At 44.6% G+C, this 138,903-nt stretch overlaps 5 protein-coding genes across 5 annotated transcripts in view; all 5 read left to right on the forward strand.

Moving 5' to 3' along the window:
• The first annotated feature begins 7,614 nt into the window (after positions 1-7,614).
• Positions 7,615-15,706, forward strand: LOC306917717 (uncharacterized protein). The gene is made up of 5 exons (XM_079530619.1): positions 7,615-7,825; positions 9,845-9,989; positions 11,537-11,635; positions 12,271-12,612; positions 14,093-15,706. Exons 2-5 carry the CDS (start codon positions 9,881-9,883, stop codon positions 15,502-15,504), a joined length of 1,962 nt encoding a protein of 653 aa, XP_079386745.1. The 5' UTR covers positions 7,615-7,825; positions 9,845-9,880; the 3' UTR covers positions 15,505-15,706.
• A 45,235-nt stretch (positions 15,707-60,941) lies between these two features.
• LOC306917720 (uncharacterized protein) lies at positions 60,942-79,492 on the forward strand (the record flags this gene model as incomplete). The annotated part of the gene is made up of 7 exons (XM_079530621.1): positions 60,942-61,002; positions 61,902-62,000; positions 62,337-62,459; positions 71,737-72,294; positions 75,666-75,700; positions 76,783-76,923; positions 79,415-79,492. Exons 1-7 carry the CDS (start codon positions 60,999-61,001, stop codon positions 79,490-79,492), a joined length of 1,038 nt encoding a protein of 345 aa, XP_079386747.1. The 5' UTR covers positions 60,942-60,998.
• Positions 79,493-88,675: 9,183 nt separating this feature from the next.
• On the forward strand, positions 88,676-99,257 carry LOC306917721 (uncharacterized protein; the record flags this gene model as incomplete). The annotated part of the gene is made up of 5 exons (XM_079530622.1): positions 88,676-89,035; positions 90,893-90,985; positions 91,413-91,550; positions 95,053-95,621; positions 99,141-99,257. Exons 1-5 carry the CDS (start codon positions 88,741-88,743, stop codon positions 99,255-99,257), a joined length of 1,212 nt encoding a protein of 403 aa, XP_079386748.1. The 5' UTR covers positions 88,676-88,740.
• Positions 99,258-106,085: 6,828 nt separating this feature from the next.
• LOC306917719 (uncharacterized protein) lies at positions 106,086-120,674 on the forward strand. The gene is made up of 5 exons (XM_079530620.1): positions 106,086-106,296; positions 109,218-109,362; positions 116,741-116,839; positions 117,216-117,422; positions 118,887-120,674. The coding sequence occupies exons 2-5, from the start codon at positions 109,254-109,256 to the stop codon at positions 120,548-120,550; spliced, it is 2,079 nt and encodes a 692-aa protein (XP_079386746.1). The 5' UTR covers positions 106,086-106,296; positions 109,218-109,253; the 3' UTR covers positions 120,551-120,674.
• Positions 120,675-137,017: 16,343 nt separating this feature from the next.
• Positions 137,018-138,903, forward strand: part of LOC306917722 (GTPase IMAP family member 8-like) — a gene marked incomplete at both ends in the record, with an annotated part of 31,074 nt that continues 29,188 nt past the window's right edge. The window contains 2 exons of the mRNA XM_079530623.1: positions 137,018-137,048; positions 137,589-138,278. Coding sequence (XP_079386749.1) covers positions 137,018-137,048; positions 137,589-138,278 — 721 coding nt within the window. The remainder of the gene's footprint in view (positions 137,049-137,588; positions 138,279-138,903) is intronic.

Consider the following 138,903-nt stretch of genomic DNA (forward strand, 5'->3'; position numbering starts at 1 on the left):
CCTGCTTGCAGCTGCCCAGCGAGATGGTGATGGGGCTGAGTACCCTTTTCCTCGCGACCCGGTTGGTATAAGTCATCCGTTGTTATGACCGTAGTGACGGTCAGAGTGAGGTCGATATAGATCGTAAGTTATGTCTATAACTATGGATCTATGAGACCGAACGATGACCGTCACTATCTCCTGTCGCTCGGAACGTTCTGAGGCGTTCGAGGCTGGAGGCGGAGCCGGGCATAACTTATACGTGTCACAGTATGTGGCTCTGTGTTACCATACTGTGGCTGTGTGTGGGCGTCGGCTTTCCTCCCAGCTTCCAGCCTTGGCACACCTGTCTGTGGTCACCTCATCGCACTCAATTGACACACCTGCCGGGCAGTGCCGGCCATCAACTCTTCAGCCCTGACAGTATTTAAACCCTGGTCTTCACTCCCCTCATCGCCAGATCATTGTACAACCTTTCATGGTAGTAGCTTGTCTCTAAACTAGTGTTTACGTCCTAGTAGTGAAGTTATAGTTTAGTAGTATTCCAAGTCTTAGTTCGTAGTATTCCTAGTGTTTTGCTCCTGTGTGTTTCCTGCAACTCAAGCTCTTCTCCTCTCCTCCAGAACCCAGCTCTCCTTTTCATCCGCCTGCTTGTTGTCTGCCTGCCGCCTGCCCTGCCTGCTCTTCTTAGCATTCATTTCAGTTTTGTTTTATGCAACCTTCCCATTCACTTATTGTGAATAAATACTTTAACTTGGTTCCTGTGTTTGGCTCTGCTTTTGGGTTCAACTTTCTGCATACCGTGACAATACGGTGAGACCGCCTCCCCGGGTCATGTGGGCATGACATTTTTGATATATTGGTCTCGAGAAGAGGAAGATGAGGACATCATTCGTTGTTCTGACCGTAGTGACGGTCATCGTTCGGTCTCATAGATCCATAGTTATAGACATAACTTACGTTACATCATGTTGTAGTCATTGTTTTATAGTCATCAGGCCGGAACCCTCAATCTGGAACTCCCTTTCCCTCAAACCGGAAGAATAATACCTTCCCAATAAAATTGTCACTCATCACCCGCTCCCGTCCCGGCTACTTGTATCAGAGTATATCTATATTGCAGTATTTATACTTTTACTCATGCGAGTACTTCTTTCCACCACTGCATATTATGGCACCGGGTGCAGAAAATGGACCCAGCGGGTTGCCAATGAAAGGTACAGAGAGAACATGGAATTCTGGAACTGGATTCATTGGAACACATTTTTCTTTTTTTTGTATCCATTTCCTGAGACGTAACCGTTTTGGACATACAAGGTTTCTCCACCCGACAGTGGCACTGGCACTAACCTTTACCCAAGTGCAATGAATTGCTAACGAAATTTGCTGTTGTTCTTTAGAAGTGACTCAAACCATTGTTGCAGTGCAAATACAGTTAAACACAATGTAATCTCTCTCTCTCTCTCTCTCTCTCTCTCTCTCTCTCTCTCTCAGCCCCAGGACTTCAAACATACCCAATCGTTCATGCTGTGAGAAGCAGGTCTTCTGTTAGTTAAGTTTTGCTTTAATGTGCCAACACTGGATTTATTTTTATTCTCCTTCATTTTTCTATTTTTGGACTCAAAAGAAGGAACTTCTTCGCCTCCTCCCCCTCACCCAGTGCAGACACCATATTGTTGTCAATCTAACACCCAAACTTGTTTTGTTTTTTTTAAGGGCCCCTGTAACTCTGAGAGAGTGCATATGGACCTGTAATGGACCCGTAAGGATCCATTTGGTTCCATTTGTACACTCTCAGAGTTACAGACCCGTAAGGGTCCATTTGGTTCCATTTGTACACTCTCAGAGTTACAGACCCGTAAGGGTCCATTTGGTTCCATTTGTACACTCTCAGAGTTACAGACCTGTAATGGTCCATTTGGTTATATTTGTACGCTCTCAGTGTTGCAGACAAGTAAGGATCCATTCGGTTGTATTTGTACACTCTCAGAGTTACAGACCATTTGCAAAGCGCTCAAGGAACCCTGAGGGTCCCCGGTCCCCAACTTTTGAGAAACACTCTAGTGGATGGGTAGCGACAAGGGACAAACAGGTCATCAAGGTTTTAAAAAAGTATACTGTTGCCATTGCAGTGGGCCCATGATGTTTACTACACTTAACATGGCTCAGTGCCTCCCCCTAGTGTTCAAACGATGAAAGTGTGTGTTGTTTTGTGTTCCCCCTCGATGAGCAGATGACTGGATTTGTATTTTATTTATATTTTTTACGGAAGAGTGGGGGCCTGACAAGTATGAGCGCCTCGTCGTTAAATTGCCAATGTTTCCCAAAATATACTAATAATAATTTTGGAAAATGGTCTGAAGTACGTGATTTGAACACATAACAGTACAGCCTTTAAATATCATTGATTGATTGATTGAAGAATTTATTAACAGTTTGCAGAATTACAGTACATTTCAAGCACAAACTCAATACAAAGGCTGTTAACTGTGAGTGGACGACCCAATTAAGCATTACACTTGTTTCCAATAGGGTCCACCATGTTCAAATCATCAAAACATTTAGAGACGTACAAATAGACACTTCTATAGACAGAACAGGAATTCATCATAAATGAATTCCTTAAATGTGCCCAAATTGACTGGTTTAGCTACAGGTTTTGTGTAGAAGTGTAGACACATTAGGCCTTCAAAGTCAAATGTTCAAGCACGTTCAAATCATATATAATTTACAAATTGTCCAAATTCTTAAAAGAATTGCGGGGGGGGGGAATTGCCAATTTCACATTGAGATGCCCACAATGTTTAGGTGCCCACTCGTCTCGCGAAGCCAGACAACTATCCCACAATCTCCGAATACTACATACATAGAGACTAGAGACTATATGATGGAGGCATTTGAAGATCGTGGGAGGCGAGAGTCGCGGCACTACAGTAGGTAGGTCTTCCATGTGTCCCTTTTATTTACTCTCTCTGCAGGCCAAAATTATGAACTACCTACGCGTTCCTTTACCAAAGACTGTCTTTTTATCGAGGAAAATCTCTTTACCTACAGTATTACACACACTATGCGAGACTCGAAGGGAACGCGTTTTTCGCCGTTAACTTAAAAAGCCATAGGGAACAACATCTTAATTACGCAGCCGTTCATTCCCACTTCTGCCAGTCAGTATACACACGTGCCATTTATTTACCTCGTTCTTGTTACGTCCCCGTTTGGTGGAAACCTTGTATACCGTTCAGGAAATTTAAATAAAATAACCTGTGTTGCAATTAGAGATGTCCCTCCTGATCCTGTTTCTTTTTTCTTTTTTTTGCTCCCAATCCGATTCCGAACATTGGATTTTGAGTATCTGCCGATACCGATTTTTTTTCCCGATCCGATATTCATATTTTTATAGAACACTATCCATATCACAACAGTACAACATCTCCATCGTGGAGATTGTCATTTATGGTGAAATTGTCCTCGGTCATACACTTATTAACTTTTGTTGAGCTGCAACTTCAACGCCATGCACTTAAAACCTTCCATACTTGATAAAACAGACCTGTAAAGAGTATATTTGGTATTTCTCTCTACACTAAAACATTATTAGTATTAGGTCAAAACATAGCAGATCTACAACTTCACAACGTGTTGCAATGCAACGCAACGCATTGTGAGCTTGTAGATCTGCTATTTTTTGGCAAATGTTCCTCCCCAGATTAGGGATGCTGGGGGTTCAAGTGGTTACAACAAAAATGGTGTTGTATGCATATTTGTATTATCGCGATAATATAGTTAATCGCAATCATTTTTGCCACAATAATCGTGAAATGTTTCCAAAAAAGGCCTATCTACTAACTTGTAGACCGGCTATTCTTGCGACTTTTGGGTGACACAGTAGCATGAGGAAGAAGGGCATTACTAAAAAACATAAACATTTGAAATACAGAGATACAAGGTTTCTGCCCAACATAAACGATAAGATATCTGACAGTATTTTTAGGGCTGCACAATGTATTGTAAATATGCAGGATTGGATTTTCTGGGTGTTATTTTGCCTGTGCTTTTGATATCCCTACCCTCTGGTCATACTTTTTATTTTATTTATTTTTTAATGTCCAGTTGGAAATGTGTTTTATCCCATGTTTATTTTATTTGAAACATATGAGATCAGCCATCATCACACTGATGAAGGCTGGATAGCCGAAACGTTTGTCCTTAATTGTTCAAATATGGAATAAACTTTTTGAACTGCAGTCTTGGTGTGTGCGACCCACTACCTTTATTTTTATATGTTTTGAATGGGTAGCGCACCTATAGTCAGAGCGCGGTCGTCATATGAAGAGCAGAAGAACAACTTCAAAGTTCCAAAAAAAGCAATGTGAATTTGGCTGGTACCAGTGGTGCCTATGGTAGTCATAGGGGACTAGTGACGCAGGATACCTTGAAGGTCATTGCAACAGGCATCACTGCTTGGTTCAAATCTCGTGCCGGCAAACAGTCAACGCCAGTGTCCTCACACATTCACACACCAATGGTGGCAATTCGGGGTTTGGAGTCTTGCTCAAAGACACTTGGACAATAACTGCAGTGGTCCGTGTCGTCCAGGGCAGGGTGGTTGAAGTCCCTTACATGAGACAGAGTATGGAACTAGGGATGTCCAGATCACCAGATCTTTTCTTTGCTCCCAGTCCGATCATTTGAAAATGACGTGATCGGCGCAATTTCTGATCACGTAATCTGATCAACCCTATATCGAACTCATAACTGCACATGATGTTCACAAACCAGGGCAGGCACCTCGAGCAGAAAACGAACCTCAAAACCATTGTTGAATCTTTGTTATGAAGATTTGTTTCTCAGTCAGTAGGATGTAGATTATTTTGCTTCTGAGAGAGGCTGCCTGATAAGTGTGGTTACTGCAGGATCCATGTTGTATTTCTAATGACCGTGTTAGTTTGATTACTTTTTTTTAATATATTTTTGGAGGGGAAATGAGAAGAACAAGGATCCATAAACAATTAAAAAATAATTATTAAAAATAAATGAAAAAGGTAATCGAAAAAACAGACACCTCACGTATTTGAAGGACAATATCAGTCATTGAAATTTCCCTTAACAAATACATCATATATTTTTGGATTGCTCATTAATTGATCATCCCATTACACGAACACACAATAACAGAATGTTGAATTATATGACTAAGAAATAAAACAGGCACTAGAATTAAAAGGCCACTTCACCCCTGACACCACCTGATCTTATTTGAATGATGTTTAGGACACTAGAAACACTTTTCCTGGGTTCTTTTGTGTGTAATCTCTGTTTTCAGATATCCTGGACAGGAATTCATGTGAAAGTGAAATTCAATCAAGTTTGTACCTTATTAGTGATATTAGTATAATATTTATTTAATTTGTTTCAGCATAGTGGTGGACGCCATCTTTAAATGGTCCATTTTGAACGCGTGAATCTCGTTTGCGTCCAAGGCATGGTAACGCCCCGCCTGCCTCTGATTGGCCTACCGACACTGCCCGTCTTGACCACTGTCCTCCGAGGTGGATATAGCTATTAGGAGTAGGGATTCAGCAGACTAGCTGAAGACAATGTCGCGTACATTTTGAAGGCTTTCATTGACCAACAATAATAATAATAAGGGAAACATGATGAGAAATGACTAATGAGCAAAGTAAAAGAATATGGAAATGTAATTTATAATGAATATTATTATATATGAATATTACAACCCCTATCACACAGGAAAGTGTATTTATGAAACTAATAATACAACAATCAGCTTAAATACCAAAATAGACGTGATAGACATGTATAAATAGGCCAAGCATGTAGGTAGGCACTGACTGTGAATAAGGACAGTTTTTATAAAGTGATGCAAAGTGTCATGAATGGCGGATTCATCTTCAAAGTGCTGTCCCATTTCTTTCACAACAATTTGGAGGCGCCCTTGCAACCTCTCACCCTCAAGCACTTACAGCTGACGTCACTAAAGTCAATGAGGGTTCAGGGCTCAGGGCTTGAGGGAGGCAATTGGGATTGGGCCCTATATACACGCTACCGGCAGTGTTGTGAGGCCCCACAGCTTTCGGACCTGCTACCTGCCTGCTCAGAAGGCTTTAAATACCCCTGTCACTTAATCTCTGCCTCCCTCTAGGGGTTACATAAAGATGGTGCTGGAAGCAGCAAAGATATTTTTGAATGTGGAAGACATAAGTGCTGAAGAACTGGACAACACATTGAGAGAGGGGTGTACCCTGACTCAGCCAAATGCGGCTGAAAAATAGAACCGAACTAGAAAAAGTGCCCTTCTGGGCACAGGTCTCCACCAGGAGGATAGGATTGTGTGTGATGTTTGGCAAAATGTTTAGGAGTAATATAATATATGTTTATTTGTGTGTGTGTGTGTGTGTGTGTGTGTGTGTGTGTGTGTGTGTGTGTGTGTGTGTGTGTGTGTGTGTGTGTGTGCGTGTGTGTGATGCGACTTGGCCTGTTGTAGCGCCACCATGAGGCTGATTTGAAAACTGTCAAGTGGCATTTCTTCCTCAGCCTAGTAGTGGGAATAGGCATGCACAGTTTCACCGCAATCGGACGCTGCGTTGAGGAGTTGTGGCGATTTGTATAAAACGGGTACAAAACAGGCTACTCCTGAAAACTTTAGAAGCCAATCGTAGCCAATCAGGATGGATAATTATGAGAAATCAAACAAATCACATGATCACATGACTATGGAGGGAGAGCATGTGTACCGATTTGCGTGAAATTTGGATAAAATCTGAAGGAGTAATATTAGAAAATGTGTTTTACATATGTCGGCCTCCTGGTGGCGCTATAAAGAGCAGATGTGAAAAATTCCAGGCAAAGGTTTTTCCTTGGCCTCTAGGGAGTGTGCATACATGGTTTTACACAGATCGGTGCAGTTATAGGTAAAACACAAATTGGCCAGTTATAGCGCCACCATGAGGCTGAGTTGAAAATATTCAAGTGGCATTTCTTCCTCGACCTAGTGGAAATGTGCGTGCAAAATTCCACGGAAATCACACCATGTGTTCATGATTTGCAGCATTTTGTTTGAAACGGAGCACTCCTGCGAACTTTGGAAGCCAATCTTAGCCAATCAGGATGGAGTCTGAAAAATCTGAAAGACCCGTTTCGTTGAATGGCTGTAGAGAGACTGTGTACCAATTTGCGTAATGTTTGGACAAAATCTGTAGGTGTACTGTCAAAACATTTGTTTTGCACAAAGCGGCCTCCTGGTGGCGCTATAACAGGCCAATGTGAAAACTTTGGGGCAGAGGTTCAGCTCTGGCTTTCAGGGAGTGTGTGTGCAGAGTATGGCTGCGATCAAGCCAACGGTGCCAGAGATTAGCTGTTCACAGACGGACGGACGGACACACGGACGGACACACGGACGGACGGACGGAGTGCAAAACATACTCTCTCCCCATGCCTTCGGCCTGGTGGAGACAAATATCAGTAAGGGGAAAGTTCGGGTGGGCACTGTAATGATTCACTGAGGATGCCAAAGGAGACATTATATTCCCAACCTGTAGAGAGCAGTAATACCTTTGTAATACGCCTCGCGGCGTCCACACAGCCGGAAATCCAAAAAAAGAAGAAGAAGAACACCGTTACCCACAATGCAGTTGTGAAAACAACATGGCGGTGTGTTGACTGCGCGGTGGCATTTTGATGCACACTTTTACATTTCGGGAAGTGGGGGACCTGCTGTTGACACTTTAACAAACAAAGAAAAGTAAAAACGTGTCGTTTCAAAACAGTGTGGTCGTTAAGCAGCAGGAGGACGTTTGTTAGCAGCTCAACCACTGAAACACAGCAGGTAAACTATTCACGTTGTGCTTCATTCGCTTGTCTTTGTTTGACTTCCTAAGATGGAATATCAATCGTATTTCTCTGCTTGCTTGTAAATGTGATCATAAACAACCAGTAGTTACCCCAGTAAAAACAGGTATTCTTTTCTCCTTTCTCCCCACCGCCCACCCCTTTTTTTCCCTCACTGTATATGTTTCTTTTCCCTTTTTACCTCCTTTATGATGAATTCCTGTTCTGTCCTTTGTCTATATAGAAGTGTCTATTTGTACGTCTCTAAATGTTTTTGATGATTTGAACATGGTGGACCCTATTGGAAACAAGTGTAATGCTTAATTGGGTCGTCCACTCACAGTTAACAGCCTTTGTATTGAGTTTGTGCTTGAAATGTACTGTAAATGATGGATGCTTACTAGATTTAAGGTCACATGGCAACACAGTCTAGTCTAGTTTTCTAGATAAAGGGGGTGGTTCAATTTACCCGCTGGCTGGCGTTACTTAATTATATTATTATATATTGGCGATTATTATTCAGACCTTCAGTTAAATCTCTCTCAAACGCTAGGAGACACAGACTATTTAGGCGAGATGTTGTCATTGTAGTTTTTGTGCACTTTTTACTCTTTGTACACTAGAAAACAGACGTTCAACAGTACATGCGGTGTAATTAGTGCCCTTAAGAGGTAATGTAGTGGCGAAACGGCTGAGCACGCATCAAATTAAATACCTTCACCAGTCACCTTCTCCCACTGAACCCCACCCCCTGGCTCTCCTTGAACACAAAGGCGTTGCATTTGCATGTCTATGGGAGGGTCGCGCCACGTAATGGACATGCCTGTGAATGGCACGTCAACATGGCTTTGCATATTTGCTATAAAGCAACGAGGTTCAAAGTGCAAACAGTGGTGTGCTGTTGATTTTAGACAGCTATCTGGGTCCCTGGGTCTGTCCCTGGCTGGCTGTGTCCGAGCACAAAAATAGCTTTTGGTTGGTTTTCACAACCAAGTGTCACTGTTGCGCAGCCGCACTCCGGTGCGGTATTTCTGAACGCTCCCAACGTTAAACAGAGGCGTGTTTGTCAACCCATATATTTCATGGTGCTACTGTATCGATACAGCAGTCTTTCTAGAGAAAGGCCAAGAAATGGCCAAGACGTTTTGGCCATTATCTCTGGAACGGGAGGTCCAATTTGCTCAGTTTAAAGTGTGTTGGATACGTGACAATCAGGACATTAAGCACATTGGATTGGTGGGCCAGTCAAAATTGCGCCGCGGGCCGGAAGTGGCCCGCGGGCCAGAGTTTGAGTATCACTCGGCTACAGTAAGTTCCTGGGGGTCTGGATGTTCCGGGGACCCCCCAGGGACCCCTTACATGGTAACTGTCATTTCTCGACCGTTTTGGATGCGGGGCGGCTCGCCGGAACCAGGCCGGCACCCTGGCCGCGTTCCTGGGGGCTAGGAACTTCCGGGGACCCCCACACAGAGTTGCACCACTCACTTAACAACGGGTGTGCAGAGTTGCTATGTTTTAACGACATCACGTGCACGCGCAGATGCAGCTTAGAGGCTGATCAATTGGTTATTTTATTTAATGAAACATGTGTACGTATTGAATGAAAAATATGAATTATGAACCTACAGTGACTAGTCCAGTGTGGTGCCGTGACACAAGTCCAGTGGTGCTGCAGAATACTTTAATATTTGGAATGTATCAATGTCACTTCAGTTTAACCACTAAACCCTTTATACTTGGACCACCAAACCTAATATATGGACTCCCAAACCTAAAATAGCCGATCTACAAGCTCACAACACGTCACAACTTGACCCGAGCTTGTAGATTTGCTATTTTTGGTCAATGTTTTCACTTTCGGTCCAGTGGGCACGTTCTTTAAAATATCATATTGTCCCTAAGCAGCCATTTTAATTGAGGCAGAAGCGAGCCTTTAGTTTGCCGAATGAATGTGTGGCCTTATTTATTTACCATTGTCTTGAACTAAAACATTATTTTCTGTTGGTGATTTCCACAGAGCACCACAGGAGGAGATCTCACGCCATCAGGAGAGATGGCCTCCAAAATATATTCAGCACGGTCAGAGGAACAGCGGGAGATGGACCAGCGACATGGACTGTTTGATGCAAAGCTGCAACCCGTAGTAAAGTTGTATAGGATGGGTATGTACCGTTTTATTTACAGCTAGTTAAACATGTGAGCCATGAGCTATTGCACATTTAATCGCTTCCATAGCGACAATCTGCCGAAATCTCTCACGGCCCACGTCTATTTTACATTTGGGTGGCTGCTGCACAAACATTGACTGCCAACAACGGATATTTTTATTTATGCGGAACTGCCAAAGACTGTGCTTTACATTCAATGTTCTTTTCAGTGGTTTACCATAGATGGCGCTCTTCGCCAACGTATCAATGGCTTTAGGTTGCTAAGCGACAGATACAACTGGAAATGCAGCAGCGTAACTAGACATCAGTAGGCCCCCACGCACGCTGGTCAGCACCAGACATAGGGCTGACCTTCGATCACGCTTTTGAAGATCAACGCTTCGAAACAAAAGGCAAGCAGTGACGCACAATGAATTAGGCTTAAAATAAATAAAACAACGATCGGATGTTTATAGGTCAGATCAATTAGCAGAGCGGAGCAGCTTCTCACTGACCAGCTCTTAAAGTTTACTTACTTTAATAATATGACATAGTGTTGGATCTCCATTCTCCAGACAAACAAACCTTGGATTATAATTATTGGATTAGGCCTATAATTCTTCTTTCTTCAAACCAGCACGAGCCACGAGGTAAGAAACGATATAATTATTCACTGTTCGCACAGCACCCAGGCATATTATAGTTAGTTACCGTACTTATATTAGTGCAGAAAAGAGACAATAAATCCCACTTTGGAGAAGATGCCCCCCGAAGGGGTTGTATAGTGGCAGGGAATCGGGGATGGATAGAATCCTCTTCGCTATATAGGTGCCAACTTTGCATAACGTGGCACATTATTTTTCCACCACAGTGGTCGTGGTGGCAATGACTGTAGCTGCAATTGTTGACTTCCTTGTTAATTAACACGTGAGGACGGAGGAGGCTATTCGATTTTTTATTTCAAGATCGACTCCCGTGCGTATCGATCGAATGTTGATTAATCGATTTTTTGGGGTCAGCCCTAACCAGACACCACCCTCCCTTGCGCAGTCTGCGTTTTGGTTTATAAACAGCGGGGCACTGTACAGTAGTTTGGATTTGTGAACAGAGCAGCAGCATCCAGTCTGGACTCGGGAGAGCCCACTGCACACTCGCCACTTCTGACTTCATGTTATTCTCCACCAGAGCTGTTGTAATTGGGAGGCGAGGCACGTGTGTGCCTATGGTGTGTGGCTGTGTGCTAGCAGCAGCCACCATCAGGCTCCGCCAAACGTTGGTCAACTCAACTGTTATTGCATCTCTGTATGTATTTATAATTGTATTTTACCGACAGCACGGTTGGGCGGCCGTGTGTCGCCCCCCTTGCTACTGAGCCCCAACGCAGTTGCTTTGTCTGCGTCACGCTAGTTACGCCCCTGCGGAAATTAACCGGATCAGATTTATAAATATACATTACGTACATCCACAACAAAAATAAATTATGTTATTATTATTAAGCTCAGAGCAGTTTCTGGTTTTAGTTAATCCTAAACTCCTCTGGGATTTCAATGGTTTCTTTCCAGACTCAGAGAAGTCCAGACAGCAGGCTCAGATGAATTCTCCAGACCCAGCCAGACCTGTTTCAGTGAAACAGGAGGAACCTGAAGAGCAGCCAGACCTCAGTAAGTCTCTCTCTTTTCCAGCTTCAAGGTGTTCATTGTCACATAACAACAGCTGTTGCTGCAACCGAAACGGCTTGTAAATCCACCCATCAGTTCAATAGTTAAAGTCCATTGAAAATTGAATGGTGGTCTCGGGTGAAGTGGAACGATACAGGAAGGGGGTGTTCCAATATGAGTGTTCTAGAAATTTCTCTAACATGGGAGTGGATGGCAGGCCAGTTTTATTCTCACTGGAGACCTAGCCTGTGCACCATTTCATTTAGGGTATATGATCCTGTCGGGGGCGGATTATATTGTTACGCCATGTTGTAGTATTCTTTTGTAGTCGACAACGACAACTTCCTTTTCCCTCAAACCGATTTTTTTATTGTTATTCTTCCGGTTTGAGGAAAAAGGAAGTTCCGTTTGATTGTTCCTGACTTTACATGATGTAACAATATCATCCGCTCCCGACCGGATCATACTGATTTTTGAAACGGAGACCAGGCTTTCCTCCGAGGTGGTGGAAAGCCTGGTGAGGCGAGGTTACTGGAGACCTAGTGGAGAATACTAATAACAATAATATTATTATTGTTATTAGTATTCTCCACTAGGTCTCCGGTTATTAAATTCCTTATTCACTTGCTGCATTTCAGACCAGTGTGTGGAGTCCAGACTGCAGGTGAAGATGAACTCTCCAGACTCAGCCACGGACGGTTCTATTAAACAGGAACCTGAAGACGTTTCTATTAAACAGGAACCTGAAGACATTTCTATTAAACAGGAACCTGAAGACATTTCTATTAAACAGGAACCTGAAGACATTTCTATTAAACAGGAACCTGAAGACATTTCTATTAAACAGGAACCTGAAGACATTTCTATTAAACAGGAACCTGAAGACATTTCTATTAAACAGGAACCTGAAGACATTTCTATTAAACAGGAACCTGAAGACATTTCTATTAAACAGGAACCTGAAGACCACCAACACCTCAGTAAGTTTCATGTGCTCTTCCTTTTTCTCCTCCTATTTTCTGTTCTGTCGGGCTGCCACAATGTCTTATTTAAAGTTAAGTTATTTTCACTACAATAACAATGGCAAAACATATCAGGACACTGATAATATGCCAATATGAAAATCCATCATTGGAATATCTCTCAAATTTCATTTAGAAAGATTATTTTCTTATTACCATAAACAAAAGCAACATCATATTTTGCACAAATGCAATGAGAACGTAAACTTGACAATATAAGTTCACCATGTGATTTTCTTTACAGTAAGTAGGTCTCAAACAGATTTTCATGGTGTGTCTCTGTAGAAGACGAGGTGTCTAGAAATGGCTCTGTGAGTCTGAACTGTGTAAGATGACAGATCTCTGACTGGCTTTTAATCAGCTTCTTCATTTGAGGTTTAACCATTTGAACCCTAGTATACCTACAGTATATTGTGGGGGGAACAGTTGCCTGAAATAGTCAATCCACAAGCTCACAACACATTGCAATTAGCTGCAATGTAGGAATTGCTGTTATGTTCTGTCCGTTAATTTGACATGGACATCACAATCACATTGGACGAACCAGATGCATTGCTTAAAGTGTATATTGCACGAGTGCTATTTTTCAGCACTTATCAACAGGAGGCTTTTCTAATTGCACTATAGTCGAAACACAATCAAGTACAAAAAATATAATATATAAATATATACAGTGAGTTGCTGCGTTTAGCTGTAGCCTATAGCAGGCTATATGGTTCAATTTTGTGAATAGTTAATAGTGAATGTACTTCCAACTTCCCTGCGTTGGCTGATCTGAGCACGCAGGAGAGTTTGTAGGGTCCGATAACAAGAACGCAAGAATACAAGAACGCAAGCCCCTAAAAAACATGCTCACCCCGGGTGTAGTAGGCTACTTAAAGGAACGCAATCAGGTGTGAATTAATGAGTCATAATTTGCAAGCAGTGTTTGTGGAAACATCCAAGTCATGCAAGGTAACACGCCTCACAAAACCCCAGCCGCCAGACCACAAACATGTCAATAACACAAAGGCTATACTAGTGCAGCGCCATATCAACATCATTCAAAATGAGGCATTTAAGTGTAAATGACAAATATGCTACAATCGATAATATGGCGTCTCGTTCTTACACCTTTTGTTGCCTTACCTCATCATGACGGTACTGAAGAAGTTCTGACGACAGTGTCACTCTGCCGAAAGATAAAGTCCACAGCGTGTCTCATCACAATGCACTGTGAGCTTGCTTGTAGGTCAGATACTTTCAGCGAGCAACGCTGCCATAAGACAAAATAAGCCTGAAGTGTAAAGCCAAATATATCCTTTGTCATATCACGGGGTCCCACACCGAAAATAGCCACTCTACAAGCTAATCTGGTTGTCCTTCTTTTTGAATATTTTGCTGGGCCTTTGCTCCTAGACCATAAGGGTCATAACACATTGTATTTGTTTTTTTGTAGACTTTCTGCACGTTCCTGTGTGTAAAGAGGAGGTTCCACATGAAGAGGAGAGGAGCTCCTGTCTGGTCCAGGAGGAACCACAAGCTCCAGAGATGAAAGAGGAACAAGAGGACTTACTTCAAAGACCAGAAGAGGCTGGTGGAGCAGTGTTGATATTACTAGCAGTGAAAAGTGCAGAAGATGATGAAAACAGAGAGACAGAGCCTGTAGCCGGCACCTCAACTGTACACATGAAAACACAAGCTGATGTAGAGGACTGTGGAACATCACAATCAACCATTGACAACCAGCTCCTCTCTTCACACTGTTCTGAATGTGACACTGAAGACAGTGATGAGTGGGAGGAGACTAGGGGAGATCACTCGGCTTTAAACACACTGCAATCACAAAACACACAAAATGTGGGAGGACAGCGCAAACTGTCCCAGGACCTGAAATCATCGAAACAAACTGACTCCATGAGGAGTCACACAGGGAAGAAAAGTTTTAATTGTACAGAATGTGGAAAAATGTTTAATCTAAAGTGGACTTTAAAAACACACATGAGGATTCATACAGGCGAAAAGCCATTCTCTTGTACAGTTTGTGGTACAGGCTTTACTCAGGCGGGTAGTCTAAAAAAACACATGAGGATTCATACAGGTGAAAGGCGTGAAAGGCCATTCTCTTGTACAGTATGTGGTAAAGGCTGTGTTGACACACATAATCTAAAAACACACATGAGGATTCATACAGGTGAAAAGCCATTCTCTTGTACAGTATGTGGTAAAGGCTGTGTTAACACAAGTCAGCTAAAAACACACATGATGATTCATACAGGTGAAAAGCCATTCTCTTGTACAGAATGTGGTACAGGCTTTACTCGGGTGGGTCATCTAAAAACACACATGATGACTCATACAGGTGAAAAGCCATTTTCTTGTACAGTATGTGGTAAAGGCTGTGTTGACACAAGTGATCTAAAAATACACATGAGGATTCATACAGGCGAAAGGCCATTCTCTTGTACAGAATGTGGTACATGCTTTACTCAGGCGGGTAATCTAAAAACACACATGATGATTCATACAGGTGAAAAGCCATTCTCTTGTACAGTATGTGGTAAAGGCTGTGTTAACACAAGTCAGCTAAAAACACACATGATGATTCATACAGGTGAAAAGCCATTCTCTTGTACAGAATGTGGTACAGGCTTTACTCGGGTGGGTCATCTAAAAACACACATGATGACTCATACAGGTGAAAAGCCATTTTCTTGTACAGTATGTGGTAAAGGCTGTGTTGACACAAGTGATCTAAAAATACACATGAGGATTCATACAGGCGAAAGGCCATTCTCTTGTACAGAATGTGGTACATGCTTTACTCAGGCGGGTAATCTAAAAACACACATGAAGACTCATACAGGCTAAAAGCCTTTAGTTTAAGACATAATGATCAGTCAGTCTAATCCAGGATGATTTATGCAAAAGCAGAGGAATTACATGTGTATTCTGACAATAACAACATGACAGAATAAAATACCCATTAATAGTTTCTTGTGATGGAGTTTAATTTCTATCTTGTGTATCATGGATGTTATTTTCTATTCAACATGATGGAATTTCATTTTTATTTTATCTTGCATTATTCCCTCCAGCTCATAGGTTACTGGTAGTACAATATGAGCATCAGTGTGTGTCCACATTTGTCAGTATTTAACAAGTCATATGCATTAACATTCATGCAATAATTATGTTCATTGATATGCAGTAAATGATGGTGCAGTAAAGTGCTCACAAGCTGCTGGGTTTGTGTAGATCAGGGGTGTCCGCTACATCTTATAATGTACCTTTGGACCATAACAAAGCCACATATGCATCACAGTAACGATTCTATTTAACTATCATCGTCATTATTTAAAGCTATATTCAGTGATTTGAGGGATTTGGGAAAACCCCTGTCCGCTAGGAGGCGCCTCCTTGAAGTTATTCCTCCATGATACGGGAACGCGCAGAGGTTTTTGTCTACTAGCTACCTATTAGCATCGAACATTCGCCATCTTATTGGCCAAGCCCATTCTGAACGGGAACCCCTTTTGATGTTTTAATAGATCTTTCAATAGATCTGCTATTGAAAAATAGCAGATCTACAAGCTCATAGCGCAGCACCAAGTGCCGCACTACGAGCTTGTAGATCTGCTATTTTCTTTAAATCGTGAAAATGTGTCGCAAATCTTTGAATATATATTCTTTCAGAGTGTTTTTAACTCAAATCTTTGCTTCTGGGAGGTCCCTGGAACAACATATTTTCAGATTGGGGTCTGTGGCCAAATACAGATAATTCCAGGGGACCTTGACATGGAAAGGTTGAGAACCACTGACATAGAAACATGGGTTTTTCAGAAAACTGTTAGAATTCAGAAGTCTTTTTTTTTTTAAATCGTCCTCAGGTCTAAATGGGTTAACGTTGTCGCACTGGTGTGATATGTCCCGTCGCACGTCGGCACGTGGTTGTAGTTGCAAGGCTCAATACTAGCCCCGGATGTGAGAGGACGCTGGCGTCTCGCTTGTTCGCCGCTTCTCCTTCCGAACTATTAGCCTAGTTTATGCTCTTTAGTGACTTTTTGTATAAACTTTAATTCCTGCGCTAGTTTTATTACACCTCAGCTTATTTTGCTACCTGGCTTCTACTGGATCGTCACACAACAGACGTCTTGTTTACTTACCTGGCTCCACTGACTCGGATACCATCGCTCAGCAACAACTGCCACTGTGGCTCCTCTCTCCGGACTCGGACTGTCTTCCAGCGTTCTGATCAGCTGGCGGCTTCAGGGCTAGCTGGCGATCACCTCGGCTGGACAGCGTTCTGGTCAGCGGGCGGCTTCAGGGCTAGCCGGCGACCATCTCGACTGAACAGCGCCTAGTTAGCTGGCGGCTTCAGGGCTAGCCGGCAACTAGCATTAGGTCAGCCACAGCAGTGCACTTCCATCCTTGCACTTCCATCGTGGCAAGTCAGTGGACCTCGTAGAACCCCCGGCTCGTTCTGCCTCTGAGAGGTACCCTTCGGACAGCCTTCCTACTGTCCTGGTACCGCTTGTACTCGTTGGCTGGGACGGCTACCACCATAGCTAGCTCTCTGCTAGCCAGGCTGACTGGCTCTAGTCAGCTCCATAGCAGCTAGCAGCAGCAACAATAATAACAACAACAACTTTTCACTCAGCCGTCACGGGGCTCTCTTGTTCCTCTTCTTCTTCACGATCCACACTGTCATGCTGTGGATCATCGTCTCGTTGTGCCTATCGTTCCATCTTTGGCCAACAAGTGTGCGGCCACTGGCCAACAATCTCAGGCTAACATCCACCATGTCTCTCAAATACACCGCTCAACAACTCCTCAATCTGAACACGCGCACCACCCATCTATCACACATTACAGCAGCTATAAAAAAACACGGACTTTTTCGCCGACCAAAATACATCCATAGAAGCTCCTGTAGAAAGTTTTTGTACTCCTGCACTGATCACTGTATCCCATCACTCTGGTCAAGCAATCGTCCCGCCCCCGGTGACGTCATTCACCACCACAACAACAAACCACACGTGCGCTCTGCCTATCTCCGTCCACTACCCCAAGCCCCCCCACCCATTCAATTCCACCCATCTCTCAAATTTGCTCTGTTCAACACCCGGTCACTCAATAAAAAAGGCTCAATACTAAATGAATTCATAACTGACAATAACATAGATTTCTTCTGTATAACCGTAACCTGGCAAAAACCACTGGAATACACTCAACTCAACATAGCTACACCCTCTGGATACATATACATAGACAAACCACGTGATGGTCGTGCTGGTGGTGGTATTGCCACTATATACCGCCAACACTTAAAACCCACTCCTGTAACCATCACAACCCCCTCCTCATTTGAGCACCAGTCTTTCAAGCTGCCCGGCCCCAAACCCCTGGTTACTGCTGTTATCTACCGCCCCCCCCAAACCCAACACCACATTTCTTTCTGATATTTCTGAATTTCTCACTCAACTTTGTGCCATTTCTCCATCCGTGTTACTTCTGGGTGACTTCAACCTACACGTCGACTCCTCCTCCTGTACAACTGCATCTGAATTCCTGGACATCCTGAACTCCTTCAACATCACGCAGCACGTCGACTTTCCCACCCATAAAAAAGGACACACCCTGGACTTGATCTGCACCACCGGAATCACCATAAGCAACCTCACCAGCTTCAACCTCACAGACACACTCTCAGACCACCTAGCCCTCACGCTAGACATTGACATTCCCACCCCCCTCACCAAGCAGCAGCGGTCCATAACATTTCGGAATATCAAATCAATTCACCCCCCTTCTCTGTCTGCCTTACTGACTGACACCATCTCCGACCACACCCCCACCCCAAACTCCTCCCCCACGGATCTGGTAGACAGATACAACAGTGCACTGTCCTCCTGTCTCAACCAGCTCGCCCCCATAAAAACTAAGTCTGTCTCCTACACCCACTCCGCCCCCTGGTACACCGACCACCTCCGTCAACTCAAAGGCAAGGGCCGGCAACTGGAACGGCTCTCAAAGAAAACCGGTCTCACCATTCACTCTGACATGCACAACCTTCACCAACAGCAATACCAGGATGCTCTCAACAAAGCACGCACCTCCCACTACTCCTCCATCATACAATCCGGCAGCAACAACCCCAAGACACTTTTCTCCACCATAACAAAACTTCTCAAACCCATGGACACCACCACCACCTCATTCACCACCACCAAATGTGAATCATTCCTTTCATTCTTCCAATCCAAAATCGACAATATCCACTCTGAACTCGCCAGTCGCCACCTCCTCTCCCCCCTCCCCCCCTGCCCCCGAACACGCCACCCTTCTACTCTCCAACCATCCACTCACCTCCTTCACAGAAATCACCACATCTGACCTTTCCTCCATAACCTCAGGCATGAAATCCTCCACCAGCATCCTCGACCCTATCCCATCCACCCTAGTTTTAGCCTGCCTCCCATCACTCTCATCAATCATCACCAATATAATAAACTCCTCCCTGTCCACTGGCTCTGTCCCTCCTGCCCTCAAGCTGGCCGCCATCACCCCCATCCTCAAGAAACCAGGTCTTGACCCCAACACCCCCAACAATTACCGGCCCATCTCCAACCTCCCCTTTCTGTCCAAAATACTGGAACGAGCAGTTGCCTCTCAACTCAAATCCCACCTAGACAACAATAACCTCTATGAGACCTTCCAATCTGGCTTCCGTTCACTCCACAGCACCGAAACAGCTCTCCTTAAGGTCACCAATGACATCCTCCGCTCTGCCGACTCTGGTTCCCTCTCCATCCTCATCCTCCTCGACCTCAGTGCTGCCTTCGACACAATCAATCACTCCATCCTCATTTCACGCCTCCACTCCTCCCTTGGTCTATCTGGCACCGCCCTCTCCTGGATGAAATCCTACCTGTCTGACCGTCAGCAATTCATCTCAATCAACAACTGCACCTCCTCCACTGCCCCAGTCATTCACGGTGTCCCCCAAGGTTCTGTGCTTGGCCCCCTGCTCTTCACCATATACATCCTCCCCCTCGGACAGATCCTTCGCCACCACGGCCTTCAATTTCACTGCTATGCTGACGACACACAATTATATCTCTCCACCACAACCATCACCGCAGCCACTCACTCCACCCTAACCACCTGCCTCACAGAAATAAAAACCTGGATGCAACAAAACGTCCTCAAACTCAACTGCAATAAATCAGAAATAATCATCATCGGCCCCGACTCCCTCACCCGCTCCACTCAGGACTTCTCACTTACCATCGACGGCTCCCTTGTCAAACCCTCCCCACGCATCCGCAACTTAGGTGTCATCTTTGACCCAACTCTCTCATTCCTCCCCCACATCAACCACATCACAAAAACCGCCTTCTTTCACCTCAGAAAAATTGCCCGTCTCCGCCCCTCCCTGACACCCTCAGCAGCTGAAACCCTCATCCACGCCTTCATCTCATCCCGACTGGACTACTGCAACAGCATCCTCTACGGAACCACCACAAAAACCCTCAATAAACTCCAATATGTTCAAAACTCAGCCGCCCGCCTACTCACCACCACCCGATCCAGAGACCACATCACACCAGTCCTTCATGATCTCCACTGGCTCCCCGTCAAACAACGCATCGACTTCAAATTACTCCTCACCACCTACAAATCACTGCACAACCTGGCTCCCCCCTACCTCTCCGATCTCCTCAAGCCACACGCCCCATCCCGCTCCCTCAGGTCCAGCGACGCCGGCCTCCTTGAGGTCCCTAAAAGGATCAAACGGAAAACCTGGGGCGACAGGGCCTTCTCTGTGGCCGCCCCTACCCTCTGGAACGCTCTCCCCAAACACATCAGAGATGCCCCCTCACTTCCCACCTTCAAATCTGCACTAAAAACCCACCTGTTCACCATCGCATTTCCAAGCTGATGTGTTTTTAAAACTTGTTATATGCACTGTTTTATTGGTTTTATTCTTTTAATTGTTTTTTCTAATAAAGTTGTCCTTTTCTTGTTCCCCCCCCCCTGGCCCCAACACATGTAAAGCGTCTTTGAGTGTTAAGAAAAGCGCTATATAAATCCAAGATATTATTATTATTATTATTAAGGCGACGCAAGTGATTCAATTCTAAGGCGCTGTATTGGCAGAGAAAAATATTAACATTGCCAAAGCAACTGTCAAATATAATACTATATAATATAATAAAAACAGCTATGTCACATTGGGTCATTATGTATTGCTTATGAGTATAAAGCTTTTAGGAAATAAATATATTTGTATAGTAGCTTTTGGACAAACAGCAATTCTTTCCTCAAAACTATTTAAACAGTAGGCTATACAAAAAAAACGTAAAATTTTAAAATGCGTTTAAAAAGGTAGCAGTTATGCTTCTGTATGTGAAAGGACGCCAAGAAGTAAAGTGCGAACGTGTGCATTGGGAACTCGACCGATCGCGCTGCACACAGATGTAATAAACGAGCTGCGCCACTCATCATTCATCAATTATCCCATTTAATTCAACCCCAACAACAACAACATGCCACCTAAGCATTCGGAGGTCTGGACAGTTGCAAACGAGGATAAATTGGTGTTTCTTTTGCGTCAACACCAATTCCTGTACAACACTTGAGTTGACTTACTGGCAAATAATGTCTATTGTGCTTTGCTTCTGTTGTTGGCTCTCTTTCATTTCTTCTTCCTCGTGGCAGTGTAGCCTGTGGAAGTTGATGGATGGAGATCTCAGGTGCATCTTGATTAGATGTATTGTGCTCACCACCTATAAAAACAAAGCAGCACTGGTATTGGTATACACCAATGCAAATCAACTTCTTTCTAAATGTATCTGCGGAATATACAGTATAGCAACTGCTGATATATTTATATTTATAAGATGAGCCCCACCACCACGCTGTTCTACCAGGAAGTTGTCCAGTGCACAGCATGCAAGCACAATGTTGTCAACGGTTGTTGGATTCTGGAGAGGAAAACACCCCTGCGGTTCGCCATGTGCCCGAAGGCGTTCTCGACAACTGTTCTTGCCCTCGACAACCTGTAGTTGAATCAAAGATGGTTTATGTATGAAGATGGGCCAACTTCATTACAATTTACAATTTAGGCATTTAGCAGACGCTCTTAATCCAGAGCGACTTACATTAGGCAGGAACAAAAGTATGGGAATACATCACATATATAAAATGCATTTATCAAGAAACATGCGTAAGCTAAGAACGAAACTAGAACATATCTATATAATGACACTATACATATTAACTATACATATATACTATACTATGCTATACATATGTAGGCTACTATGATGTGCTATGACTATATACAATGCAATTATTGTGCTGTCTACATGACATGCTATACGTCTGTTTCAAATGCTATCTAAGTCTAAAAAGTGCTATCTAAGGGGGTAGGATAAGTGCTATGGGCCATGATGGAGTCTGAAAAGGTGGGTCTTCAGACTACGGCGGAAGATTGGGAGTGATGCCGCAGTTCTGACTGCAACGGGGAGTGCATTCCACAGTTTTGGGGCCAGAAGGAAGAAGAGTTTGGGACGTGTGGAGCGTTGGCCCGGCGTTTTTAGTGAGGGTACTTCCAGCTTTCCTGCGTTGGCTGATCTGAGTGCGCGGGAGGGTTTGTAGGGTTCAATCATGCTTGCAAGATATGGGGGAGCCATACCTTTGGTTGCTTTGAATGCCAGCATCAGAGTTTTGTATTCTGTGCGGGCAGCGACTGGGAGCCAGTGCAGGGAGCGGAGCAGGGGGGAGACATGTGAGAATTTTGGCTGGTTGAAGACCAGACGAGCTGCGGCATTTTGGATCATTTGGAGAGGCTTAAGTGCACATGCCGGTAGGCCAGTAAGGAGCGAATTACAATAGTCAAGTTTTGACAAGACTGTTGTCTGGATTAGGAGCTGGGCTGATTCCTGGGTGAGGAACGGTCTAATTCGTCGTATGTTATAGAGTGTGAACCTACAGGATCGAGTGACAGCTGTGATGTGAGTTTTAAACGAGAGCTGACTGTCCAGGACAACACCAAGGTTCTTGGCTGTTGGGACAGACGTTACCAGGGCGTTGTCTACGGAAATAGTTAGCTCCCGCATAGGGCAGGACTTAGCTGGGAAGAAGAGAAGCTCAGTCTTGTCTGGGTTCAGCTTGAGGTGGTTGGAGGACATCCACTGTGAGATGTCAGCCAGGCATGCAGTGATGCGCTCTTCCACCTGAGTGGCAGAGGGGGGGAAGGATAGAAACAGTTGTGTGTCATCGGCATAGCAGTGATAGGATATATTGTGAGCCGAGATGATAGTGCCAAGGGATTTGGTGTATAGTGAGAAAAGGAGGGGACCAAGTACAGATCCCTGTGGGACCCCAGTTTGGAGGGTTCGGGGGGATGATAGCAGACCTTTCCAGGAAACCTGGTAGGTCCGGTCGGTGAGATAGGAAGAGAACCACTTTAGTGCTGTCCCGCCGATGCCTAGATCCGCTAGGGTGTCTAGGAGCAGCTGGTGGTTCACTGTGTCAAATGCCGCCGATAGGTCTAGGAGAATCAGGACAGCAGAGTGGGAAGCAGCCTGGGCAGCATGTAGTGCTTCTGTGACTGCCAGCAGGGCAGTCTCTGTGGAGTGTGCCTTCTTGAATCCTGATTGGTTGGGATCCAGCAGGTTGTTCTGTGAGAGATGGAGAGAGAGCTGGTTGGAGACAACACTTTCAATGCTTTTAGACAGAAATGAAAGGAGTGATACCGGTCTGTAGTTCTTGACATCTGAGGGGTCAAGGGTTGGTTTCTTGAGGAGTGGAGTTACTCTGGCTGACTTGAGGGCAGATGGGACGCAGCCTGAGGTTACTGAGGTGTTGATGATGGAGGTGATGAAGGGGAGCAGATCAGGTGCGATGATCTGGAAGATTGGAGACGGGACAGGGTCGAGAGGACAGGTGGTAGGTCTAGTGGATGTCACTAGTTGTAGGACCTCGTCTGGGGAAAGAGGAGAGAAGGAGGACATGCATGGTAAGTTGCGGTTAGTGTTGGTTGAGTCAGATGCCACTTTATGGGGGAGGGGGGGAAAGGAGCTGCTGATATCGTCAACCTTCTTCTCAAAGTAGTTGACAAAAACATCAGCAGTGAGGGATGCAGGTTGAGTGGGGGGAGGGGGCTTAAGGAGGGAGGAGAAAGTGGAGAAGAGTTTCCTTGGGTTAGAAGTACAGGATTGGATTTTGGTGTGGTAGAAAGAGGTTTTAGCAGTGGTTAGTGAGAGGGAGAAGGCAGAGAGGAGTGAGTGAAAGTGGGAGAGGTCATCAGGTAGCTTTGTCTTGTGCCACCTTCTTTCGGCTGCCCTTAGAGGTGTTCGTTCAGATCTGAGAGTTTCAGATAACCAGGGAGCCGGTGGACATGAGCGAGCTGGCCTGGATGAGAGCGGGCAGTGTTGGTCGAATGCAGATGAGATAGAGGAGAGGAAGGATGAGGTTGCAGTGTTAGGTGAGAGAGAGAGGAAGGACTCCAGGGCGGGTAGAGAGGAGATAATAGAGGATGAGAGGGAGGAGGGGTTTAGGGACTTGAGATTGCATCGGGTGGTGATGTTCGGAGGGTTAGTAGGTTTGGGCGGGAGGGTGGAGAGAGAGAGGGAGAAGGTTATGAAGTGGTGGTCAGACCTGATTAAGGGGGTAACAGAGAGTGTAGAGGGAGAGCAGGCTCTGGAGAACACAAGGTCCAAAACATTACCAGCCTTGTGAGTGGGAGGGGAGGGAGATAGGGAGAGGTCAAATGAGGCCAGAAGGGATGTAACGGGAAGATACTTCTCTGCTGTAGGTAGGTTGAAATCACCCAGTAGGATCAGGGGGGTGCCATTCTCCGGAAACGAGGTGATCAGAGCATCTAGTTCTTCCAGGAAGTTCCCAAGGGTTCCTGGGGGGCGAGAGCACAATGAGGGTTAGGGGGACTGGTTGTGATATTGAGATAGCATGAAATTCACATGTGGACAGAGAAAGGTGAGAGAGATTTAAGACACGGAAATTCCATTTGGGGGACATTAGTAGTCCTGTACCACCCCCTGCACCTGTTGGGCGAGGGGTGTGGGTGAACTTGTGAGAAACAGAGAGGGCGGCCGGGGTTGCAGTGTTATCTGGGGTAATCCAGGTTTCAGTCAGAGCAAGGAAATGCAGAGACTTGAGGGAGGCGTGGCCTGAAATGAATTCAGGCATTTTCTTCTTGGTAGCTGCGTGGCAGTTCCAGAGGCCTCCCTCCACCACAATGTGGTGACTGGGTGAACGAGCTGGATAGATGAGATTTGAGGGAGCCACTAGAGGCGAAATGGTACACAAAGCCTACAAATGGTCTCCTAAATATAGTAGGCGTGGTTTGCTTCTCCCCGACCTCCACCCTCCCCCCCTGACAACAACACTGTTTCCACACTCAGTCTAGTAGGTGGCGGTAATGCACCATTTAGGTTTGCCAACCGCCATGAAACCCGATAGAAGAAGAAGACAACAACACTGACAAGTCATTTAACAAAGTACATTGAAAACAACTGACAAGGTGTACTTTTGAAATAGTCGTTTTAGTTTCTCGAAGTCCTCCAACCATATAAATTCATGATTTGGATCTATCTCATTAAAAAGTCTCTCCCTAATAGAGTTGTAGAATGGACAATAAAAAATTCCTTTAGATCACACAGACTACATAATCTATCCTCCTCAACCGTGCCTACATATCTGCCTGTCTCAATATGCAGACCAAGTATGCCAGCTCTAATTTGGGCACATAAGGATCATTTCTAATCGTTTTAAATATGTCCATTCATTTCACATTATAATATTCACATATTATCATCTTAAATATGGGGTCAGAGCCCCCTATGTGTTGTCCGTGAAATTGCAGATGGACAGAGAGAGGCTTCCGGACTCATCTCAAATCTCGCGAGAGTTTGTTGGTGGGATAAAGAAATGTCATTAACAAAGTCGATTTTCTCCTGATTTGTCTCGCTAAAAGAAGCCATTTTACTATGAATATCTTGTAAATATTGTGTGCCTTGTGATGATTTGGTCCAGTATTTAGTTCAGTGACCATGGAGTTAAGGAATGGTTCAGAAGCTGTGTTCACGTTCACTCTCCCATTGGAAATGAATAGACTCCAACATTCTTCCTGTCTCCTAATAATGTTACCGCCCACCTCACGCAGATACAGGAAGTAAAGCAAAGTTGGCCTCTCTTGCTAATTCTCCTCTTGGGTTGAATACACGCTCTGCACATGTAAGACCTCTGTCTGCATAGGGCTTCAGAATGTAGGCTACTCAGTCATTGTGAATGCGCCACTATGGCATATGGAGCCAATTGCTGTGTTCCAGGGAGTTAGGGATTTTACCCATCCTGTTCTCCAGCGACTTCTGTAGCGTACACTCTTCAAAAACTCCACCATCTGAGACTCTGCCATTACATCCCACGTTGACATACAGGAACTTACAATAATGTCAACCAATGCCATTAGGACAATAGAGGATCCATGTTTGTAGTTCCTGTAGATTTGTAGTTCCTGTAGATAGAGAGGTCGTGATCATGAATTTCTGTGGACAATTAATTGTCAAATAATTGCAATTAGCTATTTTATGGTGTTTTCAAAGCATAACATTTTATAATTTAAAAATGTTAGCAGAAAATAATCTACAAGTTCACAACGCATCACAATGTGATGCATTGTGAGCTTGTTTTGCCATTTCTCAACAGATTAAGAAATTCATAGATGAATGGAAACTAATCTGACAAAGAAAAAACAATGCTGATATCTTAATTGCATTAAGGCGATTATGTAGAATTGTAACAGGACTACCTGAATACTGAACCAGAGTTTCGTGGGGGGTAGATAGACATGTTTGCCATCCAATGCGCCGAGGCAGTGGATTTGAGGAAATTCCACTTCTCCTCAAATCCTTTTGCGACCTCGAGCCACTCCTCTGCTGTACTAGGACGCTGAAAAAGAGATGCAATTAAATGAAATGTTATTGAAAATGAAATGTTATTTGCTACAACTGTCTGTTATCATCATTTTTACAGGAGGATGATGATGGCAAGGACCGCGATGATGATGATGCAGAGGGAGAGAGCAACAAAGAGAATGAGGCAGGAGAGAATGTGGCAGCAGAGAATGAGGCAGCAGAGAATGAGGCAGGAGAGAATGAGGCAGCAGAGAATGAGGCAGGAGAGAATGTGGCTGCAGAGAATGAGGCAGCAGAGAATGAGGCAGCAGAGAATGAGGCAGGAGAGAATGAGGCAGGAGAGAATGTGGCAGCAGAGAATGAGGCAGCAGAGAATGAGGCAGGAGAGAATGTGGCAGCAGAGAATGAGGCAGCAGAGAATGAGGCAGGAGAAAACGAGGCAGGAGAGAATGAGGCAGGAGAGAATGTGGCAGCAGAGAATGAGGCAGGAGAGAATGAGGCAGGAGAGAATGTGGCAGCAGATATGGAGGAAGAGGTGGGGCATGCAGGAAGAGGAACTGCAGGAAATACACAGGCACCCCCAAAATAAATAAAATAAACGTGAGAAAGAGACAAACGTCCCCAACTCAACTGGCAACTACCTAAAACAGCGATCCCAACAAACAAAGTCAGATGACATTTCTGCTTTTTGTAAAAACCTGGAGAATAAAATGAGGAGTATACGACTTGAGTTGGAGCATCAACTAGAAGAGGCCTGCTACCAAGCAACATTGAGTGATCGCTCACTGCAGAACCCCAACCCTTCTGGAAACCCCAGTACTTCAGTCCACTATTCCCCCACCACCTCAACCAGCTATGCTCAGCTTTACCCATCAAGTTACCACCCTTACCAATATGGTAATTAGATGTATTGCAAATCCTTTCTTGTGCATTTACTTTATATAATATTTAGTTTTTAATTATTTTTGAGGGGCGCTAGTCCCTCCTATATACAGGTTTAATGTTTGTCTTTAGTTCAATGTTTGTTTAATAAACGCCATTGACAATGAAGGGAAAACTTTACATCACCATTACATCACCTAATCATGAGTTAGACTTTAATATATTAGTGCCCCTCACTTCACACGGGTGTGATTTTTTTATTTCTAGTTCCATAGATTGCACAATTAATTGGCATATATTTAGTCAATTGTGATTTATTCACAGAATTGTTAATTTGTATTCTACCTTCTATTGCTATGTATTCATTATTCTAAATAAAGTAAATTTGAGGCACTTTGGCCAGCTATGAAGTTTTCTTTGTTTACACAGAGTTGCCAGTCATGAAATTCCTGGAAAATATTTTGAAAGTGCTGACATTTTTAGTGAGCTAATATAGGAATAGACTATGTGACAACCAGGAATATTTATATATAATAATTGTTCTATAGACCATTATCTACAATTTAGAAGTGAAAAGTAAACTTTTACATGAATTGTAAATGACAATGTTTCCAGGAGACCCCACGATTATGCAGAATGTCTCATTTCACAAGTTTTGAGAATGTATCAAAGTATTTTTTTTAATAGCAGATCTACAAGCTCACACCGTATCAAACTGCAACACGATGTGAGCTTATTTTATAAGTTGTTGTGTGCGACTTGTTAAAATAGCTAATCTACAAGCTCAAAACGCATCGAACTCTGCCTTGTACAAGTTTTAGATTTTTTTTTTTCATTATTTTTTTTATTTTTCATTGGGAAGATGTATATTGACATTTCCAAAATAGGGATTGATTAATAATCGGTTGATGTGTCAACTTAATGATTAACAATTATTTCTCATAATAATTTAAATGTAATAGTTCAGTGGTTTTCAACCAGTGGTCCGGGGACCACCAGTGGTCCTTGAGGGGGTTCTAGGTGGTCCCCAGCTAAATGATGGAGAGTTTGTAACGGAATGGACCCTTATTAGTTCTTTAACTTTTGAGAGTGTAAGATGAAAGCAATTTGGTTTCGATTTATGCTCTCAAGAGTTTGTTAAACATCTGCATTACTTAATTTACAAGAAAGTCTACATAATTGGAGAATGGAATTGTGGACAAAATCCTATCTAACGATAACAAAATGCATTAGTTTTGGGCCAGCAAATCTAATGTCAAAATGGTAATCTGTGGCTCAAAAGCTGAAAAAATAATGGGCCTTGATATGAAAAAGCTTTGAAAACCACTGTATTAGTTGGATTAACCGTTGCACTCCTAGATGGATGTTCTCTGCCACCCACTCCACCCTCACTACCTGCCTCACAGACATAAAAACCTGGATGCAACAAAACTTCCTAAAACTCAACTGTAGCAAATCTGAAATAATCATCATCGGCCCCCGACTCCCTCACCCGCTCCACCCAGGACTTCTCACTCACCATCGACGGCTCCCTTGTCACTACCTCCATACACATCCGCAACCTATGTGTCATCTTCGACCCTACCCTCTCATTCCTCCCCCACGTAAACCACATCACTAAAACAGCATTCTTTCACCTCAAAAACACCGCTCGTCTCCGCCCCTCCCTGACACCGTCATCTGCCGAAACCCTCATTCACGCCTTCATCTCATCCCGACTGGACTACTGCAACAGCATCATCTATGCAAAAACTCTCAACAAACTACAATACGTCCAAAACTCAGCTGCCCGCCTGCTCACCTCACCTCCACCCGCTCCAGAGACCATATCACTCCAGTCCTCTGTGACCTCCACTGGCTCCCCATCAAACACAGAATTGAATTCAAAGCACTTCTCACCACCTACAAGTCACTGCACAACCTGGCTCCCCCCTACCTCTCCGCCCTCCTCGAGCCACACGCACCATCCCGCTCCCTCAGGTCCAGCGATGCCGGCCTCCTTGTCATCCTCAAGAAGATCAGGCTCAAAACCTGGGGCGACAGGGCCTTCTCTGTGGCCGCCCCTACCCTCTGGAATGCCCTCCCCAAACACATCCGAGATGCCCCCTCACTCCCCACCTTCAAAACCGCACTGAAAACCCACCTGTTCAGAATAGCATTCCCTAGCTAATGTGTTTATAACTTGTTACATGTGCTGTTTTTTATTGGTTTTATTCTTATTTTACTTATTTTTCTAATAAAGTTGTTGTCACTCCCTCTGCTCTTGTCCAAAAACGAGTCAGTTGTTCTGCATACTGGTGGATTTATTGTGAAGCACGTGAAGCACACAAACCAATGTCGAACTGGTAAACAACATAAAAATACACAGACGCTTAGAATAACATCACATAAACATAATACAGCACATAATCATGAATGAAATGAAGAAAGTACAATCCAAATAACATCATTAACATACCTTACTGGCTGCTCTATAAGCATAAGGGAATGAGATAACTGTGCCCTGGCCATGAACACAGCGATGCACAAACTTGGAACTTCTGCAATCTGCATCACGCTGTCAAATGACAGGTGTGCAACCATGTCTACCCGTCTACCTGACACCAGACAGCCATATAAGGGTTCCGCCTTAGCCAAACAAGGCACTTCCGGTCTGACATGCAATGAATAAGACATTATGCAAGCAATAATTAACTTAAATACAAATAAATTTGAATAAGTGCAGCAGTTATACTCCCACCAAATCACATAATTGGGATTTCACAACCTTAATTTCATCACTATATCACCTAGTTCAAAGTCAATATTTCAATTTCCCATATTCATAAATAACCATGACATTACAACAAAGTGAACCTTGCTACATTGGCTTCTTTTAGTCACAACATTTTGACCTCCTTGACCCATAGAGTATATATATAATAGAGACTGAACTGGCGCGAAGCTCCGCCCCCCCAGCTATTCATGTCAGTGGAAGTTGCTCAGTGGCGTTTTGAAGCACCCGGAAGACTGCCGGAAGTCCCTCCTCCGGACCTCAACTTTGAGGTCCGGGGTGACGTGACCCAGACCTTCAACGTTGAATAGCCTCACTGGCCCCTTGCCTTGACCTTGTACCTTTCAATACTGGTGTGACTACTTACTTTCCTAACATACACATTCATGGACACCTTAAGTTGTTTTGGCCTTAATAGACCTTTAAAATTAGTCAGATAACTTTAAACAGTAAGAGTTTAAACGGATTTAAACTTTGACAAGATGATCGTGGCATAATATTTAGTAGATTAGACATCTTCAGTTTAAGTAATTTATACATTTCATGCAAAGACATTTCTACTGAACGGCAGCATTAACTTTGTGGTAAATAACATTCACTGAGCTTGTCACTCTGAATTTGCTTTAATAAATATGGAAGCTGCATCCCTTAAGATTGTTGGTCATCATTCTTAAATGTTCATCTATGCATCAGTGACAGTGCAAAAGCTGTTGGAGGGCCAAATTGACAAAAGGTTCCTACAAAATATAGACCTTGGATCTGCTTCAAGCAGCATAACACTGTTCTTTCAAAAACAGTGTACAATACAACAAACTCTTTTAAACATGTATAAAGACCTTTGACTTGAATGAACAATGACCTTGACAAAACAAAAAGATGAGCAATTACTTTCCAACTTTAGTCAGGTGGTCTGCCACCTTTTCCTCCCACCTTAGCATCTTTTAAAAGCACGCCCTTTTTCCTATACTTCTTGAAATTCATCCTTAGGATCCTTTTTGATGGTTCTCTCTTTCCTCTCCAGTTGTTTACTTTATTTCCTTGATCTTTCATTTTGCCTGAAATACCTGCTGGTTTCTTGGGAATCCTTGTGGCCTTCTTCGGCCCTTTAGCTGCTACTTTGACAGCAGGCTTCTTGGGTACTCTCTTGGCAGCAGGCTTCTTGGCTTTCTTGGCAGCAGGCTTCTTGGCTGCCACCTTCTTGGGCTTCTTAGGCCCCGTTTAGACTGAGACGATCCGCAGTCAAACCACATAACTTTTGTATCGTTTTGCCCTTTCATCTACACACTGCCGACCAAAATGGTGAATGAATCCGTTACTTTTTGAAACCAGGTCCCAGAGTGGATAAATATGAAACCGCAACTTCCGAATCCGCATATTTCCTGCACCGATGACGCAAGAGCCCACACGTGTTCTAAGACGCATGCGCCACCCCCGAACAACAACAACCCCTGCACCGATGACGCAAGAGCCCACACGTGTTATAAGATAATAAGACGCATGCGCCACCCCCGAACAACAACAACAACACTATCAAAGATGGTGGAACCCATCCCCGTTGCGTTTGTTCTGCAAAATATAGTTAGTGCAATAGGGCTTTTGCAGCAAAATGTACAGCTTCTAAACTACCACCGCCAGCAGCAAGTGGAGATGGAGAACAACGTCCACAACATGTTGTTAAATCCACCGCGGAGAAGAACAAGAAGGGAAACCAGGCGAGAGTTTGGGGTGAGACCGGGCAGAACCAGCCAATGGTGGGACAACCTTGTCAACGGGATTGCGGTGGCTCAAGAATGGAATGAGAACTTTCGAATGTCCAGAGCCTCTGTCGTCGCCCTGTCCGAAGAACTCCGGCCATATATAGAAGGGGAAACGACAAGGATGAGGGCACCGATTGATCCTCTTAAAAAAGTGGCTATACTACTGTACTATCTGAGCGATGAGGGAAGGCTACGGAAGACGGCTAACGCTTTCGGCGTGTCGCGATCCTCTGTGTCGGTCATTATAAGGCATGTAAGCAGAGCGATTGCCATCCATCTCGGTCCAAAATATATCAAGCTGCCTTTTACGGAGACCGAGGCAGAACATCTGGTCGAGGGCTTCCATCGTGCTCATGGCATGCCACAGTGTTTTGGGGCAGTGGACGGCACCCACATTGAAATAAAGCAGCCAGTTTCCAACTCGATGGACTTCATCAACAAGAAAGGGAGATTTTCCCTTAATGTACAGGCCACCTGTGATTACAAGTATAGGTTCATCGATGTGGTGATAAAGTGGCCAGGGAGTGTGCATGATGCACGGATCTTTGCTAATTCACAGCTCAATAAGGACTTGAAGACTGTCAAGATCCCTGCTTTGAGAAAACAGCTTTTGGTCGATGAGGATCCTATACCCATCTTCCTTCTTGGTGACCCTGCCTACCCACTGCTGCCTTACCTGATGAAGGAATATTCAAACGGTGGGTCCACACCTCAGGAACAGTACTTTGGGCTATGTTTGTGTAGAGCACGTATGGTCATTGAGTGTTCCTTTGGTCGCCTCAAGGCCAGATTTGCCGCACTTAAAAGGGCCATGGACATAAACATGGATGACCTGCCTTATGTCATTTACACCTGCTTTGTCCTCAACAACTTTTGTGAGGACAGAAAGGAGTCTGTAGATGAGAGCACTGTGTTGGCAACGATGGATGGTGACGTGGCCTCACAGCCTCTCACACAGTGCAATCGCTATGTCACTGACTGCAATGAGGCAGAGGGAAAGAGGGTGAAGAGAGTGCTCACACAGTACCTTGACCCATAAGGACTGCCTGAAAGACAGGCTGATGTTTTTTGTTTTTAAAAAAAAGGGTAATATTGTACAGTGTTTTTGATGTTTTTTTTTCCTTAGCTGTCATGAATGAAGATTAAGCAGGGGGCCCCACTATGTACTGTATAAAATTGTTTATTTGTTTACCTATATTGCTTGCTTGAGTTTGACCAGATGAAGAGCAATGGCTCGAAATGTCGTAAATAAAAATACCCTTTGGAGCATATGATTGTGCAGGTTCCCTTCTCTTTTCCCATGTCACTTTTTGAACCCAGCACCTCCACGAAGTGATTTGTGTATTTTACTATAGTTCCTATATTATACTGACATGGTTCTGACAATGATACTGACATGAAGCTACTGACTGACTGAAATTTGTATTCAGTCAATAGAATGGGTACAGTTCAAATGAAAGGTACAGGTCAATACCAAACTGCTACGAGGATGAAACCAGAAAAAAACTATCACTGTATTAGGACCATCATGTCTTGTTTACACATCTTTTCCATTAATGTTTGAGTAATATTAATGCTCTGAAGTATGGTAAGTACACTGAAGAACACATTAGTGAAGTACACAGACATTTCATAGCCGAACAATAAAGTGTAAACGAGAGTACTTTGCCCTCCATTTATTACAACATTTGGATGTGCTATTGTTTTTTTCTCTCCAATTCCTACTTTTGATGTATATAGGATTATGGGTCTAGTACTCCACTCCACATGCTAATGTCCAACCTCTTTATTTATTCATGTTAAAAGGCTTTGTATTAATTTGGTCTATTTTCCAAGGATTTTTATACAATGTTCCCCCTGAAATACATATGCTAGGCTTCAATTGGTTAATGTAGAAAATTACAGTCCATAGACTATCACACAAATATTTGGTGCCCCCCAGGGGCAAAGTAGACAAGTATGTAGGGATGCACGATTTGGCATTCTTTTTAAACATATCTATCAAGACCGATACTAATAACCAATAAATATTATATATATATATATATATATATATATATATATATATATACACACATACACACACACACACATTAAAAATACATACTAGTAATGACATTACTACTATTAGACATGCTTGTCCCTACAAATTAAGTAGCAAACAACCACACATGCCAGAACTGTATCTGCAGCATATTGCACTTTAATATTTGCTCCAAAATGGACAACAAATCTTTCCCACAAGGAAACAAAAACTTTCATAGCAAAAAATACAGAGGAAATGTGCTTTTTCCTTTGAACAAAATTGTCTGCAACGATTTCCATAGCTTTTTGGTATATAAAATTGTTTAAAAAAAAGTGTGCAAAGATGCAGCATATTTGCTGTCCTTATGACATAATAGTAAACAATAAACATCTTAACAGAACAGGAGAAAAAAAATGTAGCAGCCGAAGTTAAAGCACACTGCTCATGTCCATATGACATATCAAAACATCTGAACAGAATGGGATACAAAATAAAGTAACCTTGACCTCGAACAAGTTAAAGTGAAGCTCAGTGCTCATCATCAAACAGTGCTTGTCTGTATGAAAATGAGGATGTTTGTTGCTGTGAGGTCATTGATGCTGGGTATCGTGCAGAGTGGGGTCCTTCATCAATGAAGGACGGTACAGTGGGGTGTGGGCTTATGGGCATAAATGCTGGTGAGTGCCCCTGGGATGTAGTGGGGTTGTGTGCTTGGGTCCGGACTACTCATGTATGCTGGTGAATGCCCATGGGATGTAGTGGGGTGTGGGCTAGACATGTATACTGGCGAATGCCCATGGGATGTAGTGGGGTGTGGGCTTGGGGCCGGACTACCCATGTATGCTGGTGAATGCCCATGGGATGTAGTGGGGTGTGGGCTTGGGGCCGGACTACCCATGTATGCTGGTGAATGCCCATGGGATGTAGTGGGGTGTGGGCTAGACATGTATACTGGCGAATGCCCATGGGATGTAGTGGGGTGTGGGCTTGGGGCCGGACTACCCATGTATGCTGGTGAATGCCCATGGGATGTAGTGGGGTGTGGGCTAGACATGTATACTGGCGAATGCCCATGGGATGTAGTGGGGTGTGGGCTTGGGGCCGGACTACCCATGTATGCTGGTGAATGCCCATGGGATGTAGTGGGGTGTGGGCTTGGGGCCGGACTACCCATGTATGCTGGTGAATGCCCATGGGATGTAGTGGGGTGTGGGCTTGGGGCCGGACTACCCATGTATGCTGGTGAATGCCCATGGGATGTAGTGGGGTGTGGGCTAGGCATGTACGCTGGTGAATGCCCATGGGATGTAGTGGGGTGTGGGCTAGGCATGTACGCTGGTGAATGCCCATGGGATGTAGTGGGGTGTGGGCTAGGCATGTACGCTGGTGAATGCCCATGGGATGTAGTGGGGTGTGGGCAAGGCATCAGCATTGGTGGGTGCCCCTGGAATTGGCCATATCCACTGCTGCTACTGTGGGTGTGTGCAATGTGAGGTGGAACAAGTATTTGCCTCATCAGGGAAAAGCCATCCTGAATGGCGCTTGTAATGCTGGAAATGTTCATGTTGATCTGCTGCATGTTCTCTGCACTGCGTCGGCCTGATTCTTCCATGAGCTCCAACATCTTCTTTTTAATTTGTATGTCTTCCTGGATGGCCTGATCAGCTGGAAGTTTTTTCTTCAGTCTGTCAGTTTTGTGGTTGGTCAGCCTTGCCTTGAATAAACCAGAGCAAAATCATGTTATTCCAAAAAATCAAAACAAGGTAAGAACAAACAAGGTTGTACATTTTGTACTAAAGCAACACACTACACTCACACTAACATACACAAAGAAGTTAGATCAAAATCTGGTGCTCTTCCAGGACAGAGCAATTGCCAACAACCTTGCAAACTGACAAGTACTATATCATATAAGTGGCCAGTGACTGCAATTAATTCAATACAATAGCTCTGCCATACATTCTACTTTTACAAAGCTTTAATATTTTCGGTTGATATAGTCAGAAAGATGATAATTATACTTTGTTTATTATTGAGGCATTTGAGGGTGTAGTGGATGGTGATGTGTATTGCGGTGCATCATAGTGGTGTCCTGGTGTTCAGTTTTGTCCAACCATGAACAATGAACATACATAGCAAACAAAATGAAATCAGTGGAGGTGCAAATAGTTTAAAAAGTACGGATGGTGCACAAGAAAGAGAAGCGATCCGAGATGGGAACAAAAAAAATCAGTTTACCGGTACACACACAGTATACTGGTCAAAATGTTCCTCTATTTCAAATGACTGTTATTATAACAGTTAAAAGGTCACGGTCACCACATTGTATAGCAAGCATGCTAAGCTTGACATATTGACCTGAAGCAGATCCCTGCGATGGTTTACAGTTGTGGCAGTTGGCTGACTTTCACTGGTGTTGGGCGAATGATCAGAAGGCGGCTCCGGAGTCAGAGATGAATCTGTGGAACTTGATTCCTCCAGGCTACTACCACCATCCTGGCACTGGCTCTCACTAGTCTCCTGGCCCTGGGTCCCACTCGCCAGGCTCGCAGTCTCGATACCGGCGTCGAGGGAACGCGTGGCAGGCGAACCACCCCAGATCTCTGAACACAGCTCAAAATACAAGTACACCACACGTCCTTGGCCACTCTTACGTCCAGTGTCCACCGCCGCCCTGTATTTACTCCGGATGCTTTTTATCTTGGCGATGACCTGGGCTTTTGATACGACGTTAATGTCGTGAGGGAAATCTCTGTCTGTCGGCTGCCTCGGATATTGCGCCACAAATTCATCCATTATATCGCCATATTTGTATTGGCAGGATTCCCAGTCAACATTCTCTGCAAGACGACCAGTCTTGTAGTTAAGGGTGATCCGAAGCAGAAGTTCTGCCTCGTCATCGGTCCACACAAATGTCTCTTTTCCCTTTCTAGTACTGGCTCCTCTGTTCGAATTGTCCACCATTATGGTTTGTTGTCTCCACCAGGCCGAAGGCATGGGGAGAGAGTATGTTTTGCACTCCGTCCGTGTGTCCGTCCTTCCGTCCTTCCGTCCTTCCGTCCGTCTGTGAACAGCTAATCTCCGGCACCGTTAACCTGGTCGATGCCAAACTTTGCACACACACTCCCTGGATGCCAACGATGAACCTCTGCCCCACATTTTTCAGAACGGCCTGTTATAGCGCCACCATGAGGCAGCTTTTCACATTTTTAACCTAAAACTGCACCGATCTGCGTGAAACGTTCCATGCACACTCCCTAGAGGCCAAGGATAAACCTTTGACCTACATTTTCCGCATCTGCCTTTTATAGCGCCACCAGGAGGCCGACTTTTGTAAAACACATTTTTTGATATTACTCCTCCAGATTCTGTCCAAAAATCTCACAAATCGTTACACAGTATCTCTATGGTCATGTGCTCAAGTCGGATCTGTCCGATATTTCATATTCCATCCTAATTGGCTATAATTGGCTTTCACAGTTTGCAAGATTGCCCCGTTTTGAACAAAAGCCTCAAATCATGAACGCAGCATGCAATTTACGTGAAATCTTTCACACATTTTCTTACTAGGCTGAGGAATATATCCCACCCTTTTCACATTGGCCTATTATAGCGCCACCAACAGGTTGATTTTTGCAAAACACATTTTGGGAACAAAATGCCTCAAATCATCCAATTGCCATCAAAGGCGTATGAAGAAATGGCACCCTTTTCACATTGGCCTATTATAGCGCCACCAGGAGGCCACAACCTGACCTGCCCTGGTGGAGACCTGTGCCCCGAGGGGCACTTTTTCTAGTTTACCTATGCGCTCCTCCAATGCAGAGCCTTAGCTCCAATCTATGGTTTCCGGCAGCTAATATGGCTTTCCGGCACTGTCAATGCGCATGCTCAATGTCTTCTTCTCTGTTTTGGGGGATTTTGTGGCAGCTTTGCAGCGCCACCCTTACAGGCCCGGCATATACACTACAGCCTCCTTATTGCGTTTTGGTCGTTGTAGTGTAGATAGATAGGTTAATTGATTCGATGAAGTGTATACGGTAAACGTTTTGACACAGACTCAGTGAGATCTTTTGAAACGTCTGTCTAAATGGGGTCTTAGTTGCAGCAGGTTCTTTCACTTTACCTGCTTTCATAGCAACAACAGTCTTCGTTACCTTCACCGGCACCGCTTCTGCCTGCTTGTTCATCTGGATGGAGATGGATGCACCGGTGCCTTTGAGGTGAACCAGGGTGCCTTTAGCAACCAGGCTCCTGACAGCAGGTTCATGTTGGTGGTGAACAAGGGGGCCTTTAGCAACCAGGCTCCCGACAGCAGGTTCATGTTGGTGGTGAACCAGGGGGCCTTTAGAACCCAGGCTCTTGACAGCAGGTTCATGTTGGTTGGCAAACTGCTCAGTTGGTGGAACTTCCTCCTTGGTCCTTGCTGCAGCCTTGAGCTCCTTGTTGAACTCAGTGGAAATGAAAGCAAACGACTTTGTGCTCTCTTGTTGAGCCTCTTGTTGCTCATTCCCCGTTTGCTGGTTGCATGGACTGCTCCCACCAGAACTGATGCTGTAGGGCAGGGTCTCTTCCTCCAGACAGTCAACTGCTAGGTTGCAAACTGCTTCCTCCTGAATCACTTGGGCATGTGCATATGTATTGATTGATTGATTGATTGAAAAATGTATTAACAGTTTGCAGAATTACAGTACATTTCAAGCACAAACTCAATACAAAGGCTGTTAACTGTGAGTGGACGACCCAATTAAGCATTACACTTGTTTCCAATAGGGTCCACAATGTTCAATTCATCAAAAACATTTAGAGACGTACAAATAGACACTTCTATATAGACAAAGGACAGAACAGGAATTCATCATAAAGGAGGTAAAAAGGGAAAAGAAACATATACAGTGAGGGGAGAAAAAAAGGGGTGGGCGGTGGGGGGGATTCACGTTCAGCTCCGTTCATTTGTTTGTTTTCCTTGGAGGAGCTGCGTTGGGTCCCCAAGTCGGCTCCGTGGCCGTACCTTGAGTTGGCTGTGTGGCCGTGACCATCTCTTGTGTTGTCCTTGTGTTGGGTCCCCAAGTCGGCTCAGTGGCCGTACCTTGAGTTGGCTGTATGGCCGTGACCGTCTCTTGTGTTGTCCTTGCGTTGGGTCCCCAAGTCGGCTCAGTGGCCATACCTTGAGTTGGCTGTGTGGCCGCGACCGTCTCTTGTGTTGTCCTTGCGTCCGTGTTTGAGGGATTCCGATTTTACAGGGGCCAGTTTCGAATTGCAGCCGTCCGTAGGTGCCCTTTGAGAGCAGTTTTGAAGGAGTCAAGGGATTTGCATGTCTTAATGACTGTTGGTAGGGCGTTCCACATTTTGGTGGCATAGGAGCGAAAATAATTTAGTCCCTTGTTTGTGCCGAATCTGGGTTGTACATGGTTCGTTGCACTCCCTCTGGTGTTGTGGGTGTGGACTTCGTTAACATTAAGGAAGTATCTAGACAGGTACATGGGTATCTTGGTGGTGTATCGAATCTTGTGGAAAAGACCCATTGCAAGATGCTGTACTCTGTCGTCGACCCTAAGCCATTCCAGCCTGTCGAAGTGGGCAGGGGTGAGGTGGGTTCTGGGGGAGAGGTCAAGTAGGAGCCTGACCAGTTGGTTTTGGGAAGTCTGGAGCCTGGTTTTAAGGGCCTTTGAGGTGCTGCGGTACCAGGAGGTGCATGCATAGTCAAAGAAACCCTGTACAAGGGCTCCTGTTAAGGTCTTCAAGGTGTTTTTGTCGACCAGTGAGGAGATCCTGTAAAGGAATCTTGTTCTATGGTTGACCTTTTTGATTATGTTGGTGGCCATTTTATCACCGGAAAGATTAGCCTCCAGGATGGAACCTAGGTAGGTAATTTCATCTTTACGTGTGATAACATTGTCACCCACTCTAACCAAGAAGCCATTTGCCTTGTTGAGATTACTATTAGAGCCAAAGAGAATGGATTCAGTTTTTCCCAGGTGTAAAGATAGTTTGTTATCAGCGAGCCAGGTGCAGATTCTACCGAGTTCCGAGCTGAGGGCCTTTTCAACCTGCAGTTTGTTCCTGTCCGAGACTAGCAGTGCCGAGTCATCTGCGAACAGGAACAAGTTGCAGTCACAAGCTGAAGTCATGTCGTTAACATATATTAGGAACAGTAAAGGTCCTAGTATGCTCCCTTGTGGAACGCCACAGCTCACTGGGAGGGGGGGGGGGGGACAGTGTTCCATTCACCTCCACCATCTGTTCTCTCCCCTCCAGGTAGGATTGCATCCAGCTCACTGATGTGCTATCGAAACCAATTGCTTTTAGCTTGTTAACCAGTATGGAGTGGTTCACGGTGTCAAAAGCCTTTTGGAGGTCCAGCATGACCATGCCGCAGTATTTGCCAGCATCCACCTCATGTTTGATGTGGTCGCTCAAATAGAGAAGGCATGTGTCAGTGGAGTGGGACGTTCTGAAGCCAGATTTATCATGGACAACATCCTTTGTAACTTGTACACATTTGTCCAACTTACGACGCAGGTCCTTTGTTGGAATTGCCACTCTCCGATAAGCATCATAAATCTTATTTAATTCTTTAAAAGCATTAGCATATCCCTTTAAATTATCAAGTGTGCTCTGTTAATGACCTTTTTTTGTTGCTCTTATTTGGGCTTTCCAGTGTGCATAAACACAATCAAAACGGTATAACAAACCCTTCTCTTCTTTGGTTTGCATACTTTCTTTAAACCTTTCACTTGGTGATGTGTGTTGGACTGGCTCCTTAGGTTGTGCAGGTTCCTTAGCTTGTGCAGGTTCTTTAAATGTCCTTGACTCACTTGTTGACATTTGTACTTGTAACCTACACACTTTAACCATACACCTTAAACAATTTAAACCACCAACACTACAGTCTCATTGAATGTGTTAAATTACGTTGCATTTAATTCAACACTTAAGACATAAATGCACACTGAAAGCCCACAACAAAACATGTCCTTAGTCCTTTACCGATTCATTTGCATAATAACAATGCGCGATTCATTTGCATAACGATGCGCCATTTCTTCTCTTCTTTAAGTGTCTCTTTAATGTCACTTAATGCACCTTCATGGTAGCACCACAGTCATTTGACTCAGAGCCATATAATAGAAGAGTTGCGTTATTGAGGGGGCACAGAACAGCCCGGTCACGTGATCCCGGAAGCGCTCGGGCGCACAGCTGCGCTCTCATGGAGAGCCTGATTAGGGACCCCAGGCTGTCCCTAATCAGGCTCCCCGTCTTTTTAGCTAATCTAGAACTTCCTGTTTGAGAGCTAGCAAATTTAAGACATCCGGTTGCTTTCAGAATAAAAGCGTCGTAATTAAATAATTATTACATTACATTATTAGTATTATTATTACATTACAGTTATGGTGAAGACACACATTATGTTTCTGTGTAAAAATAAGTAATTAAATAACGTAAAAAAGTTGTAAACTGTATGCCTTTTTCTTTCCATTGAAAGTGTACACTGTTATATTAGCAATGATTCATTAAAAGGTATTTAAATTTGCTAGCTCTCAAAGGAAGTTCTAGATTTGCCAAAAAGACGGATGTTGGAATGTATGATCATTAATTGCCTGTATATATATATATCTTTGTATGTATAATTATATATTCCTTTATTGAGAGCACGTGACCTGTTACCGGTCACGTGATCATGTGATCTGCTTATAAGGAAGTGAAAATAAACACACTGCTCTCTCGGCCATGGACTAAAGAGCAAAGGCATATCTGTTCTCTGTGTCAATTTGTTCATCCTCGGTAGAATGTATTCCGGCTAGCTCAGGACTACTGTTGATTTGACGCCATATGCGCTAGCTTGATTTAACAGGTCATGGATCCCAGTATTATAAACAACAGTAGCCAATGGAGCCGAATTCGTTTTGACGGAGATGAAAGGAACTTTGAATTATGGTTGGTAAAATTTCTCGGCTACCTCCGGCTGAAAGGGCTGAAAGACACCATACTATACGAGCCTGATATCGACGACGAGGAAACACTCGATGCGGAGGAAGCCGCAGCAAGAGACGCTGCAGCCGAGGCGAAAGCCATTGAGGACGCCGAGAAAAATGAAAACGCTTACGCTGAACTGGTTCAAGTGCTCGATGATACAAGTTTGTCGTTGGTTATGCGTGAGGCAGCGGATGACGGAAGAAAGGCGTTACAGATTCTGAAAGATCACTATGCGGGCAAGGGGAAACCGAGGGTGATCAGTTTGTACACAGAGCTGACGTCGCTCCGGAAAACTGCAGATGAAACAATGACAGACTATATTATACGAGCAGAAATAGCTGTCACAGCACTGAGGAATGCGGAAGAGACTTTGAGTGATGGTTTGCTAACAGCTATGGTTCTGAAGGGGCTGCCAGAATCTTATAAGCCATTTTCCATCCACATCGCACAAAGTGATGACAGGATCACCTTCGCCGACTTTAAGTCCAAACTGAGGAGTTACGAGATCACTGAAAGGTTCAGTAGCAGTTCCGGGGATGACAGCGTGATGAGACTAAGAAGCAAGGACAACGACGTGAGACTGTCCTGTTATAACTGTGGCCAGAGAGGGCACAAATCGTTTGAGTGCGGAGATGCTGCTGGTCAGAAAGAACAGAGACAATGGTGCAGTCTTTGCAGAAGTCCAACACATAACGACACCAACTGCAGACGAAGAAGACGGAAAGACAACGTCAATGTGACGCAGGATGAAGAGGAGCACACGTTCGCCTTCAAGGTGGGCCAGGTGAACCGCGACTCGGACGGCGCCGGGAGACCGAAGCAGAGACTTTGTCGGAGTAATACTCTGAGCAGAGGGCTGATGGTCGACACCGGGGCTACGTCACATATTGTGACCGACGTGAAGAAGTTCCGAAACTTCGATGAGAATTTCGAGCCACGGAGGAATGTTCTGGAGATGGCTGATGGAGTGAGGGCCTCTGTCGTAGCGCTGAAGAGAGGTACTGCAGTGTTTTACCTGAGAGATACCAAGGGTCGAGAGGTGGAAACAATGCTGAAGGGGGCGCTGTATGTTCCATCCTTTCCCCAAGACATTTTCTCAGTCAACGCAGCAACATCAAATTGAGCCACATTCATCTTCAAAGAGGGACAGAACAAGTTCATCCAGAGAGACGGCACGACATTTGACATTAAGGTACATGACAGGTTGTTTTATGTAAACACCGTTGATGAGAGTATTGATGTTGATGAATGTCATGGGTGCTATGACATCAAGACGTGGCATGAGATTCTGGGACATTGCAACTACGAAGATGTGTTAAAACTGCAGAATGTAACTGATGGTATGGAAATTAAAGGCAAGGTTGATATTTCCAAGTTGTCATGCGATGTGTGTATAGAAGGTAAATTTGCTCAGAGCCGAATTAGAGAACCAGACCAAAGAGCTAAAGCAGCACTAGAACTTGTACACACTGATTTATCTGGACCAATTGATCCAACGGCTAAAGACGGATTCAAATATGCTTTAGCATTTACTGACGACTATTCAGGAGCTACTTTTGTTTATTTCTTGAAATCTAAGAGTGACACAGTCCAAGCTACAGAGAAGTACATTGCCGATGTTTCACCCTATGGGAAAATTAAGTGTATTCGTTCGGATAATGGTACTGAGTATACTTCTGGTCACTTTCAGGCATTGTTAAGCGGAAAGTCCATTAGACATGAGACCTCAGCTCCATACTCATCCCATCAGAATGGGACAGCTGAAAGAAATTGGCGAACGCTGTTTGAGATGGCCAGATGTATGCTGATTGAGTGCAAATTACCAAGAGAATTGTGGACATATGCGGTAATGACGGCTGCTGTTATCCGAAATAGATGTTTCAATAAGCGTGTAGGACAGACCCCATATTACATGCTGACAGGAAAGAGGCCAAACCTTTCAAGAATGAGAACTTTTGGGTCCCCATGCTATGCATATAAACAAAATAAGAAAAAGTTGGATTCACGATGTGAAAAAGGGATATTTGTAGGATATGACAAAAATAGCCCAGCCTATTTAGTGTTTTATCCCGACACTGGGAAGGTAACTAAGCACAGATTGGTAAAGTTCATTCAAAGGAATGTCATTGAGATTCAGACCCAAACAGATTGGGATGATGATTGCAGTGGGGGAAGGACTGTAAACCACCTCCCTGAAGATAGGGAAACTAACGAGACACAAGAACAAGAGGTTGTGGTTGAAATGAGTGATTTGGCAAATGTTCAGGCAGGTGAAGATGGCCAAACCAGTGAGATACAGGAACAAGAAGCAGGGGAGATGGATGATTTGGTCAGTGCTCAGGCAGGTGACAGTGGCCAGAGTGCAACATATCCCAGAAGAAAAGTGAAACCACCTCAGTATTTAAAGGATTATGAGTGTCAAGTAAAATCTGATGACCTAGATGACATAACCTTTGATTATTGTTATAGAGTCATTTGTGATGTGCCACACACAGTAAAGCAGGCAATGGCATCACCTGACTCTAAGTTATGGGCAAGAGCTATGGATGAGGAAATTGAATCACTAAAGGAAAATGACACGTTTACCCTGACTAAACTGCCAGAAGGCAAAGAAATAGTGGGGGGTAGATGGGTGTATGCTTTAAAAACAAATGCAGATGAATCTAAACAATTCAAGGCACGTTATGTAGCCAAAAAAACCAGGTGTGGATTATGAAGAGACTTTTTCACCAACGGCAAACCAGACTAGTGTGAGGGTATTGATGCAAAAGGCAGCACAAGAGAATATGATCTTACACCAAATGGACGTCAAAACGGCCTATTTGCATGCACCAATAGATTTTGAGATTTACATGAGACAACCAGAGGGATATGAAGTTACATCTGAGAATGGGGACATGTTGGTGTGTAAACTAAATTAATCTTTGTATGGTTTAAAACAATCAGGGAGAAATTGGAACAAGATGTTGCATGATTTTTTAACTAAAAATCAATTTATTCAGAACCCAGTTGATTATTGTGTTTACACAAGGGAAATGAAGGATCAAAAGGTATTCATTTTATTTTGGGTCGATGATATAATTGCAGCAAGTGATGACAATGTGATGATTGATGTCAAAGAAATGCTTACAGCAAAATGCAGAATGAAAGACTTGGGCAAATTGAAACATTTCATTGGTATTGATTTTGAACAAGGTGAACATTATGTGACTATGTCAAAGGAAATATGTTGACAAAATATTGACTAGATTTGACATGCAGGACTGCAAGCCAAGAACAACACCCTGTGAGGCAAAACTGAACTACACTGACAGCAGTGAGTCATTGGGGGATGTGAGAAAATACAGGGAAGTTGTGGGTAGTCTAATATACTTGACTACTTGTACCAGGCCAGATCTGAGTTTTGTAGTGGGAAAACTTTCACAATATTTTTCTAAACCAACAGAAGAGCAGTGGATCACAGTGAAACATGTGCTGAGATATCTGAAGGGAACCAGGGAAAAATCCTTATGCTATAGGAAATGTGAGGAACTAGGCTTGATAGCATATAGTGATGCAAACTGGGCAGAGGATGCAAGTGACAGACGTAGCACTAGTGGTTATTTTGTCAGCCTAAACCCAGAGGGCCCTTTGATTTCATGGAGGTCCAAAAAGCAATACACCGTAGCACTTTCAACTTGTGAAGCTGAGTACATGGCTTTAGCGGCAACTCTACAAGAGTGTTTGTATTTGATTCAATTGTTACAATGTATTGATGAATTTCATTACATGCAGCCAAAGATTTACGAGGACAATCAAGGTACAATAGCGTTAGCTAAAAATCCTGTACAGAGACAGAGGTCAAAACATATTGACATAAGATACCACTTTGTAAGATCAACTGTCAATGATGGTAAAGTGATTCTCGAGTATTGTCCAACTGAACAAATGGTTGCCGATGTTATGACAAAACCAGCCAGGCTGTGTCAATTGAGAAATTTTGAGGGTTTCATGTTTGGAGAATAACATACAGTCCAAGGTTTTTTTTTTTTTTCTCTTTCAAGGGTTCTTTTTTGTTATTTCTATGTGTACCAAATTCACGATCAAGTGGGGGTGTTGGAATGTATGATCATTAATTGCCTGTATATATATATATCTTTGTATGTATAATTATATATTCCTTTATTGAGAGCACGTGACCTGTTACCGGTCACGTGATCATGTGATCTGCTTATAAGGAAGTGAAAATAAACACACTGCTCTCTCGGCCATGGACTAAAGAGCAAAGGCATATCTGTTCTCTGTGTCAATTTGTTCATCCTCGGTAGAATGTATTCCGGCTAGCTCAGGACTACTGTTGATTTGACGCCATATGCGCTAGCTTGATTTAACAACGGAGCCATGTGGATCCATGCAGTCTGTCAACATCCGGCGCAGGGACTGTCCCTAATAAGCCTATCTCACAGAATTTCCCCGCCCCCCTAAATACGCCCCCTTTCGGGGTTAGTGGTGATAGCGTGACGTCACTCCATAGACGCTACATGTTAACAGAGGTAATTTAAGAAGTCTACAACTTTTAAGGTAAAAGTTTTGTAAGGTTTGTTCTATCTGTTCGACCTGATTTACCATCTTGTTTGCTTCATAATAATATTGGTCTGTCACATTTTTACATTAGAAAATGTACTTAGATTCTCCAGAGAAAAAAACGTGTAAATGCTCATGTTAAAGACACCACTATTTACCGGAAGTGGGCGTGGAAAGCGGGCTGTGAGATAGGCCTATTGGCGTCCCCAGTAGCGCAGGCCCCATGAAGTCAACGGAGTTTGCAGAACTCTGTCTTTTCTAAGGCTCTGAGTTGACTCATCGGTTCCCTTTCGGAACACTTTCTGTGTAGTGCACTAACCTGTTAGCCAGCGTCTTGATGAACAAACAACTCACAGTGTGTTCTTTCGCTGCAAGCAGCGTGGATTGCTGTTGGCAGCGTGACACGAAGGGGTCTGTCCACGGAACAGCTTTACAGCTCCGTCACCTCCGTGGAACGGCGAATCGAAGCGGCCGGGCGGGCCGGCATTTGGTACCGTTTCGGCACGGCTCGTCAAGATCAGAAGTGGCTGCCGTCTTGTACACCTCCTCCGCCTCCACGTAGGGTGACTGGTGAGTGTGGCTTGAACTGGTCTCTGGTGTAGATCGGATGGATGCATTTAGCTTTACTTGACTCCACGCCACGGCGTCCACGCAGGTAGAGTTCTCTTCAACTTTATCTTCACTTAGCATTAAGTTCGACTGTCACTCCCTCTGCTCTTGTCCAAAAACGAGTCAGTTGTTCTGCATACTGGTGGATTTATTGTGAAGCACGTGAAGCACACAAACCAACGTCGAACTGGTAAACAACATAAAAATACACAGACGCTTAGAATAACATCGCATAAACATAATACAGCACATAATCATGAATGAAATGAAGAAAGTACAATCCAAATAACATCATTAACATACTGTAATAAACCTCGTCTCAGGTATGAGAAGTGTAAAGAGCCCGCCCTACAGAATATTTCAACTGTGAGCATTTAATAATGGAAGAGAACAACCCAGGTACTATTTCACAGCACGGATCATTTATTAATTCACTCTTAGACAATAGACAATAATAAATATGCAGTCATATAGATTCCTTCCCCCACCCACTACAACCCCTTTAAAGTACAAATCATGGACAGAATGCCATCAGCCGATGGACTTTCAAAGCATTAAATATTCAATCTATACATTTCATAAGCAGTTTAATAATTCATCCTAATTAAAACCTACACCATACACACAATACAATTAGTCTCTGATGATCACAATATATAATATCCGTGCACTGACTGACTAAATGTCTTTGCGCTATGTACTTAACTTTTCACAAGGAAACGACCCCCCACAGGGTCGGAGCTGTGACGTTGGCTGTTTCAGTCTGTATTGGTGTGTGGGCAACACCGCCGGTCCAACGCCGTGAGTGATCTCCGTTGACTGTATGAGACCGCTCGCCCCAAACTGGAGAACGGAACGAGAATACTCCTATGTCCCCGCTATATTTCTCTCTCCCTGCCTAACGCAGGAACCTGGCCCTAAGCCCCTGACTATCTTCGCCGCCGGCAGCCCTAAACAGCGTGCGAACGGCACCCACCCCCCTCAGTAGTGAGTGTGTAGGCTCGGGGATCGTTTGGTTTGGCCTGAAGGCTGTCGTGTGATGATGACGCAGTGTGGTGGAGCGTCAGACGGGATGTTGTTAACTGTGTGAAGAGAAGCAATAATAAACGGAGCGACCGGTGGCGTTCCAGTGATATAACTCCTTGTCATCTGTCCTTATAAAGAGAGTCTAAAGCCTGCATATTCTTCTAGCTGTGGCCGGCGCAACATTGGTGGCAGCGGTGTTGGATTGTGGCGTTTTATGACAGTTTCTCTCCGTGGATAGTTACTTGGGAGTTTCTGAATCAGGACTGACTGTGTTTTCAATGGACTTGAGCATGATGTACGGTGGATGTAAGACTGAAAGCGAGGGCGCAACGTGGGAGACGGATGGAGAAAGAGACGAGCGCAGACGTGCTGATTTGTCCGTGAGTAACTTCAGAGTGGAGCTCCCGCAGCCGTTCCGTGGGGACGGACAGAAGCCATTTTCTACATGGATAAAACAGTTTGAAGCCGCGGTTCGCGCTCAGACGAGGGGGGCGTCGACCGCGCTCTACATGGATACTTTAGCCAACATTCTACCTACCTACTTTAGCCAACATTCTACCTACCAGGCTGGACGGGGCAGCTTTCCTGTTGTGGGACAGTCTGTCTGGATCTGTACAATTGGATTATGAACGTGTGAAGGAAAGGCTGAAGGAGGCATTTGGAATGAAACAATACATGCTGTATTTTCAGTGCGTTGAGTAAGCAGTACAGCTTTGCCCGTGCAGTTAATGGACAATTATTGGACACTTTGGGTACCATGACTCTGCCCATACGGTTGGGTGGCGGTCACTGGGAGCACGATGTTCATGTGGTACGGGGGGCAACACAAGCTGTTCTGTTGGGGTTTGATTTCATGCTGCTGAACCATGCTGTTTTGGACACTGGTCGGGGACTGCTCCGCCTTGGCGATTTTCAAGTGCCTCTCATGCATGTCAATGATTTCATACCCGAGTGTGGTAACATATCTGTGTCTGTTGCTACGACTGTACCGCCTTTTTGCGAAATGATTGTACCTGTGCGGGTTGAGCCACCTCGCCTTGCTGGACCACACACAAGTTCTTATTTGGGCTATGTGGAGCCTGAGGTGCGTGACACGCTAGGCCTAGTTGTCGCACGCACGGTGGCACCGGTAAAAGATGGGTGCACGGTGGCGCGGTTGCTCAACCCAACAAACAGTGAACTGAAACTTTATCCTGGTTCCCGTCTGGGTGTTATTCACCATGTTAATGAGTGTGATGTACTTAACAATGCAAAGGTTGTCACTCCTACACAGGAGGCGGTTTCACTGCCAGATTTAAGTAACTGTCCGTTGCCTGTAGAACAGATGCAACAACTGCAGGCTCTGGTGGAGGAGAACCGGGTGGTGTTCCGCACCGGACGGGGCGGAGCAGCGAACCCGTCTCTGGTCAAACACAGCATACAGACGGGTGACAACCCCCCAGTGAGGCGGCGGGCCTACCGCACCTCCCCCGAGAAGCGGAGGGAGATAGATAATCAAGTCAAGCGCCTGTTGAAAGAGGGTGTCATCGAGGAGAGTTGTAGCCCCTGGTCCTCTCCTGTGGTGCTCGTGAGAAAGAAGGATAAGTCATGGAGATTCTGTGTGGACTACAGGGGCCTCAACTCCGTGACAGTCAAGGACTCTCACCCGCTGCCGCGGGTAGATGATACGCTGGATGCACTGGCGGGGGCTACCTGGTTCAGCACCTTGGACTTCTCAGATGGGTACTGGCAAGTGGAAGTGGCACAGGAGGACCGGGAAAAGACCGCCTTCAACACTGGCCAGGGCCTGTATCAGTTTAGATCCATGCCCATGGGCCTGACCAATGCACCGGCGACCTTCCAGAGGGTTATGGAGCTGGTGTTGAGGGGGCTGCCGTGGCACATCTCCATGGTTTATCTCGATGACATTTTGGTATATAACAGTTCATTTGAGGACCACATCTCGGCTCTGAGGGAGGTCTTTACTCGGATTGGGGCTGCTGGCCTACGGCTGAATGCCAAGAAGTGTCATCTGGCCCGCAATCATGTGGTTTTCCTTGGCCACGTGATCTCTGCTGAGGGGCTGCGCCCCGACCCCCGGAACACTGATAAAGTGAGATCATGGCCTGTGCCGCGGTCTGCCACAGAGACTCGTGCATTCCTGGGCCTCTGTTCATACTACAGGAGATTTGTGAAGTGCTTTGCCGATCGTGCGGCACCCCTAAATCATCTCACGGAGAAGGATGTTTCGTTTCAATGGACGGTGCAATGTCAGGAGGCGTTTGAGTTCTTGAGAGACTCCCTTTGCGCTGAACCCATTATGTGTCACCCAGAGTTTGATCGGCCGTTTGCACTGTACACCGACGCATCCCAGGTTGCCGTGGGGGCTGTGTTGCCGCAAGAAGTGAATGGCTTGGAGAGGGTGGTGGCCTATGCTAGTCACTCCCTCACAAGTACCGAACGTCGGTGGTCCACGTTCGACCGAGAATTATGGGCAATCGTGTGGGCTGTTCGTAACTTCAGGCACTACTTGGGTGGTCTTCCATTCACAATTGTCACAGACCACCGGCCATTGGTGGGTCTACGACGGCTCACTATTGACAATGACAGGACAGGGCGTCGTAGCAGATGGGCCCTGGAGCTTGATCCGTACGAGTGGGTTATTGTCCAAAAGAGTGGGGCTCAGCACACTAATGCTGATGCTCTTTCACGCAGACCCGAAACAGGTGTGGAGACCTTGGACTGTAAAACCCCTAACAGTGCCTCGGCTCTCATCGACGTGGGTACTCAGGTGGCTATGGAGGATGGCCCCGGTGCAGTGTGCGTCGTCGAGAGTCCGGCGGCGGTCTCTCTCACGACCCCTTCTATGGATGGCAGCTCCGGTGCTCCTCCTTCGGATCTCCGGGAGCCTACGGATCTGGCCTCGATTTACACCCTTTCACATGATGGCTCCAATGTCAAGGAGCTTCAGCGAGAGGACCCGGAAATAAGGGAGGTCCTGGAGTGGTTGGAGGATGGACGAAAACCACCTCTGTGGAGAGTCAAAGGTGATACTCAAAAAGCTCTATGGAGGGTGTTTGAGGAGCTGACGTTGGTTGACGGACTGCTGTTCAAGGTAAACCGTTTGCAGGATGGAAGGGAGTTCACGCTGGTTGTCGTCCCTGCTGCGCTGAGATCCGAGGTCCTGGGGCACCTGCATGGAGGTCCACTAACGGCACATCTGGCGTATGATAGGGTGATGGCACGCGCGAAGGTGGTGTGTTATTGGCCGGGGATGGAAAAAGACATCCGGAAGTATTGTGACCAGTGCTATGCATGTCAAAGACGGAAGTCCCCGGTGCCCCGCCATCATGCTCCTATGAGGAGCACACCGGTGGAGAGACCATTCCAACGTGTCGCTGCAGACATACTCGAGTTACCAATCACGACTAAGGGCAGCAGGTACGTGTTGGTTGTGCAGGACTATTTCTCCAAGTTTGTGAATTTGTATGCCATGCCGGACCAGAGAGCCCAAACGGTCGCAAAGCACATGCTCGTGGAGTACGTCTTGGAACATGGAGTAATGGAGACTCTGCACACAGATCAAGGGGCCCAGTTTGAGTCGGAGGTGGTGCGGCATCTCTGCGAGATGTTGGGGGTGAAGAAAACACGCACCACGCCATACAATCCGAAGTCAGATGGGATGGTGGAACGATTTAATCGGACACTTATAGATCAGTTGGCAAAGACTCTCCTGTCTTATGAAGGAGAGTGGGACTCCTTCCTGTCACAAGTTGCTTTTGCCTATAATACAAGTGTACATGACAGCACTGGGTTCACCCCTTTCTTCCTCACGCACGGCAGGGAAGCTCGGACGCCTGTGGATGTTCTGCTGGGGTCACGGGTGCAGGGCAACGCTGCTGGTGGTCCCCCGGGGGACTTTACCAGTTCCCTCCTGGGGTCTTTGGAGACGGCATTCGGCCGGGCTAGGGAAAACAGCCAGGCAGCGAGCAGAAGTCAGAAGAGTTATTATGACAGGAGGATGAGGCACAAGCCTTATGTGCCTGGGGATCTTGTGTGGTTGAATGATCCCACAGAGAGTCGACGTAAGCTGGCTCCGCATTGGAAGGGCCCTTATTTGGTGCGATGCAGAATGGACCGGAATGAGGAGATCGGGGTCACCTATCAGATTAGTAGCCCGTTTGGCGGCGAGGCCCCTCTGCAGGTCGTCCATTATGACAGGCTGCGTCCCTACACTCTACCTGTAACGTATCCGTTGGGGGGCCCAGCAAAGAGTCTCTTTCCCTCTCCCTCACCTGCTGTGGGGCAAGGGGAGGCCGTCCCTCGCAACGACCAGGCAAACTCGTTCCTTCCTCCTGCGGACGTGGACTGTGATCCTGGGGGGGAGATGTTGCTCTCAATTCCCCTGTGCACACGCCTGTGGTCTCTCGGACTGGGGGGGATGTTGCTCTCAATTCCCCTGTGCACACGCCTGCCCCGCCTGTGGTCTCTCGGGCTGGGAGGTCGGTGCGAGCCCCTGTACGTTTTGGGGATTATGTGATGGACTGATGTGATTGATACATGTGAATGTGCCTTCTGTATTATTATTTCATTTATTGATGAGTATGTTCTCAGGGATGCAGCATTGTTGGGTTGAGTGTAATTGTGCACCTGTTTGCTCACTGTTTGTTCATTTCTGGACTGGTTTTATTTTTTTTAATTTTCTTGTATTTTGGAATTCATGGTTCTGAATGTGTTTTTCCCCTCTTTTATGCCTTGTTGTTTACGTCGAAATGGGGACATTTCTTTTTGTAAGGGGGGACGTATGTAGGCTCGGGGATCGTTTGGTTTGGCCTGAAGGCTGTCGTGTGATGATGACGCAGTGTGGTGGAGCGTCAGACGGGATGTTGTTAACTGTGTGAAGAGAAGCAATAATAAACGGAGCGACCGGTGGCGTTCCAGTGATATAACTCCTTGTCATCTGTCCTTATAAAGAGAGTCTAAAGCCTGCATATTCTTCTAGCTGTGGCCGGCGCTACAAGTGCACAAACAAATAGTTCCGTTTGCTCAACGCCAGCAACATGAACAGAGCTCCGCTCTCCAGACACCCCGTATCGTACTGAGCAAAAACAGTTTTATAGTTTCACCTTCCTCAAACCAATCATGTCCAGCCGTGAATGATCAGTGCGACGCACGTCTCACACTCAGGCGGTGGCCATCAGTCTGTGATTGACACTTGTAATTTCTGACGTCACTCCAAGTTCAGGTTCACTACAATACCTTACTGGCTGCTCTATAAGCATAACGGCCGGGCTCCACCGGGCGCGTCAGCGTCGCGTCAGCGTCGCGTCAGCGTCGCGTCTCCGTCACCGTCAGGGAATGTTCCCTTTTTAATCAATGAAGGGTGGCTCCACTGCCCGCGTTGCGTTGCGTTGACGGAGACGTGACGCGTGCATTAAAATTGAACCGGTGCGTTTTTTGACGCACGCGACGGAGACGCAACGCGTCCGGTGGAGCCCTGGCGTTAGGGAATGAGATAACTGTGCCCTGGCCATGAACACAGCGATGCACAAACTTGGAACTTCTGCAATCTGCATCACGCTGTCAAATGACAGGTGTGCAACCATGTCTACCCATCTACCTGACACCAGACAGCCATATAAAGGGTTCCGCCTTAGCCAAACAAGGCACTTCCGGTCTGACTTAGACATGCAATGAATAAGACATTATGCAAGCAATAATTAACTTAAATACAAATAAATTTGAATAAGTGCAGCAGTTATAGTTGTCATTTTCTCACGTAACCCCCCCCCCGGCCCCCACACATGTAAAGCGTCTTTGGGTATTAGAAAAGCGCTATATAAGTCCCAGATATTATTATTATTAGGGCTCTACTTCACGGCACGGCACTCCATCTTTAATTGTGTGTGTGTGTGTGTGTGTGTGTGTGTGTGTGTGTGTGTGCACTTGCCCAAGGCACACAGGATGATTGATGGTTGCTGATGGAGAATTGTTCTCCTGTGTTTGTAGGAGCATGAATCATCGAGTAGGCTTTTGGTTCTCCTGAGGAAGATGGTGCCTGATCCCTACACACACACGCACGCACGCACGCACGCACGCACGCACGCACAAAGCAAAGTTACTATATTTACCCAGGGTAACTGGACTAAGCATCAGATACTTGTTTACAGCCAGGCCCTGCTCATAGAACATTTCATGGTAGTGGTTCAATGCCTTGCTCAAGGGCACTTCAGCGGTGGTAATTTTAACGTGCCGGTCCGGGGATACGAACTGGCGACCTTCCGGTATCAAGACCGCTCCGCAAACCGTTCGGCCACCGCTGCACGCACGCACGCATGCTGCACATATGTGCAGCATGTGGATCTAGCACATAAAAATCATATAGAAACAACAAATTAAGTACAATTTATCAGAATTATAGCCATTAATATAATAATGAATTATGGTAATTACTCAATTTCTGACGAAATGGTGACTGAGTCGTATCACTCGGCATACGGCAGAAATGGATTCAGCAGATCAAAATTAATCATATAGAAACAACACATTAAGTAGCTTTCCTCAAGAATCCCATCAGGCATCACCTTTTTGGCATTTGGGAACCTGACTAGATTCCCTGATTTTGGTTCACAGTCATCAGTGGTGGATAAAGTATGCATACTCAAGAATTACAAATTACAAAGTACTTTTTCATTTTAATATGAATGCATTGCTCATTGTCAAATATAGCCTATATTCTTTTTTTTCAAACATGTGAAAATAGCTGATCTACAAGCTCAAAGTGTGTCACTGTTTACTGTCACATCACAACTCGCTGTGAGGTTGTAGATTGTCTATTTCCCCACTATTCCACAGTGGTCATCACAGTCTACTGACTTGAACCCCATGGAAAATCTATAGTGGGATTTGAAGGCAGTTGCAAAACGCAACCCCTGTTACATTAGATCATTATCAGTATCATTTAGTGACAGTTACACACCTCCACCACCAGGGAGCGAAAGACATTAAGTCAACACTGCGTGGCTCGTTTATTGCGCATGCGTGAAACACTTTGACCCGGAAGCATGGTTGTGCGTGTAGCAGCATCCAAGAGGAGAATTAGCAAGAGAGGCCAACTTTGCTTACTTCCTGTATCTGCGTGAGGTGGGCGGTAACATTATTAGGAGACAGGAAGAATGTTAGAGTCTATTCATTTCCAATGGGAGAGTGAACGTGAACACAGCTTCTGAACCATTCCTTAACTCCATGGTCACTGAACTAAATACTGGACCACATCATCACAAGGCACACAATATTTACAAGATATTCATAGTAAAATGGCTTCTTTTAGCGAGACAAACCAGGAGAAAATCTACTTTGTTAATGACATTTCTTTATCCCAGCAACAAACTCTCGCGAGATTTGAGATGAGTCCGGAAGCCTCTCTCTGTCCATCTGCAATTTCACGGACAACACATAGGGGGCTCTGACCCCATATTTAAGATGATAATATGTGAATATTATAATGTGAAATGAATGATCCTTATGTGCCCAAATTAGAGCTGGCATACTTGGTCTGCATATTGAGACAGGCAGATATGTAGGCATGGTTGAGGAGGATAGATTATGTAGTCTGTGTGATCTAAAGGAATTTTTTATTGTCCATTCTACAACTCTATTAGGGAGAGACTTTTTAATGAGATAGATCCAAATCATGAATTTATATGGTTGGAGGACTTCGAGAAACTAAAACGACTATTTCAAAAGTACACCTTGTCAGTTGTTTTCAATGTACTTTGTTAAATGACTTGTCAGTGTTGTTGTCTTCTTCTTCTATCGGGTTTCATGGCGGTCGGCAAACCTAAATGGTGCATTATCGCCACCTACTAGACTGAGTGTGGAAACAGTGTTGTTGTCAGGGGGGGAGGGTGGAGGTCGGGGAGAAGCAAACCACGCCTACTATATTTAGGAGACCATTTGTAGGCTTTGTGTACCATTTCGCCTCTAGTGGCTCCAATGAAGTTGGCCCATCTTCATACATTAACCATCTTTGGCAGGGCTCCGCACAAGGGGCCAGTGAGGCTATTCAACGTTGAAGCTCTGGGCCCTAGTGGTAGGAGGAGGGACTACAGGCGGACCCGTGTATTCATGACCGGGAAACCCCGTGCAGCTGGGCTTTAACATGTAGGACCATCACCTCAAATTAGAGGTCCGGAGGAGGGACTTCCGGCAGTCTTCCGGGTGCTTCAAAACGCCACTGAGCAACTTCCACTGACATGAATAGCTGGGGGGGCGGAGCTTCGCGCCAGTTCAGTCTCTATCCTTTTATATACTCTATGGCTCCGCATAGATATGGGGCTCCGTCTTTTTGGCAAATCTAGAACTTCCTGTTTGAGAGCTAGCAAATTTAAGACATCCGGTTGCTTTCAGAATAAAAGCGTGGTTAATTAAATAATTATTTCATTACATTATTAGTATTATTATTACATTACAGTTATTGTGAAGACACACATTATGTTTCTGTGTAAAAATAAGTAATTAAATAACGTAAAAAAGTTATCTAAATGGATAAATGCCCAAGTCCATGCACTGGAGTGCCCACACAGAGTGTACACAGAAACATTACTATTACTTATTTTTACACAGAAACATAATGTGTGTCCTATAGCATCGTTTAAATGCTTAATTTGTCGTTTTAATGTGCAAATTAATCTTTTCTTCAATACTCTAGAGGGTACTCTTATTTTGAAGAGATAGTCCACCGGAAGTCTTATATTTGCTGGCTTAGATTTGCCAAAAAACAGTGCCCGACATGGCTAGTCCCCCCCGCAGGGCACCGGGATCTGGGTTGACACAAACAAAGAAAAGTAAAAACGTGTCGTTTCAAAACAGTGTGGTCTTTAAGCAGCAGGAAGACGTTTGTTAGCAGCTCAACCACTGAAACACAGCAGGTAAACTATTCACGTTGTGCTTCATTCGTTTGTCTTTGTTTGACTCGTCTTTTAAGATGGAACATCAATCGTATTTCTCTGCTTGCTTGTAAATGTGCTCATAAACAACCAGTAGTTACCCCAGTAAAAAACAAGGTATTTTCTTCTCCTTTCTCCCTCTGTTTTTGTCACAGTCTCGGTTAACTAGTTACTTAGAGTATAGGATACTTAATTAGCCTATATTATTATATATTGGCGATTATTATTCAGACCTTCAGTTACATTTCTCTCAAACGCTACCCACTGAGCAATAGCCGGTGAAGAAGTTTAACATGAAATCAGATCAAAACGAAATCGCGTCTCCGTCGTCCTAGTAACGGCTGATGTTCCATTGTGGTCCTACACGGACCCCACACTACGTAGCTGTCCTCGTCAATGCCAATTTAAACAAAACATACCGATCTGATTCTCGTTTGGATTAAGAAGCGTCGGGGAGACGGACGGACACTCGCATTGCGTTGTGGTTGCACACCCTTTAGCCCTGTGTTTTGTTGTTGTGATTGTTGTTGAGAAACAGGAAGATACTCGCCTTCTTCCCGTGACTGTCTATGTAGAACAATTCGTTTTATAAATGCAACTATGAGTACACATTATGTGTCAAATACATTAACTATGCAGCCCATGTAATGCGTCAATAGAAACGCATCGATGAAAGAATAAATACATACCGTAAATAAATGAACGTTTGTTTCTGACGGGGTTCGAACTTTGTCCTCCGTTTGTCGGCATACAGTTTCCCAGTCATGGAACGTACTACAGTGAGCCATTCTAGCCATGACATTTTGTAATCATATTCAAATCATAGGTTATAAAAGCAGCCATCACAACTCAAAACTAACATGGGAACTAGATTAACTTGAAATCTCATTTATCACACCGATTTCCAAAACGGCTGTTTAATAGGCCTACAGATTTGTTTCTAACATCTCTCACCATCATTACCTATATAAGTTCACCTTATGGTAATTCATGTTATACAGGCCACATAGAAATAGTAAATATGATGCATGATAGGTTAAATTAACAATTTGTTTATAACATGACCTAAAAGCCACATTACACTGACGTGACTTGGCCAGTCAATGTGCTCCAAATTATCAAAGCTAATGGTACTAATGTGTCACACACAATATTCAGCCCATTTAAAGCGTCAAAATAAACGCATCCACGGATGACTGAATAAATAAATAACTGTCAGCATCTCACAGGATTCAAACTCCTCCCAATGTCAGCAGGAGCACACCAGTCTGAAGCATAGCCCAGTGTGCCATTATGTGTACTCCTTCTCTGAACAGTAAATAACTCAAGAGTACAAATCCAGTTATCACAACTCAAAACAGACAACAGAATAGATTAACCTGAGATGTCATTCACCACTGAATGACTGAGGCCCCTGGCTCGGGGTGCATACTTAGTTTAGACTAGTCATTGGTTAGACATGCGTTAAGGTTAGGTTTAGGTGTGCTGCCCCGTGGGAGGTTAGGTTTAGGGTGAGGGTTTGAGATAGCTTGTAGTTGTAGGACACTAATGACTGGTCTAACATGACTAGTCTAAACCAAAAACTGTCTAAACTAAGTACTGCACCCCCCTGGCTCTCTCTCTTATTCTTAGATTAGACGTTGATTAGCGGTTGTTTAAACGTCTATATATAGACCGTCTATAGAGCGTCGCAGTCCCGCCTCCTACCCGGGACCAGGAAATGAAATCCAATGCATTATTCTCATAGACATTTCGTAAAGTATTTATTTAAAGACGGTTACGCCGCGGACAAAGCCAACTCGAGTCGTGACAACTCATGACAACACAAACAATATTTTGGACCAAACAAATAATTAGAAAGAAGAAAAAAACGGCAGGTTACAACACTTTTTTTGTTGTTTTTCTTCTTTCTAATTATTTGTTTGGTCCAAAATATTGTTTGTGTTGTCATGAGTTGTCACGACTCGAGTTGGCTTTGTCCGCGGCGTAACCGTCTTTAAATAAATACTTTACGAAATGTCTATGAGAATAATGCATTGGATTTCATTTCCTGGTCCCGGGTAGGAGGCGGGACTGCGACGCTCTATAGACGTCTAATCAACCGCTAATCAACGTCTAATCTAAGAATAGACATCTAAAAAACTTTCATTTTTAGACGTCTATTAGACCAAAAAATGCTCAGTGGGTAGGAGACACAGACCAGAGTAATTTAGTAAGAGAGTAATGACACTCCCGTTGACTGTCATTGTAACAATGTAATGCGGAAGTGCTCATTCTATCTCAATGGAATAGTTCCAGCCATAGGAGATGTTTGGAACTATCGCCCATAGGTACCCGCTTTGCGGCGAGATCAAAGTGTGTCACCACTCTCTTACTAGATTACTCTGACACAGACTATGCGAGATGTTGTCATTGTAGTTCTGCGTGCACTTTTTACTCTTTGTACAATAGAAAACAGACGTTCAACAGTACATGCGGTCATTGGCAGGGTAATTAGTGCCCTTAAGAAGTAATGTACACTCACTGGCGAAACGGCTGATCATGCATCAGATTAAATACCTTCACCTTCTCCCACTGAACCCCACCCCCTGGCTCTCCTTGAACACAAAGGCGTTGCATTTGCATGTCTATGGGAGGGTCGCGCCACGTAATGGACATACCCGTGAATGGCACGTGATGACGTCAACATGGCTTTGCATATTTGCTGTAAAGGTTCAAAAGTGCAAACAGTGGTGTGGTGTGGATTTTTGAGTGGTGCAACCACTCCTATAGACAGCTATCTGGGTCCCTGGGTCATCAATATGATGATTTGGGGTGTTACAGTAGGCTACAGTACAGTAGAGTAGAGGGACCCCTACACGGTCATTTCTCAACCATTTCGGACGCGGGCGGCTCGCCGGAATTGGGCCGGCACCCTGGCCGTGTTCCTGGGGGTCTGGATGTTCCGGGGACCCCCACACGGAGTTGCACCACTCACTTCACATGGGTGTGATTTTTTTAACTAGCGGAGCAAATGTTTTAACGACATCATGTCGCACATGCAGCTTAGAGGCTGGTCAATTGGTTATTTTATTTAATGAAACATATGTGTACGTATTGAATGAAAAATATGAATTATGAACCTACAGTAACTAGTTCAGTGTGGTGCCGTGACATTGATTGATTTGATTGAAATATTTATTAACAGTTTGCAGAATTACAGTACATTTCAAGCACAAACTTAATACAAAGACTGTTAACTGTGAGTGGACGACCCAATTACACCTTGTTAAATTCATCAAAACATTTAGAGACGTACTTTTATATAGTCAAAGAACAGAACAGGAATTCATCATAAGGGAGACACAAGTCCAGTGGTGCTGCAGAATACTTTAATATTTGGAATGTATCAATGTCACTTCAGTTTAACCACTAAACCCTTTATACTTGGACCACCAAACCTAATATATGGACTCCCAAACCCAAAATAGCCGATCTACAAGCTCACATGTAATATGTAACATATCAAATTGTCCCTAAGCAGCCATTTTAATTGAGGCAGAAGTGAGCCTTTAGTTTGCCGAGTGAATGTGTGGCATTATTTATTTATTTATTTATTGTCTTTCTCATTTTTGTAGTGCAGATGAATTTGATAAGAAATGTTAAAATATATTGAATTAATTTTGGTTTAAATTGAACTCTAAATGTTAAAACAGCTATAAGATGAAGCTGAATGATAACTAAAACATTACCAACATTTTCTGTTGGTGATTTCCACAGAGCACCACAGAAGGAGATCTCACGCCATCAGGAGAGATGGCATCCAAAAGATATTCAGCACGGTCAGTGGACCAGGGACTGTTTCATGCAAAGCTGCAACCTGTAGTAAAGTTGTACAGGATGGGTATGTACTGTTTTATTTATAGCTAGTTAAACATGTGAGCCATGAGCTATTGTACATTTAATCGCTTCCATAGCGACAATCTGCCAAAATCTCTCACGGCCCATGTCTATTTTACATCTGGGTGGCTGCACAAACATTGACTGCCAACAACGGCTATTTATATTTATTTATGCAGTTAAGCGTTTTCCAACGCGTTTCCAACTCTTAACTGCCAAAGACGGTGCTTTACATTCAATGTTCTTTTCAGTAGTTTACCATAGATGGCGCTCTTCGCTAACGTATCAATGGCTTTAGGTTACTAAGCGACAGATACAACCGGAAATGCAGCAGCGTAACTAGACGTCAGTAGGCCCCCACGCAGGCTGGTCAGCGCCAGACACCACCCCCCTCGCGTGGTCTGCATTTTGGTTTATAAACAGCGGGGCACTGTACAGTAGTTGGGATTTGTGAACAGAGCCACAGAATCCAGTCTGGACTCGGGAGAGCCCACTGCACACTCTTAACTTCTGACTTCCTTCACGTTATTCTCCACCAGAGCTGTTGGGAGGCGAGGCACGTGTGTGCCTATGGTGTGTGGCTGTGTGCTAGCAGCAGCCACCACCAGGCTCCGCCAAACGTTGGTCAACTCAACTGTTATTGCATCTCTGTCTGTATTTATAATTTTATTTTACCGACAGCACGGTTGGGCCCTTGCTTCTGGGCCCCAACGCAGTTGCTTGCTAGTTACGCCCCTGCGGAAATGAACCGGAAGTGAACATCAGCGTTCAGCGTTATCAGATTTATAAATATACATTACGTACATCCACGACAAAAATAAATTATGTATTATTCAAGTTCAGAGGAGTTTCTGGTCTTAGTTAATCCTAAACTCCTCTGGGATTTCAATGGTTTCTTTCCAGACTCGGAGGAGTCCAGACAGCAGGCTCAGATGAATTCTCCAGACCCACCCAGACCTGTTTCAGTGAAACAGGAGGAACCTGAAGGGCAGCCAGACCTCAGTAAGTCTCTCTTTTCCAGCTTCAATGTGTTGTTCATTGTCACATAACAACAGCTGCTGCTGCAACCGAAACTGCTTGTAAATCCACCCATCAGTTCAATAGTTAAAGTCCATTGAAAATTGAATGGTGGTCTCGGGTGAAGTGGAACGATACAGGAAAGGGGTGTTCCAATGAGTGTTCTAGAAATTTCTCTAACATGGGAGTGGATGGCAGGCCAGTTTTATTCTCACTGGAGACCTAGTGGAGAATACTAATAACAATATTATTATTATTGTTAATAGTATTCTCCACTAGGTCTCCAGTTATTAAAGTCCTTATTCACTTGCTGCATTTCAGACCAGTGTGTGGAGTCCAGACTGCAGGTGAAGATGAACTCCCCAGACTCAGCCACGGACGTTTCTATTAAACAGGAACCTGAAGACGTTTATATTAAACAGGAACCTGAACCTGAACACCTCAGTAAGTTTCATGTGCTCTTCCTTTTGGAATGTTTAATGCGTAGGGGAGAGCGGGGTAAGATGAGCCAGTGGGTAAGTTGAGCCACCCCCTTTATCTAGAAAACTAGAAAACTGTGTTGCCATGTGACCTTAAATCTAGTAAGCATCCATCATTTACACCTGGCTGTGAAGTTGGGAAGCACATGGGGGAAGTAGAAAACATTATTTTACACAAACTGTTTTTTATCATGTAAAATTATGTTATAAAAAGCAAAATATACCTAGGTCTAAAATGTAATATCATACACGTTGATGATTTGCCAATGGATAGAACCATGTGAATCATTTAGCAAATAAATTGTCTGAAGTAACTTGTGCAAATTGAGCCACATTACCACTTTTTTTAAAAGGGCATATTACTTACTCATCATTTCAATTGATAGAAGACATCCTTAAATATGGGTAGATCGTTAGATTTGACTGCCATCTCATTTTGCCTTGCTTCCAGGACAACTTAAGCAAAAAGTCTTACCCCGTTCTCCCCTATGCGCCGTGCCAGCGTATGACGTAATGACTACTTGTGCTTGATATGGCAGTGGTGTCAGATACATATAGGGGCATTGGTCCTCATTCACAAAGGAGAAATACGCCGTAGTGTAACTGAGGCGTAAACAAATCGTTCTGATATCGTTTTTATCCGTCCGATCAAGCTGCGATTTGCTCCCGTCTTATTCAGGGAACCTGGTGTAATCACTTCATTTGTGGGGATCGCCGAGTGTATCCTTTCCGCATTTTTCCCAAGCGATTCGCCTGGTGTCGCCTGGTTAAATGGAACAACACGCCCATTCCACACCATATAAGGCAACAGGAAATATCGAAATACGTCATCATATACAACAGCCACGATGAGCTTGTAGAGCAGTTCATTTTGACAGTCTCTGCACGGACAGATCTTCAAGCAAACAGCGCGAGTTATATGTATATAATTATAAACGAAACTTGCCAACTTGGCACGCATTGCTTCACTCCTTGTTAAATGTCAGAAGTTGTTACAGTTACTTTCAATTTCACATATAGAAAGAAGTTAATTTGTACAGTTCACCACACGACCAAATGCTATATTAAAACACAGCAATGATAAAAGGCCCTATTGATTAGCCTATACTGCGGTGATTGATTCCCTGCCCTGCACTGTCGGATTTGGAAAGCAAATATATGGACATGCATGGACACAGGATATATTTTCTTTCTTTTCTTGTGGGATTAATTCGTTTCTGTACTAAAGGCTATATTTCATCCTCAGCTGCAGGTAAGAGTTGGCTATTCTGTGTGGCGTCCGCATGTGATCAATATAAATTAATACCAAGACGCAAATGGAGGCAGATAGGTGCTTGCAGCAAAGGCATTTAAGCCTACGTGAAACTTTAATTGGCTGAGTCTCTGTCAACATAATTTTATACTGATCAGCGAGTTACAGTGGTAATAATAATCATCATCAACAGCCTTTCTTGTCTGTCTGTCCGTCATGTTTGTGAACAAGCGCGAGTGGAGGTGAGCTGGCTTAAAACTATGATATGACGGTCTGACTTTCAAACACGCTGATGCCATTCATTCAAATAGGCTAATGTGGTCTATTTTTTATATAGGGCTAATTAGCCCTAGTGACTCCGTCTGCTGTCTGTCTGTCAGACCGGCATATCTGTGAAGTGTGAACCATAATGCATTTAATAGAGCCAAGTCGGGCTGGCCCGCCCAGGCCGGGCCGGGTTCTGTCTGTCCCTGACCAACAGGCCCAGGGCAGGGCCGGGCTCACCGCGCCGTTATTAATTTTCCAATGTGAATTTCACCCAGATTGGACTTGGTTCAGCTTGGCAGCATGCTGCTGTCCGCGTCCGTCCCCCAGCCCCCCCACCCCACACACACACCGACAGTCAACTGACTCAAAGGAGCTCTGTAACAAAACAATTTCAATAGGCCTACTGCACTAACTGCAGGCATTACTACACTAAACAACGTTGGATTCGTACAGTGCAGAATGCAGATAAGTGTATGTTCTTATTATAATTGTGAGTTTGTTTTTTAACATGCAGCACGAGTCCGCGAGAGCCGATCTACAAGCTCACAACGCGTTGCACTGCGAGTAGAAGGCTGCCGAGTGAGCAGCTAGAAATATCCTAATAAATAAATAAAAAGGTGTCGCGCTTGCAGGGGCGGTTTCTGTATGGGACTCTAGGCTAACTTGCCTCTAGAATTTAGGCATACAAGTGATACTTGTATGCCTAAATGTGCTGACCAATGTTGGGGACACATGCCTACATATTTTATCTGAGGTTTGGGGACTTTTAATTGATTCAGCATGAAGACTGTTAGTGACAAACTACGTGTAGGGTGTTCAGGTGGGGTGGTCGTCGCCACAGAGTGTCGGTAAGAACACACAGGGAACAGTCTTTGGCCTTTAGCCCGTTTTATTGAGGATTTAGGTGGGGGTAGAAATGTGTTCTAGCAGGGAACACAGAATAGCAAAAATAACATCAGTGCTTGAATACAGTACATTATATTTAACTATAGCTAATATTACTACTAGCAAGTAAATGCATATAAACAAACATTTATAGGAGGCACATTCATTGCATGAATCTGTAGCTGCCATATTATGCTATTATGGGACATAAGGAAAAGATATCCAGTATTTAATAACTCACACTGCTGAATTATGTGTGGAATATCACAAAACATTGCTCTATGTAGCTCTGCTGGTATTAGCATGTATAGCATTAGAAAGGAATTCACTCATTCTTAACTAACTTATAAAGTCTCAACTGAACAACATAAGTGCACTTACTTTTAGTTCAGTAACGCACACATAGAACCCACTCAATTCGAGACTGGAACAAGGCTAATTACACACAACAAAACCATTATACTTGTCAGAGGGACAACAAGGTCCTCATTCACAACGGCGTTTACGCTCATAAAGTGACGTTACGTGAGCGGAGCGTGAGCGGACAGGCATTTACGTGGATTCCCACATTACGTGGGAATTCATGAACTTGAACTTGACGGTGACGTGGGTTGGTCGGAAATTCCGCTGAAAGCTGCGCCACCTCTCATGGTCGTGTACGGCTTGCGTAGATTTATTAAGAAGGCTTTAGTCTTCATGCTGAATCAATTAAAAGTCCCCAAATCTCAGATAAAATATGTAGGCATGTGTCCCCAACATTGGTCGCACATTAAAAAAATATAGCCTATATAAAAGCCAAGTATCACTTGTATGCCTAAATGCATGCATTCTAGAGGCAGGTTAGCCTAGAGTGCCATACAGAAACTGCCCCTGCAAGCCCGACACCTTTTTTATTTATTTATTAGGATATTTCTAGCATGCGCGATTGCGCTGCTCACTTGACAGCTTTCTACTCGCGGACTCGCGCTGCATGTTAAAAAACAAACTCACAATTATAATAAGAACATACACTTATCTGCATTCTGCACTGTACGAATCCAACGTTGTTTCGTGTAGTAATGTCTGCAGTATAGGCCTATTTAAATTGTTTCGTTATGGAGCTCCTTTGAGTCAGTCTGACTGTCGGTGCGTGTGTGTGTGTGTGTGTGTGTGTGTGTGTGTGGGGGGGATTAGCCCTATATAAAAAATAGAAGACCACATTAGCCTATTTGAATGAATGTCATCAGCGTGTTTGAAAGTCGGCCAGTCATATCATAGTTTTAAGCCAGCTCACCTCCACTCGCGCTTGTTCACAAACGACGGACAGACAGACAAGAAAGGCTGTTGATGATGATTATGATTACCACTGTAACTCGCTGATCAGCATGTTGACAGAGACTCAGCCAATTAAAGTTTCACGTAGGCCTAAATGCATTTGCTGCAAGCACCTATCTGCCTCCATTTGCGTCGTGGTATTAATTTATAATATGTATATTGATCACATGCGGACGCCACACAGAATAGCCAACTCTTACCTGCAGCTGAGGAAACATACAACGTAGTTGGATCGGATGAAATATAGCCTTAAGTCCAAATCCCACAAGACTCGCGCTGCATGTTAAAAAACAAACTCACAATTATTATAAGAACTACACTTATCTGCATTTTGCACTGTACGAATCCAACGTTGTTTAGTGTAGTAATGCCTGCAGTAGGCCTATTGAAATTGTTTTGTTACGGAGCTCCTTTGAGTCACACTGTCGGTGTGTGTGTGTGTGTGTGTGTGTGTGTGTGTGTGGACAGTCCAATGGGTGAAATTCACATTGGAAAATGAATATAACGGCGAGCCTGGCCCGGACAGAACAGATTATTTCTATGTTTCACAGACATGCCGGTCTGACAGACAGACAGCAGTCACGAGGGCTAATTAGCCCTCTACAAATATAGAAGTCCACATTATTGCATCAGCGCGTGCAATTCGGCCAGTCATAGTTTTAAGCCAGTGCACCTTAATTAATTATAATATGGGGAACTTATAGCTAGGCTGTAGGCTATTACATTGATCTCATCATGAGATCAATCAAGTTTGGTGCCAAATGTCCCGTGCATCATTTTAATATGACGACATCATGAAATGAACCTGCACTTAGATCTGACAAAGAGGAGGCTACCCGCCGTATATGGTTGAAAATTTAAATAGCTATAGGCCTATGCCTACGTGTCCATGATCAGAACAAATCCATTCTCCACATGGCATTCAGACAGATGACAGTGAGATATTAATCTATTCCCCGCATGAATCAATGCAGCTCTGATAAAAATATCGGATATATGTTTTACCTCTGCAAAGGTGTGAGTGAGCAATTGTTCAATAGAAAAGAAAAGGCTTTATAATATAATTGCCAAGTATAGGCTAGCTTGCTGCCTTGGTCCCGAACTTAAATAAATAAATGGCCAAGCTGCATTTTATAGGCTACCGTAAGTCAGCTTGCCATTGCTGTAGCGGTGCGGAGCAGTGTTCACCGTTTTGTAAGCTTGGGAAAATGATTTATATAGTTTAATCACGCAGAATCACGCACAAATGTAATGGTATATGGATGTAAAAAAAGAGACTGCAGGTGGTGGTCGTCGCTCCGGCGCTTGACATGGTCAGATCATTTTCTTTTAATTTCCTAATATAGCCTAATTTCTTTCCAGCAATCATTTTTATCTTAATTTGTGAAGCCACTATACTGGAAAATATCATTAGGCCTATTTTGTTGCATTCCGTCAGGAGGACCTCTATTTCGTTTGAGCTGTAAGGCCTATAGTTCTTTTTTGTTTTTTTTACTGCTGTCTGCTGAGTCATGCTTGACACCTTTTATGGTGTGAAATGGGGCGTGGATCAATGCAAATGAAGTTGTCGGGTGATTTTCCGATCATTTGGCACCCGCTCGCATTCTTTATGACATACACCTGCGTACCTGTGGTACACACCGCTCTTTGAATTGCACGGCAAAACAACGTAGCGTGATCGGACGGAATTTCCCGCATCTGTATACGCTTCCGTTAAGCTTCCGTTACACTCTGGCGTATTTCTCCTTTGTGAATGAGGACCATAGACTCTATTTTACAAAGACTAAAGCCTTCTTAATAAATCTACGCAAGCCATACACGACCATGAGAGCTGGCGCAGCTTTTTGCGGAGTTTCCGACCAACCAACGTCACGTCACGGACGTTGGCCATGAATTCCCACGTAATGTGGGAATCCACGTAAATGCCTGTCAGCTCACGTTACGCTCACGTTACGCTCACGTTACGTAACGTCATGAGCGTAAACGCCGTTGTGAATGAGGACCATTACCTTTAATCCTCCCTACACTAAAACATATCGTCAGTATGCATATGCTGCTACGATACATACGCATCAAACGGGGCATACGCAAAGTAACCACAGTATACCGCTAATCAACTTACAAATTACATATACATATTGTGGCGACTGATACACAACTCAGGAGCGAAGAGTCAGGTTTGCCCATTCACTAGGGCATTTATTGAATATAAATCAGAAATCAGAAATTAACTTGTCTCTCATTCTTTGCAGTATACAGTATACAATATACATAGAGGCATTTCCTTTAATCCACCTGACACTGATCGACGTATAGTACTTGCGCGCTCTGCTTGCGCACTAGTGTGCAACAAGCAAGTAGGCACTAGTGTGCAACAAGCAAGTAGGCACACGACAGAGTGCAGTTCTAGTTTAAAGTTATTTTCACTACAATAACAATGGCAAAACATATCAGGACACTGATAATATGCCAATATGAAAATCCATCATTGGAATATCTTATTTTCTTATAATTTAATTTAGAAAGATTATTCTTCTTATTACCATAAACAAAAGCAACATCATATTTTGCACAAATGCAATGAGTAAGAAAACTTGACAATATAAGTTCCACCATGTGATTTTCTTTACAGTAAGTAGGTCTCAAACAGACTTTCATGGTGTGTCTCTGTAGGAGACGAGGGGCTCCAATTTTGTCGCAGCCTTTTCCCGCAGCGCGGCCCGCAATTCAGCCGCTGCCCGAAAATTACGAATATAGGAGCTTTCTCTGTCCCTTAATGGTATTTTCGTCCCGCGTCACCCGCTATATTTTTTGCCGGTATTTGCGCCTAGAGGTGTGGTCATGGGCGTGTTGGCACACTTTCCCCTAAATTGCTATTTTGGTCACATACATTTGGGAAGTCGCTAGTGGAGTTTAAAAGCACCCGTAAGCCGTGCCAAATTAGTTTGGTAGAGCGGCGCACGGCACGCCGCACGCGCCTCAATGGAGATGCCTGCAGGCACAGACGGGGTATGAAGCAATATAGCACTAACGGGCAACGGTTAAGGGATCTCTTTTGGTTTAATTATTGCAACGCCCAAACCACACCTATACATAATGTAACGGAGGTGTTTAAGGGATTTAGACAGGTAACCAAAATACCAACTTTAGAGGGGGAACACCCTTTACCCACTCCTAAAACCCCAAATAGTGGCTTTAGAAAGATGAGACAAAAATAGAGCCCGAGGTGTCTAGAAATGGCTCTGTGAGTCTGAACTGTGTAAAATGACAGATCTCTGACTGGCTTTTAATCAGCTTCTTCATTTGAGGTTTAACCATTTGAACCCTAGTATACCTACAGTATATTTTGGGGGGAACAGTTGCCTGAAATAGTCAATCCACAAGCTCACAACACATTGCAATTAGCTGCAATGTAGGAATTGCTGTTATGTTCTGTTAGTTAATTTGACATGGACATCACAATCACATTGGACGAACCAGATGCATTGCTTAAAGTGTATATTGCATGAGTGCTATTTTTCAACACCTATCCACAGGAGGCTTTTCTAAATAGAGTTGCACTATAGTCGAAACCATTGAAAGTACAACAAATATAATATATAAATATATACAGTGAGTTGCTGCGTTTAGCTGTAGCCTATAGCAGGCTATATGGTTCCATTTTGTGAGTTGTCCCGGAGTTAATAGTGAATGTACTTCCAGCTTCCCTGCGTTGGCTGATCTGAGCACGCAGGAGAGTTTGTAGGGTCCGATAACAAGAACGCAAGAATACAAGAACGCAAGCCCCTAAAAAACATGCTCACCCCGGGTGTGGTAGGCTACTTAAAGGAACGCAATCAGGTGTGAATTAATGAGTCATAATTTGCAAGCAGTGTTTGTGGAAACATCCAAGTCATGCAAGGTAACACGCCTCACAAAACCCCAGCCGCCAGACCACAAACATGTCAATAACACAAAGGCTATACTAGTGCAGCGCCATATCAACATTAAGGTTGGGCGATATTCCATTTTTTTTCAATCGCCCATCGTCTGTCCAAAAATCGCCGATGGACGATATATTCGTGTCATAAAAGTAAAGTGAGAACAGCTCACTGCAGGTCGCAAAAAAGCCAGATCTACAAGCTCTCAAGGCACCGCGTCCTGCCTGTTTTTGCAGCGCCGTTCGCTACGCGTTGAGAGCTTGTAGATCCGTCTGTTTTTGCAGCGCAGCCAGGGTAACAAAATAAGAAATAGGTGGAGATGAAGTGAAGTTGGAACGGACAAGCAGCTGCAAGCCAAGCTAACATCACAACCACTGGCTGGTGACAGTGTTATTAGCCGCAGCAACATGTAGCCTGCCCTAGTAACTTCTCCCCGGAGAAGTCTAGCCTCCCCGCACCGTCGGAGTCTCGGAGCGCCGGCCCCCATGCTGATCCATAGGCTCTCAAGGCATCGCGTCCTGCCTGTTTTTGCAGCCCCGTTCGCTACGCATTGAGAGCTTGTAGATCTGTCTATTTTTGCAGCGCTGGTGTCGGGGTTAGTTCACGTTGTCAATAAAAAAATAACTTAGATTACAGGCGGAGATGAAGTTCAATCAGTGGGTTGAATCAGTAGCTACACGCTAAGCTAACGCTAAGCTAAGCGCTAAGCTAACGATCCCCGAGCCTACACTAACACTAGCAGCCTGTTTTTTATTTTTTCCCCCCCGACTTCACGGGTGGCGCATTGGGATTGTGATGAGACACGAGACAGAAGTGTGCATTCTGTTGTGACTGTATATTATTAAACTGCATGGGTCTGGACTCCGGAGCGTAAACAACATGTAGGCTACAGTACAGTAGCCTCCCTCGGCTCGGTCCCGGGTCCCAGGCTCCCAGCCTTTACTCTGGCTGCCAGAGTGATGCTGCGGAGTGCACCGTGCGGGGACTCTGGGACCATACCATTATAACGGAGGGGATTTCCACCCGGCCGCTGTTACTACTTTGCTGGCCCAAATTGATTCACATGTTGCTCACACTTTACAGGTTAATTGGGCTAATATTTTGCAAAATCGTCCCGAAAAATCGCCTAATAAATATATTCGGCGATTGGACTCGTACATTCGCGATTGACGATAGATTCGTATCGTCACCCAACCCTAATCAACATCATTCAAAATGAGGCATTTAAGTGTAAATGACAAATATGCTACAATCGATAATATGGCGTCTCGTTCTTACACCTTTGTTGCCTTACCTCGTCATGACTGTACTGAAGAAGTTCTGACGACAGTGTCACTCTGCCGAAAGATAAAGTCCACAGCGTGTCTCATCACAATGCACTGCGAGCTTGCTTGTAGGTCAGATACTTTCAGCGAGCAACGCTGCCATAAGACAAAATAAGCCTGAAGTGTAAAGCCAAATATATCCTTTGTCATATCACGGGGTCCCACACCGAAAATAGCAACTCTACAAGCTAATCTGGTTGTCCTTCTTTTTTAATATTTTGCAGGGCCTTTGCTCCTAGACCATAAGGGTCATAACACATTGTATTTGTTTTTTTGTAGACTTTCTGCACGTTCTTGTGTGTAAAGAAGAGGTTCCACCTGAAGAGGAGAGGAGCTCCAGTCTGGTCCAGGAGGAACCACAAGCTCCAGAGATGAAAGAGGAACAAGAGGACTTACTTCAAAGACCAGAAGAGTCTGGTGGAGCAGTGTTGATATTACTAGCAGTGAAAAGTGCAGAAGATGATGAAAACAGAGAGACAGAGCCTGTAGCCGGCACCTCAACTGTACACATGAAAACACAAGCTGATGTAGAGGACTGTGGAACATCACAATCAACCATTGACAACCAGCTCCTCTCTTCACACTGTTCTGAATGTGACACTGAAGACAGTGATGAGTGGGAGGAGACTAGGGGAGATCAGTCAGCTTTAAACACACTGAAATCACAAAACACACAAAATGTGGGAGGACAGCACAAGCTGTCCAAGGACCTGAAATCATCGAAACAAACGGACTCCATGAGGAGTCACACAGGGAAGAAACCTTTTAGCTGTACAGAGTGTGGCAAAATGTTTAATCACAAGGGAAATCTAAAAACACACATGAGGATTCATACAGGTGAAAGGCCATTCTCTTGTACAGTTTGTGGTACAGGCTTTACTCAGGCGGGTAGTCTAAAAAAACACATGATGATTCATACAGGTGAAAAGCCATTTCCTTGTACAGTATGTGGTAAAGGCTTTGTTAACACAAGTAATCTAAAAACACACATGAGGATTCATACAGGTGAAAGGCCATTCTCTTGTACAGTTTGTGGTACAGGCTTTACTCGGGTGGGTAGTCTAAAAAAACACATGATGATTCATACAGGTGAAAAGCCATTTTCTTGTACAGTATGTGGTAAAGGCTGTGTTAACACAAGTAATTTAAAAACACACATGAGGATTCATACAGGCGAAAAGCCATTCTCTTGTACAGTTTGTGGTACAGGCTTTACTCAGGTGAGTAATCTAAAAACACAGGAGGAACCACAAGCTCCACAGATTAAAGATGAACAAGAGGACTTACTTCAAAGACCAGAAGAGGCTGGTGGAGCAACGTTGACATTACTAGCAGTGAAAAGTGCAGAAGATGATGAAAACAGAGAGACAGAGCCTGTAGCCGGCATCTCAACTGTACACATGAAAACACAAGCTGATGTAGAGGACTGTGGAACATCACAATCAACCATTGACAACCAGCTCCTCTCTTCACACTGTTCTGAATGTGACACTGAAGACAGTGATGAGTGGGAGGAGACTAGGGGAGATCAGTCAGCTTTAAACACACTGAAATCACAAAACACACAAAATGTGGGAGGACAGCACAAGCTGTCCAAGGACCTGAAATCATCGAAACAAACTGGCGAAAGGCCGTTTTCTTGTACAGTATGTGGTACAGGCTTTACTCAGGTGGGTCATCTAAAAACACACATGATGACTCATACAGGCGAAAGGCCATTTTCTTGTACAGTATGTGGTACAGGCTTTACTCAGGTGAGTCATCTAAAAACACACATGATGATTCATAGAGGCGAAAGGCCATTCTCTTGCACAGTTTGTGGTACAGGCTTTACTCAGGCGGGTAGTCTAAAATCACACATGATGATTCATACAGGCGAAAAGCCATTCTCTTGTACAGATTGTGGTACAGGCTTTACTCAGGCGGGTAATCTAAAAACACACATGATGATTCATACAGGTGAAAAGCCATTCTCTTGTACAGTTTGTGGTACAGGCTTTACTCAGGTGAGTAATCTAAAAACACACATGATGATTCATACAGGCGAAAAGCCATTCTCTTGTACAGTTTGTGGTACAGGTTTTACTCAGGCGGGTAGTCTAAAAACACACATGAAGATTCATACAGGCGAAAGGCCATTCTCTTGTACAGTTTGTGGTACAGGCTTTACTCAGGCGGGTAGTCTAAAAACACACATGAGGATTCATAGAGGCGAAAGGCCATTCTCTTGCACAGTTTGTGGTACAGGCTTTACTCAGGCGGGTAGTCTAAAATCACACATGATGATTCATACAGGCGAAAAGCCATTATCTTGTACAGTTTGTGGTACAGGCTTTACTCAAGCGAGTAATCTAAAAACACACATGATGATTCATACAGGTGAAAAGCCATTCTCTTGTACAGTATGTGGTAAAGGCTGTGTTAACACAAGTCAGCTAAAAACACACATGAGGATTCATACAGGCGAAAGGCCATTCTCTTGTACAGTTTGTGGTACAGGCTTTACTCAGACGGGTAGTCTAAAAACACACATGAAGACTCATACAGGCTAAAAGCCTTTAGTTTAAGACATAATGATCAGTCAGTCTAATCCTAGGATGACAATGATGCAAAAGCAGAGGAATTACACATGTGTAAACTGACAATATCAACATGACAGAATAAAATACCCATTAATAGTATCTTGTGATGGAGTTTAATTTGTATCTTGTGTATGGATGTTATTTTCTATTTAACATGATGGAATTTCATTTTTATTTTATCTTGCATTATTCCCTCCAGCTCATAGGTTACTGGTAGTACAACATGAGCATTAGTGTGTGTCCACATTTGTCAGTATGTCATATGCATTAACATTCATGCAATAATTATGTTCATTGATATGCAGTAAATGATGGTGCAGTAAAGTGCTCACAAGCTGCTGGGTTTGTGTAGATCAGGGGTGTCGGCTACATCTTATAATGTACCTTTGGACCATAACAAAGCCACATATGCATCACAGTTACGATTCTATTTAACTATCATCGTCATTATTTAAAGCTATATTCAGTGATTTGAGGGATTTGTAAAACCCCTGTCCGCTAGGAGGCGCCTCCTGAAGTTATTCCTCCATGATACGGAAACAGAGGTTTTTGGCTACTAGCTACCTATTAGCATCGAACATTCGCCATCTTATTGGCCAAGCCCATTCTGAACGGGAACCCCTTTTGGTGTTTTAAGCATTATGCTATAGAAGATCTACAAGCTCATAGTGCAGCATCGAGTGCCGCACTACGAGCTTGTAGATCTGCTATAATTTTTTAAATCGTGAAAATGTGGGTGCAAATCTTTGAATATATATTCTTTCAGGGCGTTTTTAACTCAAATCTTTGCTTCTAGGAGGTCCCTGGAACAACATATTTTCAGATTGGTGTCTGTGGCCAAATACAGATAATTCCAGGTGTCCTTGACATGGAAAGGTTGAACCACTGACATAGAAACATGGGTTTTTCAGAAAACTGTTAGAATTCAGAAGCCTTTCTTTAAAATCGTCCTCAGGTCTAAATGGGTTAACGTTGTCGCACTGGTGTGATATGTCCCGTCGCACGTCAGCACATTGTGAAGCTTGTAGTTGCAAGGCGACGCAAGTGATTCAATTCTAAGGCGCTATATTGGCATGAGAAAAATATTAACATTGCCAAAGCAACTGTCAAATATAATACTATATAATATAATAAAAACAGCTATGTCACATTGGGTCATTATGTATTGCTTATGAGTATAAAGCTTTTAGGAAATAAATATATTTGTATAGTAGCTTTTGGACAAATGGCAGCATTTATTTCCTCAAAACTATTTAAACAGTAGGCTATACAAAAAAAACTTAAATGCGTTTAAAAAGGTAGCAGTTATGCTTCTGTATGTGAAAGGACGCCAAGAAGTAAAGCGCTAACGTGTGCATTGGGAACTCGACCGCTCGCGCTGCACACAGATGTAATAAACGAGCTGCGTCACTCATCATTCATCAATTATCCCATTTAATTCAACAACAACAACATGCCACCTATAAGCATTCGGAGGTCTGGACCGTTGCAAACGAGGATAAATTGGTGTTTATTTTGCGTCAACACCAATGCCTGTACAACACTTGAGTTGACTTACTGGCAAATAATGTCTCTATTGTGCTTTGCTTCTGTTGTTGGCTCTCTTTCATTTCTTCCTTGTGGCAGTGCAGCCTGTGGAAGTTGATGGATGGAGATCTCAGGTGCATCTTGATTAGATGTATTGTGCTCACCACCTATAAAAACAAAGCAGCACTAAAACGTGCTTCATTGGTATACACCAATGCAAATCAACTTCTTTCTATATGTATCTGCGGAATATACAGTATAGCAACTGCTTATACATTTTTTTCTAGTTAAGATGATCACCACCACCACGCTGTTCTGCCAGGAAGTTGTCCAGTGCACAGCATGCAAGCACAATGTTGTCAACGGTTGTTGCGGTTCGCCATGTGCCCGAAGGCGTTCTCGACAACTGTTCTTGCCCTCGACAACTTGTAGTTGAATACACGCTCTGCACATGTCAGACCTCTGTCTGCATAGGGCTTCAGAATGTACTCGGTCAGTGTGAATGCTTCATCCGCCACTATGGCATATGGAGCCAATTGCTGTGTTCCATGGAGTAGTGTTGGGTTAGGGATTTTAGCCATCCTGTTCTCCAGCGACTTCTGTAGTGTACACCCTTCAAAAACTCCACCATCTGAGACTCTGCCATTACATCCCACGTCGACATACAGGAACTTACAATAATGTCAACCAATGCCATTAGGACAATAGAGCCAGGATCCATGTTTGTAGTTCCTGTAGATTTGTAGTTCCTGCAGATAGAGAGGTCGTGATCATGAATTTCTGTGGACAATTAATTGTCAAATAATTGCAATTAGCTATTTTATGGTGTTTTTAAAGCACAACATATTATAATTTAAAACTGTTAGCAGAAATAGGCTATCTACAAGTTAACAAATTCATAGATGAATGGAAACTAATCTGACAAAGAAAAAACAATGCTGATTATCTTAATTGCATTAAGGCGATTATGTAGAATTGTAACAGGACTACCTGAATACTGAACCAGAGTTTCGTGGGGGGTAGATATAGACATGTTTGCCATCCAATGCGCCGAGGCAGTGGATTTGAGGAAATTCCACTTCTCCTCAAATCCTTTTGCGACCTCGAGCCACTCCTCTGCTGTACTAGGACACTGAAAAAGAGATGCAATTAAATGAAATGTTATTGAAAATGAAATGTTATTTGCTACAACTGTCTGTTATCATCATTTTTACAGGAGGATGATGATGGCGAGGACCGCGATGATGATGATGCAGAGGGAGAGAGCAACAAAGAGAATGAGGCAGGAGAGAATGTGGCAGCAGAGAATGAGGCAGCAGAGAATGAGGCAGGAGAAAACGAGGCAGGAGAGAATGAGGCAGGAGAGAATGGGCCGATTCATAATCCTATTTTACCGCTGTAGTGCCGAAATGATTTCGGCTCGTCAGACATTTTCAGTAGCACCGAAGAGCCGACTTTAGGACGGTACCCGCCCCCCCGAACCTCAAATGACGTCACATTGTAGGCTCTACAGAGCCGAACCCACTTTTATTCGGCTCTAAAATAGGAGTATGAATCGCGCCAATGTGGCAGCAGATATGGAGGAAGAGGTAGGGCATGTAGGAAGAGGAACTGCAGGAAATTCACAGGCACCTCAAAATAAATAAAATAAACGTGAGAAAGAGACAAACGTCCCCAACTCAACTGGCAACTACCTAAAACAACGATCCCAACAAACAAAGTCAGATGACATTTCTGCTTTTTGTAAAAACCTGGAGAATAAAATGAGGAGAATCAAAAATGAGCAAGTATACGACTTGAGTTAGAGCATCAACTAGAAGAGGCCTGCTACCAAGCAACATTGAGTGATCGCCCACTGCAGAACCCCAACCCTTCAGTCCACTATTCCCTCACCACCTCAACCAGCTATGCTCAGCTTTACCCATCAAGTTACCACCCTTACCAATATGGTAATTAGATGTATTGCAAATCTTTTCTTGTGCATTTACTTTATATAATATTTAGTTATTAATTATTTGTGAGGGGCACTAGCCCCTCCTATATACAGGTTTAATGTTTCTCTTTAGTTCAATGTTTGTTTAATAAACGCCATTGACAATGAAGGGAAAACTTTACATCACCATTACATCACCTAATCATGAGTTAGATTTCAATATATTAGGGCCCCTCACTTCACACGGGTGTGATTTTTTAATTTCTAGTTCCATAGATTGCACAATTCATTGGCATATATTTAGTCAATTGTGATTTATTCACTGAATTCTTAATTTGTATTCTACCTTCTATTGTTATGTATTAATTATTCTAAATAAAGTAAATTTGAGGCACTTAAAGCTATAAAGTTTTCTTTGCCAGTCATGAAATTCCTGGAAAATATTTTGAAAGTGCTGACATTTTTAGTGAGCTAATATAGGAATAGACTATGTGACAACCAGGAATATTTATATATAATAATTGTTCTATAGACCATTATCTACAATTTAGAAGTGAAAAGTAAACTTTTACATGAATTGTAAATGACAATGTGTCTAGGAGACCCCACGATTGTGCAGAATGTCTCAAGTTTTGAGAATGTATAAAAGTATTTTTTTTAATAGCAGATCTACAAGCTCACACCGTATCAAACTGCAACACGATGTGAGCTTATAGATTTGCTATTTTCAAATAGCTATTTTCAAAAGTGGTTAATGTTTTGTTTTTTCATTTCATTTATTTATTTATTTCGAACATATTAAAACATAAAAGAACAGGCAATGGAAATAAAGGAAGAACTAGATTTAAAATAATAATAAAACAAGAAATAAAACAAGGTATATCTAATATACTTTTTATGTTCGAAAAAGGGATAGGAAGAAGTTTAGTTAAAAACTTATCGGGTCCTACCCCTTCTTTGTGTATCAAAAAATAACATAAAATAAATAGTCAAGCATATACTGTATACAAGACAGTCAAGGGTCAAGGTTGACCCTTGAGGACATACATTTATACACTCACAAAAACATATGCGTACACACTGTACCCAGCTATTCTATCCTATATATATATATTTATTATATCTTTTTATTCCATGTTTCACATCGTTTCAATTCGTCCCTGCATTTATTCCACAGGATAACCCCTTTCACTGAAACACAGTGGTATTTTGCATTGGTCCTCACTAACGGCTGATTAAACATACATACCCCTCTCAGATCATAATGACTCTCTCTCTTCTGGAACAACCTCTGGATGTTGTTTGGTAATAATTTGTTTTGTGCTTTATACGTTAATTACGTTAATACGTTAATACGTTTTGTAACGTATGGTTACACGGTAACCTTTGTTCTCTGAGTGAAGAGACCATCTCTCCACCCAACATATTTCATATGTAAGGGGAATGTCCCCACTTCACTTGTGACGTGGATATCTCTTTAAGACACACCAGTTGTACTGGCACGCACGGGTATATAAGGCCCAGGTGTGCGTGATTACACTGGTTTATTTGATCGACACCGCTTCTGAGCGACATCTTGGTGGAGAGATGGTCTCTTCACTCAGAGAACAAAGGTTACCGTGTAACCATACGTTCTCTATCGTATCAGAGACCATCTCTCCACCCAACATATTTCATATGTAAGGGGAACTCTGTAAGACACCTCGCAAGGAAGCGAGACAGTACCAGAACCCCAGTGCCAACACCAGTGGCTCCGACCCGGCACATACTGAATTTAAAATATTTACAAGTATGTTCAATTTTAAAATATTTACAGTTATGTTCAATTTAAAATATTTACAGTTATGTTTAATTTAAAATATTTACAATTATGTTCAATTTAAAATATTTACAATATTTACAACCCCTGGAGCAGCCGGACGGCCAGACGCCATCCGCTGCTGAATGCTCGGGCGCCAGACGCTACCCAGAGCCTGGCCCCGCAAGACGCTAAGGCCATGAAACACAGGGGTTAAGGGCCGCTCAAGCCAACCCGCCAGGCGCAAGGTTGATTTGACTGGTGAAGGTGACACCTACCGCCGAGCCGTGTGCAAGACCGACTCCCCAAAGGGAGCGAGTGCCGCTACGTTCAGCCGGTAGAACCGGGTAAATGTTGACGGATTTGACCATGTGGCCGCTGTGCAGATGTCTGATAGAGACGCACCATTCCACAGCGCCCAAGAGGTCGCCATCCCACGGGTGGAGTGTGCCCGCACTCCAGGCGGCACCGGCACTCCTGCCTGCTCGTGTGCTCGCTGGATCACTTCTGTGATCCAATGGGACAGCCTAGCCTTGGATAGTGGTCTTCCCAAGCACTCTTGTTTGAAACACACAAAGAGCTGGTCCGTTTTTCTAAGGGCATGTGTGGCCCTGATGTATGTCTCTAACGCCCTGACTGGGCAGAGTGGGGACCGACTCTGTACTCCGTCCGTCCGTGACTCAAAGAGGGGACAGAGCTCAATCCTTTGATTGAGCTGCGCCTCTGAAAGTATTTTGGGGAGAAAGGCCGGGTTGGGGCGTAGCACTACTCCCCCCTCGTCCGGCCTGAACCGGCAGAGCTCTGCATGGACCGATAGGGCTTGCAGCTCCCCAATTCTTCTTGCCGAAGTGACTGCCAGCAGGAATGCTGTCTTGAGTGACAGCCATTTCAAGTCTGTTGACTCCAGGGGCTCGAAGGGGGCTCGTTTCAGGGCCTCCAGAACCAAGCCCAGGTCCCAGGGTGGAACCGTTGGGGTCCTAACTCGAGCTCTGAGCCTCCTAGCGCCCTTTAGGAAGAGAGAGATAAGGCTGCAGCATTCTGCCGAAAGCCTGCACTCCCCAACGCGGGCGGCCTTGATGGCAGCCACCATACCCCTAAGGGTCGAGAAAGCCTTCCCCTCGTCCAGTCGGTCCTGCAGAAAAGGCAGGATCGTCTGATGCCCACAGTGTAGTGGGTCTGCCTCGTTCTTCTCACACCACAACTCGAACATCCTCCACCTGTACGAGTATGCAGCCCTGGTTGATGGTGCCCTTGCTCCCTGCAGAGTCCGCACCACTGTGTGCGGCAAGCCCATTGCTAGGAAGCCGGCCCTCTCAGGGGCCAGGCCCAAAGCCGAAGTCCTTGGGGGAAGGGGTGGAACAGAGTCCCCTGAGCTTGTGAGAGCAGATCCCTCCGGGTTGGGAGCTCCCACGGTTTCCCGCAGACCAGTGACGGGATGTCTGAGAACCAGACCATGTGAGGCCAGTGTGGGGCTATCAGGACCATCTGAACTTCCTCCTCCCGCACTCTCTGTAGGAGGGGAGGGAGGAGGCCGAAGGGGGGAAAAGCATATAGTAGGCCTTGGGGCCATCTCTGGGCCAAGGCGTCCGTGCCGAGGGGAGGGCTGTCCCTTCCTATGGAGGAGAACAGGGTGCAGTGAGTCGATTCTCTGGATGCGAACAGGTCTGCTACTGGTGCCCCAAAGCGGCACCCGATCTCTGCCACCACCTCTGGGTGGAGTCTCCACTCCCCCGGGCTCGGGCCGTCTCTGGACAGGCAATCCGCTGCCTGATTGTCCAGTCCCGGCACCTGTATTGCTCTGAGGGACAGCAGGCGAGGGAATGCCCACTCCCACAGGTTGTGTGCAAGTCTGCAGAGGCGAGGGGAGCCGAGGCCTCCCTGCCTGTTGATATAAGCTGCTGCTACCATGCTGTCTGTCCTCAGCAGCACGTGGTGGCCTTGTAGGTGATGCAGGAACCCCTGTAGAGCGAGTTGGGCTGCTTTCAGCTCCAGGACGTTGATGTGCTGGGAAGTCCACTGACCGCTCCAGCGGCCCCCGATTCCTGCGCCCTGGTGCACCGCCCCCCAGCCGCCCAGGGACGCGTCTGCTGACACTAGCAGGCGCCGCGTCACTGGGCCCAGCCTGCTCCCTCTGGCCAGATTGCCTGGGCATTTCCACCAGCGAAGTGCTGACTGCAGCCTGCGGGTGACTTGCACCTTGGCCTGCAGCTGTCGCTGTGGATGCAGCCCCAGGCCGAGGAGGTACCTCTGTGCCGGGCGCATATAGAGGAGGGCCAAAGGAACTATTTGGACTGTCGCTGCCATCAGTCCCAAGACTCGCAGGCACATTCTCCAGGTGACTCTGTCTCCCGGGGAGAAGAGGGAGAGACAGGCCATGAGAGCCTGCTGTCGCCCCTCTGTCAGGGACACAGTGGCGAGTCTGGAGTCCACAACCATGCCGAGGAACTGCACAGCCTGGCATGGCTCTAACCTGCTCTTCTCGTGATTGAGACGTAGCCCTAGACCCTGAATGTGCTCCAGGAGTCGGGTTACGTGGCGGTGACATATCTCCTGTGACTTGGCGCAAACAAGCCAATCGTCGAGATAATTCAGAATTCTGAGTCCTTCTCGCCGGAGAGGCCCCAGGACTGCGTCCATGCACCTCGTAAAGGTGCGCGGGGCTAGCGAGATCCCGAAGGGGAGGACGCAGAATTCGTATGTCTTGTCTTCGAAGTTGAATCTCAGGAAGCGCCAGTGCCCGTGCCATATGGGGATTTGAAAATAGGCGTCCTTGAGGTCTATTGTGGCGAACCAGTCGCCTGCCCGGATCGCCTGCTTCACTCTGGGAATTGTCAGCATCTTGAACCTCAGAGGCCGAAGAAACTGGTTCAGGCCCCTGAGGTCCAGTATTGATCTGAGGTTCCCATCCTTCTTGGGGGTGAGAAAATAGCGGGAGTAGAACCCAGCCCGCTGATCCTCTGGCTCTACCTCCCTGATCACTCTCTTTGCCAGGAGGGTAGAGACCTCCGCCCGTAGTACCCCCATGTGATGGGAGTCGAACACAGATGTGACCATCCCCGATCTCGTGAGGGGGGGAGTCCGGGCAAACTGAAGCCGGTAGCCCCGGGTCATGGTGGAGACCACCCAGGGGTCCGCGGCAAGAGCTACCCAGGCTCTGTGACGGGCTGCAGGGACCAGGTGGTGAGCCGGGTCCCGGCTGGCGTCAGGAAGAAGGCGGTGGCCGTCGGGGGGCTCGGCCCCGACCTCCGCCACCGCGCCGACCACCGCGCTTTCTATTAGTCTGCCTGGCGGCGTCCAGAAAGGTTCTCAAGTCCTCAGCGGGTCGCTGATGGCCCTTAGCCTGTGCTGTGCTACTAGCGGCTGCTGGTGGCCTATACACACCCCTGCGGTGGCCGTAGGCACGAGATGCCTCCTGTGCACATTTACGTGCCTCCTGAGCTTGCTGCAGCCGGTCGCTGGCCGTTTGGCCAAACAGGGAAAATGGCTCGATGGGCAGCTTCCTCAGACACTCTCGGTCCTCCTTCGGCAGTTTCCCAGACTGGGATAGCAGTAGATGGCGCCTTACTTGCCAGAAGACTGCCATGGCTTTGCCCGCTGCCACCCCCTGTTCTCTGAACAGTTTGGGGAGTATGTTGGCGAGATGCCTCAGCTCTACCAGAAGGTCTGGGCTAATCTCGTTGCCTATGTCCCGCATGAGCTTGCGCTGATATAGCGACAAGATGGCCCCTGTGTTGGCTAATTTCGCCTGGGCAGCCATGGCCCTATGCATCCTAGTCAGTAAATTGTCCATTATTTTACAGTTTCGGCTGGGGGTACCTGCTACGCCCAGCACAGAATTGGAGGGCAGGATTAAAGCGGCCAAGGCCCCGTCCACATTGGGCAGCTGCTCGCCACAGCCGATGTTCTCCGGACTCTCGGTGGTAGAGAGCAGTTTGCCCACCCTGGTGAGGCGGAGGGGCATGTTGGGATCCTTCCACTGTCCCTGAACCAACTTCTCAAAGTCATCGAGGATAGGTACTGAGAAGGGGGCCCTTGTAGTCTCCCCCTCATCATCAAAGAGCGAGGGGACAGGGGCTGTCCCACCCGGTTTGGCAACGACCCCCAGGGCCTTCGATGCCCTTTCTACCAGCCCCATAATGATCATGGCAGGGCGCTCACTGCTCTCTTCCTCTCCTGGCTCGGCCTGTAGCTGAGCGGAGGCCAGGGGCTCCTCCTCCTGAAATTCCTCGACGTCGACCTCTAGGTCGTCATCGTCGTAGTTATTTTCGTCGTCTTCAGGCCAGTCTTCAACTGGCTGAGTGGTGAAGCTTAAAGGGGCGGAGCTCGGCCCCCCCAGCCCTTCCCCTCTGGGACGCTTAACCTGTTGGGCAGGTAGGGACACTGCTGTGCTCTTTCCTCTCTGTCTTTTAAACAAGAGGCACCTAGCCTCTCTGGCTCTGGCTGGCAGAATAAAGCAGTTCATACAGGAGGTAGGGTCCCCCTGTGCTGTCATAGCATGAGCAGGGCCTAGACAGGACACACACTCCTCATGGCCGTCCTCTGGGGGCATACGCACCCCACATTTGACACAGGAGCCTACTGGTTCCATTCCATTTTTTTTGTGTATATATATATATAAATATATGAATCAATTAATTGACTATATATATTTTTATAGTATAGTATATATATATATATATATATATATGCTATGTGCCTATTACTTATATGCACACAACTCTCTCTCTCTATATATATATATATCTACACGTATATATACACATATGTATATATATATATATATATGTGTGTGTCTACACACAGCGTAGCTGTGTTTTCCACCGTTTGGGGGGGGGGGACTTCAGTGTAGTAGGAACGGCTACCCTGGGCTCCGTGACGTCACCCGGGATTCCCTGCGCGTCACTGCTATCTGTCCACACTGCTGTGTGGAGTTTGTTTTGGGAAATTTCGGAGGATACGCTTGCTCCGTGGCTTCCACCGTCCGCACGGGTTCCACCACGTAGTCTACGCCGGAGTGCGTGAACGGTTTTATGGCCGCAATACACTCAAGCGAGCTCTCTCTCACGAGGCGAGCAAAGTAACAGCGCTACAGACGCGGAAGTCGCCCCGGCGACAATACGACTGTGTTGTGCTGTGTTCAATGCTGGCCTGGCAGGACTGTTGTTTCGCTGCGCCACCGCAGGTCAACTCCAGCCCACGGAATATGCCCCACGGATGCGTGAATTGACGCTACGCCAACAATACACCCGTATAGAGCTCTATTCCGCTGCCTTTAGCAAGGGTTACCGAGCCGCTTGTCCTGCTGTGTCCCTCCCCGGAGGTCGACAGACAGTCAACAATACGCCTGTAATGGTGTTTTTTTGGCTGGTTACCCTGTCAGATTACAAACGAGTTGAATTGAATGAGACAACCCTGAGAGGGGCGAATGTCACGCCGGCCCTCTACCCGCAACCTGCGGTGGGTCTATCCGGTCTCTATTCCAACCCGTATTCATTTAAATTAAGTATTTTTAAAGAAAAGAAAACAGAAACCAATAATTCAGAAGAATCTGCTGTATGTAGCTGTTAGCTTCTCTGCTGTCGAGACGCCATGTCTGTCTGGTGACTAGTGGAGATCAAAAAATCAGTGTAATCACGCACACCTGGGCCTTATATACCCGTGCGTGCCAGTACAACTGGTGTGTCTTAAAGAGATATCCACGTCACAAGTGAAGTGGGGACATTCCCCTTACATATGAAATATGTTGGGTGGAGAGATGGTCTCTGATACGATAGAGAACTACTAATAATTAAAATAACACATTTTCTATGAGGTTGAGATCAGGCAAGTTGGTTGGTCAGTTAAGCACAGCACTACCATGGTCAGCACAATTAGTTTTGGGTGTGAAAGCGCCCTTTCTCTGGAAAACCAGCAGTCACAGGGGAACACTTCTTCCGGTACAACCCACTTTATCTATCTTTTATTACTATTTTCCCTTTGCACAATGGTGAACAAACAGTCTCTTTTCTTCAGGCACTGTTAGTTTATTAGAACTCATTTAATAACATTTAATTTAACATTAATATTAACAAATTATTAAATTAACCACTAACCAATTCCGAGCCGTAGCTCAGGGATTGTTTTTATTTCTCAAATTGATTAACGACATCGCCCTGTTATACTAAGTTGTTGTGTGCGACTTGTTAAAATAGCTAATCTACAAGCTCAAAACGCATCGAACTCTGCCTTGTACGAGTTTTAGATTTTTTTTTCATTCTTTTTTTTTTTTTTCATTGGGAAGATGTATACTGACATTTCCAAAATAGGGATTGATTAATAATCGGTTGATGTGTCAACTTAATGATTAACAATTATTTCTCATAATAATTTAAATGTAATAGTTCAGTGGTTTTCAACCAGTGGTCCGGGGACCACCAGTGGTCCTTGAGGGGGTTCTAGGTGGTCCCCAGCTAAATGATGGAGAGTTTGTAACGGAATGGACCCTTATTAGTTCTTTAACTTTTGAGAGTGTAAGATGAAAGCAATTTGGTTTCGATTTATGCTCTCAAATGTTTGTTAAACATCTGCATTACTTAATTTACAAGAAAGTCTACATAATTGGAGAATGGAATTGTGGACAAAATCCTATCCAACGATAACAAAATGCAAATCTAATGTCATCAAATGGTAATCCGTGGCTCAAAAGCTGAAAAAATTATGGGCCTTCATATGAAAAAGCTTTGAAAACCACTGTATTAGTTGGATTAACCGTTGCACTCCTAGATGGATGTTCTCTTCCACCCACTCCACCCTCACTACCTGCCTCACAGACATAAAAACCTGGATGCAACAAAACTTCCTAAAACTCAACTGTAGCAAATCTGAAATAATCATCATCGGCCCCCGACTCCCTCACCCGCTCCACCCAGGACTTCTCACTCACCATCGACGGCTCCCTTGTCACTACCTCCACACGCATCCGCAACCTAGGTGTCATCTTCGACCCTACCCTCTCATTCCTCCCCCATGTAAACCACATCACTAAAACAGCATTCTTTCACCTCAAAAACACCGCCCGTCTCCGCCCCTCCCTGACACCCTCATCTGCCGAAACCCTCATTCACGCCTTCATCTCATCCCGACTGGACTACTGCAACAGCATCCTCTATGCAAAAACCCTCAACAAACTACAATACGTCCAAAACTCAGCTCCCCGCCTGCTCACCTCACCTCACCCGCTCCAGAGACCATATCACTCCAGTCCTCTGTGACCTCCACTGGCTCCCCATCAAACACAGAATTGAATTCAAAGCACTTCTCACCACCTACAAGTCACTGCACAACCTGGCTCCCCCCTACCTCTCCGCCCTCCTCGAGCCACACGCACCATCCCGCTCCCTCAGGTCCAGCGATGCCGGCCTCCTTGTGATCCTCAAGAAGATCAGGCTCAAAACCTGGGGCGACAGGGCCTTCTCTGTGGCCGCCACTACCCTCTGGAATGCCCTCCCCAAACACACCCGAGATGCCCCCTCACACAAAACCGCACTGAAAACTCACCTGTTCAGAATAGCATTCCCTAGCTAATGTGTTTATAACTTGTTACATGTGCTGTTTTTTATTGGTTTTATTCTTATTTTACTTATTTTTCTAATAAAGTTGTCATTTTATCATGTCCCCCCCCCGGCCCCCACACATGTAAAGTGTCTTTTATTTATTAGAAAAGCGCTATATAAGTCCCAGATATTATTATTATTAGGGCTCTACTTCACGGCACGGCACTCCATCTTTAATAGTGTGTGTGTGTTGTGTGTAGTGTGTGTAGTGTGTGTACATGTGTGTGTGTGTGTGTGTGCGTGCGTGCGTGCGTGCGTGCGTGTGCACTTGCCCATGGCACACATATGAGTAGCATGATTGATGGTTGCTGATGGAGAATAGTTCTCGTGTTTGTAGGAGCATGAATCATCGAGTAGGCTTTTGGTTCTCCTGAGGAAGATGGTGCCTGATCCCTACACACACGCACGCACGCACGCACATATGCTGCACATATGTGCAGCATGTGGATCTAGCACATACAAATCATATAGAAACAACAAATTAAGTACAAGGTATCAGAATTATAGCCAATTTCCAGTTTTAGTAATTAATTATGGTAATTACTCAATTTCTGACGAAATGGTGACTGAGTCGTATCACTCGGCATACGGCAGAAATGGATTCAGCACATAAAAATCATATAGAAACAACACATAATGTACAATTATGTGTCAGAATTATAGCCATTTCCAGTTTTTATAGTGATTCATTATGGTAGTTAGTTACTCAATTGCTGACGAAACGGTGACTCGTATCACTTGGCATATGTCAGAATTGGATTCAGCACATACAAATGTATGCTAATTACTCAATTGCTGACGAAACGGTGACTCGTATCACTCGGCATATGGCAGAAATGGATTCAGCACATAAAAATCATATAGAAACACATTATGTACAATTATTTATCAAAATTATAGCCATTTCCAGTTTTTATAGTGATTAATTATGCTACTTGCGCAATTTATGACTAAACGGTGTGTCGTATCACTCGGCATAAAGCGGAAATGGATTCAGCAGATCAAAATTAATCATATAGAAACAACACATTAAGTAGCTTTCCTCAAGAATCCCATCAGGCATCACCTTTTTGGCATTTGGGAACCTGACTAGATTACCTGATTTGGTTCACAGTCATCAGTGGTGGATAAAGTATGCATACTCAATAATTCAAAATTCAAAATTACAAAGTACTTTTTCATTTTAATATCAATGCATTGCTCATTGTCAAATATATATAGCCTATATATTTGTTTTCAAACATGTGAAAATAGCTGATCTACAAGCTCAAAGTGTGTCACATCACAACTCGCTGTGAGGTTGTAGATTGTCTATTTCTCCACTATTCCACAGTGGTCATCACAGTCTACTGACTTGAACCCCATGGAAAATCTATAGTGGGATTTGAAGGCAGTTGCAAAACGCAACCCCTGTTACATATAGATCATTATCATTTAGTGACAGACCTCCACCACCAGGGAGCGAAAGACATTAAGGCAACACTGCGTGGCTCGTTTATTGCGCATGCGTGAAACACTTTGACCCGGAAGCAGGGTTGTGCGTGTAGCAGCCTTGGCTCCGTCTTTTATCCATTTAGATAACTTTTTAATTACTTATTTTTACACAGAAACATAATGTGTGTCTTATAGCATCATATAGCATCATTTAAATGCTTCATTTGTAGTTTTAATGTGCAAATTAAACTTTTTTTCAATACTCTAGAGGGTACTCTTATTTTGAAGAGATCGTCCACCGGAAGTCTTATATTTGCTCACTAGATTTGCCAAAAGAACAGTGCTACTTGTTTAGCTCTGGTTGTTTTCATCTTGGTGTGAAATAAACAGAGTGCTGCTAAAAACAACATAGCCATAATGGAGGTCAAAACGTGTCAAATGGAGTCTGTACGGCTGAAGATACATGAACACATGACGTGGGTGGGAGAGGACATAGTGTGTGTTTTGGACAAACAGCAGCAGAGTGGTGGTGCTGATGTTTGTTGTGTGAAGCTTGATGTCAGAGTGTTTGTGTTGGAGTGCCTCAGTTTGGCCGCTCAGGTTATGTGCAACCTCTTCGAGAGAGAGCTGGAGACACTAGAAACTCTGCTGGAGAAACAAAACAAAGTGCTGGACATTGATGTTGATATGGACATCGATCTACACACTGCAGGTAGCCTATGTGTGTTACACACATGTAATGGCAGAATTCCATTGTATTATGTTTTAATTTGATTATATGAGTGTTTGGACCCCAGGAAGAGTAGTCTTCACTGTAGTGAGGACTAATGGGAATCTGTAATAAACAAACGACACCAAACTACACAGGTTGCAGTTTAGTAAACTCTGAACAACACCAGCTTAGCTACAGGTAGCATTAAGCTAACTGAACTACATTTCCCAGTAGCTTCAAGTTCTTTATTGTTAAATATTGTGTTATAAAGTTAACAATTTAGAATTTTACAATTTAGAATAATACGTGTGTGTGCATGTGTGTGTGTGTGCCTGGTGTGCCTAATATTGCCTATAATTTTGTTATTAAACCCCGCTGGCGCCTCACATTTTGTTTTAAATGTGGTCATAAGTGGTATGGCCGACTTGGTACTGTAACTGTAGCCTAGGTGATATTTCTCATGTTATCTCAAGGTTATCAGGAAAAAAGAGACAAGAGCTTTACAACAGAGAGCCAACTATTATTATTAGGGGACTAACTGGGGCATTTTGAACATTGATGCTTGTCAGTCACAATGTGGTCTCAATTTGTGGGACGCTTGAAAAGTCTTGGAAATGAAATGAAATGATTACTATATTTACCCAGGGTATCTGGGCTAAGCTCAAGAACTTGTTTCCAGCCAGGCCCTGCTCATAGAACATTTCATCGTAGTGGTTCAATGCCTTGTTCAAGGGCACTTCAGCAGTGGTAATTTTAACGTGTCGGACCGCTGATTCGAACTGGCGACCTTCCGGTATCAAGACCGTTCCGCAATCCGTTCGGCCACCGCTGCCGGAAATGAGGGACTGTCACGCAAAGGGAGACATCTGGTCTCCGTTCCGTGAGGCAACTCACCGTTTCCATGTGAATCCTGAGATCTACATGATTCTCACTGTTCTATTAAAGCAGCTGCGTTTACTTTTTTGTCGTTGCTGTCGGGCAGAGAAACCTTGTAGCTCCATAATTCAGAAGGAGCGAGTGCATTCTCCCACACCAGCGATCAGACTGCCGGGGGGAGGGGCAGCACCTGCCGGGGAAGGTGGAGGGATTATGACACTCCACTACCACTCCAGTTCCGTGGCGGTATCATTCCGGCAGTGTCGGTCCGTTCTGCGGTGACTCCGCAACTGCCGATAACAGCCGCGGCTCCCGACACCTACTGTGTCTTCCCTGTGAGGTTAGGGTTTGGGGTAGGTTGTCGGAGACGCTGGTTAAAATTCACCCATGGCTCCTGACGTGTGCTGCCGGTTAAAAACAGCACCCGCTCTCTCTCCAAAAATTTACCCTTTTATGTTTTTTTTAAAATTTATGTCCTAATTCATCATACTACAGTGTCACCCAAAAGTAACCAAAGTATCTACAAGCTTTTGATCTGACATTTTTTCTACTTATTATAAGTGTGAAAGATAACAGTTTTGGACATAATAAGAGGTTTCCACCTGATAGCAACAATAGTATACTTGTGTTATCTATTTCAGGATCATTAATCAGTTATCAAACTGATTGGCTGTTTCAAATGTGCAATGAAAGATACTGCTTGCTAGATGTTCTTTCAGTTTGTTCTTTCATTTTTTTACTTTAAAAAACAAAACAAAAAACATTCTGGTTCACATGAATTAATTGGTTCAGTATTCTACAGGAGTGTTATGCTGTTTATAAAGTTTAATATGATACATATATTAGTCCTTTAGTCTCTATATAGTCTAGTCCTTATTCGACAAGGCTGTTCATGACACATGAACAGCCTTATCATTAAAGTTGTTATTAATGTCACATCAAAGTCTTTATTAAAGTGTTTATTATATTTCTTCATTCCAGACCAGTGTGTGGAGTCCAGTCTGCAAGTGAAGATCAGTTCTCCAGCCACGACTGTTTCTATTAAACAGGAACCTGAAGACCACCTGGATCATAGTAAGTTTAAATCACTCCATCTTTATTTGTTTTATTGGTGAAAGTGGGTCTGTACTGAGAGTGTAAAGATGAACCGATATGACTCGGTCATCGATTTTAGCATTAACAATGTGACTACATTGATGCATTGACCAAAATGTATTGTGAATGGGACGATGGTTTGGCAGTGAAAGTATTAATGGGTTCACTGAAGCTTTGCAGTTAATTCTATTTCAGTATTAGAAGACTCACTGACCTAACATTCAGCTAGTCTCACATCTTCTAAGAGAACGCTACAATGTAAACAAACAGCCATACAGTACAGACTGCAGTCAGCGCTTCATCAAAGTTCAATTTTGGAAAATGTGGCCAAAGAGTCATCTGTTGATACATTTTCCAACCACTACCACAACCACTACTTTATATAGTCTCTTTGTATTTTTCCTAGACTTTCTGCATGTTACTGTGTGTAAAGAGGAGGTTCCACCTGAAGAGGAGAGCAGCTCCAGTCTGGTCCAGGAGGAACCACAACCGCCACAGATTAAAGACGAACAAGAGGAACTACTTCGAAGACCAGAAGAGGCTGGTGGGTCAATGACTGTTGACATTTTTCAAATTCAAAAATACTGCATAAAAAATACAGCATTCAAACTGTTCAGATTTTAGCTATCTACGATTTAATTTGCTAAGTTGATAGCATCGTGGTTCATAGCTACCCCTACTGAAAGGGTCACAACTGCACAAAGAGTAATGTCTTTACTCAAACTGTCTAAATAATATAACTCAAGTGTCTTTTATACTTTTATTGTCGTTTAACAAACATACATTTAAACACATGAACTAATTATCTAGGATTGGTTTAAGGGTTAGTTTTAACCCAGTTTAGGTTAGACGTTTGGTTAGTTTAGTTAGTTAGTTAGTTAGTTAGGTAAATAACCTGCATGAATGAGACAGAAATACACATACATTCGTCGATTACAGGCAGGTTTACACAACACATGGATAACACATTATTCATTGATTATTAATAGTTTGCATTATGTATCAATAATTACCATTGGTCTAATGTGAGTTGTGTTGTTCATCGTACGGTTGGCACGAGGTGTGGACCCTTGTTGATGTTACTAGAATCTGAGCTACTAGAATCCTCGCAGGGTTTATAAAAACTCTGTTTAGTGGAGCCCGCCTTGTGGGCCGGTCTTAAACCAGCTTGGCATCAATTGGCTGCTGAGCTCCTTCCTGTGGTTGGTTTAAGACCAGGAAGTATTACAACTGACATGTGCTTTGACATGAGGCATGGGAGAAGCAGTTTGCTGGTGGAACTTACTAGTGGTTCTGGCACTGACATCCTCTCCCTTCCCTTGGGAGGCGGAGGTGTCACATTTCACACCTTCCTGTTAACTTGCTTTGCCAGCAGTAATGGTGACCTCTTGTCGAGTCAACTCTGGTATAGTACCTTCATTATTGAACAATATCAATATCATGGATATTTCCACACAAACTACTATGTCAAAGTTTATGCCATGTTTTATTTGTTTTACTTTTTGACTTAATTCCCTTTTCCAATGATTTTATATTGAATATAAATTTTATTTTCACCTGATGGGGACAATTATTTTAGCACTTAAAACAACTAGTGACTGCTCCTTTCAACTGAACATGGCATGGTAAAGTTTGATTTGATTACGTGGTATAATGAAAGGTCTTTCTACTGGCCAGAAGTGAGAAGACTTTGGGACACGTGGAGCGCTGTCCCGGTGTTATTAGTGAATGTACTTCCAGCTTCCCTGCATTGGCTGATCTGAGCATTCGGGAGGGTTTGTAGCGTCCGATAACAAGAACGCAAGAATACAAGAACGCAAGCCCCTAAAAACATGCTCACCCCCGGTGTGGTAGGCTACTCAAAGGACCTATAACATAAAATTCAACTTTTTCAATTTATTTTGTGTTTTTGGGGCTCCCATATGTGTTTTCTATCCCCACAAATAACCAATTGTGAACAATCAGGCTTTCATATCATATACAGTAGGTGCTTTAATGGAAATTGCTCTCAGGAACAGCTAAACTGATTTTGTCCTCATCGTGATCAATGTCACCCTACTTTGTATAATTCCTCCTCTTCTTCAGTCTTTAGTTCCAAATTTGCATTTCCACTTTGTTTACAATGTCCACCATTGTTGATTTTCCAAGTTGGCATGGAATGGAAACAAGCCTGGTTTTATCTAGCATCAGTATTATAATGACTCAAATATTAAATAATCTGCATATCAGCACCCCACCACCTCAGGACATTGTGGTACTGCAGCTAAAACTGCTTTCAAAGTCCAGAAATAAATGACAAGGACTGGTTATATCAGAGTGGTGATTGAGGCTCAAACCATTAGAAATAGCTTTGAGGGACATAGACAATATGATATTAAATAGCAGTTTTAAAATGCTATTTGCGCTTTAAAGCTGCAATATGTCAACATTTTAATGACCTTTTTTATTTATTTGTTTGGTATTCAGACAGCCAGCAATGGGTGAAACTCTCCCCCCAAAAATGTCTCTGACACATATAGGGGCCGCAATCTGCATTCAAATATTGTACTAGAAGCTTTGTCATTGGTCGATTTGCCTGTCCTGATTGGTTAGTCATTTCGACCAATGACAAAGCTTCTAGAAAAGTCTTTGAATGCCGATTATTTTTGGAAGTGTTTTACTCATTGCTGGCTGTCTGAATACCAAAAAGAATAATGTCATTAAAATTGAGAAATATTGCTTATAGCAGCTTTAAAGGAACGCAATCAGGTGTGAATTCATGAGTCATAATTTGCAAGCAGTGTTTTTTGAAACATCAAAGATAACATCACAAAACCCCAGCCGCCAGACCACAAACATGTCAATAACACAAAGGCTATACTAGTGCAGTGCCATATCAACATTCAAAACGAGGCGTTTAAGTGTAAATGACAAATATGCTACAATCGATAATATGGCGTCTCGTTCTTACACCTTTGTTGCCTTACCTAAAAGGACAGTCATGACAGTACTGAAGAAGTTCTGACGACAGTGTCACTCTGCTGAAAGATAAAGTCCACAGCGTGTCTCATCACAATGCACTGTGAGCTTGCTTGTAGGTCAGATACTTTCAGCGAGCAACGCTGCCATAACACAAAATAAGCCTGAAGTGTAAAGCCAAATGTATCCTTTGTCATATCACGGGGTCCCGCACCGAAAATAGCCACTCTACAAGCTAATCTGGTTGTCCCTTTTGAATATTTTGCAGGGCCTTTGGTCCTAGTACGTACATAGTAAACTACATAGTACACATACACTAGTTAACTGGCTTATTAGACAACATTTGGGACACTGACGTCATTATTTAGTTACACCAAACTAATCACTCAGCTGATACTGAACCCCCTGCTGAGTTTCACAGCAGCGGTGCCACCAGTGTACCCTGGCTGTACATTGACATCCGCTCTGTTGAGCTACTACATTACCCCCCCCCCCCCCCACACACACACACACACACACACACACACACACACATACACACATAGTATGTGTGTATGCAACTAGTTTGTTTGTTTTGTTTTTTGTTTTGTAAAGTGTCCTTGGGTTTCTTGAAAGGTGCTATATAAATCCAAGTTATTATTATTAATATTACAAACCTCTAACAATACTAAGATATAGACTATACCATCCATTTTACCCAAGTCAGACATAACTCTAATTTAGCAGAATATTAGGATTCCGGGACTGATATATGGTACAAGGAAGCCAGTGAGTACGTATATGATTATGGGTACAAATTTGGATTATAGTGAAAAAAATTATGATTTGACACCAAGATCATTCAAATAGGACAAGTTTATGGGATTTTATTGCGAAATGCAATATTACTGTATATTCAATGGTGGCCATCTTGAAAAATGGCCGCCATCTTGAAATTTGATTTGGCCAGATGGTTTTATGAAAAGAGCAATCCCTAAGGAGTATGTGTGCCAATGTTGGTGCTTGTATCCGCAAGTGAACGATTCTCCTGTAATTTGCACTTTATCTACCCTACTATAGCATAACACCATTTTATTTTGTTTTTCTAGACTTTCTGCACGTCCTTGTGTGTAAAGAGGAGGTTCCACCTGAAGAGGAGAGGAGCTCCAGTCTGGTCCAGGAGGAACCACAAGCTCCAGAGATGAAAGGGGAACAAGAGGACTTACTTCAAAGACCAGAAGAGGCTGGTGGTTCAGTGTTGACATTACTAGCAGTGAAAAGTGCAGAAGATGATGAAAACAGAGAGACAGAGCCTGTGGCCGGCACCTCAACTGTACACATGCAAACACAAGCTGATGTAGAGGACTGTGGAACATCACAATCAACCATTGACAACCAGCTCCTCTCTTCACACTGTTCTGAATGTGCTACTGAAGACAGTGATGAGTGGGGGGAGACTAGGGGAGATCACTCGGCTTTAAACACACTGAAATCACAAAACACACAAAATGTGGGAGGACAGCGCAAGCTGTCCAAGGACCTGAAATCACCGAAACAAACTGACTCCATGAGGAGTCACACAGGGAAGAAAAGTTTTAATTGTACAGAATGTGGAAAAATGTTTAATCTAAAGTGGACTTTAAAATCACACATGAAGATTCATACAGGCTTTACTCAGGTGGGTCATCTAAAAACACACATGATGACTCATACAGGCGAAAGGCCATTCTCTTGTACGGTATGTGGTACAGGCTTTGCTCAGGCGGGTAACCTAAAAACACACATGATGATTCATACAGGCGAAAAGCCATTCTCTTGTACAGTTTGTGGTACAGGCTGTGTTGACACAAGTAATCTAAAAACACACATGAGGATTCATACAGGCGAAAGGCCATTCTCTTGTACAGTTTGTGGTACAGGCTTTACTCAGGCGGGTAGTCTAAAAAGACACATGAGAATTCATACAGGCAAAAAGCCATTGTCTTGTACAGTTTGTGGTACAGGCTTTACTCAGGCAGGTAGTCTAAAAACACACATGAGGATTCATACAGGTGAAAGGCCATTCTCTTGTACAGTTTGTGGTACAGGCTTTACTCTGGCAAGTCATCTAAAAAGACACATGAAGACTCATACAGGCTAAAAGCCTTTAGTTTAAGACATAATGATCATCCTAGGATCATCCTAATCCTAGGATGACAATGATGCAAAAGCAGAGGAATTACATGTGTATTCTGACAATATCAACATGACAGAATAAAATACCCATTAATAGTTTCTTGTGATGGAGTTTAATTTGCATCTTGTGTATGGATGTTATTTTCTATTCAACTTGATGGAATTTCATTTTTATCTTTATCTTGCATTATTCCCTCCAGCTCATAGGTTACTGGTAGTACAACATGAGCATCAGTGTGTGTCCACATTTGTCAGTATTTAACAAGTCATATGCATTAACATTCATGCAATAATTATGTTCATTGATATGCAGTAAATGATGGTGCAGTAAAGTGCTCACAAGCTGCTGGGTTTGTGTAGATCAGGGGTGTCCGCTACATCTTATAATGTACCTTTGGACCATAACAAAGCCACATATGCATCACAGTTACGATTCTATTTAACTATCATCGTCATTTAAAGCTATATTCAGTGATTTGAGGGATTTCGGAAAACCCCTGTCCGCTAGGAGGCGCCTCCTGAAGTTATTCCTCCATGATACGGAAACAGAGGTTTTTGGCTACTAGCTACCTATTGGCATCGAACATTTGCCATCGTATTGGCCAAGCCCATTCTGAACGGGAACCCCTTTTGGTGTTTTAAGCATTATGCTTTAGCTATAGAATATCTACAAGCTCATAGCGCAGCATCGAGTGCCGCACTACGAGCTTGTATATCTGCTATTTTTTTTAAATCGTGAAAATGTGGGTGCAAATCTATGAATATATATTCTTTCAGAGCGTTTTTAACTCAAATCTTTGCTTCTGGGAGGTCCCTGGAACAACATATTTTCAGATTGGTGTCTGTGGCCAAATACAGATAATTCCAGGTGTCCTTGATATGGAAAGGTTGAGAACCACTGACATAGAAACATGGGTTTTTCAGAAAACTGTTAGAATTTAGAAGCCTTTTTTTAAATCGTCCTCAGGTCGGGTGTTCCTTTCAATTCCGCGTGGGTTCGCATGCGATGTAGTTATCCACACTAGTATATTTTCTAGTAGAGTCTGTGACTCTACTAGAAAATTGAAGTGATATTTTCTTTAACTTGTCCTCCCTCCATACGGAGTGTATTGTGAGTAGGTGGGAAGAAGCTGTTTGCTTCAGTCACGTGAATTCCCTCAGACCGCTGTGCGCAGCAGGTGGGATTGGTTTTTGTTACTTGCTATTCTGCTATTCCCTCTCATACGTGCGCGTATGGTGAGTAGACGTTTTCGGCTAATATTGTTATACATTTTTGCATACTGCTATTTGCTACCCCTGGTGCTACGCTGTCCGCAGCTGGCAGGGTTGTTTTTTTGTTATGCTAATTATTCCCTCTCATACGTTCGCGTATAGTGAGTAGACGGTTTTGGTTAATATTGCTATAAAATTTTGCATACTCCTATTTGCTACCCCTGGTGCTACGCTGTCCGCAGCTGGCAGGGTTTCTTTTTCGTTATGCTAATCCCCTCTCATACGTTTATGTATAGTGAGTGGATGTTTTAAGTTTCGCATATTATTACCCCTGTTACCACACTGTTCGCAGCGGGTTGGGTTTTGCGTTCTGTTCCCTCAAGTACGTGTGCGTACGGTGAGTAGGGTTGTTTTCCTTGTATATTGCGGCCCCTGATACTGCGCTGTTCGCAGCTGGTGGGGTTCCTGCATATCCCTCGGGTGCATTCGCGTACTGTGAGTAGGGCGGTAATTGAGCTACTATGGCTCCCTACGTCTGCTGCTGTTGTCAGGCAGCCATGGACCCCTGTGATGGCCACCGAGAATGTCCCGTTTGTTTGGGCAGAGCCCATGTGCGGCGGGACATTGAGGACCCCTGTGATGCTGCCATCAACTTGCCCTATACCGAGAGGGCTGCAGGCCTTTTCAGTCAGCCAAGACTGCATGAGGTGGAAACCTGATAGCACAGGGGTGTCGCTGTGGCCTAACCCGGCGTTTCTGCCCAAAGTGATTACTCCGCAGACGGTGAACCGAGTGCTGGAGATTACGGCATTGCGTTCTGCTCTGGGCCCCCAGGAAACTGGAGGGCCTTTCTACATTGTGTCCAATCCGAGCACTTTGTGCTTACATGGATCGCACACAGGCCAAACGAGGCACAGGCACGCAGCTGTTTGTCTGCTATGGGGGCAAGAGGTTGGAGCTTCCCTTGTCCAAGCAACGGCTGTCGCATTGGCTTGTGGACACAATCTCGGCGGCCTATGTTGATCTAGGCCAGTCGGTCCCTGAGAATGTGGTGGCCCACTCCACAAGGGGGTGGCCACTTCTTGGGCTGCACTAAGAGGAGTGTCCATGGACGACATTTGTGCAGCGGCTTCATGGACTGTGCCTTGCACATTTGCGACGTTCTACAGACTGAACGTGGAATCCCAGCTATCGCTGGGTTCCACCGTCCTGCTTGCAGCTGCCCAGCGAGATGGTGATGGGGCTGAGTACCCTTTTCCTCGCGACCCGGTTGGTATAAGTCATCCGTTGTTATGACCGTAGTGACGGTCAGAGTGAGGTCGATATAGATCGTAAGTTATGTCTATAACTATGGATCTATGAGACCGAACGATGACCGTCACTATCTCCTGTCGCTCGGAACGTTCTGAGGCGTTCGAGGCTGGAGGCGGAGCCGGGCATAACTTATACGTGTCACAGTATGTGGCTCTGTGTTACCATACTGTGGCTGTGTGTGGGCGTCGGCTTTCCTCCCAGCTTCCAGCCTTGGCACACCTGTCTGTGGTCACCTCATCGCACTCAATTGACACACCTGCCGGGCAGTGCCGGCCATCAACTCTTCAGCCCTGACAGTATTTAAACCCTGGTCTTCACTCCCCTCATCGCCAGATCATTGTACAACCTTTCATGGTAGTAGCTTGTCTCTAAACTAGTGTTTACGTCCTAGTAGTGAAGTTATAGTTTAGTAGTATTCCAAGTCTTAGTTCGTAGTATTCCTAGTGTTTTGCTCCTGTGTGTTTCCTGCAACTCAAGCTCTTCTCCTCTCCTCCAGAACCCAGCTCTCCTTTTCATCCGCCTGCTTGTTGTCTGCCTGCCGCCTGCCCTGCCTGCTCTTCTTAGCATTCATTTCAGTTTTGTTTTATGCAACCTTCCCATTCACTTATTGTGAATAAATACTTTAACTTGGTTCCTGTGTTTGGCTCTGCTTTTGGGTTCAACTTTGTGGGCATGACATTTTTGATATATTGGTCTCGAGAAGAGGAAGATGAGGACATCATTCGTTGTTATGACCGTAGTGACGGTCATCGTTCGGTCTCATAGATCCATAGTTATAGACATAACTTACGTTACATCATGTTGTAGTCATTGTTTTGTAGTCATCAGGCCGGAACCCTCAATCTGGAACTCCCTTTCCCTCAAACCGGAAGAATAATACCTTCCCAATAAAATTGTCACTCATCACCCGCTCCCGTCCCGGCTACTTGTATCAGAGTATATCTATATTGCAGTATTTATACTTTTACTCATGCGAGTACTTCTTTCCACCACTGCATATTATGGCACCGGGTGCAGAAAATGGACCCAGCGGGTTGCCAATGAAAGGTACAGAGAGAACATGGAATTCTGGAACTGGATTCATTGGAACACATTTTTCTTTTTTTTGTATCCATTTCCTGAGACGTAACCGTTTTGGACATACAAGGTTTCTCCACCCGACAGTGGCACTGGCACTAACCTTTACCCAAGTGCAATGAATTGCTAACGAAATTTGCTGTTGTTCTTTAGAAGTGACTCAAACCATTGTTGCAGTGCAAATACAGTTAAACACAATGTAATCTCTCTCTCTCTCTCTCTCTCTCTCTCTCTCTCTCTCTCAGCCCCAGGACTTCAAACATACCCAATCGTTCATGCTGTGAGAAGCAGGTCTTCTGTTAGTTAAGTTTTGCTTTAATGTGCCAACACTGGATTTATTTTTATTCTCCTTCATTTTTCTATTTTTGGACTCAAAAGAAGGAACTTCTTCGCCTCCTCCCCCTCACCCAGTGCAGACACCATATTGTTGTCAATCTAACACCCAAACTTGTTTTGTTTTTTTTAAGGGCCCCTGTAACTCTGAGAGAGTGCATATGGACCTGTAATGGACCCGTAAGGATCCATTTGGTTCCATTTGTACACTCTCAGAGTTACAGACCCGTAAGGGTCCATTTGGTTCCATTTGTACACTCTCAGAGTTACAGACCCGTAAGGGTCCATTTGGTTCCATTTGTACACTCTCAGAGTTACAGACCTGTAATGGTCCATTTGGTTATATTTGTACGCTCTCAGTGTTGCAGACAAGTAAGGATCCATTCGGTTGTATTTGTACACTCTCAGAGTTACAGACCATTTGCAAAGCGCTCAAGGAACCCTGAGGGTCCCCGGTCCCCAACTTTTGAGAAACACTCTAGTGGATGGGTAGCGACAAGGGACAAACAGGTCATCAAGGTTTTAAAAAAGTATACTGTTGCCATTGCAGTGGGCCCATGATGTTTACTACACTTAACATGGCTCAGTGCCTCCCCCTAGTGTTCAAACGATGAAAGTGTGTGTTGTTTTGTGTTCCCCCTCGATGAGCAGATGACTGGATTTGTATTTTATTTATATTTTTTACGGAAGAGTGGGGGCCTGACAAGTATGAGCGCCTCGTCGTTAAATTGCCAATGTTTCCCAAAATATACTAATAATAATTTTGGAAAATGGTCTGAAGTACGTGATTTGAACACATAACAGTACAGCCTTTAAATATCATTGATTGATTGATTGAAGAATTTATTAACAGTTTGCAGAATTACAGTACATTTCAAGCACAAACTCAATACAAAGGCTGTTAACTGTGAGTGGACGACCCAATTAAGCATTACACTTGTTTCCAATAGGGTCCACCATGTTCAAATCATCAAAACATTTAGAGACGTACAAATAGACACTTCTATAGACAGAACAGGAATTCATCATAAATGAATTCCTTAAATGTGCCCAAATTGACTGGTTTAGCTACAGGTTTTGTGTAGAAGTGTAGACACATTAGGCCTTCAAAGTCAAATGTTCAAGCACGTTCAAATCATATATAATTTACAAATTGTCCAAATTCTTAAAAGAATTGCGGGGGGGGGGGAATTGCCAATTTCACATTGAGATGCCCACAATGTTTAGGTGCCCACTCGTCTCGCGAAGCCAGACAACTATCCCACAATCTCCGAATACTACATACATAGAGACTAGAGACTATATGATGGAGGCATTTGAAGATCGTGGGAGGCGAGAGTCGCGGCACTACAGTAGGTAGGTCTTCCATGTGTCCCTTTTATTTACTCTCTCTGCAGGCCAAAATTATGAACTACCTACGCGTTCCTTTACCAAAGACTGTCTTTTTATCGAGGAAAATTCTTTACCTACAGTATTACACACACTATGCGAGACTCGAAGGGAACGCGTTTTTCGCCGTTAACTTAAAAAGCCATAGGGAACAACATCTTAATTACGCAGCCGTTCATTCCCACTTCTGCCAGTCAGTATACACACGTGCCATTTATTTACCTCGTTCTTGTTACGTCCCCGTTTGGTGGAAACCTTGTATACCGTTCAGGAAATTTAAATAAAATAACCTGTGTTGCAATTAGAGATGTCCCTCCTGATCCTGTTTCTTTTTTCTTTTTTTTGCTCCCAATCCGATTCCGAACATTGGATTTTGAGTATCTGCCGATACCGATTTTTTTTCCCGATCCGATATTCATATTTTTATAGAACACTATCCATATCACAACAGTACAACATCTCCATCGTGGAGATTGTCATTTATGGTGAAATTGTCCTCGGTCATACACTTATTAACTTTTGTTGAGCTGCAACTTCAACGCCATGCACTTAAAACCTTCCATACTTGATAAAACAGACCTGTAAAGAGTATATTTGGTATTTCTCTCTACACTAAAACATTATTAGTATTAGGTCAAAACATAGCAGATCTACAACTTCACAACGTGTTGCAATGCAACGCAACGCATTGTGAGCTTGTAGATCTGCTATTTTTTGGCAAATGTTCCTCCCCAGATTAGGGATGCTGGGGGTTCAAGTGGTTACAACAAAAATGGTGTTGTATGCATATTTGTATTATCGCGATAATATAGTTAATCGCAATCATTTTTGCCACAATAATCGTGAAATGTTTCCAAAAAAGGCCTATCTACTAACTTGTAGACCGGCTATTCTTGCGACTTTTGGGTGACACAGTAGCATGAGGAAGAAGGGCATTACTAAAAAACATAAACATTTGAAATACAGAGATACAAGGTTTCTGCCCAACATAAACGATAAGATATCTGACAGTATTTTGTAGGGCTGCACAATGTATTGTAAATATGCAGGATTGGATTTTCTGGGTGTTATTTTGCCTGTGCTTTTGATATCCCTAATCCCTACCCTCTGGTCATACTTTTTATTTTATTTATTTTTTAATGTCCAGTTGGACATTGTTTATTTTATTTGAAACATATGAGATCAGCCATCATCACACTGATGAAGGCTGGATAGCCGAAACGTTTGTCCTTAATTGTTCAAATATGGAATAAACTTTTTGAACTGCAGTCTTGGTGTGTGTGACCCACTACATTTATTTTGATATGTTTTGAATGGGTAGCGCACCTATAGTCAGAGCGCGGTGGTCATATGAAGAGCAGAAGAACAACTTCAAAGTTCCAAAAAAAGCAATGTGATTTGGCTGGTACCAGTGGTGCCTATGGTAGTCATAGGGGACTAGTAACGCAGGATACCTTGAAGGTCATTGCAACAGGCATCACCGCTTGGTTCAAATCTCGTGCCGGCGAACAGTCAACGCCAGTGTCCTCACACATTCACACACCAATGGTGGCAACCACTGGGAGCAATTTGGGGTTTGGAGTCTTGCTCAAGGACACTTGGACAATAACTGCAGTGGTCTGTGTCGTCCAGGGCAGGGTGGTTGAAGTCCCTTACATGAGACTGAGTATGGAACTAGGGATGTCCAGATCACCAGATCTTTTCTTTGCTCCCAGTCCGATCATTTGAAAATGACGTGATCGGCCCAATTTCTGATCACGTAATCTGATCGGGACAACCCTATATCGAACTCATAACTGCACATGATGTTCACAAACCAGGGCAGGCACCTCCAGCAGAAAACGAACCTCAAAACCATTGTTGAATCTTTGTTATGAAGATTTGTTTCTCAGTCAGTAGGATGTAGATTATTTTGCTTCTGAGAGAGGCTGCCTGATAAGTGTGGTTACTGCAGGATCCATGTTGTCTTTCTAATGACCGTGTTAGTTTGATTACTTTTTTTAATATATTTTTGGAGGGGAAATGAGAAGAACAAGGATCCATAAACAATTAAAAAATAATTATTAAAAATAAATGAAAAAAGTAATCGAAAAAACAGACACCTCACGTATTTGATCCTATCAGTCATTGAAATTTCCCTTAACAAATACTACATCATATATTTTTGGATTGCTCATTAATTGATCATCCCATTACACAAACACACAATAATTGTATGTTGAATTATATGACTAAGAAATAATAAAAAAAAAAATTAAAAGGCCACTTCACCCCTGACACCACCTGATCTTATTTGAATGATGTTTAGGACACTAGAAACACTTTTCCTGGGTTCTTTTGTGTGTAATCTCTGTTTTCAGATATCCTGGACAGGAATTCATGTGAAAGTGAAATTCAATCAAGTTTGTACCTTTATTAGTGATATTAGTATAATATTTATTTAATTTGTTTCAGCATAGTGGTGGACGCCATCTTTAAATGGTCCATTTTGAACGCGTGAATCTCGTTTGCGTCCGAGCATAGGCATGGTAACGCCCCACCTGCCTCTGATTGGCCTACCGACACTGCCCGTCTTGACCACTGTCCTCCGAGGTGGATATAGCTATTAGGAGTAGGGATTCAGCAGACTAGCTGAAGACAATGTCGCGTACATTTTGAAGGCTTTCATTGACCAACAATAATAATAATAAGGGAAACATGATGAGAAATGACTAATGAGCAAAGTAAAAGAATATGGAAATGTAATTTATAATGAATATTATTATATATGAATATTACAACCCCTATCACACAGGAAAGTGTATTTATGAAACTAATAATACAACAATCAGCTTAAATACCAAAATAGACGTGATAGACATGTATAAATAGGCCAAGCATGTAGGTAGGCACTGACTGTGAATAAGGACAGTTTTTATAAAGTGATGCAAAGTGTCATGAATGGCGGACTCATCTTCAAAGTGCTGTCCCATTTCTTTCACAACAATTTGGAGGCGCCCTTGCAACCTCTCACCCTCAAGCACTTACAGCTGACGTCACTAAAGTCAATGAGGGTTCAGGGCTCAGGGCTTGAGGGAGGCAATTGGGATTGGGCCCTATATACGCGCTACCGGCAGTGTTGTGAGGCCCCACAGCTTTCGGACCTGCTACCTGCCTGCTCAGAAGGCTTTAAATACCCCTGTCACTTAATCTCTGCCTCCCTCTAGGGGTTACATAAAGATGGTGCTGGAAGCAGCAAAGATATTTTTGAATGTGGAAGACATAAGTGCTGAAGAACTGGACAACACATTGAGAGAGGGGTGTACCCTGACTCAGCCAAATGCGGCTGAAAAATAGAACCGAACTAGAAAAAGTGCCCTTCTGGGCACAGGTCTCCACCAGGAGGATAGGATTGTGTGTGATGTTTGGCAAAATGTTTAGGAGTAATATAAACATGTTTATTTGTGTGTGTGTGTGTGTGTGTGTGTGTGTGTGTGTGTGTGTGTGTGTGTGTGTGTGTGATGCGACTTGGCCTGTTGTAGCGCCACCATGAGGCTGATTTAAAAACTGTCAAGTGGCATTTCTTCCTCAGCCTAGTAGTGGGAATAGGCATGCACAGTTTCACCGCAATCGGACGCTGCGTTGAGGAGTTGTGGCGATTTGTATAAAACGGGTACAAAACAGGCTACTCCTGAAAACTTTAGAAGCCAATCGTAGCCAATCAGGATGGATAATTATGAGAAATCAAACAAATCACATGACTATGGAGGGAGAGCATGTGTACCGATTTGCGTGAAATTTAGATAAAATCTGAAGGAGTAATATTAGAAAATGTGTTTTACATATGTCGGCCTCCTGGTGGCGCTATAAAGAGCAGATGTGAAAAATTCCAGGCAAAGGTTTTTCCTTGGCCTCTAGGGAGTGTGCATACATGGTTTTACACAGATCGGTGCAGTTATAGGTAAAACACAAATTGGCCAGTTATAGCGCCACCATGAGGCTGAGTTGAAAATATTCAAGTGGCATTTCTTCCTCGACCTAGTGGAAATGTGCGTGCAAAATTCCACGGAAATCACACCATGTGTTCATGATTTGCAGCATTTTGTTTGAAACGGAGCACTCCTGCGAACTTTGGAAGCCAATCTTAGCCAATCAGGATGGAGTCTGAAAAATCTGAAAGACCCGTTTCGTTGAATGGCTGTAGAGAGACTGTGTACCAATTTGCGTAATGTTTGGACAAAATCTGTAGGTGTACTGTCCAAACATTTGTTTTGCACAAAGCGGCCTCCTGGTGGCGCTATAACAGGCCAATGTGAAAACTTTGGGGCAGAGGTTCAGCTCTGGCTTTCAGGGAGTGTGTGTGCAGTGTATGGCTGCGATCAAGCCAACGGTGCCAGAGATTAGCTGTTCACAGACGGACGGACGGACACACGGACGGACACACGGACGGACGGACGGAGTGCAAAACATACTCTCTCCCCATGCCTTCGGCCTGGTGGAGACAAATATCAGTAAGGGGAAAGTTCGGGTGGGCACTGTAATGATTCACTGAGGATGCCAAAGGAGACATTATATTCCCAACCTGTAGAGAGCAGTAATACCTTTGTAATACGCCTCGCGGCGTCCACACAGCCGGAAATCAAAGAAAGAAGAAGAAGAACACCGTTACCCACAATGCAGTTGTGAAAACAACATGGCGGTGTGTTGACTGCGCGGTGGCATTTTGATGCACACTTTTACATTTCGGGAAGTGGGGGACCTGCTGTTGACACTTTAACAAACAAAGAAAAGTAAAAACGTGTCGTTTCAAAACAGTGTGGTCGTTAAGCAGCAGGAGGACGTTTGTTAGCAGCTCAACCACTGAAACACAGCAGGTAAACTATTCACGTTGTGCTTCATTCGCTTGTCTTTGTTTGACTTCCTAAGATGGAATATCAATCGTATTTCTCTGCTTGCTTGTAAATGTGATCATAAACAACCAGTAGTTACCCCAGTAAAAAACAGGTATTCTTTTCTCCTTTCTCCCCACCGCCCACCCCTTTTTTTCCCTCACTGTATATGTTTATTTTCCCTTTTTACCTCCTTTATGATGAATTCCTGTTCTGTCCTTTGTCTATATAGAAGTGTCTATTTGTATGTCTCTAAATGTTTTTGATGATTTGAACATGGTGGACCCTATTGGAAACAAGTGTAATGCTTAATTGGGTCGTCCACTCACAGTTAACAGCCTTTGTATTGAGTTTGTGCTTGAAATGTACTGTAATTCTGCAAACTGTTAATACATTTTTCAATCAATCAATCAAAACTAGTTAGGGGAGAACGGGGTAAGATGAACTACTTTTTGCTTAAGTTGTCCTGGAAGCAAGGCAAAATGAGATGGCAGTAAAATCCAATGATCTACCCATATTTCATGATGTCTTCTATCAATTGAAATGATGAGTAAGCATCTATGACAAAGGGCCATGAAAATATGACCTTTTTAAAAAAAAGTGGTCATGTGGCTCAATTTGCCCCAGGTAAGGGGTAAGTTGATCCAAGTCGAGGGTTAAGTTGAACCACATGATATTTTAATGTTAAAAGCTTAAACTTGAACAGATAATGTATTCACTTATCGATAATAATATAACTGTTCTCCCTTTTGCAAATAGTCTTATTTGTTTATTTATTATTTAAACAATATTAAGACAATTAAATATAGTGTGTTATTCAGAACCTTATATTTGCAATATTGTTAATACAATATTGCAAACTTCTCTTAAATGAGTATGTACATTCAAATTAAAGGTCATTCAGTATAATTTGAGTAGCAAAGACTTAATATATGAATAGTGATTCCCATTGACTCAATTTACCCCCAGACATTGGTTCATTTTTCCCACATCCACCATTTTAGAAAACAATGACTAGAATAAGCTACTTCAGACAATTTATTTGCTAAATGATTCACATGGTTCTATCTATTGGCAAATCATCAACGTGTATGATATTACATTCTAGACCTATGTACAGTTTGCTTTGTATAACAGTCATTTTACATGATGTCTACATTTTACTTTGACCGAGAAAAAACAGTTTTTTGTGCAAAAGATTGTTTTCTACTTTCCCCATGTGCTTCCCAACTTCACAGCCAGGTGTAAATGATGGATGCTTACTAGATTTAAGGTCACATGGCAACACAGTCTAGTCTAGTTTTCTAGATAAAGGGGGTGGTTCAATTTACCCGCTGGCTGGCGTTACTTAATTATATTATTATATATTGGCGATTATTATTCAGACCTTCAGTTAAATCTCTCTCAAACGCTAGGAGACACAGACTATTTAGGCGAGATGTTGTCATTGTAGTTTTGTGTCCACTTTTTACTCTTTGTACACTAGAAAACAGACGTTCAACAGTACATGCGGTGTAATTAGTGCCCTTAAGAGGTAATGTACTGATGTACTAATGTACGAAACGGCTGAGCACGCATCAAATTAAATACCTTCACCAGTCACCTTCTCCCACTGAACCCCACCCCCTGGCTCTCCTTGAACACAAAGGCGTTGCATTTGCATGTCTATGGGAGGGTCGCGCCACGTAATGGACATGCCTGTGAATGGCACGTCAACATGGCTTTGCATATTTGCTATAAAGCAACGAGGTTCAAAGTGCAAACAGTGGTGTGCTGTTGATTTTAGACAGCTATCTGGGTCCCTGGGTCTGTCCCTGGCTGGCTGTGTCCGAGCACAAAAATAGCTTTTGGTTGGTTTTCACAACCAAGTGTCAATGTTGCGCAGCCGCACTCAGGTGCGGTATTTCCGAACGCTCCCAACGTTAAACAGAGGCGTGTTTGTCAACCCATATATTTCATGGTGCTACTGTATCGACACAGCAGTCTTTCTAGAGAAAGGCCAAGAAATGGCCAAGACGTTTTGGCCATTATCTCTCTCCAATTTGCTCAGTTTAAAGTGTGTTGGATACGTGACAATCAGGACATTAAGCACAGTGGATTGGTGGGCCAGTCAAAATTGCACCGCGGGCCGGAAGTGGCCCGCGGGCCAGAGTTTGAGTATCACTCGGCTACAGTAAGTTCCTGGGGGTCTGGATGTTCCGGGGACCCCCCAGGGACCCCTTACATGGTAACTGTCATTTCTCGACCGTTTTGGATGCAGGGCGGCTCGCCGGAACCGGGCCGGCACCCTGGCCGGTTTCCTGGGGGCCAGGAACTTCCGGGGACCCCCACACAGAGTTGCACCACTCACTTAACAACGGGTGTGCAGAGTTGCTATGTTTTAACGACATCACGTGCATGCGCAGATGCAGCTTAGAGGCTGATCAATTGGTTATTTTATTTAATGAAACATGTGTACGTATTGAATGAAAAATATGAATTATGAACCTACAGTGACTAGTCCAGTGTGGTGCCGTGACACAAGTCCAGTGGTGCTGCAGAATACTTTAATATTTGGAATGTATCAATGTCACTTCAGTTTAACCACTAAACCCTTTATACTTGGACCACCAAACCTAATATATGGACTCCCAAACCTAAAATAGCCGATCTACAAGCTCACAACACGTCACAACTTAACCCGAGCTTGTAGATTTGCTATTTTTGGTCAATGTTTTCACTTTCGGTCCAGTGGGCACGTTCTTTAAAATATCATATTGTCCCTAAGCAGCCATTTTAATTGAGGCAGAAGCGAGCCTTTAGTTTGCCGAATGAATGTGTGGCCTTTTATTTACCATTGTCTTTCTTATTTTCATAGTGCAGATTAATTGAACTAAAACATTATTTTCTGTTGGTGATTTCCACAGAGCACCACAGGAGGAGATCTCACGCCATCAGGAGAGATGGCCTCCAAAATATATTCAGCACGGTCAGAGGAACAGCGGGAGATGGACCAGCGACATGGACTGTTTGATGCAAAGCTCCAACCCGTAGTAAAGTTGTACAGGATGGGTATGTACCGTTTTATTTACGGCTAGTTAAACATGTGAGCTATTGCACATTTAATCGCTTCCATAGCGACAATCTGCCGAAATCTCTCACGGCCCACGTCTATTTTACATTTGGGTGGCTGCTGCACAAACATTGACTGCCAACAACGGCTATTTTTATTTATGCGGAACTGCCAAAGACGGTGCTTTACATTCAATGTTCTTTTCAGTGGTTTACCATAGATGGCGCTCTTCGCCAACGTATCAATGGCTTTAGGTTGCTAAGCGACAGATACAACTGGAAATGCAGCAGCGTAACTAGACATCAGTAGGCCCCCACGCACGCTGGTCAGCACCAGACATAGGGCTGACCTTCGATCACGCTTTTGAAGATCAACGCTTCGAAACAAAAGGCAAGCAGTGACGCACAATGAATTAGGCTTAAAATAAATAAAACAACGATCGGATGTTTATAGGTCAGATCAATTAGCAGAGCGGAGCAGCTTCTCACTGACCAGCTCTTAAAGTTTACTTACTTTAATAATATGACATAGTGTTGGATCTCCATTCTCCAGACAAACAAACCTTGGATTATAATTATTGGATTAGGCCTATAATTCTTCTTTCTTCAAACCAGCACGAGCCACGAGGTAAGAAACTATATAATTATTCACTGTTCGCACAGCACCCAGGCATATTATAGTTAGTTACCGTACTTATATTAGTGCAGAAAAGAGACAATAAATCCCACTTTGGAGAAGATGCGCTCCGAAGGGGTTGTATAGTGGCAGGGAATCAGGGATGGATAGAATCCTCTTCGCTATATAGGTGCCAACTTTGCATAACGTGGCACATTATTTTTCCACCACAGTGGTCGTGGTGGCAATGACTGTAGCTGCAATTGTTGACCTCCTTGTTAATTAAAACGTGAGGACGGAGGAGGCTATTTGATTTATTATTTCAAGATCGACTCCCGTGCGTATCGATCGAATGTCGATTAATCGATTTTTTTGGGTCAGCCCTAACCAGACACCACCCTCCCTTGCGCGGTCTGCGTTTTGGTTTATAAACAGCGGGGCACTGTACAGTAGTTTGGATTTGTGAACAGAGCAGCAGCATCCAGTCTGGACTCGGGAGAGCCCACTGCACACTCGCCACTTCTGACTTCATGTTATTCTCCACCAGAGCTGTTGTAATTGGGAGGCGAGGCACGTGTGTGCCTATGGTGTGTGGCTGTGTGCTAGCAGCAGCCACCATCAGGCTCCGCCAAACGTTGGTCAACTCAACTGTTATTGCATCTCTGTATGTATTGTAGCATCTGTCCCAAACCAAGACACAGGAGAGCGGGTGTAAGGGGGCTCTAGGCCTAAAGTTTTTATTTGTTCAGGTAATTCTACAGCTTTCAAGGATAACGGAAAACAAACGCTCACTACAGGTCACGTTCAGATAATAACTCAAACAGTCTTTAGGTCCTCTTTCCTTCTCCCTCGGGGGTCCGGGGGAGGGGGACCGTCTCAACAGAGTGAGCCTGGGATAAACCGCCTCAGCGGTGTGATAATTCAGTTCAGTGAAAATAACGGTAAACCTCCGCTCGGGGAGGGGGGTGCTCTATAGGGGCTGACAGTCACTCTCGCTCCAGTCGGAGGCAAGTGAGTGAGTGGCCTCCTTTGGCTCCTCCTTTCCTTGGCTGGCTGCCTGTTCTTCCTTAGATCCTATATCCTTGTACTTTGCGCTCCTAGCGCAGCGCCTTAGAGAGGCGCTCTTTATGCGAAGCCCCGTGCATATGCCTGTTGTGGACGAGAGAGAGAGGGTTACTTGTCAGTCTAGTGTTAGACAGGAATGTGTAGAGTAATGTTCGGGTTCTCACTTACCGCCAGCGTTAGCCCGTGCCGCTTGATGAGAGGACAGAACAGGAGTGAGAGAGCGGCGCTCATATTTGAAGGTTTCCGGCCCGCCTCTCAGCGGTGACAGGTCGGGGTGGCGTAGGACGTGATTGGGGACATAACGAGCGTCAATCACCGCGCCCAGCCGCGTCCGTCGCTCTCTGTCTCCCTCTGTCTGTCTCTCTCTGTTGCGGTGGCTCTTACCTGGCTGGCGGTCTCCCCGTGAGACTCCACACACTCCCCCCCTTTGTTTCACGCTCGGGCGGGGAACTACCTGGCTTTCCTCCTCATACATTCTTGAGAGTGCATCGGCGTGTGCCATCTGTTTACCGGGGCGGTGCTCCACTTTGAAGTGGTAGTTTTGGAGTTCCAGGAACCACCTGGTCACTCGGTCGTTTCTGTCTTTATTTGTTGCCATCCATTTCAGCGGGGCGTGATCTGTGATCAATGTGAAATCGCGGCCCCATAAATAATATCTGAGGTGGTGGATGGCCCATCGGATGGCGAGGCATTCCTTCTCCACCGTTGTGTAATTACGCTCGTGCTTTAGCAGCTTTCTGCTGGCGTAGGTGACGGGGTGTTCATCCCCGTCAATGACTTGGGCTAGCACGGCGCCGAGGCCGGTGCCGGAGGCGTCTGTGTGGAGAGTAAAGGGTTTGTTAAAATCAGGGCTGACCAACACAGGCTCCTCACATAACACCGATTTCAAAGCTTCAAACGCGTTCTGTGTTTCCGGGGTCCATTTTACAGTGTTGGGGTTTCTCTGCCGCGTCAGATCATACAGTGGGGCTGCAACAGAAGAATAATTTTTAATAAATTTCTGGTAGTAGGAGATCAGGCCTAAAAACGATTTCACCTGTTTTTTAGTGCGTGGTTGTGGCCAGTCTCTGATTTTTTCCACCTTCCTGGTCTGTGGCTTCACACAGCCTCGTCCCACCGTGTATCCCAAGTAGTTTGTCTCCGCCAGGCCGAGGCGGCATTTCTTGGCATTAGCGGTGAGTCCAGCGCTCCTCAGTGCTTCCAATACTCTCTCGACGTGTACCAGGTGCTGCGGCCAGGTGGCGCTGTGGATGACCACGTCGTCCAGATACGCTGACGCGTAGTCTCGGTGTGGTCTCAGGACGCGGTCCATCAGCCTTTGAAACGTGGCCGGCGCTCCATGTACGCCGAACGGGAGTACGGTGTATTGGAATAGTCCCTCTGGCGTAGAGAAGGCTGTCTTCGGCCTGGCGGAGGCGGCGAGGGGGATTTGCCAGTAGCCCTTGGTGAGGTCCAGGGTGGACATGAACCGGGCGGGCCCCAGCTGTTCCAGCATCTCGTCGATCCTAGCCATGGGATAAGCATCAAAGGCAGTTATTTCGTTCACTTTACGAAAGTCATTACAGAACCTTATAGAGCCGTCCGGTTTGGGAACCAGGACAATCGGGCTCGACCACGGGCTGTGGGACTCCTCTATGACTCCGAGTTTTAACATCATTGCTACCTCTTCCTTTATGGCGACCCTCCGGGACTCGGGGATGCGGTAGGGTCGTTGCCTCACGATCTTACCGGGGGTCGTCGGCATGTCGCGCTCGACTAGGTGCGTGCGGCCCGGCAGCTCCGAGAACACGTCAGCGTTCCGCAGGAGGAGCTCAGTGAGATCCTGCCGCTGAGGAGGTGAGAGCTCCTCGCCGGTCGGCACTGGGGGCGGTCCCTGCGGGAGAGAGAGAGAGAGCAGAGCCTGCGCCGTTGGGAGCTCGGCGGCGGCGTGCCATTTTTTCAACAGGTTAATATGGTAGATCTGGTGGCCCTTTCTTTTGCCAGGCTGGCTGAGTTTGTAGTTCACTGGCCCGATCTTCTCTATCACCTCGAAGGGGCCTTGCCATTTGGCGAGGAATTTACACTCTGACGTAGGCACCAACACTAACACCTTCTCCCCCGGCTGCAGCTCTCTTCTAACGGTCCCTCTATTGTAGACTTTACACTGGTCTCGCTGTGCTTTCTGCATGTGTTCTCGGACTAGTGGCCATATTTTTCGGGCGCGTTCTTGTAGCTGCTCTACATGGTCTATGACGCTCCGGTGTGGGGATGGCTGGCTTTCCCATGTTTCTTTGGCTATATCCAATAACCCCCGGGGGCTTCTCCCGTACACTAGCTCGAATGGGGAGAACCCGGTGGAGGCCTGCGGCACCTCGCGGATGGCGAAGAGGACGTACGGGATTAACTGATCCCAGTCCTTTCCGTCTACCTCGGCCAGTTTCTTTAACATCTTTTTCAATGTGCGATTGAAACGCTCCACCAGGCCGTCAGTCTGTGGGTGATAGGCGGAGGTGCGAATCCGCTTTATGTTCAGCCATTTATACAGGGAGGAGAGTATACGGGACATAAAGCAAGTACCTTGATCCGACAGTAGCTCCGTAGCGACGCCCACTCTGGTGAAGTACATAAAAAGCTCACGCGCTATGACTTTGGCTGAGGCCGTGCGTAGTGGGATGGCCTCTGGGTATCGCGTGGCGTAGTCTAGTATCACTAGGATGTATCTGTGTCCGCGTGCGGACTTAGGCAGGGGTCCTACTATGTCCATCGCTAGCCGTGAGAAAGGAATGTCTATTATGGGCAGTGGTACCAACGGGTTCCGTTGTACCGGGCGGGGAGCGTTGAGCTGGCACTCGTGACAGCTCCGGCAATAATCCTCGGTAGCGCGCTTTACGCCCGGCCAGTAAAAACGTGCCAGTATGCGATCATACGTTTTCTGTACGGCTAGATGGGCACCTAGCTGGTGGGTATGGGCGAGGAGCAACACTCTAGAGATATACGACTTCGGGACAAGGAGCTGTTCGATGACGTCCCCCGTTCTATCCTTCACCGCTCTATAGATTAAACCCCGCTTCACCAAGAAATAAGGGAGACTTATTGGTTCACTCACCCCCTCTGCTGGTTCACCGTCGATGCTGCTGATCTGCTGGCGCGCCTGGGCCAGATTGATGTCTTCCCATTGCATGGTGGCGAACTCGCCGACTCGGGGTGGTGGTTCGTGTTCAGGTCGGGGGAACTCGGCAAAGGGATCTTCGGACTCGTCCCCCGGGGCGGGCATTGGCGCGTCATCGTGTTCCTCGCTCTCGTTAGCGGCGCCCTCCGCGGGGCTGCTGTCCGTCCTCGGCTCGTCTGAGGCGGGGCGGAAGGCGGGGCAAGCGACATTGCGTGGGTCACTCGGGGGTCGGCGGCGGCGTCTCCTACGGCGCCGCGGGCTCGCGGTCCCACTCGTGTCCCAGTATCGCTGGAAGAGGACGCTCTCGGAGCCAATCAGCAGTGGTACCGGGAGGTTCGGGACGATGCCGGCTTCCACGAAGGCTTCTCCTCGGGGGGTCTGGACACGGAGTCTACACATCGGGTAGCGACGCAGGTCGCCGTGCACGCACGTGACCGGGACGGTGTCCTCGAGCGGTTCGCCGGCCAGGTCGCCTCTCACTAGGGACACCACGCTGCCCGAGTCCAAGAGGGCGTGAGTGTCGGTGCCGTCGACCCGGACTGGTAGGCGGGAGGGTCCCGTCCGTGGTGATCCGCTGTGTAGGCAGACTCGACCCTCGTCGGGGGGTCCGGCTGATGGCATAGAGACGTCGCGGTCTCTGTCGGGACAGGTCCAGGAAATGTGGTCCAATTTGCCACACACATAGCAGTGGCGTTCGGTCTGTGCTCGGGCGCCGCGCTCCGGACCGGGGTTTCGGGAGCGGGACGGGGCCTGTTGGTTGGCGGGTGGCCTCTTCTTGTCTCGGCCGCCGCGTTCGTCGCCCCCCCCCCTTGTTGCTCTCGGGGCGGGTGCCTCTCATCATTTCGTTGCACGCATGGTTGCTTTCGAGCAGATCTACAAGCTCGTCTACAGTGGTTGGGCTTCTCTGAGCGATATACCTACGGGCTTCTGGCGGCAATGCACGGGTACAATAGTCTATGACCACTCGGTCCACAGCGGCGGGTCCACCTCCTGATGTTAGCCAGCGGTTGGCGAGGCGCATTAGACCCGCTATCTGTGGACGGGGCGGTTGGTTGGTCTGATAGTTCCAGTTATGGAAGCGTTGGGCACGGGCGGGCAGGCTGTGTCCCTCTATCGCTAAAATGGCTTCTTTTAGTTTAGTGTAGTCCCGCGCGTCTGCTATTTTTAAATCTCCGCAGACTCGTTGTGCTTCTCCCGTGAGGAAGGGCGCTATAATATAACCCCAGTCGATCACTGGCCATTTCTCTCTGGCCGCGGTACGCTCGAAGAGCTCTAAATAGGCCTGTACATCATCTGTGTGGGACAGTTTGGTTAACACATGCGCTGGTGCCCGGCTGCCCTCTGCGTCTTGGCGTGAGCGCCCTACGAACTCGCCCATGGCTTTCTGTAATTCTGCATGGCTTTTAAGCAGCGCTGTCAGGGCCTGTTCCATCATGTTGGCGTTATTGGTGAGGATCAGATGCACTACCCACATTCTCCACCACTTGTAGCATCTGTCCCAAACCAAGACACAGGAGAGCGGGTGTAAGGGGGCTCTAGGCCTAAAGTTTTTATTTGTTCAGGTAATTCTACAGCTTTCAAGGATAACGGAAAACAAACGCTCACTACAGGTCACGTTCAGATAATAACTCAAACAGTCTTTAGGTCCTCTTTCCTTCTCCCTCGGGGGTCCGGGGGAGGGGGACCGTCTCAACAGAGTGAGCCTGGGATAAACCGCCTCAGCGGTGTGATAATTCAGTTCAGTGAAAATAACGGTAAACCTCCGCTCGGGGAGGGGGGTGCTCTATAGGGGCTGACAGTCACTCTCGCTCCAGTCGGAGGCAAGTGAGTGAGTGGCCTCCTTTGGCTCCTCCTTTCCTTGGCTGGCTGCCTGTTCTTCCTTAGATCCTATATCCTTGTACTTTGCGCTCCTAGCGCAGCGCCTTAGAGAGGCGCTCTTTATGCGAAGCCCCGTGCATATGCCTGTTGTGGACGAGAGAGAGAGGGTTACTTGTCAGTCTAGTGTTAGACAGGAATGTGTAGAGTAATGTTCGGGTTCTCACTTACCGCCAGCGTTAGCCCGTGCCGCTTGATGAGAGGACAGAACAGGAGTGAGAGAGCGGCGCTCATATTTGAAGGTTTCCGGCCCGCCTCTCAGCGGTGACAGGTCGGGGTGGCGTAGGACGTGATTGGGGACATAACGAGCGTCAATCACCGCGCCCAGCCGCGTCCGTCACTCTCTGTCTCCCTCTGTCTGTCTCTCTCTGTTGCGGTGGCTCTTACCTGGCTGGCGGTCTCCCCGTGAGACTCCACAGTATTTATAATTTTATTTTACCGACAGCACGGTTGGGCGGCCGTGTGTCGCCCCCCTTGCTACTGAGCCCCAACGCAGTTGCTTTGTCTGCGTCACGCTAGTTACGCCCCTGCGGAAATGAACCGGATCAGATTTATAAATATACATTACGTACATCCACGACAAAAATAAATTATGTTATTATTATTAAGCTCAGAGCAGTTTCTGGTTTTAGTTAATCCTAAACTCCTCTGGGATTTCAATGGTTTCTTTCCAGACTCAGAGAAGTCCAGACAGCAGGCTCAGATGAATTCTCCAGACCCAGCCAGACCTGTTTCAGTGAAACAGGAGGAACCTGAAGAGCAGCCAGACCTCAGTAAGTCTCTCTCTTTTCCAGCTTCAAGGTGTTCATTGTCACATAACAACAGCTGTTGCTGCAACCGAACAACGACAACTTCCTTTTCCCTCAAACCGATTTTTTTTATTGTTATTCTTCCGGTTTGAGGGAAAAGGAAGTTCCGTTTGATTGTTCCTGACTTTACATGATGTAACAATATCATCCGCTCCCGACCGGATCATACTGATTTTTGAAACGGAGACCAGGCTTTCCTCCGAGGTGGTGGAAAGCCTGGTGAGGCGAGGTTACTGGAGACCTAGTGGAGAATACTAATAACAATAATATTATTATTGTTATTAGTATTCTCCACTAGGTCTCCGGTTATTAAATTCCTTATTCACTTGCTGCATTTCAGACCAGTGTGTGGAGTCCAGACTGCAGGTGAAGATGAACTCTCCAGACTCAGCCACGGACGTTTCTATTAAACAGGAACCTGAAGACGTTTCTATTAAACAGGAACCTGAAGACATTTCTATTAAACAGGAACCTGAAGACATTTCTATTAAACAGGAACCTGAAGACATTTCTATTAAACAGGAACCTGAAGACCACCAACACCTCAGTAAGTTTCATGTGCTCTTCCTTTTTCTCCTCCGATTTTCTGTTCTGTCGGGCTGCCACAATGTCTTATTTAAAGTTATTTTCACTACAATAACAATGGCAAAATATATCAGGACACTGATAATATGCCAATATGAAACTCCATCATTGGAATATCTCTCAAATTTAATTTAGAAAGATTATTTTCTTATTACCATAAACAAAAGCAACATCATATTTTGCACAAATGCAATGAGAAAGTAAACTTGACAATATAAGTTCACCATGTGATTTTCTTTACAGTAAGTAGGTCTCAAACAGATTTTCATGGTGTGTCTCTGTAGAAGACGAGGTGTCTAGAAATGGCTCTGTGAGTCTGAACTGTGTAAGATGACAGATCTCTGACTGGCTTTTAATCAGCTTCTTCATTTGAGGTTTAACCATTTGAACCCTAGTATACCTACAGTATATTGTGGGCGGAACAGTTGCCTGAAATAGTCAATCCACAAGCTCACAACACATTGCAAGTAGCTGCAATGTAGGAATTGCTGTTATGTTCTGTCCGTTAATTTGACATGGACATCACAATCACATTGGACGAACCAGATGCATTGCTTAAAGTGTATATTGCACGAGTGCTATTTTTCAGCACCTATCCACAGGAGGCTTTTTTAATTGCACTATAGTCGAAACCCAATCAAGTACAAAAAATATAATATATAAATATATACAGTGAGTTGCTGCGTTTAGCTGTAGCCTATAGCAGGCTATATGGTTCAATTTTGTGAATAGTTAATAGTGAATGTACTTCCAGCTTCCCTGCGTTGGCTGATCTGAGCACGCAGGAGAGGTTCGATAACAAGAATGCAAGAATACAAGAACGCAAGCCCCTAAAAAACATGCTCACCCCGGGTGTAGTAGGCTACTTAAAGGAACGCAATCGGGTGTGAATTAATGAGTCATAATTTGCAAGCAGTGTTTGTGGAAACATCCAAGTCATGCAAGGTAACACGCCTCACAAAACCCCAGCCGCCAGACCACAAACATATCAATAACACAAAGGCTATACTAGTGCAGCGCCATATCAACATCATTCAAAATGAGGCATTTAAGTGTAAATGACAAATATGCTACAATCGATAATATGGCGTCTCGTTCTTACACCTTTGTTGCCTTACCTCGTCATGACGGTACTGAAGAAGTTCTGACGACAGTGTCACTCTGCTGAAAGAAAGTCCACAGCGTGTCTCATCACAATGCACTGCGAGCTTGCTTGTAGGTCAGATACTTTCAGCGAGCAACGCTGCCATAAGACAAAATAAGCCTGAAGTGTAAAGCCAAATATATCCTTTGTCATATCACGGGGTCCCACACCGAAAATAGCCACTCTACAAGCTAATCTGGTTGTCCTTCTTTTTGAATATTTTGCAGGGCCTTTGCTCCTAGACCATAAGGGTCATAACACATTGTATTTGTTTTTTTGTAGACTTTCTGCACGTTCCTGTGTGTAAAGAAGAGGTTCCACATGAAGAGGAGAGGAGCTCCAGTCTGGTCCAGGAGGAACCACAAGCTCCAGAGATGAAAGAGGAACAAGAGGACTTACTTCAAAGACCAGAAGAGGCTGGTGGAGCAGTGTTGATATTACTAGCAGTGAAAAGTGCAGAAGATGATGAAAACAGAGAGACAGAGCCTGTAGCCGGCACCTCAACTGTACACATAAAAACACAAGCTGATGTAGAGGACTGTGGAACATCACAATCAACCATTGACAACCAGCTCCTCTCTTCACACTGTTCTGAATGTGACACTGAAGACAGTGATGAGTGGGAGGAGACTAGGGGAGATCACTCGGCTTTAAACACACTGCAATCACAAAACACACAAAATGTGGGAGGACAGCGCAAACTGTCCCAGGACCTGAAATCATCGAAACAAACGGACTCCATGAGGAGTCACACAGGGAAGAAAAGTTTTAATTGTACAGAATGTGGAAAAATGTTTAATCTAAAGTGGACTTTAAAAACACACATGAGGATTCATACAGGCGAAAAGCCATTCTCTTGTACAGTTTGTGGGACAGGCTTTACTCAGACGGGTAGTCTAAAAAAACACATGATGATTCATACAGGTGAAAGGCGTGAAAGGCCATTCTCGTGTACAGTATGTGGTAAAGGCTGTGTTGACACACATAATCTAAAAACACACATGAGGATTCATACAGGTGAAAGGCCATTCTCTTGTACAGTTTGTGGTACAGGCTTTACTCAGGCGGGTAGTCTAAAAAAACACATGAGGATTCATACAGGTCAAAAGCCATTTTCTTGTACAGTATGTGGTAAAGGCTTTACTCAGGTGGGTCATCTAAAAAGACACATGAGGATTCATACAGGCGAAAAGCCATTTTCTTGTACAGTTTGTGGTAAAGGCTTTACTCAGGTGAGTAATCTAAAAACACACATGATGATTCATACAGGTGAAAAGCCATTCTCTTGTACAGTATGTGGTAAAGGCTGTCTTAACACAAGTAATCTAAAAACACACATGATGATTCATACAGGTGAAAAGCCATTCTCTTGTACAGTATGTGGTAAAGGCTGTCTTAACACAAGTAATCTAAAAACACACATGATGATTCATACAGGTGAAAAGCCATTCTCTTGTACAGAATGTGGTAAAGGCTGTGTTAACACTAGTGATCTAAAAAAACACATGAGGATTCATACAGGTGAAAAGCCATTCTCTTGTACAGTTTGTGGTACAGGCTTTACTCAGGCGGGTAGTCTAAAAAAACACATGAGGATTCATACAGGTCAAAAGCCATTTTCTTGTACAGTATGTGGTAAAGGCTTTACTCAGGTGGGTCATCTAAAAAGACACATGAGGATTCATACAGGTGAAAAGCCATTCTCTTGTACAGAATGTGGTACATGCTTTAATCAGGCGGCTAGTCTAAAAACACACATGATGATTCATACAGGTGAAAGGCCATTCTCTTGTACAGAATGTGGTAAAGGCTGTGTTAACACTAGTGATCTAAAAAAACACATGAGGATTCATACAGGTGAAAAGCCATTCTCTTGTACAGTTTGTGGTACATGCTTTACTCAGGCGGTTAATCTAAGAACACACATGAAGACTCATACAGGCTAAAAGCCTTTAGTTTAAGACATAATGATCAGTCAGTCTAATCCAGGATGATTTATGCAAAAGCAGAGGAATTACATGTGTATTCTGACAATATCAACATGACAGAATAAAATACCCATTAATAGTTTCTTGTGATGGAGTTTAATTTCTATCTTGTGTATCATGGATGTTATTTTCTATTCAACATGATGGAATTTCATTTTTATTTTATCTTGCATTATTCCCTCCAGCTCATAGGTTACTGGTAGTACAATATGAGCATCAGTGTGTGTCCACATTTGTCAGTATTTAACAAGTCATATGCATTAACATTCATGCAATAATTATGTTCATTGATATGCAGTATATGATGGTGCAGTAAAGTGCTCACAAGCTGCTGGGTTTGTGTAGATCAGGGGTGTCCGCTACATCTTATAATGTACCTTTGGACCATAACAAAGCCACATATGCATCACAGTTACGATTCTATTTAACTATCATCGTCATTTAAAGCTATATTCAGTGATTTGAGGGATTTGGGAAAACCCCTGTCCGCTAGGAGGCGCCTCCTTGAAGTTATTCCTCCATGATACGGGAACGCGCAGAGGTTTTTGGCTACTAGCTACCTATTAGCATCGAACATTCGCCATCTTATTGGCCAAGCCCATTCTGAACGGGAACCCCTTTTGGTGTTTTAAGCATTATGCTTTGGCTATTGAAAAATAGCAGATCTACAAGCTCATAGCGCAGCACCAAGTGCCACACTACGAGCTTGTAGATCTGCTATTTTCTTTAAATCGTGAAAATGTGGCGCAAATCTTTGAATATATATTCTTTCAGAGCGTTTTTAACTCAAATCTTTGCTTCTGGGAGGTCCCTTGAACAACATATTTTCAGATTGGGGTCTGTGGCCAAATACAGATAATTCCAGGGGTCCTTGACATGGAAAGGTTGAGAACCACTGACATAGAAACATGGGTTTTTCACTGGTGTGATATGTCCCGTCACACGTCGGCACGTGGTTGTAGTTGCAAGGCGACGCAAGTGATTAAATTCTAAGGCATGAGAAAAATATTAACATTGCCAAAGCAACTGTCAAAAATATAATACTATATAATATAATAAAAACATGTCACATTGGGTTATTATGTATTGCTTATGAGTATAAAGCTTTTAGGAAAGAAATATATTTGTATAGTAGCTTTTGGACAAATGGCAGCATTTCTTTCCTCAAAACTATTTAAACAGCCTATACAAACAAAATTAACAAGTTCTTCTGTATGTGAAAGGACGCCAAGAAGTAAAGCGCGAATGTGTGCATTGGGAACCCGACCGCTCGCGCTGCACACAGATGTAATAAACGAGCTGCGTCATTCATCAATTATCCCATTTAATTCAACCCCAACAACAACAACAACAACATGCCACCTAAGCATTCGGAGGTCTGGACCGTTGCAAACGAGGATACATTGGTGTTTCTTTTGCATCAACACCAATGCCTGTACAACACTTGAGTTGACTTACTGGCAAATCATGTCTCTATTGTGCTTTGCTTCTGTTGTTGGCTCTCTTTCATTTCTTCTTCCTCGTGGCAGTGCAGCCTGTGGAAGTTGATGGATGGAGATCTCAGGTGCATCTTGATTAGATGTATTGTGCTCACCACCTATAAAAACAAAGCAGCACTAAAACGTGCTTCATTGGTAGACTATATACACCAATGCAAATCAACTTCTTTCTAAATGTATCTGCGGAATATACAGTATAGCAACTGCTTATATATTTTCTAGTTAAGATGAGCCCCACCACCACCACGCTGTTCTGCCAGGAAGTTGTAGCCTGGCTAATAAGCCAGACTAATATCACACAACACTGTCGCGGTATATCAGTCTGGGCTGGCTCCACTTGGATTTCATTTCCCGGGGAACATTTTCTCTTTGACGCAATTGGTCAGAGCTACTGTCAGTCAAAAGTCTCAAGCATTGAACGTCACTGTACCAAAGCCCGCCTATATTGCATACCGTGTCCCGATTGGTCCGACCTGTTCTCTGCTGTAGGAAAGAGGCGTGCTACTGAGCCTCGCCAGACCGTAATCCGCTGGTAGGCAACTTTTTTTTGCCAACGGCTGATTCGGTCTGGTTTATTAACCAGGCTAAGGAAGTTGTCCAGTGCACAGCATGCAAGCACAATGTTGTCAACGGTTGTTGGTGTTAGACGATTCTGGAGAGGAAAACACCCCAGCGGTTCGCCATGTGCCCGAAGGCGTTCTCGACAACTGTTCTTGCCCTCGACAACCTGTAGTTGAATACACGCTCTGCACATGTCAGACCTCTGTCTGCATAGGGCTTCAGAAAGTACTCAGTCATTGTGAATGCTTCATCCGCCACTATGGCATATGGAGCCAATTGCTGTGTTCCAGGGAGTAGTGTTGGGTTAGGGATTTTAGCCATCCTGTTCTCCAGCGACTTCTGTAGCGTACACCCTTCAAAAACTCCACCATCTGCGACTCTGCCATTACATCCCACGTCGACATACAGGAACTTACAATAATGTCAACCAATGCCATTAGGACAATAGAGGATCCATGTTTGTAGTTCCTGTAGATTTGTAGTTCCTTTAGATAGAGAGGTCGTGATCATGAATTTCTGTGGACAATTAATTGTCAAATAATTGCAAATAATTATGTCCAGTGAACATTTCTCATTAATCATAGTGCAGATTAAAAAAATTAATCAACTGTTTACGAGAAGAATATTTTTAGTAATATTTAAGCTTGACATTATTAGCTATACATTTCAAAACGGACTATTATAGGCTACCCATGGTGGAAAGATTGAAAAGCTCAAGATTCACAGCTCAAATGGAAGTTTAAAGGGTGATGCAAGAAGTCTCATTGAACATCCGGCAGTGTGATGCAATAGCTCGGAGGCTTAAAAACCTTGCCTTGGTCCCAAAGGTTGAGTTCAAACGTCACTCTTGCAACACAGATCCTGGGTTAAATAGTTAAATTGTATTATTTAAGGCCATTCTGTCTTGCAACGCACGACAGCCTGAGCGCGTGACTCTTATTCTCCTACTGAATGACGTTGAGAAAGAAAAAAACCTGGTGCATTCAGAGTTCCATATCTGTAAGGGTCCAATTACGAACAGTATTAGTGGTGTTCAGAGCGAAACACAGATCATTACCAATACAGTTACAGAAGTTATTTGAGTTTAGCTCAGAGGATAAGGACCATAGATGACCATGATTATAAACATCTGTTCGCTCGGACAACACTAAAACAAATGTGCACTTCTGTTACAGGTATAAAGTTATGGAATTATCAAAACCAGGAGTTGAAGCGTTGTTTAAAAAGGGAAAAATGATAAATTATGAATTAGAAGGTTGTAGATTTCATTTTTCTTTCGTTCTCACATCTTTTTTTTTGTTCTCGTGTTGTGCTCTATGCTTTTTTGTTTCTTTTGTTTGTTTTCTTTCCTTTTTATTTGATGTAATCATGATTGTAATAGTGCCGAGCGGCCAAGGCGATAAATGAGTAGAGACCAGTCCAGGGCACCTTCAATAAGGCTTTATTTCTTCCATTTTTCTCAATCACTTTGACAGTCAAATACAATGCAACCTGTCATCATCTGGGTTAGAAACAACTGACTCCCTTTTATAGGGTGGGGACCCATTACCTGGTTGGTCCATACCATTCCCCAGGTAACAATAACAATATTCCCCACTCTAGAATCACACAATGCCATTTTACATAAACCTACTACATATATATGCACCCTCAATACCTATTCACAGTTAGCATTTAGCATAGAAATATATACACAACCCATACATGATTACATTCATTATAGTCCCTCCCAGTCCCCTTCTATCCATCTCCCACTTGGTGTCACCCTCCCGGAACTATAAAAGGGGTGCCTGTACCCAGAGGGAACCCATTTGCCCGAACACCACCCTGAAAGGAGGATGAGAATAAACAGAGGTAAGTTTAGACATCAGAGATTTACATTCCTTCTTCACTAGTCTTCTCATTATACTGGTCAATTAGAAAGTATGCTTTCTTATTTATTCCTAAACTAATGTGCCTCTATCTGTTCATTTGTAGGTGTATGATGAGATCGGCACGTCCACCCCTTCAAGAATCACAGACAACTCAGTGTCCCCCCTGCATAACCCTGAGCTGCCCACACCCCCCCTTAGCTTCAATAAATGCATTTGTTACAATTTGTGTCCTTATTTACATTATACCATACATGTAGAATTGGGTTAGCATATGCATTAGGTATAGTAACGGCGTCCGCCGTTACAATGATGAAGTAAAATTGGCGGTTAGGCCTATAGCAGAGCATCAATTAGTTGTTTTTAATGATAGATAGGGGCAGGTATTAATAAGATGTATCTTCTTCCTGCGCTCCTTTCCATTTATTTTATGGAATATGTAAAAAGAAAAAAGGTAAAATGAATATAATCATGTAAAACCATAACTGAATTGAAATAAATAAATATGAAATTAAATTAAATCTGTACATTCTCAGAGTTACAGGATACAGACCTGTAGGGGTCCGTTTGATTCCATTTGTACACTCTTAGGGTGCCATGTCATTATTCAGACCTCCCATGATTCTGAAAAATACCCAAGTATTTGGGTTCATATATATCTTCTTCCCAAAAGGACTTTAAAACTAGGAAGGGTATGGCCTGGTCAGCCTTCAATTACATGCATAAAATCTGGTCATCCCAGCTTAACAGATGTTAAAAGTAAAAATATTTAGGACGACGGTTGAGCCGAATCTACTCTATGGCTCTGAGACATGGACAGTTTCAAAGAAATTAGAGAAATGGTTGGATGGCACTTACACCCACCTTCTAATGAGAGCGCAAAACCTGTCTTGGAAGAGCCACCCATCAACTAATCTAATATACGGCAACCTTCCCCGGCGGGGGGGGGGGGGGGGGGTGTGTGACTCTACATTGAACCCATCAACATATAGAATCCTCATTTGCTTCACAATGGTGCTTTTCCCTGATTCACCTGCACCTACACACGCATACGCAGGCACGCACGCACGCACGCACAAACACACAAACACACGTGAGAAAACCACGTTACACATTAAAGGACAACTTTAGTTTTTTTCAACCAAGGTTCATGTTTTAGGTTGTTATTAGAGAAAGTAAAAGATGAGTGTTCATTTTTTTCCGTTTGCTGCTTTCTTTCGTTTTAGGGATTTTAGCTGTTTTTGACAGGGGGGCGGGGGCATTCGAGCATGGGGCTAAATATGTATTCTTTTTACAAAAATGTATAGCGATTTCTTTTTTTATTATTTACTATAGTCCTACTAGACCGCAAGAAATTACATCTGGTCACAAAAGATCACAGGATCTACTGAATGTGAAGGTAGCCTACTGGGGGGAAGCCACACTGTGTGTCATAGGCTCAATATGTCACTTTGACACATTCAGTAGATCCCGTGATCTTTTGTGGCCAGATGTAATTTCTTGGGTCTAGTAGGACTATAGTAAATAATGAAAAAATAAATCGCTATAACATTTTGTAAATAAATAAATATTTAGCCCCATGCTCGAATGCCCCCGCCCCCCTGTCAAAAACAGCTAAAATCCCTAAAACAAAAGAAAGCAGCAAATGAAAAAAATTTACACTCACCTTTTACTTTCTCTAATAACAACCTAAAACATGAACCTTGGTTGAAAAAAACTAAAGTTGTCCTTTAAGCTAATCATATCTAATCATATCCTTTAAAAACTATATATTTTGGGGACCCCCCAAATGAGTACTGAGTACTTATGAGTAGCTTTATAGAAGATAGTGGTTTTCAACCAGTGGTCCGGGGACCAGCAGCGGTCCTTGAGGAGGTCCAAGGTGGTCCCCAGCTGACTGATGGAGAGTAGCTTTATAGTGTATTTCTAGTGTATTCATAGTGTACTCTCCAAGTAACAACAGACGGTGAGTAGCTTTATAGTGTATTCATGGTGTGTAAAGAAGAGCAGAGAGACTCCAAACGCCACCTGGTGTGTAAAGAAGAGCCGAGAGGCTCCAAACGCCACCTGGTGTGTAAAGAAGAGCCGAGAGGCTCCAAACGCCACCTGGTGTGTAAAGGAACCCAGGACATACGGTATATGATTGATAGATTTGTAGCACTAGGAATGATTCAGTAGAGCTGTAAATCATCCGGATGATGGACCCAGTGATCCAAAGAACATAGAGGTGGGCCTTTAGATCTATAAAACATGGGGATGGGCCTGTTGAACTACATTTCCCATCTCGGCATACACCATGGGTGGTACTACATCCCAGGACTACAATGAAGTCCCCCCCTTTATCATACGACAGCTGTGGGTGCGGCTTCAGTTCAGGACACGCTGAGGGTATAGAGCAGTCATTTATTAAAGTGTACGTTTGCTCTCTCTCTCTCTCTCTTTAGCGTTGATGTGTTTATTTGTATTTTCGAGATGGAAAATAGTGAGGGGTAACTGCAACTGGGACGTATCCTCAGTGATGTATCCCAAGGTCATCGGGGTTTCGGGTCTCGCGAGTCGCGAACATCATACCCCTCACTCAAGTAACCCAGCCGGGGTGATCAAGTCCTGACTTACGTCCCAGTAGCTACCCTCGATCAGACCACTAGGGAAAGACAGGGCCGCACAATCCGTTGGAACCACTCCGGAACTACTATGCCGGGACTGAGAGGTACTATTCTGGTAAATGGAGGGACTAGGCTCTGTGGGTTGCCTCCTGTCCGGGCCCCTCCTACGTCTCACCAGGTCCACTCCTGCTCTCACCAGGAGTACAGCGAGGACCTGTGCGTTGCACCAGACTCCCAGCACCAGACACTTCATTCAGGAGTGGTGGATTCTTGAGCCACAATGGTTCTGCAGGCTCCACCGCTGGGCAACGGTATAGTACTGCAGACTCCACTTGCGGCTCAAATGGCCCTCCTAAAGGCCTCATCGAAAGTTTTTGGGCTTCCTCCTCACGGAGGATGCAAGCAGGGGCGCTAACCCATACTGCTCCTGGGGTGCCGTCTACATTCCGGCTGTCACCCGTCTCTCCGGTGGTCACCAGACTATACCTGGTTGTCACATAGTCTATTCCTATGAGTCACTCCAAACAGTACCTCAGAACGAAAATAACATTGCCTGGATGCAACTGGGACGTATCCTCAGTGATGTATGCCGAGGTCATCGGGGTTTCGGGTCTCGCGAACATCATACCCCTCACTCAAGTGACCCAGCCGGGGTGATCAAGTCCCGATTTACGTCCCAGTAGCTACCCTCGATCAGGCCACTAGGGAAAGACAGGGCCGCACATTCCGTTGGAACCACTCCGGAACTACTATGCCGGGACTGAGAGATAATTTAAATGTGGTTATTTCTAGTGAGGAACATGCTGGTTGAGAACCCACATCTATGTATTAAAACAGTTTAAGTGCCAGGGACGTTAAGACGAGCTAAATATCACTATGTACTGATTGCCAGGGACGTTAAGACGAGCAAAAATATATTTTTTAATATTATTATTATTTTTTCCTCTAATCTGGTGTGCAGGTGATGACATGCACATTACATGCACAATAGAATTACATTTTCTTTCTTTTATTTACAATGGGAAAAGTGGCACCCAGGACCAAAACTGGTGTCCACCCCCTGGCACTTTTAATTTACGGGTGCTCAGCTGTAGCAGTTTGTCTTTGGTGAGTCCTTAGTTTATATATTAATAGCCCAGCTATATATATTCATTTGGTATGGTAACAGGCGTTCATGGTGTATGTTCATTGTGTTCATTTCCATTTCCTGTACAGATGTGATCACGAGTCAGTGGTCACTGCTTTAGCCATACTGAATTAAGCTGTAGGTTTTATTGATAATAGGGAAAGCTAATGTTCTTGTATGATTTAATCTGTCTCTTCTTTTATTGTTAACTTTGGTATAAATTGCTCGTAATATTTTTATATATTGCATTTTCCAATAAAGATTGTATATTTTAATAAGTCTGTGGTCCATCTAGTATGTACCAATAGCCTCTGGTTACAATAGCAGAAGAAGTGTAGAGCAAACAGACACACAGAGTTTCTGTTGTTGAGCTGTACTGTATATATACGCTATCATTCCACTTTCACTTTAAATAGATCATCAAGAATACAACTATAGGCGGAACCGTAGTGCCCAGAGAAAAGATGTGTTTTTAGCCTTGATTTAAAAATGTCCAGGGAGTTTGCATCTCTGACATCTTGAGGGAGAGGCGTTCCACAGACAGGGGGCACCATGTGTGTTGTGACTGTGAGGTTTCTGGCATCCTTCTGAGAGCGTATAGTTTAACTAAACTGGACATGTAAGACGGCGCGACTCCATTTAAGGTTTTATAGGTCAGGAGGAGTATTTTGAAGTCGGCTCTGGCCTGTATGGGCAGCCAGTGTAGTGCTATGGTGTGGTCCTGTATTCAGCCAGTGTAGTGCTATGGTGTGGTCCTGTATTCAGCCAGTGTAGTGCTATGGTGTGGTCCTGTATACAGCCAGTGTAGTGCTATGGTGTGGTCCTGTATTCAGCCAGTGTAGTGCTATGGTGTGGTCCTGTATACAGCCAGTGTAGTGCTATGGTGTGGTCCTGTATCCAGCCAGTGTAGTGATATGGTGTGATGTGGTCCTGTATACAGCCAGTGTAGTGCTATGGTGTGGTCCTGTATTCAGCCAGTGTAGTGCTATGGTGTGGTCACTGTGGTGTGGTCCTGTATTCAGCCAGTGTAGTGCTATGGTGTGGTGTGGTCCTGTATTCAGCCAGTGTAGTGCTATGGTGTGGTCCTGTATTCAGCCAGTGTAGTGCTATGGTGTGATGTGGTCCTGTATTCAGCCAGTGTAGTGCTATGGTGTGGTCCTGTATACAGCCAGTGTAGTGCTATGGTGTGGTGTGGTCCTGTATTCAGCCAGTGTAGTGCTATGGTGTGGTCCTGTATACAGCCAGTGTAGTGCTATGGTGTGGTCCTGTATACAGCCAGTGTAGTGCTATGGTGTGGTCCTGTATACAGCCAGTGTAGTGCTATGGTGTGGTCCTGTATTCAGCCAGTGTAGTGCTATGGTGTGGTCCTGTATACAGCCAGTGTAGTGCTATGGTGTGGTCCTGTATTCAGCCAGTGTAGTGCTATGGTGTGGTCCTGTATTCAGCCAGTGTAGTGCTAAGGTGTGATGTGGTCCTGTATACAGCCAGTGTAGTGCTATGGTGTGGTCCTGTATTCAGCCAGTGTAGTGCTATGGTGTGGTGTGGTCCTGTATTCAGCCAGTGTAGTGCTATGGTGTGGTGTGGTCCTGTATTCAGCCAGTGTAGTGCTATGGTGTGGTGTGGTCCTGTATTCAGCCAGTGTAGTGCTATGGTGTGGTCCTGTATACAGCCAGTGTAGTGCTATGGTGTGGTGTGGTCCTGTATTCAGCCAGTGTAGTGCTATGGTGTGATGTGGTCCTGTATTCAGCCAGTGTAGTGCTATGGTGTGGTCCTGTATACAGCCAGTGTAGTGCTATGGTGTGGTGTGGTCCTGTATTCAGCCAGTGTAGTGCTATGGTGTGGTGTGGTCCTGTATTCAGCCAGTGTAGTGCTATGGTGTGGTCCTGTATTCAGCCAGTGTAGTGCTATGGTGTGGTCCTGTATACAGCCAGTGTAGTGCTATGGTCATGGTGTGGTCCTGTATTCAGCCAGTGTAGTACTATGGTGTGATGTGGTCCTGTATACAGCCAGTGTAGTGCTATGGTGTGGTCCTGTATTCAGCCAGTGTAGTGCTATGGTGTGGTCCTGTATTCAGCCAGTGTAGTGCTATGGTGTGGTCCTGTATACAGCCAGTGTAGTGCTATGGTGTGGTCCTGTATCCAGCCAGTGTAGTGCTATGGTGTGATGTGGTCCTGTATACAGCAAGTGTAGTGCTATGGTGTGGTCCTGTATTCAGCCAGTGTAGTGCTATGGTGTGGTCCTGTATACAGCCAGTGTAGTGCTATGGTGTGGTCCTGTATTCAGTCAGTGTAGTGCTATGGTGTGATGTGGTCCTGTATTCAGCCAGTGTAGTGCTATGGTGTGATGTGGTCCTGTATACAGCCAGTGTAGTGCTATGGTGTGATGTGGTCCTGTATTCAGCCAGTGTAGTGCTATGGTGTGGTCCTGTATTCAGCCAGTGTAGTGCTATGGTGTGGTGTGGTCCTGTATTCAGCCAGTGTAGTGCTATGGTGTGGTGTGGTCCTGTATTCAGCCAGTGTAGTGCTATGGTGTGGTCCTGTATACAGCCAGTGTAGTGCTATGGTGTGGTGTGGTCCTGTATTCAGCCAGTGTAGTGCTATGGTGTGGTCCTGTATACAGCCAGTGTAGTGCTATGGTGTGGTCCTGTATTCAGCCAGTGTAGTGCTATGGTGTGGTCCTGTATACAGCCAGTGTAGTGCTATGGTGTGGTCCTGTATTCAGCCAGTGTAGTGCTATGGTGTGGTCCTGTATTCAGCCAGTGTAGTGCTATGGTGTGATGTGGTCCTGTATACAGCCAGTGTAGTGCTATGGTGTGGTCCTGCATTCAGCCAGTGTAGTGCTATGGTGTGGTGTGGTCCTGTATTCAGCCAGTGTAGTGCTATGGTGTGGTGTGGTCCTGTATTCAGCCAGTGTAGTGCTATGGTGTGATGTGGTCCCGTATTCAGCCAGTGTAGTGCTATGGTGTGATGTGGTCCTGTATTCAGCCAGTGTAGTGCTATGATGTGGTCCTGTATACAGCCAGTGTAGTGCTATGGTGTGGTCCTGTATTCAGCCAGTGTAGTGCTATGGTGTGGTGTGGTCCTGCATTCAGCCAGTGTAGTGCTATGGTGTGATCCTGTATACAGCCAGTGTAGTGCTATGGTGTGGTGTGGTCCTGTATACAGCCAGTGTAGTGCTATGGTGTGGTGTGGTCCTGTATTCAGCCAGTGTAGTGCTATGGTGTGGTCCTGTATACAGCCAGTGTAGTGCTATGGTGTGGTCCTGTATTCAGCCAGTGTAGTGCTATGGTGTGGTCCTGTATACAGCCAGTGTAGTGCTATGGTCATGGTGTGGTCCTGTATTCAGCCAGTGTAGTGCTATGGTGTGGTCCTGTATTCAGCCAGTGTAGTGCTATGGTGTGATGTGGTCCTGTATACAGCCAGTGTAGTGCTATGGTGTGGTCCTGTATTCAGCCAGTGTAGTGCTATGGTGTGGTCCTGTATTCAGCCAGTGTAGTGCTATGGTGTGGTGTGGTCCTGTATTCAGGCAGTGTAGTGCTATGGTGTGATGTGGTCCTGTATACAGCCAGTGTAGTGCTATGGTGTGGTCCTGTATTCAGCCAGTGTAGTGCTATGGTGTGGTGTGGTCCTGTATTCAGCCAGTGTAGTGCTATGGTGTGGTGTGGTCCTGTATTCAGCCAGTGTAGTGCTATGGTGTGATGTGGTCCTGTATACAGCCAGTGTAGTGCTATGGTGTGGTCCTGTATTCAGCCAGTGTAGTGCTATGGTGTGGTCCTGTATTCAGCCAGTGTAGTGCTATGGTGTGATGTGGTCCTGTATACAGCCAGTGTAGTGCTATGGTGTGGTGTGGTCCTGTATACAGCCAGTGTAGTGCTATGGTGTGGTGTGGTCCTGTATTCAGCCAGTGTAGTGCTATGGTGTGGTCCTGTATACAGCCAGTGTAGTGCTATGGTGTGGTCCTGTATTCAGCCAGTGTAGTGCTATGGTGTGGTCCTGTATACAGCCAGTGTAGTGCTATGGTCATGGTGTGGTCCTGTATTCAGCCAGTGTAGTGCTATGGTGTGGTCCTGTATTCAGCCAATGTAGTGCTATGGTGTGATGTGGTCCTGTATACAGCCAGTGTAGTGCTATGGTGTGGTCCTGTATTCAGCCAGTGTAGTGCTATGGTGTGGTGTGGTCCTGTATTCAGCCAGTGTAGTGCTATGGTGTGGTGTGGTCCTGTATTCAGGCAGTGTAGTGCTATGGTGTGATGTGGTCCTGTATACAGCCAGTGTAGTGCTATGGTGTGGTCCTGTATTCAGCCAGTGTAGTGCTATGGTGTGGTGTGGTCCTGTATTCAGCCAGTGTAGTGCTATGGTGTGGTGTGGTCCTGTATTCAGCCAGTGTAGTGCTATGGTGTGATGTGGTCCTGTATACAGCCAGTGTAGTGCTATGGTGTGGTCCTGTATTCAGCCAGTGTAGTGCTATGGTGTGGTCCTGTATTCAGCCAGTGTAGTGCTATGGTGTGATGTGGTCCTGTATACAGCCAGTGTAGTGCTATGGTGTGATGTGGTCCTGTATTCAGCCAGTGTAGTGCTATGGTGTGGTCCTGTATTCAGCCAGTGTAGTGCTATGGTGTGGTCCTGTATTCAGCCAGTGTAGTGCTATGGTGTGGTCCTGTATTCAGCCAGTGTAGTGCTATGGTGTGGTGTGGTCCTGTATTCAGCCAGTGTAGTGCTATGGTGTGGTCCTGTATTCAGCCAGTGTAGTGCTATGGTGTGGTCCTGTATTCAGCCAGTGTAGTGCTATGGTGTGGTCCTGTATTCAGCCAGTGTAGTGCTATGGTGTGGTCCTGTATTCAGCCAGTGTAGTGCTATGGTGTGGTCCTGTATACAGCCAGTGTAGTGCTATGGTGTGGTCCTGTATTCAGCCAGTGTAGTGCTATGGTGTGGTCCTGTATACAGCCAGTGTAGTGCTATGGGCATGGTGTGGTCCTGTATTCAGCCAGTGTAGTGCTATGGTGTGGTCCTGTATTCAGCCAGTGTAGTGCTATGGTGTGATGTGGTCCTGTATACAGCCAGTGTAGTGCTATGGTGTGGTCCTGTATTCAGCCAGTGTAGTGCTATGGTGTGGTGTGGTCCTGTATTCAGCCAGTGTAGTGCTATGGTGTGATGTGGTCCTGTATTCAGCCAGTGTAGTGCTATGGTGTGATGTGGTCCTGTATACAGCCAGTGTAGTGCTATGGTGTGATGTGGTCCTGTATTCAGCCAGTGTAGTGCTATGGTGTGGTCCTGTATACAGCCAGTGTAGTGCTATGGTGTGGTGTGGTCCTGTATTCAGCCATGGTAGTGCTATGGTGTGGTCCTGTATACAGCCAGTGTAGTGCTATGGTGTGGTGTGGTCCTGTATTCAGCCAGTGTAGTGCTATGGTGTGGTCCTGTATTCAGCCAGTGTAGTGCTATGGTGTGGTCCTGTATTCAGCCAGTGTAGTGCTATGGTCATGGTGTGGTCCTGTATTCAGCCAGTGTAGTGCTATGGTGTGGTCCTGTATTCAGCCAGTGTAGTGCTATGGTGTGATGTGGTCCTGTATACAGCCAGTGTAGTGCTATGGTGTGGTCCTGTATTCAGCCAGTGTAGTGCTATGGTGTGGTCCTGTATTCAGCCAGTGTAGTGCTATGGTGTGGTCCTGTATTCAGCCAGTGTAGTGCTATGAGTGTTGGGCGTGATGTGGTCAAATTTCCTTTTTCCATGGTGAGTACTCTAGCTGCTGCATTTTGGACTAATCTAAGAGCATTTGTTGCTGTTGATGGTAAACCGGAGAAGAGGGCGTTGCAGTGATCTATTCATGAGGTGATGAAGGCGTGGACCAGAAAGGCGTGGTCTTACATTTGTAAATGTCAGACAGCACAGTCAGAAACACTAGCCAGCAGACAGTAGAGAGAGGAGGGGGTCAGAAACACTAGCCAGCAGACAGTAGAGAGAGGAGGGCGTCGTACTTATAGGAAATAATATCATATTATGTGTCAAAGTAGAGCATGTTTTTATACTGTCGTGTTTCCATTGTTGACCACTAGCATTCTATTTATGCTCTTAGAATACAACACATTCCAGAAGCACCGCCTCATGCAGCTGGAATCCACTCAGCACCTTTCTGTCACACAACCAATAAGGTAAAATACTCAATGTTTTGAAGTACAAAATCATTGTTTTGAGAAGGTTTTTCATAATGACAATGACACACTGTGTGTGTGTGTGTGTGTGTGTGTGTGTGTGTGTGTGTGTGTGTGTGTGTGTGTGTGTGTGTGTGTGTGTGTGTGTGTGTGTGTGTGCGTGCGCAAATGTTCTTCCATAATGGTCTACAGCCTACATTCAATGTAGTTCAAGTGAAAGGAAGTTTTAAATTGGATTTAGCTATGGAGGAATGCTCACATGTTATCTTCAGCGAGTAAATGTTGTCTCACACAAACACAGTCGATCTGCAAGCTCACAACACAGTCGATCTACAAGCTCACAACACCGTCGATCTACAAGCTCACAACACAGTCGATCTACAAGCTCACAACACAGTCGATCTACAAGCTCACAACACAGTCGATCTACAAGCTCACAACACAGTCGATCTACAAGCTCACAACACAGTCGATCTACAAGCTCACAACACAGTCGATCTACAAGCTCACAACACAGTCGATCTACAAGCTCACAACATAGTCGATCTACAAGCTCACAACACAGTCGATCTACAAGCCCACAACACAGTCGATCTACAAGCTCACAACACAGTCGAACTACAAGCTCACAACACAGTCGATCTACAAGCCCACAACACAGTCGATCTACAAGCTCACAACACAGCGTGAAGTGATTTCTCTAGTTTGGGTCTCGGAGAGAAAACAATCTCTCTTTTGGGTCAAAGGGTTAGAATGTTTGGGAACCTGCAGTAGATATAGTTGATAATAATAATAGTAGTAATAATAATAATAATAAATGTTTCCTGGTTTGAGCACGACGGGGACAGGAGGGGACAGAGAGGTTGTCAAACAGGTTTCCTACCCACATACAACCATGTACACATGGAACAACATCATTAGAGAAGAATGTAGAATGTAGTGTGCGTGCGTGCGTGCGTGCGTGTGTGCGTGCGTGCGTGCGTGCGTGCGTGCGTGCGTGCGTGCGTGCGTGCGTGTGTGCGTGAACACGGTCTACCTACAGTCTTACTAAGCTGCATATTTAGTTAAATAATTACACTGCTGTGATTATTATTGTCTCCACCAGGCCGAAGGCATGGGGAGAGAGTATGTTTTGCACTCCGTCCGTCCGTGTGTCCGTGTGTCCGTCTGTCCGCGTGTCCGTCTGTGAACAGCTAATCTCCGGCACCGTTAACCCGGTCAATGCCAAATTTTGCACACACACTCCCTGGATGCCAACGATGAACCTCTGTCCCAACATTTCCAGAACGGCCTGTTATAGCGCCACCAGGAGGCCGCTTTGTGCAAAACAAGTTTTTGGACAGTACACCTACAGATTTTGTCCAAACATCACGCAAATTGGTACACAGTCTCTCTAGAGCCATTCAACGAAACTGCTCTTTCAGATTTCTCAGACTCCATCCTGATTGGCTTCCAAAGTTCGCACGAGTACTCAGTTTCAAACAAAATGCTGCAAATCATGAACACATCGTGTGATTTCTGTGAAATTGTGCACGCACATTCCCACTAGGCCGAGGAAGAAATGCCACATGAACATTTTCAACTCAGCCTCATGGTGGCGCTATAATTGGCCCAAAAGGGTTTTTACCTCTAACTGCACGGATCTGTGGATAACTTTGTATGCCAACTCCCTAGAGGCCAAGGAAAAACCTTTACCTGGAATTTTTCACATCTGCTCTTTATAGCGCCACCAGGAGGCCGACATATGTAAAACACATTTTCTAATATTACTCCTTCAGATTTTATCCAAATTTCACGCAAATCGGTACACATGCTCTTCATAGTCATGTGATCAAGACGGGTTTGTTTGATTTCTCATAATCCACCCTCATTGGCTACGATTGGCTTCTAAACTTTTCAGGAGTAGCCCGCTTTGTACCCGTTTTGGACAAATCGCCACAACTACTCAACGCAGCGTCCGATTGTGGTGAAACTGTGCATGCATATTCCCACTAGGCTTTGGAAGAAATGCCACTTGACAGTTTTCAAATCAGCCTCATGGTGGCGCTACAACAGGCCAAGCTGCGTCACACACACACACACACACACACACACACACACACACACACACACACACACACACACACACACACACACACACACACACACACACACACACACACACACACACACTGCTCCTAAACATTTTGCCAAACATCACACACACACTCCTATCCTCCTGGTGGAGACCTGTGCCCAGAAGGGCACTTTTTCTAGTTATTATTATTTAGTTCAATAATTACACTGCTATGCTCTATTAAATTGCTCTATAGTGAAAGGCATATGCAACTTCCAAATGGACCTGTGAGGATCCATTTGGTTCCATATGTACTCTCAGAGTTACAGACCTGTGAGGGTCCATTTGGTTCCATATGTACTCTCAGAGTTACAGACCTGTGAGTGTCCATTGGAACCCTCTTTGAAAACCGCTGGTCTAAATATATTATATTCATTATATTGTCCAATGTGTGATATAACACTATAACAGTAATGACAACAAACCTATAATAACAGCAGATTATTCTAATTTACTGTATGTTAATGTTTTACAGTTCAACCAACAGCTGTAGACAGGATGGCCAGTGGAACCTCAGCTTTCATCACTGGTGAGTTCTATCAACCCTTTAAAACTGGGAAAGGATCTGTGTGGTTTTAGAGTTAAACGTATATATAAGCCTATATACTGTATAGCAATGTAGTTTTATCAGACAACTCTTAGGATTTAGAACAGAGGTTCTAGTATAGCAGATCTATAGCATAGCAGATCTATAGCATAGTAGATCTATAGGATAGCAGATCTATAGGATAGCAGATCTATAGCATAGCAGATCTATAGCATAGCAGATCTATAGCAGATCTATAGCATAGCAGATCTATAGCATAGCAGATCTATAGCATAGCAGATATATAGCATAGCAGATCTATAGCATAGCAGATCTATAGCAGATCTATAGCATAGCAGATATATAGCATAGTAGCCAAATACATGTCCTTGACTTGAAAAAGATTGAGATCTACTGATTTAGAACTCATTTGTAGAATCAGCCTCAGGTCTTCATACATTAGATCAGATGAAACCAACAAACTGATACTGGTTTAGTCACATCTGTGATTTTTATCAATATTATGTTTATTTTTCCAACCAGGGAAGAACAGCGAGCCGTCAGAACTGAGCATTGTTCTGATCGGGGGAAGACCCAGTGCAAAGAGTTCAGTAGGAAACCTCATCCTGGGCAGAGATGGTTTTAAAACAAACACATCTAAGAGTGCCATGAGACAAGAGTTAGTGTCAGGGAGACAGGTCAGAGTGGTCGACACTCCAGAATGGGTGTCTTCTCATCCCCTAGATCTGACCCCAAAATTGACCCAGTTAGAAATCCAACATAGTGTGAGTCTGTGTCCTCCAGGACCACATGCCTTCGTCCTAGTGATGCCATTGGACGCCCCATATGTAGGAACAGATCTGTCAGCAGAGGAGCATGTGCGTCTTCTCCTCAGTGACCGAGTGTGGAAACGCGCTATTATGGTGTTCACTGTAGCTGATAAAACCAACATGAGACCTGATCTCATTAGATCTAATCGTCAATTAAGATATCTCACTGAGAAATGTGAAGGTCGCTTCCATGTTCTTAACATCAGTGACAGAGGAGATGGTAGTCAGGTCACACAGCTGATGGAGAAGATAGATCAGATGGTGAAGAGTAGTGGTGGTCACTATGAGACAGAAGAACACGTCTCAGAGGAACTGAAGGAGAAGGAGAGAACTATCAGCAGAAGAGCAGAACAAAGGAGGACAGACTCTCTGAAACAAACCACTGGACTTCCAAAAGATACTGGTACACACACACACACACACACACACACACACACACACACACACACACACACACACACACACACACACACACACACACACACACACACACACACACACACACACACTAGTCTAAGTAGTAATGTACGTACATTAGTATTATTCTATGATGTCTCCTGGTGGACATTCTGAACTGTACACTGAAAACACCCAATTAGATATTATGAATTAGATATTAGGAACAACATATCATTTCCTGGACACATGTATCCTGGTTCTTAGTCAATCATCATTCCTAATATGGGCATGTCATTACACTGTAGGCGAACATTTCCAAGCAGATCTACAAGCTCAAAACATATTGTGTTAATTGTGAGCTTGTAGATCTGCTATTTTCTTGCTATTTGTAGTGCGATGAATGATGAAATAATGATATGTCTCCAGTTTTTGAGTGGTGTAAACCACTCCTACAACTGGCTTTGTTAGTTTACGTGTCTGTCCGTACCAAAAAATGAGCATGGTTGCTATGGTCACCCAGTTCACACAGGTGTGATTTCATTACGTCAGACATTACGTCAGACCACAGCTGATCAGTCTATATAAGACCTTACACCACTCAGTTCACACGGGTGTGATCTTTAAATAAG

Source organism: Electrona antarctica (assembly GCF_951216825.1).
Source record: "Electrona antarctica genome assembly, contig: SUPER_24_unloc_2, whole genome shotgun sequence".
Taxonomy (NCBI): domain Eukaryota; kingdom Metazoa; phylum Chordata; class Actinopteri; order Myctophiformes; family Myctophidae; genus Electrona; species Electrona antarctica.

Coding starts and splice junctions, on each gene's coding strand:
- LOC306917717 (XM_079530619.1), top strand. CDS start 9,881: ATGGCCTCCAAAATATATTCAGCACGGTCAGAGGAACAGCGGGAGATG. Junction 11,636..12,270: donor TGAAGAGCAGCCAGACCTCA/GTAAGTCTCTCT, acceptor GCTGCATTTCAG/ACCAGTGTGTGGAGTCCAGA. Junction 12,613..14,092: donor TGAAGACCACCAACACCTCA/GTAAGTTTCATG, acceptor GTTTTTTTGTAG/ACTTTCTGCACGTTCCTGTG.
- LOC306917719 (XM_079530620.1), top strand. CDS start 109,254: ATGGCCTCCAAAATATATTCAGCACGGTCAGAGGAACAGCGGGAGATG. Junction 116,840..117,215: donor TGAAGAGCAGCCAGACCTCA/GTAAGTCTCTCT, acceptor GCTGCATTTCAG/ACCAGTGTGTGGAGTCCAGA. Junction 117,423..118,886: donor TGAAGACCACCAACACCTCA/GTAAGTTTCATG, acceptor GTTTTTTTGTAG/ACTTTCTGCACGTTCCTGTG.